Raw genomic sequence first — 144,179 nt, 5'->3', positions numbered from 1 at the left:
TGAGTTCAGATCCCCACGAATCCACATGCAAAGATGGGCGTGTGGGTGCATGCCTGTCAACCCAGCACTAACAGAAGAGGTGGAAACCACGGGCACATTCAGGCTCACTGCCCAGCCAGTTGATCCAAATATGTCGTGTCTGGATTCAGTGAAAAGACTCATGTCTCTAAAAGACAAGATAGTACAGACGTTGACCTCTGACCTCCACATGCACACATACACATGCACCTGCGCACACAAAGATGCGTACACCTGAACAACTACACACACACACACACACACACCTTACCCTGACCATTACATGTACTATTCTTATTGAATCATTGTAACAATTATTTGAAGTGTTACCACATGAAAACAGTGGACCATGTGTATAGTCTGGGATTCTGTTTTCTCTGATCCTGACTTTGACTGCTCATGAACATTTCCACAAGCAGTTGTCCAGTATTCAGCGTATTATTTTGTGGCTGTTGTCTGTTCCACCTGTAGTTTGGATGCTAGGGAACAAACACAGCAAGCCATAGCATTAATCTTCAGTTGTAAAAGCCCCATTTGTATTGTGACACACATACCAATATAAAGCAGGCAGGAAAAAAAAAATGCTTCGCAAGCTCCTTTCTGAGCTTGGTATTGTTGAAGAATAATGGGCTCTTACATTATTTGGTGACATCTTGGAAGGGCAGAAAGAATTCTACTCAGGTCAGAAATGATTCCAACATTACCTACTGGACTATTTTTAAACAAAAATTAGTTCCTTGGGTAAGTATGTATCCTTGAACTTAGCACAGTTGCTAAAAGTGATAAAATATTGAATTAATGTTCGGTACATATCCTAATGGAATTATCAACAAATACCTAACATTAAATAGAGAAAATACACGATAGAATTCATAGTTCCGTCTCTTAAATAAACACAGGACTACTGGGCAGAATAATGAGTTTCAGCCCTGCAGGAGGTGGCATCTGTCCTTACTGAATATAAACAGCTACCCACCGTTCACATCACCTAAACCTTGTGTGCTCAAAATGAGGAGTAGAGAGAGTTCAATGGTTAAGAGCATATACTGCTCTTGCGGAAGACCCTGGCTCAGTTCCCAGAACCCAGGTTGGGTGCTTCACAATCACCTGTAACTCAAGTTCCAGAGGATCTGCAACATCTGGCCTCCACAGGCACCTGCACTTATATGTACATGCACATACACACATACATACATACATTTACACACACACACACACACACACACACGCACACACACACAATGTAAAAATGAAACAAATCCAAAAGAAGTACTAAAAGGCATTTCTAATGCAGTATAGCTGTCACCACCAACTCTCTGTGGGGACACAGACGTACACACAAAGCCCTCAAACCAATATTAAGTAATACAAGCATTGCTGACCTTTATGACATCATGCTAAGTGACAGTACCACAGGCTCACCATAGGCTGGCCCCTCAGACATATAGAGCAGGAGATGAAACGGGAAACCAAGTCTCCAGGTGGTGGTGGTACTGGTGGTGGTGGTGGTGGTGGTGGTATTTTCAGTTGATCTTACATCTATCAATCAGGCAGTGGCCCAGTTTTTTTTCCTTGCTGATGTCAAAACTGAGATGACTTAGCCCAGCATGGTGGTCCATGCCTGTATTCACAGCACATGAGAAGTAGAGTAAAAAGAATGGAGAGTTGGAGGCCATCCTGGAAGCCATGTTCAAAGGAAAACAATGATGTGGGTTGATCAGCTGGAAGCCCTGTAGTGCCCTCCAGCAGTCACCCTGAGGTCAGAGGATTTAGTCTAAGAACATCCTCATTCTTTTTCCCCAGCTCCTCAAAGTACATAATACAAGTCACCCTCTGACTAATCAGAAATAAAGGGTTGGTGAGCAACTCTCAACCTGATGACTGGAGATTAGAAGAAAGCCCGGAGGCCACGACTGTCCTACATCCTCTCCTGACATCTGTCATGAGCTAGAAACTTCATGAACAGGAGGAGGAGTTCTAGCCTAGTTAATAGGACGTCCAGCATTTCAGACATGATGTGTCTCTGTAGACCCCACTTACTGCTCTTCAACTTAAGCCTTGCCACTAACGAACTGCTGACTTCCTCCATGATAAGCTCCTGTCTGTTCCCCTCTCTCCCTTCAGTTTTTCTCATCAGCATCTCAATCGCTTTCCTTAGAACATTCTCTGAGTCGCTTTAATGTTGGAAAACATGGGGTATTGTCCAAAAAGCACTCTCGTAAAACACCAGCAGCAATAACTTCCTTTTAGCTCGGTCTACGGCTGAAGTTGGCATTCGTGGCTGCTCCATCAGACCAAACGTTCCTCACTTGTCTAGTGAGAGTCACACATGCCCCACCCAGTGGCTTCAGGGTTAGGATTCGTCTTTTGGAATTTCTTTCTGTGAATATTAGCTCATTTAATCTGATTAAGACTGATAGTTTTTTTTTAAGACACTGTTTCCTTCCCCCTTTTAAAAAATCAGACCCCAGTTGCTACACCTTCTTCCTCCTCCCCAACTCTTTCCCAAAGACAGAGGACAATGGGCCAGTAAATCTCACTCTCGCTGGAAACTTCAGTTCATTCATTGTCCTAACTGCCAGTTTGGGAACATAAGGCGTATCCTACTTTTAAAATCAAAACACTCAAAATCTGGTAATTTGGGTATATTCCTATTTTCAGACTTAAGAATTATCTCTATCTGGAGACAAAATTCCTATTTATACACTAGCCACTACCATTTTGAATTGAATCAGGCCACGTGTCACACCCATGTGGCACTCCTCCACAGTAGCTTCCTGTGGCCATAGTTGGCATCCTCCGTCTTTCTAGAACCATCGTTAGAATCTGTCTGGGGAAAGGCAGAGAACCTCAGAGAGCCTGTTTCCCTGTGGTCAATGGATGGAGTTATATATGAACTAGTTATAAGAGAAAGAGGAGGGCTCAGCCCAGCTGTTTAACAAAATTGGAAGAAAACTGGGTGAGGGTTTGAAGAAAGAGGGCTGAGAGAGAAGATTCAACTCAGGCCCTTGAGGTCTTGCTCCTCTGGGTTCCAAAGAAGAAAAATCCTCTGCAGGTCCAAATTCTCTCAGGCCATGACCTCTCTTCTATGAGCCCAGTATGACCCGGACTTCTTCCTTCGGGAAGCTTCTTTGGAAACTGAAGGCAAACAGGAATTTCGCTGGGGTTACTTTTGAAGATCCAGAGAAAGTCCTGATGGCCACACCTCGCATTCAATAAAAGCCTGGTCAACAACAGAGGTCCTTCAAAATCACTGTTTGTTCCAGGGTGAAATCATTTCTAAAGAATGGAGACTGTTTACCCACAGGGACCAAATTCCCACCAGCCAGATCATGAAGGCGTGGAGCACGGGAGCTGTCCTCCTAACACCCACCAGGCGGATCATGAAGGCATGGAGCACGAAAGCTGTCCTCCACACTCTCCTTACTCATCTTAGTGTTCCCTATCATTCTCAAGCCCAACATCTTTGTCCCTGACACAATCATGCAGAGATTTATTTTAGTTTCTGCCTCGCCTGGACTATCATACTTCGGGATTTTCACAAAACCCATCCACACTATGGAAGCCTCTAGTTAAGACTCCTACATCCCCTTGGGGGTCAACTGATCCCCATGTCTGAAACAATCACACTGCTTCACTCCTTTGCCCAGGACCCTGTTTGATTTTGATTTTTTTTTCTAAAAAGTGCCATTATTGTCCACTTCATTATTACCACTCCAGCATCACTTAGAACCAGGGATTTGTTCCTATTTGTACCTAAATGATGTAGACACCCAGAAGTTTCCCCATAAACAGATGTTCCAGCCATTACGTGAAAATGGAGCGTAAAGCAGAAAAGCACATTCCCAGGGAAGAGGATCCAGAGCCCTGGCGGGGACTGCTTCATCTCACTCTCAACTGTCTTTCACTAGTGACTCCTGTGTGAAATCACGGGAGAACTTGGTTGACCGTCCCCTTTGTTTGGGTGTTTACACTACAATCAGAATTATCCTGATCAACTGAAAAAATCAAATCAAATCACTTGATGGGAATGGCAGGATGGCTCAGCCCAAAGGTTCTTGCTGCCGAGCTGTAAGAAGACCTGAGTGTGAGCCTCAGGACCCGTGTGTGACCGAAGAAATAAACCAGCTTCTGGAAGTTTCCCCCTGACCTCTGTGTGTGCAAAGCGGCATATGTATGCCCCCCCGAAAAACAATAAATGAATAAATAAATAAATAAATAAATAAATAAATGATGAAAACTTTAAATCACTTGACATACAAACGTAGAAAGTTTAAACAAAATTACTCATGGTGCCAACACCAGAAGAAGCTAGTACTAAAAGGTCGATGATTTTTTTTTTAAGGATGTTTGGAATTTTTGCCAACTTCTCTATCTTTTCCAGGCATTTTCTCTCTCACATTCTGCACCGTAGAATCCTCTAGTCTGTTCTCTGAACTTTTAAAAATCTGTTCTCATAAATTTGTCATAGTTGCCTGATTTTTTTTCCAGATATAGCTCATCACTGTTTCAAAAGGAAAAAAAAAAATCTGTTTAGCGTTCTTTAAAATTCCTGTTTCTTCTGGGTGGCCGACTACTTCTTACCTGAGGAGTGAGAATTTGATTTTCTTTTTAAAAATCAGTTCCTCTTTTTATTTGCTCACGTTTGGGGAGGAGGAAATTGCCAACAGCAAGTCGAGGGGCCCTCAGAAATCCCGAGTTCAGCAGAAAATCAGTTCCAGAATCCATGGATAGAGGCTTTCTCATCAAAATGCTTGTCCCGTTACTCCAACGCTATACTGTAATACACTGTGAGAACTGAGGTGCTGGGGGCGGGGCGGGGGCGGGGCTCACCGGTAGAGGATGCACCATGCATACTGCCCTCGGTTCCATCCCCAACATCTTATTAGAAAATCATTTTGTCGAGGCTGAGAGGCGCTCAGCAGTAAAGGGCATTTGCTGCCCTTGCAGAGAATCTGGGTTTGGTTCCCAGCACCATGTCAAGCCGCTCACCAAGGCCTGTAACTCTTACCCCAGGGGAATCCAACACCCAAATCTGGTTCCTCTATACAGGTGGTGTGCGTAAACTCACACAGGGTAACACACACACACACACACACACACACACACACACACACACACACACACACACATATATATTTTTAAAAAGAAAACCTATTTTGTGCCAAATACTGTCTCAAGCAGTTGAGACGCTGAAATGAAAGCAAAGAGTACACCACCCAAGAAAAGTTCATAATTTTGCACATATTTGTAGAGCACCTATTATGTTCCATGCATTATGCTAGGTACATAAACTGGAAGGAATATAATTTCAGCAAGAGTCTGCACACTCTGGCTTATAGAATGCTGAATCATCTAGGGGTAGAGCAATAATGGTTCAGTGATTAAGAGCACTTGTTGCTCTTCCAGAGGACCGGGATTCAGTTCCCAGCACCAACATAGTGGCTCACAGCTATCAACCATCTATAACTCAGTTCTAGGGGAGCAGATGCCTCTTCTGGTCTCTGTCATCACCAAGCATGCATGAGATGCACAGAAATGCCTGCAGGCAAAATAGTTACACATAAAATAAATAAATATTTTTTTAAAAAAATGCTGGGTCATTGTATTGTCTAGGGTTTTTTGGTTTTTTTGTTTGTTTGTTTATTTGTTTGTTTTGGTTTTTTGAGACAGGGTTTCTCTTTATAGTTTTGGTCCCTGACCTTGATCTTGCTCTATAGAACAGGCTAGCCTCAAACTCACAGAGATCTGCCTGGCTCCGCCTCCCAAGTGCTGGGGTGAAAGGCATGTGCCACCACCGCCCAGTGTATTGGCTAGTTTTATGTCAATTTGACATAAGCTAGAATCATCTGAGAGGAGGGAGCCTCAATTAAGAAAATGCCTCCATAAGATCAGGCTGTAGGCAAGCCTGTAGGACATTTTCTTAATTAGTGATTGATGAGGAAGGTCCAGCCCATTGTGGGTGGTGCCATCCCTAGGCTGGTGGTCCTGGATTCTCTATAAGAGAGCAGGCTGAGAAAACCACGAGAAGCAAGCCAATAAGCAGCACTCCTCCATGACCTCTGCTTCAGCTCCTGCCTCCAGGTCCCTACAGTTTGAGTTTCTGTTCTGACTTCCTTTGATGATGAGCTGCAATGTGGAAGTATAAGCTGAATAAACCCTTTCCTAAGTTTCTTTGGCCAAGGTGTTTCATCATAACAATAAAAACACTGACTGAGACCAGTTGGTACCAGGATAGTGAAGGATGCTGTGACAGACCTGACCATGTTGTTTTGGGGAGGATTGTGGCAGGACTTTGGAACTTTGGGCTAGAAGAGCCATTGAGTGTTGAGAGCTCAGTGAGCTGTTCTGAGGGAGCTTGGGAGATAAGAATGTTGAGAGCGGTACAGACAATGGAGGCCTGGCTTGTGAAGTTCCAGAGGGAAGCAAAGACTCCGCCCTCCACCGGGCCACTTGTGTGAAGAATCTGTGGTGTCTGGCCAGCTGGAGCTGACGAATCAGCTGTGATTAACAAGAGACCAGAACCACAAAAGTGAAAACTCTGCTTTGCTGGGATAACCAATGCTGGTCAGCTGGAGCTGAAGAATCAGCTGTGGTTAAGAAGAAACCCGCGTCATTGAGGTGAAATCTTCTGGGAAGTGTTTCCTGAGAGTCAGCACATGCAAGCTGTGTTCCAAAGGTGGCCAAGGTTGTACCTCGTATTGGCAGCTGAACTTGGTAGTGTAAAGAGTCTCTCTGGTGGTGCTGGTTTTGAAGGCATGAAGGGGTCTTGTAGAGCAGCTGAGGCTTGGCATTGTGAAACACCAGGAGAGGCCATTGGTGAAGGTGCAGCCTCGGAAGGGCAGTTGAAGGCCCGGGATTGAAGGGGTCATGCTGAGAAGTTGAGGCTTGGCACCATGAGGAGAGGCTATTGGTGAAAGTGCAGCCCAGTTGCAGCAGAAGACTCTGGCATTTTGGAGATGCCAATACCATGAGATGACCACCAAGAACAGCAGCAGCCTTGGAACAGAAGCAGCAGAAGCTTGAAAGACAAGCTGTGTGTGTCACAGAGAGTGAAGCCAGAGAAGTGACCCAAGCCTCTTGGAGGAGCCCAGAAGACTGTGAGTGAATCCCAGATAGTTGGACATTGAGTTATTCATACTGTTGGAATTTGATTTTGCTATGTTCAGATTGTGACTGTGCCCTGGCTCTTCCCTCTTGAAGTGAGAAGGTATTTAATTTAATTTTGATTTTTACAGGAGCCCACAGCTGAAAGACTTGAACTTTTATAACAGATTTTGGATTTTTAGAGAAATTGGATATTTATAACAGACTAAAGTTTTAATGTGCTTGAATTTGTAAGGACTGTGGGACTTTTTAAAGATATTAATGTTTTATTGTGACACCAATATTAACATGCTATCTTGGAGATAAATGAGAAAGGAAAGTCCTAACTGGAAAATGATGTGTTTGTATGTCAAGTTGACAAGGGGTCAGTTGTGCTGGCTGGTTTTTTTGCAACTTGACACAAGCCAGAGTCACATGAGAGGAGGGTACCTCAATTGAAAAAATGCCTCCATATGATCTGACTGTAGGCAGGCCTGTAAGGCATTTTCTTCATTAGTGAGTGATGGGGGAGGGCCCAGCCCATTGTGAGTGGGGCCATCCCTGGGCTGATGGTCCTGAGTTCTATAAGACTTTGGGGAGCAAGCCAGTAAGCAGCACCCCTCCATGGCCTCTGCTCAGCTCCTGCCTCCAGGTTCCTGCCCTGCTTGAGTTCCTGTCCTGACTTCCTCTGATGATGAACAGTGACAGGGGAGTGTGAGCCGAATAAACCCTTTCCTCCCCAGGAATTTTATCACAGCAGTAGTAACCCCAACTAAGACAGCCATGCTGTTTATCTGTAAACCTGAGATAATCATTTCCACCTAAAGGACTATGAATAGGTAAAGAAAAATAAACCATTCTGGATCCTAGCAGCACAAAAAGGAGCAACTGGGGTTGGGGATTTAGCTCAGTTGTAGAACGCTTGCCTAGCAAGCACAAGGCCCTGGGTTTGGTCCTCAGCTCCGGAAAAAAAAAAAAAAAAGGAGCAATTATATTTCCTATTCTTGAGGTACTTGAAGTCTAGTAGATAATATACATAAAACAAATTGTTTCAGCAGTACTTACTGATCCCCTTAAATGCTGTGCAAGAGTAAAATGTAATGCCCTTGGCTTAAGTTGAAAATATCATAGGTCAAAAGGCATTCGAGGCTGGGGAGATGGGGAGATGGCTCAGTCAGTAAAAGGCTTGCTGCACTAGAATGGGGATCTGAGTTCAATCCCCAACACCTCCATAAAATCCAGGTTGTGACAGCAGTGTTGGTAACCCCGGAACTGGGGAGCTAGGGACTGGTAGAACCCCGGGGCTTCATGGCCAGGCAGCTGAGCTCAATCAGTGAACTCCATGTTCAGTGAGAGAGTCTGTCTCAAAACATGAGATGGAGACCAGTGGTGGAAGACACTAGATGCTGAACCCTGTCTTCCACGGGCACACACGCGTGTGCATACACACACACACACACACACATGAATCTCACGGCTTCCCAACTCAGTACTGTACAGCATGGTGCTTGACCTCCAAGACCTCAGGCAGTTGGGCTCCTTGTTGTCGATGTCTGCCATTGTAAAAGAATGCCATGCTGAATGTTGCTAGCCCAAAAGAACACCAAGATTTAAAAAAAAAAAAAAAAGTAGTTTCTTTAAATATATTTATCACTTTCACATCAACTTAAAGACCAAAGATCCAAACTTCTGAAATGATGCCTTCTTTCTCCTGTATGCTCGGATTTCCCTACATGCCTGGCACCCTTAACATATAGTGCCTATTGAGCAAGGACAAGCTCAACCAATGCTAAATGGATGGGCAATTAGATGTCCTGGAAGTAGCTTGCTTTTCCTGAAGTTGTGAAGTTATCCCCCAAACACGGAAGTTTCATTTGTAAGTCATTTAAACTCTCTGTTAAGATTTATGAGGGGAGGGGCTGGAGAGACAACTTAGCCATTAAGAGCATCTGTTGCTCTTCCAGAAGACCTAGGTTCTGTTTCCAGCACCCACATGGTAGGCCACAACGTCTGTGACTCCAGTTCCAGGGGATCCAATGCCCTCTTCTGTTCCTGAGGGCACCAGGCCTGGAAGCAGTACAGACATACAAATAGACAAAACACTCATACACATAAATATAGATATGTACTAAATATAGATATAGATAATATAAAGTTAGGGGACGGAGCAGATAGTATCCCTAGTTTTCCAAAGAAGGTTGAAGTTGCATCGCTGTGTAAAAAGAAAAAAAAAATCACGAGTTGATGTTTTCCCTATGCGTGAAATTAGTACAGCTTCTTGCCCAGAAATAAGTATCAATTTGGCAAGTGGGGAAATGTTTGCATATTTTCCTCTGAACGAACTGACTTCATAAAAAGGGAAGGAGCTGGAGTTTCTGGTTTCTGGGGCCCTGGAAGCTAAGAGCTGAAAGTATAAACAATGACTAACACATTAGTCACCATCCACAGCTGTTCCCTAGCAGGACAAGGGATAACAGCCTTGAAGAATCAGGCTTGGCAAGACAAAGAACGTATCTGAAAGAGTGAGTGTCAGGTAGATGGCCCTGGAAAAGCATGTGGCCCGGGGGATTTTACTCTGTGTTGTTCGGATAGATACCCATGAACCGATTTTGATTAGTTTTTAATTGTCTTCCTTCATAAAAGCTGAACAGAGGAGACAATTTTCCAGAAACTTGACTCATTTCTCACATGGCCCCTAGAGGGCAGCAGTGGCCCAAAGCACGGGCCAAGACCGAAATCTTTGGCGCCAATCTGCCCCCTCCAATCAAGTTGTCAGTGATGTGTTTGTTTCTATTAGGGTCTATCTAGGGGAACCATTAAATATTAGAAAACAATGTAGTGAGTGCATTTTACAAAGTTTGGAGGGAGTTATGTTTTTTTGTTTTGTTTTGTTTTTGTTTTTCTGTATAGGAACTGTACACACATAGCCTAGGTCAATGGTTCTTAACCCTTTCTCAGGGGTCCCCTAAGACCATCAGAAAACGCAGGCATTTACATTACGATTCATAACAGTAGCAAAACTACAGTCACGAAGGAGCAACAACAATAATTTTATGGTTGTGGGGGGGGGGGTCACCCCAACATGAGGAACTATATGAAAGGGTCTTGGCACTAGAGGGTTGAGGACCACTGCTCTAAGTGATCCTGTTCCTGTGGGTTTTGTGCATGTAGAGAACAGAGGTGTGAGATGGCTGAGGAGGGTGACAGGATGTGTCAAAGTCCCTGCCCTTTGTGGAGAAATCGAAACAACCCCCAGGTCTTACCAAGCAGCCTTTCCTTCAGACTCTCACCCTGCAGTTACCAAGTGCGTAAGAGTTGGTTGGCTGGCACATTTGGTACGGCGGACTGCAAAGTACTTTAGGTGGCTCACAATTTAGAAACGGAAGCGGAATGGTTCGATACAGGAAGGATGACCATTCAATTTACAGACTGTAGTAGCAATGTTCATCTCAGAAACACTCCTTTCACACACTTGGATTTCTTCAGGAGCAGCACAGCTCTGAAATACTCTTCCTGCCGTGGTAGGACACAGGGCTTGGTGCTGAGGAGGTGGTAGCCAGCCAGAGCTGCGGGCATCCCAGACAGACGAAGGAAGGAGAACCTGAGTGTGTGCTTTCTGAATGTTGAGGACTTTCTTAGTTAATGTTGCTCTTTAAATATTTCATTGCACCCAGAGACATTTTTTTGTGCAAAGAGTGCAACTTTGAAAAGGCAGCAAGGTTACCTCCAGAGCTTCCCATAATCCCTGTGAATTTCTCTTCCGGGATCTCTCCTGCTGTGTTCAGGTTGTTTGCCAAGTAGACTCCTTTCTTCTCTTTCATGTAATGAGTTAAGGGCAAGACGGAAGCCACAAGAACTCAAGGAAGGGGTGCGCGGTGTCAGAACTGTGACTTGGTCCCTATGGGGTGAGCCAGGTGGGGTTCTATACAGAATGCAGGGCAAGGAAAACCATCTACCCACACAGCAGTGCATGGCTCCGAGGACCTTCTTGCCACAGCTTTTCCTCAAATCCAGTGGTATGTCCTGTCCCCACATGGTGGCTTGTCTGAGCTTGTCACTCACTGAATATGACATGTATGGCTAGATATTACATGTGTGGGAAGCTACTTCAGAGCAGCCACTGTTTTCCGAGCTGCCATCCAGAACTACGGCGGCCAGAACTTCATATGTGTGCTAGGAAATGATCGCAATTGTAACAAGCTGGCTGGGCAGTGTCTATGATGGTCTAGTGCTAGGTTGGGAATGACAGCCCCTAGTCCCTTGGAACTGGTGGCTATTTTTCAGTTAGGGAGGGTCAGATTGGACGTCACCAGATAAGCAGACCCCTTTAAATTTGGTCCCAACAAAGCGCTCTACGATGCTGTCCTCATGGCAGCTCCGTAATCTGACTCCAGATTAATTTTCTTCCCTATGTCTCATTTTAATCATCTGCACAACAGGTCAACCACAAAAGGAGTGAGGGCAGGTCCTTTAAAAGCATTGTTTGTGTTCGTTGCATTTAATAATGTTGCAAGAAGATATTAATAGAATAGTGGCCCGTCCTGCTTAGAGCCCATAGTATATGAAAGTATTCTCACCTCATACAATGTATTTGAACCAGGTGGGTGTCGTGATGTCTGTCTTTCAGAATTCAAGAGCTCGGGCAAGTTTCCAAGGACCACAGAACCTGCAAGCTACTGAGTTGCTTCCCAGGCAAACTTTCTCACTCTGGACCCAGGCAGGTCTGGATGAGATCGTGTTGACTACACCATTGTGTTAACTTTATTACATGAAGTAGCCTGTTAGGTAGTTTATATGGTAGTGTAAAATATTTACAATGGTGCCATTGTCGTGTGCCGGGCAATGTAGCCAATGCATAGTTAGTAGAGATTGACTTTTGTAGAGGAGAGAGTGGAGCCTCAGAGAGGCTTCATAGGCTGTCCAAATTTTACAGCTCCTAATGGTGGAGCCCCCTTCCATACAGATGAGTCCAGAGCCACAGAAAACCCCTTCTTTCTAATACCGCCGTTCTTCTCCGGGCTTTCCTCCTCTGACTGGCCTCTTTTTAAGCCCCAGTGGGCATTTCTGTGATGGCTGCTGTCTCAGCACGCCATTCCATTGAATGCAAAGTTTCTAACCTGTTTCTGCTGAAAGTGAAACCTCTCTATTCTGAAGTTCATTTACATAAACTCTGCATCCTGTTCCCACTGAACCAACTGCAGTCACCCCAGAAGTCCCAGGCCCCTTGGAAAATGACAGTTTCATAACTGCTTTTTTTTAGTGGGTTGGAGTTTAGGGAACAAAAGGTTGGGTACAGTACAGGTGGTTCTGGAGACCCGACAGTGGGTGGTGGTGACCCTACCCACTTCCCAAGCCCAAGTCATTGTGGAGTTAAGGAAGCATTATATAATGAATGAGTTTGCCAGAGACCACCATCCTTCCTGGCCAGAATGGTGGTGGAGAAACTTCTGGGTGGGACAATAGATATGAGAGGCAGAAACCCATGGAGCAGCAGCCAAGGATGCCACTCACTGGCACCAAAGGGGGGGGGTGGTGATAGGCAAATGGCTGCAGAGCACACCAGTCAACCACAACACAAATTATGACTTGAAATGTAGTTTCATAGAAATAAGAAAATTGGGGGTATGCCGTGAGACTATGATCCAAGAGGAATTATCATTCAAACTCTACTCTGAGCATTTTGTTTCTTTTTGTTGTTTTTTGAGACAACATCTCTCTGTAGTTTAGCCCTGGATATCCTGGAACTCATTATGTAGAGCAGGCTGGCCTCGAATTCACAAAGATCTGCTTGCCTCTGCCTCCCTGGGATTAAAGACAGGTGCCATTCCACCCGGCTTCTCTAGTCATTGCTATTACATTTCCCAGTCCAACTATATAGTCCAAACTCTCAAGTGGTGGCTGTGAACACAACCTTTGAGAAGAAACCCAGTCATTCAGTTTTGTCCCCGTGAGAAGCTGATTTACAACTGGCAAAAACCACATCTGATTACAGGCGTCCGACTCTTGTGGTGTGACTCATGTAAACACACCATTTGATTGAATTCCCAGCACGATCAATAGGGGTTTCTAGTTGCTACATCAATTGCCTTCCACAGAAAGTCTACGGAAGCATCATTTAATTCGATTTCTTACTTGCTACTTCTGACACTTAAGAAACGCCATCATACCCCTTTACGTGTGGTAATGAAATCATGGGTATATTACCAAGATTAGAACTCACAAGGATGTCTGCCCTTCTGATTTTCTTCCTGCTAAAATTGGCAGGGTTCTTACAGTGCCACCTGTGAGGGTTCTGTGAGATGAGGAATTTCAAAACTTTCCACACCTTTCTATACCTACCAATCACCCCGTCAGAACAAATTGGTTTTTCTAGTCTCTGTTTATCATCGCAGCATTTTGGAGCCTAATAGCTAATTTCTGAGACTATTAACACATCTACCTATAATGAGTGTTCAATATGTGCGGGAAACATGTTAAATGTGTAGAAACTTGTTTAATCTTCCAAGAAACACTCTGAAGTTTCTTTCCATGACACAACTGTGGAAACCAAGGCACAGCATATTGATGGAAGAGGATAGAGTCAAGACTGGATTCTAGTACTGATTTAATCCTAATCCTACTGGAGGTAGAAGGATCAGAGTTCAAGGCCATCCTCAGTTACATAAAGACCTTGAGGCCAGCACTGAATACAAAGTTGGAGGAAGAGGAAGATTTTAGCATGGTAAAGTTGTTACCAATTTATAAAACCAGTGGATGAATGATGGATGGATGGATGGATGGATGGATGGGTAGATGGATGGATGGGTAGATGGGTGGATGGGTGGGTGGGTGGATGGGTGGGTGGATGGATAGACTGATAATAAGTGGATAGATAGAAGGATGGATGGATAATGGATAGATGGATAGACTGATAGATGGATAAAAGGATAGATGGATGATGGATGGATGGATGGATCATTGGCTAATAAGTGAATAGATAAAATGATAGATGGATGGATGAATAGATGGATGAATGGATTGATGGATCAATGGATAATGAATGGACAGATAGGATAGATGGATGAAAGGATGGATGATGGGTTATGGCTGATGGCTGAATGGACAGTGGATACATATATTTAAAAATACAGCAACAGCTATTTTTATTCATTTATTTGACAGGTATCAAAATAAGCCCAGGCAGGTAGACTATCTCTACCTGCTTGACTGAAAAGTGGTAGGGACAATATCAGCACTTGAGTGTGACACATACCCCCTGCTAAGTGCTGTGAGGCCTGAGCTAGTCAGCCTTTTATGTGTTTCCATTTTGTTTCAGCATTTAGAACCCAGGCTGAGAGACATTACCAGCAATATCATCCCTTTGTCCAGCTACATGTAAAGTATTCAGCAGTCACATTTTCATCATCTCACTGTCTCAGTTCCGGCTCACTGGCAGAGCTTTTGAAGTGACCTAGAGTGAACATTGCTTGCATGGCAACCACCATCTGGCATTGTTCCTCTGGGGGTAGTTATAGATCCTGTGGGCTTCGCAAACTTCTCCCACATCTCTCGAAAAAGATTCCCCCCTGCCCCCAGCAAATGCTATACTATGCTGCACTCGGGCTGGATGCAGGAGAATTAGAAGTTCAAGGCCATCTTCGATTACACAGAGAGCCCAACTTTAGTCTTGGGTATGTGAGATCCCGACTCCCAAAAACAAGCGCACCATACTGTAAGTGCCCAGTCTGAAAGCAAGAGCCGTGCCTGTGTGGTAGGGGGCCTTCCACTCGGAAGAGCATAGGTCTGGTCTGCCTTCCCTCTGCTTTAAACCAGCACGTGAATCAAAGATGGGTGATGAGTTTCATCAGCTGCTGGTGGAGAGATACTGGGATGGTCATGTGGTTTTCTCTTCTGTTAAGGCAGTCTTTATTGGTTTTTTGAGCAGGAGTCCTGCTGATCTCACAGCCTTCCAACCATATATATGTTCTACTGAAGTAAGCACACCCACACTATTGGGTTTTTAAGTTGTATTTATTATTACTAATTGTGTGTGTGTGTGTGTGTGTGTGTGTGTGTGTGTGTGTGTGTGTGTGTGTAAGACAGAGATAGAGGGAGGGATGGAGAGATGGGAGAGGGAGGGAAGGAGAGAAGGGGAGAGAAAGAATTGCGATGTATATGTCTGTAACACCTTCAGGGCTCCTGTTTTCCTCCCACTGAGTTCCAAGAATTGAACTTACACCATCAGGTTGTATAGCAAGCGCCTTTACCCACTCTGGAGGCCACATTACTGTTATTTGGATGCTAACTCAGCCTCACATTGTTCGGCAACCCCTTGCTCTAGATATACTCTTATATAGATTGTGCGTTCTGTTTGCTACCATTTTGTTTCGGATTTGTGAGTTTGTGTGTTGTGATAACCTGGTCAGATTTTATCAAGAGTGAGTTGAGTCTTAATCTTGAGTTATTGACCCCAGGTATTATATTATATAATGTGTGTGTGTTTGTGTTTGTTGTATCTAAGATGTATAAGTAATCCTCCTGAATTTGAGTGCAATTTTCAAAACTAACCTTGCAGAAGGGGGCTGGGGAGATGGCTCCATAGATAATGTTCTTGACATGCAAGCATGAAGACATGTAAAAGCTGTGCACTGCAGCAGGCCACTGCTGGGGGACGGTGAAGACAGGAGGGCCTTGGGTGTTTGCTGGCCAGTCAGTGTAACCTTGCCAATGAGTTCCGGGCTCAGCGGGAGACCTGTCTCAGAAAATAAGGTAGACTGAGAATAATGGAGGAAGATACCTAACGTCACCCTCCGGCCTCCATAGGCATGCAGCCCCGTGTAGACGGATTTGTGCTATGTAAGGAGAGCTGGCAATTATCTGCGGTATGGAGTAACCTAGGACAGCTACTCTTTGAATAATTGACCACAGTGACCCATATGTCTTTCCGATCCCAAGGAGCCATCCTTGCTACATGTGTCACATAGTTGGTCCAGGCTGGGCAGTGTTCTTACGTTATTTACTCTCATGTTCACAGTATGCTCAGCTGAACATTATAGATCAATGGTCGACATGTTAACCATTGAGATCCCCCTGTGGATATGGATGGGCACCTCAACACATACTATTGCCCTAGAATAAATGCATAATTTGGTACTTTCATATGTAAATGCCACCCCCCAAGAAGTCCTGCCAGGAGAAATATAACTTTAAGAAAAAGATCAAATAAGAAGTGTCTCCTGAGCTGGCTGGGTGCTCAGAAGCTAATGGGTTAGTGCCCTCTGGAGCTGACTGCCTCTCGTTCAGCAAGTCTATCAAACTTTGGGAATTGCTCCTTGACTAGGCTATCTTACCTACTATTCACCGCTAAATTATTTGGATAATTCAAAAGGAGAATTTTATCTGCTTTCCTTCTATCCTGTTGTTTTTCTCTCTCTACTCACCCTTTCCATTCAAAAATTGCCAGGTTCACAAGTAAAAAAGACCACCACTGATATAAACAACGAATAATCTTTACTACATGTGTGGAACACTACATAGAATATTTGAATGTAATTGAGTGTCTTCTGAGTTATTTGGAGACCCTAAACTCAAACCAAATGAGCCACTTAGAAGTCATTAATGAAACTTTCATCTTCGTTTAGTAATGAGTATCCAGAAGACATCTGTCCTTGTTGAACACATATTTTATGTTTTCCGTGAGTATGAAGTGCTTTGGAAACCACTCTCTCTCCCATCTTTCTAGGATTCTTTTAGAAGGAAAGTGGCATGCTCTGGAATGCTTCTCAGGCATAAGCTCTTCTCTGCAGTCCAAGCACTTTCATTTGACTGGTGAGTCGACTGTGTCCTGGCAAGGGACACAGTGCACCCCAGCGAGTTCTCCTACGGGGACCCCAAACAGTCCAGCTAAGTGTCATCAACCATGTACATGCCAGTGGTCAGGCCCCACCACACCCTGTCTTGGGATTCAAGAATTGAAATCAAAATCAAAAGTCAGTTGAACACTGACTTTTAGTTTCCTGTGAGTGTCTCACTTATACAAATACCTTTAGCTACTCCAGGGCCAAGAAACCAGAGGAAAAATACAAGAGACGTGGTGTCTTTACCAAGGACATTGTATTGGCGCAGAATAGGAAGAAATATCATTTTTTTTTTTTTTTTTTTTTTTTTTTTTTTTTTTTTTTTGGTTTTTCGAGACAGGGTTTCTCTGTGTAGCTTTGCGCCTTTCCTGGAACTCACTTGGTAGTCCAGGCTGGCCTCGAACTCACAGAGATCCGCCTGGCTCTGCCTCCCGAGTGCTGGGATTAAAGGCGTGCGCCACCACCGCCCGGCCAGAAATATCATTTTTAAGCCAATGGTCTGCACACATTTGTATAGCTGGCTCTCCCACCAGGTAGATATGGATATTTAAACATCGAGAGATATTCTTTATTTGAATAATTAAGAATAACTGGCATAACCTCTGGGAGCCCAGCTCCCTACCTCACCCATGTTGCCCATTGTAGATAAATTGTACTTCATAGCCACTCCATCTGGTGAAGCAGGCTGTTTGGGCTGTACGGCTTTTCCTTTGTATCAATCTGTTATCGCTGGCATTAGGTGAAGCACCGCCATCTCCTCTTGCCTCCTAGGAAGTAAAGCGATGACTTCATCTCTTCAGGAAATAGGAAGGAATGAACTCCATGCAAGGTAGCTCCTTTGTCTTGGTGGCAAGGAAGTAATATCATTCAGGGACACCTGATCAGTAGGTGTTAGCCACTTGACAAAGACCATGAGGGACTTCGAGTTCTTACCTTGTAAATACCAGAGCCCTTCGACTCTCACTGGCTTCAGATGCAAACTATGATGCACTGTAGACTTCTGGCAAGTGGCTTTGCCTTTCTGAATCTAGGCTTGCTCATCTATAAAATAGGAATTTTAATGCTACCTTCCCATAAAGCCACTATGAGGAGTTCATGACTGTCAAAGTCTTGGGCCCCACACCTAACACATAGTAGATGCTTACTAAATGTTAGCTGGTAGAACAGATATAAAATCATGCATGCTAATGACATGTCAATCTTTGTCAAATGTGTTTTTAGATCTCAAAGTGACCCTTCATGGGTAATGTATGTTGGCAGTGATTACAGCAAGACAAATGGACACTCTTCCTTTACATCCTCAGCTTTGTCAAATATGTGGCCTGTATATATGATTAGAGAAAAAAGGAATCCTGAAAAAAAAAAGTGTTGTTTATCATGACATTCAAAATGCTTGGGATCAGAAACCTTTCAGATTTTGGATTTTGTTGGAGTGTAGAATTTATTATACTGACATAATGAGCTATCTTGGGTATAGAAACAAGTCTAAACAGGAAATGCATTTGTATTTCATAAGCCTTACACATATAGCTGTAAGTTATTATATATTTTCATTGATTTTGTGCACAAAACAGTCTTCCAATATGAAAATTTCCACAGTGATAGCATGTCAGCACTCAAAAGTTGTTGGAATTTGCAGTATTTTGTATTTTCAGATTAGGGATGCTCAACTTAGGGTTAAAACTATGGCATCTTGGGAGACAGCTCAGTTGGTAAAGTGTTTGCAAGCATGAGGACCCAAAATCAACACGCAGAGTATGGTGTCCAGTGTTTTCCATCCCAGCACTGGGGAGCAGAAATAGGCAGATAGATCCCTAGGGCTCACTGAACAGTCTAACCTCATTCTAGTGGATGAGCCCTAGGTCTTACTGAGAGACCTTGACTCTACAAAACAAAGTAGACGGCTTCTGAAGAACACTCCTGGTCATGATCTCTGGCCTCCACGGGCATGTGTACCCACCTCCACACACACGTGTGCATGCATGTGTACACAAGGGCACAGAGACACTAAGATACAAAGAGAGAGACAGAAACAAAGAGTCCAAAAGATGAATGAATAGATAGATAGATAGATAGATAGATAGATAGATAGATAGATAGATAGATAGATAGATAGATAGAGGCTTTTCTGCCCATGGTGCTGTTTGAATTACTCTGGGCAAAGATGAAAACTGAAAGGAAACTTCCATGCCTCTCCTCCAAACCCTAGGTTCCTTAAGACCGATCCTGTAACACAAGTGTCCTGGCCCCTGGCCTCCTTGGCTTATATGTACAAGAGAAGAAATACAAAGTTGATCCTGACGCACTTAACTGATTATGTCACTCACAGAGATGCAGTTAACGGCTTGCCCATGAAGGGGAACTTACCAAGTGATAAATGACCTGTGAAATATTCAACATAAATCTTCTCAGAGCTAAGAAGAGCCCCTGGTGTTGTCTGTCCAAACTGATCTTCACAAGTCCCCAGGAGGAAGTCGGGCATCTGCACACTTGTGTTAGGAGCACGTTTGAAAGGCATTGCACCCATTGAAGACAAGCCTCACGGCTTAGTCTTTCTCTGGCCATGTTAGGTGTCCTTCAAGAGCACTAGTATTTCTTTGTGTACTCATTTTTTAAGGGAAATCTATTTAGAACTCAGTGTGCTTAAAAATATTTGTACTTGGCCGGGCGGTGGTGGCGCACGCCTTTAATCCCAGCACTCACTCGGGAGGCAGAGGCAGGCAGATCTCCGTGAGTTCAAGGCCAGCCTGGGCTACCAAGTGAGTCCCAGGAAAGGCACAAAGCTACACAGAGAAACCCTGTCTCGAAAAACCAAAAAATAAAAAATAAAAAAAAATAAAAAAATATTTGTACTTAAAAATATTTGCTTACACGAGGGCTAAGAGCAGGCATGGAATCTGAGGTTAGTCAGTGTGGTTCCCCTCTCACAGGAACAAGTCACTCGGCCTCTGGAAAACCTCACTTCTCAGTCTCTTGTGTTGGAGATAGTGTATTTCAATGTTGTTCTGTAGATCAAATGGCACATACATTAAACATACTAAGTGAGCAAGCGAGTGTGATATGAATACAGGCTATGGGTGGAATTGTTTTCCTAAAGTGAGGGGTTTTGTGCGCATGTATATACAGTGTACTTATTTTTCTGGTTTCTGCATTCAGACAGTTCCCTTCTGTGGGTGGAGAAACACACAGCAGCTGGACGTCAGTAACAGCAAGACTCCCGGAGCTGGAGTCACAGGCAGTTGTGAGCCAACTGATGGGTGTGCTGGGAACTGGACTCAGGTTCTCTGAGTGAGCAGCTGTGTGCTTTGAACCACTGCCGCCCCACACACGGCACTTCTCAATGGCCTCCTGAGCCCATTTTCATATTTCTAGATCTGTGCGCACCTTTACCTTCTACATCAACATTCTTCCGTTTACCATTAGCAACTGTTCAGTAAGGAATCACTCCTGCCTTCCTGTGGCTTTCGGACCACTACGGGTGCACACACACTGAATAAAATCACAGGACTACTTAATGGATGGCCAAAATGCAGCTGTTTTCTTTGTCTTTTTTTTCTCTCTTATTTCTGTTCCCTTTAATGTATGTTTAGGGATTTTTTTTTTGGTTGCTTTTGGTGGTGGTGGTGGTGGTGGTGGTGGTGGTGGTGGTGGGGCTGCAGTTGATCCTTGTTTGGTGATAATAACCAATTATTATGTATAACCGTCGGGCGAGAGAGCTTTACACATGCCATGGCACATGAATGTTATTTATTTTTAATCAGGTAAAACTGAAAAATAGCTTTAACATATTTTGTAATATTGACAGTGAATGTGCATGTCAGTTTGTCCCTGAAATAAATGTCCTTTACAGACACAGAACATTTTTTTTTTCCAAGACAGAACCATATTGTTAACTTTAAAAAGCTGACAACACACACTGGACTCAGATCTTTTCCGGTCTCTACTTCCATAATGGAGCAAAGGGCAGCTGGTTCCTGCCTCCTGGCCATGCTGAGCTAAATTAGTGAGGGCTAGCTTGGCCAGAGAGACTTTTGACTAGAAGAAGGATGTAGTTAGGACTTCTAGGCTTGCAAAATCACATATTTAACAAACTCATCCGACACCAACAGGAAACCCAAAAAACAATGCATAGAGAAAGAATATTATGCCACCCTCCATGTATACCATAATATGTGGTGTGGACTCAATCTTGTCTAGTTTCATTCACTGATATCTAGAAAAATAGAAATTGTGCTATGAATTTTGGCCTGAAAAAAAATTAAAAAGTACAGAATCTTTAATACATTGATCTTTAAGTGGGTAGCCACCCAAATCCCACGGTCAGCTTAGCCTATTATCTTTTTCTACAATTATCCTTTAAAATATGAGTTTGTCCACCCAACCAGTGTAGAATGGAGCAAAATACACACAGATCTACAAGAGTTGGTGATGCCGTCTACCTGCAGTTTTTAGGAAAACAGGGTAAGTGATGTTGTCTCCCACAAACCAGCGGAGCTCTGGTGTCCTCCAGAGCTCACCGCAGGAAGCAGCAAGAGTTGGGCACCTCTACGGTTGCAGGGTTGACTTGAAAAACACTTACAGCAAATTAATTTTATAGTAGGGCATCCCCCACACAGCTGGGTCACTCAGAACCAAGGGCTTTTATTCTTACTCAAGTGAATGTAGCTTCATACAAAACCCTTCTGTGGTGCTGGAGACAGAAAAGATGGTTTCATATGGCAGATGATATATCAGCTGCGCAAAAGTTGGGGACATGGCCCCAAGAGAGGAAGCTGGGAAATACCTGTCCTAGCTAGTCTGGCTAGCGCAACTTGTAGACATGTTGTTCCAACATTTGGATACTGGATAAAAGGGTATCTGCAGAAACGGGGTCCCGAGAGGTCGTTTCCTCTTGGGGCCATCAACACAGCATTATGGAAGTGCGCAGACTCGCATCTCTGCCCCCTTGTCACTAACCAAAGACGGGCCTGAGGATGGAGCAGTTCAGATCAACCCTATGGCTCTGAAAGCCTGGCATCCAGAGTGCGTTCGACAAAGCTGCTTGGAAAGGCTTATTAAATCCAGAACCCTGCCTTACCCTGCTCTAGAGCCCTGAACAATTCTTTAGAGGCATCAGTCGGTAGAGGCAACCTGCTCATGTGCTCTTAAGGTGCCACCAGCCACTTCGTCTCTTAAGGTGCCACAACGTTCTTGGCCATTGCAACAGCAGCTCTGTCAACCCAGCAATCTCCCCCAACAGCTGTTTTTCAAAAAAAAAAAAAAAAAAAAAAAAAAAAAAAAAAAAAAAAAGACAAACGAAAACACAAACCTTTGACCAAATGCAGCTGTTCTTTAAAAGTTGGCCCATTAGCCAGTGTATTTTCTCCCGCGTCTTCACTTCCCTGAAACGACTCCCTGGCACCTGCCACTCATTGTCCAGGCAAACTTCCATACCGCCAGCTGGGCATCAGATCTGGCATCCCATACCGATGGGTGAACAGTGGAAGCTTGCACGCCCCAGTGGTCCAAGCTGCCCACTGGAGGAGACATTTGCGCCTGCGCAAGAGGGAGGGGCGTTGGCTCCTCGGGCTGTCGGTTACAGACCGCTAAAATGAGGACTTAACACCACATGACTGAGAAAACCCTCTCCATGGGAATTTCATGTAAGTAATCCCACATTCCCACGGATATACTGAAAAAAAGATTCAGGCAATAGAAGCCCTGAGCACTTGTAATTGAGTTGATGATAGAGTTTTCCTTGGGGCGTGGGGGCAGTGGAGCTGTGCATATTTAGTTTGCAATTTGAAAATTATGACCCCAGAATGTTTTTTTTTATTTTATTCAACAATAAAGAGTAGGAGGATTGGCTCAGCAGCTGTGAGCCTTGCAGCTCTTGCAGAGGTCTAGAGTTCAGATCCCAGAACCCACTGTTGGGCAGCTCTCAACCACCTTCAAACTCCGGCTCAAGGGATCTGACTCCCTCTTCTGGCTTTTGCAAGCACCTGCACTCATGTGCGCATACGCCTAGGCGGACACACATAAGTACACATACTTAAACATAAAAATAAGTATTTAAAAAAAAAACAAAAATTAAGAGTATTCAACAAAAGAAAGACAACTCACCTATAAAATAACCTAAGACATGAACATATCTCTCAGCAAGAAGGAGATAAGTGTGGTCAGTTAACTCAGGTAGAGATGTTTGGCAGTGTTGTTAGTGTTAGTGTTAGGAAAATGCAAATTGAAACCCCAATGAGTTCTTCTCACCCCACTATTGAGCAGTAATTTTGTAAACAAACAAAGTGATGATACCAAATACTACTGGTGGAAATGTAAGACATACAGTCATTCTGGAAATAAAGTCTGACAGCTTATTTAACATTTGATTCTGGATTTGGCATTCTTAAGCATTCATCTCAAAGGGGGAAAAAAACAGCCACACAAAGACTTGTATGCAAATGTTTATGGAAGTGTTTTTTAATTGATGCAAAATATTGAAAGAACTTGAATGTCATTCCATGGGTGAGGGAACACACCCTGGTATGTCCATATAGTAGACCCTTAGTCAGCAATGAAAGAATTATGGATGCAGGCAACACCCTGGATGGACCTCCAGGGCAGTATGTGCAGTGAAAAAATTCAATCTGAAAATATTACACATTAATATTCCAAATAGTATGTCTCATAGTGGTAAAAGTCCAGAAATGGGGGGAAGATTAATGGTTGCAGGGGAATCATGAATGCCAAAGGGTCAGTAACAAATGGTTTTATTGGTAATTAAATAACACATATATGTAAATTGTGGTGCTTAAGCTTTTAACTATTATTTGTGTGTGTGTGTGTGTGTGTGTGTGTGTGTGTGTGTGTGTGTACACATAAGCACACACATGTGAGATGGCTGACCTAGAATGTTTTTGGTTGTTGGTGTTGTTTTGGCTGGGGGATGTTTTATTTTGTTTTTTTGGGGGGGCGGGGGTTGTTTTGTTTTGTGTTTTGGGGTGTTTATTATTGTTTTTTGTTCTTTCTGGCTTGGGTTTTTTTGGGGGGCAATGTAATTGGTAAAATACCTACTATAAAAATTCTAACAGTACTTTTGGGCAAAAAAACAAGTATTTGGAGAGAAAAAAATGTTGACTAATTGCCACTGAGGCACCAGTTCTTGTTATGTGAGGTGAACGGTATTGATTGTGTTAGCAAACAGCAGTTTTTGACCAGAAAGCCTGGTTCATCTGCAGGCTAGAGCACAGATGAGGTCTTGCATGATGCTGCATATCCACTTAGTTCCTCTTCTCTCTTAGTTCTCTCTTTCCTGCTGGTGGTTACAGCACATGCAGTATGCCCAGCCAGTCCTCCATCTTCACAAATCAGAAGTCATGTGTGTGAAGTATGGGGCTGCGCAACCCTGAATGTAGACGGCAGTGTCTTCTTGAGATCCCTGTTCTCGATTGGAAAAAATTTCCAACTGTTTTTCCTCTGCTATATCTGAAGTCACAGTTGCTAACAATCTCTTTTCCTGGAACTTCTTCCAATCATTTCCCCTCAGGTTTAGGTATTCCATGAGGCCCATTCCAAAAATGGCTAGTAGCCGTTCTGTGCCCACTTTGAAAGGATGGCCCTTTGGGAGCTCAGGAGAGAGGCAGGCAGAAGAACCCCCAAGAGTATGCACAGTAGTGTCTTCCTACTCTCAGCAGGATGGATGCCTGATGCTTCAGAAAAACATTGCCACTTATGCTTTTTATTGTTTGTGTGCGTGTGCAGGTGTGTGCACATGCTCACGTGGGGGAGGGGGTAATGAGTGGTACACATCTGTGCTCTTGCTTGTGAAGTCCAGAAGTCAACCTTAGGGTTGTGTCATAGGAGCTGCCCCTCCCCACCCCCATCCTGCTTTTTGAGGCCAGGTCTGTCACTGGGACTAGGGGCTGCTGAATCAGCTAGGCTTTGAACCAGTGAGCTCTAGGTGTCCTGCTGTCCCCCACCCCACCAGTATAGGAAATCACAGGGACATGCCAATATGCCAGGCTTTTTGCATGAGTGCTGAAGATCCAATTCGGGTGGGTCCCCGTGCTCATGTGGCAAGGACTTTGCTGAGCTATCTCACCATGCCCATCTTTTTAATGTATGACTGGGGAAGTGAAAGACACCAAAGAGGACCGGATGTCACAAAGACAGTTAGTGATAAGACCCGCCCCGGATGACCCAGGCACAAATGTCAGCAACTAACAACATGCAGCTATTCCCCGATGCATGTGGGGGCCACAATACATATTGCTTCCTGTTTCTTAGTTACTGCCCCATTCCTCAGTGCCCAGGGTGGCTTGAAAAAAAAAAAAAGTGACCTGTCTTGAAGTAGAACTGCTTGCTAACGGCGACAGGGTCAATGAATTTTCCCTAAAAAACACATCCATGGAGGGAATGTTTATTGGTTGAGTCTTTCAACATGGCGTCCCTTTAAAACAGACTGAGGGAAGTCTGTTCCTTGCCAAGCCAATGACCACATCCCTTCATGGATCCACCTTTCACGTCTCAGATACCAGACTTTGATTCCTCCTCTTTCTAGTATCAAAAAGTTAGGGCCTTGATGACCCCATGTCCAGCAACCGTGCATTAAAGATTGCCTAGACCGCACAGGTTGTCCACACTACATTTTCTTGTAAAAACATTTAATTTACCCAGCATGTTGGTGGTACAAGTTGGTGGGCAGTCAATGTGCCCAAGAGGTGGAGGCAGGGGGAGGCAGGAGTTCAAGGCCAGCCGTGGCAACATCGCAAGTTTGAGATCAGCTTTGGTTACAGGAGACTCTGAATCTAAGGGAGGGGCAGGGAATTACCAAAGGGACTGAAATCCATTCAGGAATTGTAGGGAGGAAGAGAAATCCATCTATAAAAACCAAAGGTGGTTTCCTGAGGTGGGGAAGGGAAGTATTACTGCAAGAGAAGTTTGTTTGTTGTTTTCTTTAGGGGAGACTTGGAAGGTAACACAAAGAAATCGCCCTTACATTAAAATAGACCTTCCCCGCCCTCCCGAAATCTTGGCACAGTGCCTTACCTAAGAACTGATTGAGGCCGAGGACGTAGCGTGGCCGTCTTTGTGTCCGCCTTGGTGCTCAGCCTTCACAAGGGTTTACAAACGTAACACATCCCTAGCTGAAGGCATTCACACCCTAATCCCCCAGCTGTCTTTTTGCAGGACTGGAGTGAGCGGATTACAGAGTTGAGCCTAACAGGCGGTTTAGAAGGCAGACTAAAAGTTCCCTGCAGGCAGGAGCCAAATTAGTTGAGTCCACTGCCGCCTCCTTAGAGTTTGGCGTGATGCTTGACATCCCTAGGCACCTAGGCGTTTCTTATGTGGATGCATGAAAAATAGCCATGATTTTGCCCTCAGAATTCGCAATTGGCTTGAAAGTCCAGAACGTCCCTGAGAAGGGCTGGCTGGCTTTGGTTTCCAAGAATCGACCCAGGAGAGACCGATATCGGCTTCAGATGTTACCCCCAACCTCTCCAAAAGAAGCTATAAAGCGCCTGGTTTCTGGGGTCTAGGGTAGCAGGGCGTCCACACACACACACACACACACACACACACACACACACACACACACACACACACACACACACACACACACACACACACCGCCTCCTTCAGGGACCCCTCAAGCCCAGAGGAGGGGAAGGTGACCAGGAGGGGGAGAGCCAGCCCGCACGTGCAGCGCCCAGGGGAGGAGGCTGGGCCAGTGCAGCGCTTAGTCAGCAGCTGGGCTTGGTTTTGAAACAAAAGCCAATGTCCTCCCTCCGAGTCTGCGGCCGGTCAGTTCCTAGGGGGAAGAAAGCTATGCTGCCCAGCCGGTTAGTGGCCCAACTTACTTTTCCTGAGCCCGGGACTGAGGGCCAGCGGATGTTCGGGAGTGGGTGGGATGCTGCGGGGAGGGGGCGCGGGGACAGCTCTCACACACCCTGCCCTGCTCTGGCGTCTGCTTGGCCCGAGACCGGGTCCCTGGGGGTGCCAGGCACACGCTCGTCCCGGCCAAGCACCCTGAAACCCAGGCCCCTCCGGTGTGCGTGCAGCCGAGGCACCTTCGCCACCTCGCGTCCCACAGCTCAGACACACCAGGCCCTGGTTTCATGAATGAAATCCAATCGTGTGGTTATAAATAGCCGCCAAGGCTGCTCACGTCACGGTGGAGAGAGGGAGCGATCGGAGGCCGCCACCGCCGTTGCTCGCTCCGTGCCGGGGCTCAGGGTTCCGCCCGGTGCCCCGCCTGGCCGGGGACCGGGGGCGGGAGGAGGGCAGGGCTGGAGGCAACAGCGACGCGGGGACGAGGCCCGTGGCCTGGGCCGGGACGCGGACTTGGAGGCGGCCGGGCGCGGCTGTGCCATGCTGCCTTTGTGCCACGCCGGGCGGGTGGCGCGCGGCGCGCAGGGTCCCCGCGTCCCCGCGAGCGCGCGCGGCGGGGGCCGCTGCTGAGCGGCGGAGGGAGCCGGGTCTCGCTCGGCTGCAGGGTAGGTGGTTGTGTGGTGCAGAGTCCCCAGTGCAGAGCCCCAGCTCCCGATCGCCCCGCGGGTGGTAGGTGGGGACCCCCGGCCCATGTGTCCCAGCGACATGTTGCGGGAGCAAGCTGATGGGAGGCAGGGGACAGTCCCCTCCCAGGCGCGTGAGCTGAAGAGACACCCGCCCCAGCCGCACCCCTAACTTGTAGCTGCTGAGAACACGTACAACAGGCACCTTCGGAGGCTGGCTGCACCGGGGCGGGTGCTGCCGCGCCCCCCGGGGAAGGCGCCTTTTCCTCGAAGGACCGTGGCGGGGGAACCCGGGACCCGAGAAGCGAGGTGCTCTGATCCCTTGGGCGCTCGCACTGCCGGGAGCGGTGCTTTCGGGTTCACGGCGACGCCCCTCGCCCTCCCCCCACCCCAAGCCCTGTGACCAGGGAGTCGGTTGTGAGTTGCTGTGACAACCGGTACACGCTGCCTGTGAGGGGCTTGCACACACCTGAACTTGTGTGGGGGCTTCAGCTTACTAGGTTAACAGCCAGGTATAGGGGGAGATGTACAGAAGAGATCCACACCCACCCACCACACCCCACACCCCCAAAAAACAAGCGGAAGAAAGGCAAGACTGTGTAAAAAATATATCATTCGATCCCACTGTTGGCCGTGCGGTTTCCATCCCGTCTCAAACTACTCAACGGAGGAGCAAAGTCAATATTTAGACTTGGACAAGCCAGAAAGTTAAGAGGGAGCGCCAAGCACAGGGTTTTGACTTGGCTTTGCACGTCAGCACACAAGCTGTGCCTTTGGAGCTGACTGTGTTGGGTGGGGAGGGGGGTGCATGAAGGTTGACGCATACACACCGGCACCGAAAGCTGGGGAACTCTAGAAAGTAGCAAGCAGGGGAGTCATCCTGACTTTGAACCTCCCTGGCCTGTGTTTTGGGGGAGCCGCTGAGCTCTTCTTGGGTGCTCAGCCTGGGGTTTCATTGGCTCTGGAGGTTCTCCACCGGGGTGCTGCAGCGCTGCCTACTATCGGAAACAAAGAAGAGACCCGAAACCATCCCAAGCTTCCAAAGGCGTTCCACTTTGCCAAGGGCAGATAGTAAGCCATCAACAGGCTCCTGAGTTCGCTTATGAACACTACTTTGAGATCGGTGTTGTGTTTCACCTTCTATGATAGTTTAGACGCCCTGTGAGAGCCGGTGGTTCCTACCATACAAACTCAAGCTTTTAGACTGTCAAGAACATCTGCAGGTTGCTCCACAGGTGGAGCGAGCAGTCAATTATTATATTAAACAAGGTTCCCCCAGAGATTCCTGGATTATATTTTAATGTTAATATGGGTACGGGTTTGACCCATCCCACCCCAGTGTGGAAGGTTTTGGACCACCATTAGGGGGTGGAGAGGGTTATCAGCCGTCTTGTAGGCTTATCTGCTCTTATCTTCCAAGATTGAGAAGGTAGTGGGCATTTCAAGACATAGGCTATGTGTAATCACAAAGAGGCACAGAAACACACAGAAACTAGTTGGTATTACTGAATTAGTACTGCCACAAAAAAAATAATAGAAGAACCCAGAATTGCTTGCTTTGGGTGATATTGTTTAAAAGTAACATTTTGAAGGAAAATCTCTCGCCCCCTTCACTGACTTCTGCATCCTAAAAAAGCTGGCATCACTGAGCCTCCCATCCATTTGCAGCTAAGTGCTTTTTCTGTACCATCCCCAAATGCTCAGAAATATACTTTTGTGGATGCTATGAAATGTTAACATAGCTATTTCAGGATACACTTGACCCAAAGAAATGCCAGTGTATGCATGGCATCAGCCAAAATCAGGTTGATGTGGAGAGAGACACAAAACATGCTAAAAAACCATGAGCTCCCTCGGGCTGCTGACTCGCAGTGAGATTTCAACAGTGTTTCTCTCTGTTCCCTAGGTAAGTCCAGCTGTGAGCGGGGACTTCTGTTCTTCACTTCCAGCGAGCCAGGTCAGTGTCTCTGTGCAAACCCACAAACACAGATGGATGGTGCGGCCTCTGGTGCTGAATGTGTGTTTTAGAACAGGTTTCTTAGTCTTGTATCTTGAAAGAATTGGGTTTCTACGTTGTTTATCGGAAACAACACGAGTTCATGGTTGGTTGAAATCATTCTATTTTTCTCTGTGAGGAAAACAATGCTCATGTGACCCTTGTGCCCCTCACTCCTTTCTGTGTGTTTTGGGTTTTTTGTTTGTTTGTTTGTTTGTTTTTACTTGAAAATCAAAATGGTGCTAGACAGTTGAGGATCCTGGGAATCTGTGTGTCAGTAATGGAGACTTGAGTCAACTTCATCTTAGCCTTCAGGACATAGAAGAAAACTCAACAGAATAATAGTGGATATTTGTTGAGTATGAGTCAAAATTTGGGTAGTATTTGGTTCATATATATACATACATGTACATATATGCCTATATAATCCTGTGGTATGCAACCACTTTTGATTAATTTTTAAAATATTATCTTACTCTAAAACATAAACTCCTACTTGAAAAATTCTTCTTCAACAGGGAGACTGAGGCCAAGAAAGGTTAAAGGATTTGTTGAACTCAATAGCTACAGATCACCCAGTGACACTCAATGGTACAACTGTTTCTGTAGAGTAGATCCCACTCTCTTAAGTAAAAGTAGGTACTTCCTGGCATGGATCTGTTAAAGATAAGAATTTTTATCATGGCGGGGGTCTGACTCTTAAAAAGTCTCCAAGCAGATTTAAGAGATAAGATGTTAGACATTTCCCATATGACAAAGTGCAGAATAAATCATGGTCGCACACGAAGGGCCAAAGGCTGACTGGGAGGTCCACAGGACTTTCATAAGACTTTCAGCTTTTTCTGTTCTGTGAGATTATTTTTAATTCCATGTACCAAGCACAAGTTTTCACCTACACAGATGATAAATGAGCACTTGGAAATAGGCAGGACATAGAAGTTCAAACCATCAGAGATTGTACTGCTGTTTCAGAGCCATGGAGTTACAGGACCGTGGAGGCAGAGACACCATTTCTTACAAGGCATCGCAGCTTCAAAGCCGTCACTCTGCAGAACATCTTCGATAAAACACTACAGTGTGACGTGGGGCTCTTCCAAACTTCTATGTGCCTGCAGTGTTCTGCTTACAGCAGATAGGTTTGGATACATAATAGATAAATCCCAGCCCAAGTTCTGAAAAGGGCCAGTATCTAAAGTTATGGACACTTTCAGTTTGCACCCGCATTGACAGCATCTCTTGCCTCTGTTTCCCCCCTTGCTCTTTTTTAAACAATAATTTGTAACAGTTGTTAATCCTTCTCGGGGAATTTAAGCGCAGAGTCATTAACAATGAAGTAGGGAACAGATTACTAAGGAGATCTCTAGATGCCATCTTTTTCATGTACCGACAGCCCCAGCTCACCTAATCGAATTATAAATGCACAGTGAGTTAAGGGGTATCTTTGATCAATTAAAAGGTAGTTACGTGCTATTCTATAAGAGCTTGGTCTATAAAAGCCGTTATATCCTAGACCATTACAAGACAGATCATGTTCCATGGTTTGTATTGGGGAGCTCCCATTACAGGCCAGGACCTCACCATTAACTGATATATGGCTAGCTGTGATAAATGATATGCCATAAAAAATAATCAATATGACAATCATGAATCTATAATTTATTTAAAGCAGTCAAATTACATAATGTTGGAGCCAAAAAGAACCTTAGAATTAGCATGCTCTCTCTAATGATAATTACTCAGTTAGCAGTCAGCTGTTTGCGTTTTTGGACACCAGCAGGCTTCGGTTACCGTGTGTGGCTTGCCTCTTGTAAAACAGCTAGAAACATTTGGAACCTTGCTGGCTTCCTTTGGTTAAACTGACTTGCAGAAAACACACAGACCTAAGCCTGGGAGATGGCGCGGTCTGGAAAGTGCTTGCGCTACAAACACGAGGCCCTGAATTGGATTCCCAGGACCTACCTTAAAAGAAAAAAGCTGAGCATGCTTGTCATTCCATCGCTGGGGAGGCAGGGACCAATGGTTCCCTGGGGCTCCATGGTCAGTCGGCCTAGATCAGCAGATCTCAGCCTAGTGAGAGATGCTGTCTGTAAAAAAAAAAAAAAAAGAAAGAAAGAAAGAAAAGGAAAAAAAAAATCAAGATGAACAGTGCCTGGGGAACAAGAGCCAGAGGAGAGGTTCTGTGGCCTCCATGTGCATTGCGCATGTGCACAAACAGACACACACACACACACACACACACACACACACACACACCTCTCACCCACAAATCCTCACCTCTCTGTTGGTATTGTGACAATAGAAGGCCTCCCTTTAGCTTCCCAAGGCTGGTGATTTGAATTTGCTCTTTGTTCCCACCTTCTTTGACCCACCAAGGCTCTTCATCAACCTCACAACACGAAAAAAAAAACTTGGAGAAGGAATTTGAAATAAGTTACAAATGGCTAAGGAACAACAAAACCAGGGAGGCAGGAGAGGGATGAGGTGTGGGAGTGGAAGGAGATGAGGGGGAGAGAGAAAGCTTGGAGGGTGCCGGGAGACAGCACCCAAATGGACGGAATGGCCACAGATTGGTGACCTGGGGATTGTTCTAGTCTGTAAATCGCATAAAGCCAGTGACTAACATAAAACCAGATGCTTCTCCCAGCCCCTCGGTTCCCTGGCCACCTTGGGGCAGAACTTGGGAAATGGGCCAGTCAAGACATGGGAAATGAAGGGCGAGCATGGCCTTGGTCTCCCCAGACGTCCGTGGCATTGCCTGTCTTCAGGTATTCCTTCTAGCTGTGACTCAGACACAGAGGTCCAAGAGGGTGAACCGCCCAGAGGTCCAGACAGAGCAATTGGCACTTCTCTACCCTGCTCTTGAGTTCATTCCGAGTACAGTGGCAAGATCCCAGTGCTGAAGTGTGTGGACCTCCGGCTCTATCTGTCGGTGGAGAAGTTTCCTTTGAATTCTTAGCCATTCATAAGGCAAAGTGAGTGCCCCTCCCCCAGCTCTAACAATGAGGACTTCTTCATTCTTCCAAGACGCCAAGCATTTGACTGCTCTACGACTGATACTTATTTTCATTATCAATTACAATTTTACAGAAGCAAAATGGGAGGAGAGAAGAAGGACAGGGACTACAAGACCGTCAGTCAAGGAGCTAATAGGAAACAGAGCTCGAATTGATTGGACTTTAGTCTGCCCAGGGATTTGAATGCACTCTTGATGAACTCCTGGAAAGGAGCACTTTGAACTATTGCATTCCAAGTTACTCTTGCAAGGGAAGAAACTATCTATGTGGGGTACAGCTAGCAAATACATAACTTGAGGCACCTGGCCATCTTGCCTGGACAAACCTGCTGACTGCAGGTCATTTCTCATGTATGTTGATGGAAGTCACAGACATAAACACTCCAGCCAATGAGGGTTGAATCATGGAGTCAGGAAAGTCCTTATAAGGTCACTTGTGTCAGCCTCACTCTGCGGACAGAGCCCTGGCTGGCATCAGGAAAGTGATGTAACTTGACCACTCTCATAGTTAATAAGTGACTTCTCCTGAACTCAGCCCAGGTCTCTCAATCCAACCCCGGGCTCCATCCCGTTACATAACACCACCTAGAAAGTGCCAAGGCTTCTGCACTCTCCAGCTTTGCCACAGTTCCAAATAGTGAGTCCAAACTACACACACATGCAACCTAAGTCATGTTCCGCAAAGAGTGATAAGGGGGTGCCAGTGGGATGCTGATACCGCGGGCACTAGGAGCAGCCCTCCTTATCAGCAGAGATGTCAACACAGAACGTTCCTTTTTCTCCTCATCAGAGCATAACTCTCTAAGCTCTGATCCCGTCCAAGCCGTCTCAGCTGAACGATCCATCCGGAGCTTCGTAATTTTGTCTCCGCTCTGGCTGCTACTAGCTGGGTGCTTTAGGTGAAGTATGCTTTGGACTTCACTCTCCTTGCCCGAAAACGGCAGCGGTATATAGCCTCGTCCTGCGGATTATGAGGATGTCCTGAAATCACAGGTACAGACCGCATTAGTGGGTGCTCACCAAGTTTAGCTGTCTTCTTGGCCTTCCTGGAATATCTCAACAGAAAGCACTGTAACGTATTTGGAAAGTTGTATTTTGTCACTTAGTTTACTGGTGCCAGTGTATCCCTGATGCTACAAGAACAGTTACCGCAATGTCTCCTCTAGTTATCCTTTGTGTAAAGTCAGAGTGAGTGTTCTCTCTCCTTCCCTCCCTCTTCTTCTCCCTCTGCCTCTGCCTCTGCCTCTCTCTCTCTCTCTCTCTCTCTCTCTCTCTCTCTCTCTCTCTCTCTCTCTCTCTCTCTCTCTCTCCCCCCCTCCCTCTTTCTCTTCTCTCTCTCTTTCCCTCTCTCTCTCCCTCCCTCTTTCTCTTCTCTCTCTCTTTCCCTCTCTCTCTCTCTCCCTCCCTCTCTCTCTCTCCCTCTCCCCGCTCCTTCTCTCTCCCCCGCCTCCCACCTCCGCCTTCTTCTCCCTTTCCCTCCTACCTCTCTGTCTCCTCCCAAGGCACATCCACAGTTGCATTTCTTTCTCCTGTGAGTCTCGAATCACGAGACTTTCTATGAACTCTTTCATTGGTTTAGACTCTGCCCTAAACTAGATCTGGGTCTCTCATTCCCTCCCAGACTGTTAGAACTGCTTGGTTCTAACATATTTTTTCACATGGACTTTGCATCTCCCAGAAACTGCAGTATTTCCCACCCAGTAACCAAGAGAGATATCCAGAGATGGTCATGGCTCACAGAAAACTTTTGCTTTCAATTTTGAAGCATGTCAGAGTTCCCTGCTTCCTTTTCAGTTAGCGGCGTGTTGAGTATTATGGTCTGCTGTTTTTGTTTTTGGTTTTTTTCCCTCTGTGCCGTGTGTTGCTGTTAGGTGAATAGATAAGAAAGCATAACACTGCAATTTCACCCTTCCCCCTCTGCCTGGCCTAATGATTAGCCTGGCCTAAATGACACCTCTGGGAAGCAGTTCAGCACACGCCTCTCCCCAGCTGCCACCTTGTCATGTGGCTCTTGCTGCTCTGCTCTGGACTTTTGGAACCGAGTCTTGGCAACACATCCTGTCTATCACACGGCAGAGGGAAGCTGCCGGGACTGCTTTTTACCTTCACTCATACCTGTTTTTTCCTTATGCATTAATAATTCAGTGGCCTCAAATGGACTTCTTTTTCTTGATGGCACAGTTACCGCTCAGTAGTTGACACGTGTGTAGTGCAAGATGGGTGTGGCCATTGTGTGTTTCCCTGGTACTACGAAGCAGCTAAGCTGGGGCCCTGTGCTTTCCAATCGCCAGTTGATGTATAGTCCCTAACTCTCATTACTAATCTCAGATGAGTTGAGCTTTGGTTTCAGTTCTTAACAAGGAGTTAATTTTGCTGAAACCTAGGCTCCAGTTTTATTAATGTGCATGAATGGGAATGGGAATTTCAGGGGAAAGTCTGATTCAGGAGCTCTGAGGTGGGACTTGGCATCAGAGTCTTTCAACAAGTCAGTGAGATTTGCAGGTAGTTACCTCAGGGTATCTCACGAGCTCGTACTGGACAGGCTGTGGCTGGACCCCTCGCCTAAGTTTGTCTGCTTGAGTCTTAAACATGGAGGAAGTGGAAACAGTGGTGTGTGGGGAGATAATTGTGTGAGCTACTCTCATGGCTGTGAGAAAACTCTTGACGGGGGCAACTTAAGGGAGGAAAGGTTTATATAGGCTTACAGTTTGTGGGGAAGGCGTTCCAGCCAGAGTGTGAGGCAGCTGATCACATCACATCTGCAGTCAGGAAGGAGAGCGAGACGGAGGCTGGTGCTCAGCTTGCTCTCTCCTTTTTATTCCGAGACCCCAGAGCAGGGGCTGGTGTCAGCCACCTCCACGATGAGTTTTCCCTCTGCAGTTAAACCTCTCCATAAACGTTCTTACAGGCATACCCAGATGCCTGTTCCCGTGGTGATCCTAAATCCACTCAAGTTAACAAGAAAGATTGACCACCACAAGAACTACTGCATATGTGTGCATCAATCTAAATATAAGAGCTTCCAGGGGTTGGAAATATAGCCTAGTGATAGAGTGTGAGCTTAACATGTCCAAGGCTCTGGGCCCAGTCCCCAGCATATGCATATATGCATACCCACACAAATGCTAATGACACCAAGACTGTAGAACAAACAATTAACAGGCAATAATAACATTCACCATACCTCTTATTATAACTCTTACATTAATGGTTGTTTCTCACTGAATGGTCCTGTCACACACACACACACACACACACACACACACACGAACTCTTCTGTCCACAGCCAACAGATGGTTAATCTGGAAGTGGAGTTCAGTTCCCACACAAGTGTTTTGTTGTCTTTCACAATGACGAGTTGGACAGAAGTGAAACCACAGAAGCAAAGGTCCAGGCTGCACCAAGCATTCGACGGTGTGAGGGAGTCTGTGCCCAAACGGGTGGACGTGTTTACACTCTGCAAAGACATTTCCTCGGATGAACTATTCACAATCTAACAGTGACGCACACAGCACGCTTTTTATGTTACTCTACAGAGCAGTAAAGTGAGCCCTGACTTGTGGTGGCCAGTTCCTGTGGTGTTAACGCTTCTGAGGTGACAGAGCTCAGAGATGCCACAGAAACATACTCTTCTGCAGCATTTCCACCCCACACCTAAGAATGCAGCAACTACCTCTACGGCATAAATTCCGCATATATATTTTTAGTTACTCTATTCTTACTGTGTGGGTGTTTTGCCTGCGTGTATGTCTGTGCCCCACGTGGGTGCCCAGTGCCCACAGAGGCCAGAAGAAGGCATCAGATTCTTTGGAACTGGAGTTACAAGGGGTTGTGAGCTGCCATGTGGGTGCTAGGGATCAAATTTGGGTCCTTGCCAAGGGTAGCCAGTGTTCTTCACTGCTGAGCCATCCCTCCAGCCCAGCATAGATTCTAATAAAATATAAAACAATCAGAAAATGATGGTTTTGAGGACTTAGTATAGTTTTATTTAACTGTGAGTTTCTACAACTTTTTTTTTTAATGCTGACATTTTTAATGGACTTGTCAAATTCTGCACTTTGCTCTTGTGAACTAGTGGGGCCTGGCCCCAGAACACTGAGAGTTCTGTGGTTCTCAACTTTGGCCTTACCTCGACTGGGATACCCTGAGGGACTTCCTCCCTCCGGTTTTAATCTTAGTTACAGATGTGTTCCATGTGGTTCCTAGGGATCTGAACTCAGGTCCTCACTGTACTAGCTAAGGTCTCTTGCTAGCCTACCCTGCACACTTTATAGTGCCTAGCTTCTTTTCCCCGGAGTTGTGTATGTAAGATCCATCCTTAATGAATATAGCAAGACTTCTTCCACGTTTAGTGGTGTAGAGTATTCTATTGTATGACTGGATCTCAATTTATTATTGGCTTATCCATTCTACATGTAATGAGTCATTTTCAGTGGCTGGTCCCTATGAACTGAAGTGCCAAGAACATTCTGGTATAGATAGTAGCATTATTCTAATCAAAACAAATCCCCCACTGACTCTGCTGGGCATCAGATTTCTTTCCTGACTTCTGTCCAGCCACCCTTCTCTCCTTCTCATATAGCATAGCCAAAGCCATTGGTCCCTTCATGGGAAAGTGCCTTTACCCCGCTAAGTCCTGAGGCCATGGCTTCTGTTGATCATAGACTGTCCTCCCGACTCTTGGCCATGCAGGGTTCCCAGCTGCCCCTCTCATCGGGGCGTCTGCCCGTATTCTAGAGAGCCATGATATCTGGCTTCACATCGCTAAGCAGGGAGAGAGTAACAGATAGTGTGGCAATGGAACCAAAGGCCAAGCTTGGCAGCTGGTCAGCAAGGCTCCTAGAGAGAGGCTTCAGCTCAGGGAAATGGTTTCCCGGCGTGTATCAAACAAAAATCAACAGTGGACTCCCTTGACTGGAAGTCCACCAAGCGCTCTGCCCTGACATGACTTGGTCTGGAGATAGCCTTGCCCTTCAGCTGTTCAGCAGGTGACCCCTGCCTTTAAGGTATCCTTTGGGGAAATTTATGGAGAGAGGAGAGGAGGGGTAGGGAAGAAGATAGAGGAAAAGAGAGCGAGATGTTTTTTTCATCTGCTTAGAAGTGAGCACATCCTAACCCTAACGGGCATAATGCCGCTTCCTCGGTGTTGAGCTGTTCAGCCATAGGGCGTCTTCAGCAAATGCCTAGGTTGCAGAGAATCGCCCTCTGACAGGTCTGGAGAAGGTTTGGAGAAGGTTTGCAGTGAACCAACTACAAAGCGCCATCCGCTCCTCGCCATCTTAGCACCGGTGTTGTTATTCTTCACTCCAAATTGGAATCCTGCTTTCTCCCAGAAGGGTTTCATGGCCCAGCCATCACCTTAAAGAACTGACCAGCCTTGTCATTATTAACCAAGTTTTCCCAGCCTGCTCTTTGCCACAGCTCGGCCACATGGTAACTCTGGAAGGTATCTGTAAAAAAAAAGGGGCTCCAAGTATAACGTACATGTAGAGTCCATGGAAAAGCATCTGAAGATCACAAGCGTGCATCAGGATACACCTTCTTAAACGGCATAGCCACAGAACTCCCAGCTAGACCAATCAAGAGCCAGAACGCCAGGCAGGCCTGAAAGTGGAGGCAAGAGATTCAAAAGGTTAAAGGTCATCCTCAGGTTCATGTCAGTCACAGACTAGCCTAGGTTATGTGATACCTTTTCTAAAACAAAAACAAGTTGAGGGAGGTAGGAATTTGACTCAGTTGCTAAAATACTTGCCATGTAAACATAAAGACCTGAGTTGAGATCTCCAAGATCCCCACAAAAAGCTGGGTGCCATGGTGCACCCCCATATTAGGATGGGGATCCTGCAATCCCCATATTGGGATGGGGTAGGGGTAGACAGGCAAATTCCTGGAACTCACTGACTTAGCCAGTCTTCCAACTCCAAGTTCAGTGAGAGACCCTGCCTCAAAATAGAAGATGGGAAGTGGCTGAGGAAGACACTGACCTCTGACCTCTGCATGCACACATAGGCACATGCACATACATATACCACTCACATAAAAATATTAAAAATAAAATTTTAAGAACCACCAAGAGTACCATCAACACTTGCCTGCACTTCCCACCCCACCACGGTTGAGGTGCTAAGCCCTTCACCAACAGACCCTAACTCTGCATTAGACTGCCACTTCACCTGAGCTAACTAATGCTGGTTTCAGGCACATCCCTGTCACCCATGGATCTGAAAACTCATAGAAAGTCACCCTTTCCCATATAATAATAGTGTGAAACCTGTGCATGAGTGTGCATCAGTATTTATATGCCTATGACCTCGGAAACACAGACATGCATACAGCATGCGGGTGGGAAGTCCAGAGTTGCTTCCCTCTTAACGAATGTCAGTTTCAGGCATAATGCATCGCTGACCCGTGATCAAAGTAGTGTAACGGTGGTTGATTCCTGCAGAATCCATTTGCTTTCTAACTCCTTCAATTTGTTCATTTCTGTTAGCATAAATATTTTCTTTGGATGCTCAAACTTTCAAAGCCAAGAATTCTTCCTCTTCTGCTAGAAATAGAATTGTATGTGTTTGTTCTGAGTGGCCTCGGCTGTCTTTTTATTTAGTTCAGTTTCCGTGTCTGGCATTCAGCAAAATATCATTTTGATTTCTGGTTGGTTTTAGGGTTTTCTCTTTTGCTTTTTTTCATTTGAAAGCCTGTGTCAAAGAAAAAAACATGTTGACCGCACTTTGCAAACATGTCTTTTTAAGCAACTAAGGCATCTTCAAAAATCATTTTTAGGGGTCTGGAGAGATGGCTCAGAGATTAGAAGTGCTTGCTACACTTTTTCTTGCAGGGGACCTGGGTTCAATTCCCAGCACCCATATGGCAGCTTACAACTGTCTGTAACTCCAGCTCCAGGAGCTCTGACACCCTCTTCCAGCCTCTGAAAGACCAGGCATACACAGGCAAGATACCCATACACAGAAAAATTAAAATTAAACATTAAAACAATAACAATATTTTTTAGGGGCTGGAGCAATGGCTTGGTGGGAAAAAACCATTTGCTATTCACACATGAGGACCTGAGTTTGTATCCCAGGACCCCCATGTGAAGCTGAGCATGGCCCTTTTTGCCTTCAACTCCAGTGCTGTGGCTATGAAAACAGAAAGGCTCACTGAGCTTGCTGGCCAGCAGCCTATCCTCAGGTTCAGTGAGACCCTGTCTAAAGGAAATAAGGGATAGAATAATAGAGCAGGACACACACACACACACACACACACACACACACACACACACACACACACCACTAATAATAGTAATAGTTTTATAACTGGCACACTAAGTATAATTCGCAATATGTGGTTACATTATACAGTCCTTATATTTTTAAAACCTGAATACTTTCCTTTATACAAGTAATGCACACTGAACACAGTGGCGCACACCTTTAATACCAGCACTGGTGGTGACAGATGCAGGTGGGTCTCTGGGAGTTCAAGGCCATCTTCGTCTACACAGTGAGCTCCAGGAGAGCCGGGGCTACATAATAAGACCCTGTTTCGAAAACACTCAAAATAAATAAAAGCCGTACTTTGTAAAGAGTGCTATCCTGCCATGGAAGAATGAAGTACTGACGTACTGATGCCAGCCACAACGTGGATTAACTTGAAAACATTTGCTGAGGGGAGGAAGACAAAGAGAGAAGAGCCTAGACTGCATGACTCCATTCATGAGAAATGTCACGAGCAGGCAAATTCACCAACAGAAGGATTAGTGGTGGTCAGAGCCGGGGCGAGTGACAGCTGGGATGAACTGACACGATGCTAGGGTTTCTTTAGGGGGTGATGGGCTGTCGCCGCATATGATGGTCATTGTCTAACTGGGAATATTAAATAAGTAAATAAACCATTAATTTTTTTTTTTTTTTTGGTTTTATTTCGAGACAGGGTTTCTGTGTGTAGTTTTGATGCCTGTCCTGGAACTTACTCTGTAGACCAGGCTGGCCTCGAACTCACAGAGATCCACCTGGCTCTGCCTCCCGGTGGTTGGTTTGAAGTCGCTGCTGGGATTAAAGGCGTGCGCCACCGCCGCCTAGCAAATTATACATTTTTAAAGGAGTAAGATTTACAGTATGTGAATTTGGTCCCAGTGTCTTTTTAAAGGCCACATAAATACACTGTTGAAGATGTAGAAACAAACAAACAAAAGGCAGAAAAATGTCGGGAACAGGGGACTGGGAGATGACTTGGTGAGTCACAGGTGCTTGCACACGAATGTGAGGACAGGAGCTGGAATCTCCAGAACCCATATTAAAAGCCAGGCAGGCCTGGTGACCCACCTGTGACCCTGGCACTTGGCAGACAGAGACAGGGATGGATCCCTTGGGACAAGCTGGCCTAGTCAGATTGGTGAACTCCAGGTTCATCAAGAGACCTTGCCCGGATAAATAAAGTAGAGAGCAATCACAAAAGACAGCAGATGTCAACCTCTGACCTACACACACACACACACACACACACACACACACACACACACACACACACACATACACACACACACACCATGCACACCCACACACACGTACCCACACACGTGCACATGGAAAGAAACGATAGGAAGGAGCCCTTGCTGTTTCATCCAGCAGCAGCTACTGCTGTCTGCTTATTCTTTCCCTTCCAGTACATTCTCTACATTATTGTTGCAATTGAAGAGGTTGATGTTGTTTTCCAAGATGACAGGGACATCATGTCTACATTACTACACTTTAAGTAGTCATGCGTGAGTATCGCCACTCACTAACAAGGCCGGAAGCCCAAGGAAGGTCCATTAAGTTGACATTAGGTCTTACATAATGGATGGGAAGAGCAGGAAGCAGGCAGGCTGCAATGGCTCCTCCTGCAGGAGGAAAGGAAGTCTGTCCCCGGGGAAAGACAGAGGGCCTGGTGGGCAGAGAGACACTCTGGTGGGTGCCAGGAAAGAGGGAGCCCGAGGGACAAGCACTCTGAGGGGCATGTTTTCCGAGTTGTGCTGTGAGGCTCACACATTCTGTAGAGCACACTTTTCTGGAATCCCTTGCCCGTTGTGGTGGGCATGCCCCATCACTGAGACAGGGCTCCATACAAAGGAAGGATGAGGTCCCTGCTTTTAGACTATGCCTCCTTGGGCATTTGATAGAGCCCTACTATATTTGCTTTAGTTCCCTTGAATATTTGCTTTCCCTTTATACTTGCAGAAACACAACGTTTATCAACAGCCTGAGATCAGGCTTCCCGAGTATGAGGCATACAGAAGCGATTCAAATACTTTACAAGCATGATCTAATCTAATCTTCAAACAACCTTGTAGGGGGAAGTCTCTCGGTCTCGCCCGGGGCCCATGGTCTGGACAAATCTCTCCCACTCGCAGTCCTGCAGCTGCTTATAAAACAATCACTCAGAGGCTTATTTTAATTACAAACTGTGTGGCCTATGGCTCAGACTTCTTGCTAGCTCGATCTTACAACTTAACTCAACCCACGTCCACTGTTTTGCCACATGTCTTACCTGTTCTCTCACATCTTGCTTCTCCTGGCAGCAGCTCCTCTGACTCTGCCTCTCTCTCTCTCTCTCTCTCTCTCTCTCTCTCTCTCTCTCTCTCTCTCTCTCTCATCTCCCACCTGGCTCCATCCTGCCCTGCCATAGGCCAATGCAGCTTTATTTATTAACTAATGGGAGTAACACATACTCAGAACATTCAGAAAGACATCCCACAGCACTTTCCCTTTTCTGTCTAATCAAAATGGAAGGTTTTAACTTTAACACAGTGAAATTACATATAACAAAACAGTTATCAAGCAAGAATTACAGTTACAATCTCTAGTCTATTTGTATTTGGCAAAATTAAATACCCTATCATCTGTCCTGTCTTTGTGAGTCTAAAGTTTCATATATAATTTATCTTTTATGGTAACCAAGGAAAACTATAACGATCTAGTTTTCAATTACATCAAAGACCCCAGAAGGATATATTATCTGAGTAAACAGGAAGTGCATTGTAAGCAACTTCCAAAATTCTAGAAATGACAGAGACATGTGACTGTCTGGACAGTCACCCAAAGTTCCTCTGCAACATTGGGGCATCCATCTTCAGTCTACAAGCCTAGAGTCTTCGGCAGACTTTTCAGTGAAGCAGGAAATTTGAAGGATTGTCTCGCCTATTGGCAAAGTTCATCAGTCGCTTCTCTCTGTATCCTGCAGAATGTGTGGCAGCTTCTTCTGTGAAGCAGGAACCTGAAGGACCATCTTGCCTTGTTTTGGCAAAGTTCAGTGGTCACTTTTCTATGGGTCCTGTATGTCCAGTTTATATCACATACTGTCAAGCAATCCAGGCAAGAGCAGTGTCTTACCCAAATGGCTAACTTTTGCCACAAAGAAAGGAAACTCCATATGGAGTTTCTTTAGTGCCCATCACCTTCTCTAAAGTAGATTGGTGCTGCCAGGAGCAGACGTGTCTCAATGTCCAGAAAAGTCTGTTCTTAAAACATTTTAAATGCCATATTCTGTAGGTATTTGAAGATTACCTACCTAATTGAAATATATCTATGTGTACCTAGAAAACTTAACCAACATGACTATAAATTTGATTATCATAGATGACTATTAATCTGTATTTCTTAATTATATATTACAATTTTAAATGAATTGTATAAACATAATACCTTAAACAAGAATAGAAATATATATAGTATAACAAAATTAACTTTAAATTTGTATTAATAAACCAAATCCATACTAATGGTAAGATTAATAGTTGGTAATTAATAAATTTGGTAAGATTAATAATTCTTTTTTGAATTAAAGTAGATTCAATAGCCTACATTTTCATTCTATCATTTCTATATCCCCTTTTCTTTTTAGAATGAGATCCATGAATCTAATCTCCTTTGTTCAGATTTTTTTCTGACCATTATCCATAATAACTTGTAACCAACCCCTCTAAACAAATAACAGATATCCATAATCTATCTTTGGGAATGTGGACATAGTTCTCTAGACTACTTCCTGCTGATTGGAGGCATTGGTAACCTTATAGGAACCCTGAGAAAATTAGATTCTGGTCAAGTCCTGACTGGAGTAGTCTGTGAGGCTGGATCATCTCAGCCAGCAGTCTTGAAGGCTTTCTGGATACAGAACTCAGAGGAAACTGCAACAGAGGCACTCTAGAACATTGAATCATCTGGGCCATCTGCTCTCAATGGAGATTTTTCAGGGAGTCTTGTTTGATCAAACCGTATTAACCTGGAAGCAATCCACAGGTTCTCATCTTCTGTGAAAACAAAAGCAGGACCTCTTTTCCAAAGCAACATATCCTTAGACCCAAATTTTGAAGTCAAGATACCTTTAATATATATATTGGTTTAACTTAGTAGACCCTACAGTCAAATGTCTCTCTGCAGCTAAAAATCCCAAAGACAACACAATAATATGCAGTATCCAGACTCTCTGTGTAATTTCCATCTTCAGTGACTCTTAGCTCTGTTCCAGAATCTCTTAAGTTCTCTCAGGTTTTAGGTAGAAACTCTTGCCCCACATTGGGCACCACTTGTTATGATCAATCCATGTCAGTCTATTTAATGGGTAATTGGGATTTATTAAGATATAAATTGGGGAATACACTCATGAATACAAAACTGAGTAAACAGCTGGAATCCTCCTCTGATCTGTCTGGGAGTGAACGCACCTGGTCGTTCAGTGTCTGATCACACCAAGAAGAAGTATCTGACCCCCTCTCCTTATTCTTTTAAGAGTCATATATGAAGGCAAGAAGCACCATCTCCTTTGGGCCACATAGCCCAAGGTCATGGATGGAGCAAATAGCACTATACAACTTCTTGAGTGGGGCTATCCCCAATTTATAGAGGAAATGAAGGCTTGGTTTAAGAAATATGCCCATACCTTCTGTGGTGGTGCGTGCCTTTAATCCCAGCACTTGGGCAACAGAGGCAGAGGCAGGTGGATCGCTGTGAGCTCCAGGCCAGCCAAAACTACACAGTGAGACATATCTCGAAACAAAGAAATGGTCACAAGGAGGAGAGGAAGGAAGAGAGGGAAGGAAGGAGGGAGGGAGGGAATAGAGAAGGAAGGAAGGAAGGAAGGAAGGAAGGAAGGAAGGAAGGAAGGAAAGAAGGAAAGAAGGAAAGAAGGAAAGAAGGAAAGAAGGAAGAAAGGAAAATCCCCAAGATCACACAGCAAGCTTTTTTGTAAATTCACTCCCCTCTTGCTATCAATTTGGGTTGCTTTGTTGAGCGTGTGTGTGTGTGTGTGTGTGTGTAGTGTACATGTGTGTATATACATGTGTGGAACCCAGAAGTTGACAACAGTTGACTTCCTCCATCACGTTACTTTTTACTTTTTAAGTCGCATTACTCAGGGTCTCACCGGACTGGATGTAGAACTTGCAGATTCTGCTAGCGTGTCTGGTCAGGGAAGCCCCAGAGTTCCTCCTGCCTCCACTTTCCTAGTGCTGGGATTTTGGGCACTCACTGCTGAGCCCAGAGTTTTGGTAGGTGCCAGGGATCGAACACGGATCTTCCTGTCTATGCAGCAAACTCTCACCAAGAAAGCTAATTCCTCTGACCCTGACTTCTGTTATTCTTAATAAACACATGATAGATAATGTCTTCTAAAAGCGATGGACATTTATGGAGCTATTTCCTCAGCTGGATGTTTCAGGAAGCAGTCCCTTCATGTCATAAGAGTTCAGGTGGCAGTGGTTATAAAACTTTCCCTTTTGAGTCATTAATTTCTTTGTGATCGAAATATTTGGTCCATAGAATCTGCACTTTGTGTGTGGAGGGGGAGTTAATTTTCATGATCTCAGGTGTGCTAAACACACTTGAAGGAAGGTTTGCTGGCTTCTTTCGATTCGAAAACACCCAGGAAGCCTATCGACTCTGCTGCTTATCACTCAAGCCCCACGCCTGATGCTCGTTCACTTTCACTCTTACTCTGATGTTGAGTGGCTTTGATTTTTCAGCCCATGGGCTTCAATTACTCTTGCGAGCTTTTCCTTGGACCCGCTGTTTTCTCCCTGTGCACCGTGTGCCCTTTGATTTATTAAGGTTTGTTATCACTTTGACGTTTCTGTTAGGAATCGCCCTTTTTTTTTTTTTTTTTTTTTTTTGCTTTCCAAGAGATACATTTTGTACACACACAATGCCATTGCCTGATTCAGATTGATTCGGCTGCCTGGTTGTTTTTCCTGTCTCCTAACATATCCCAGGCTGGGCCCGAAACCCCCTCATCCGCCTCTCAGCACTGGGACTTGCTCTGCATGCCCCTGCCCGCACCTGGTTTACCCCGTCTCCTCTGGTCTGCCAAGTTGTTCTTTGCTCCCTTCAGAACAAACACGACCTGGGAGATGTGTTTTGACATCCAGCCTCTTGGTTATCTGCTACCCCATCACGGCCTTCAATTCTGTGTACAGAAGGACTTGTGAGGTGTCCGGCCTGCCCCTCACAAGTCCTGCCATGTTCCCATGTCTGCTATTTATTACCACCCAAGTTTTGTTTTGTTTTTGACATGGAGCCCCTTCTGTCATTCACAGGCTGCCTTTACTTCTCTTGTCTCATTTCCTGCCTGACCTCATTTGCTGTTTGCTTACACATAGTGTAGCTTCACTGGCATTGGTCACATCTTCAATTTTCTTTTCTTCTGTTATTTCTCATAGATAATCCAGGGTTTGTAACAGGCCTCATAGGTCTTCCTCCATCCATTAAAAAAAAAAAAGATGAAAGGAAGAAGAGAGAGAGAGAGAGAGAGAGAGAGAGAGAGAGAGAGAGAGAGAGAGAGGAAGGAAGGAAGGAAGGAAAGGAAGGAAGGAAGGAAGGAAGGAAGGAAGGAAGGAAGGAAGGAAGGAAGGAAGGAAGGAAGGAAGATTCTAATGGTTGAGGATTGAAGTATATGCTGTCCCCCTGGTTATCCTTAGCTCTGTCAGAGTCCCCAGCAGCCATCCAGTTCCAGCGAAGACAGAAGTTAATGAATATGTTACAGACGGAGAGAGACTCTGGAAGTGAGATACGGACACGAGTGAGCAGTGTGGCAGCTTGTTCACACTTGGAAAGCGCCCCTCACTCCACCCCTCCTTACCCTTGCATTACAGTGGCTCCCCTCACCGCATCTAGATAGAAAGGTCTGGGCAAGCAGGTAGGGGGACACTAGGATAGTACAGAAATCCCCGTCCCATGCTCACATCTCTATATCTGGCCATCTTCAGTAAGAGGCCATGGGGCTGCTCCATGCTGAGGGCAACATGTCCATCTCTCAGAGGCCCTCTAATGTCCCCGCAATCTATTTTTCCAGCCATGTTCCTAGTCATCCCAGTGCTCATGATTCTGACATGGTTATGTGTGATGAAGAACATGCTGCTTGCTCCTGGGACCAGTTCTTTCCCTTTGAAAATGGGCAGGCCACAGGCCACGAGTACATTTCTTGCTTGGCTCCCTGGAAGAGATTTGGCAAGTGCCCTTCAACTTCTGGCGTACAGCTACTCCTCACCCTCCTTTCCGATACTGTTGTTGAAGCCAGCTAATTGCGCTTTATGGCCTGGCTTCCATATCTGTTACCAGGCCTTCTCCATATCTCATTGGTGCCTATGCCTCTTCTTTCTCCTTTCTAGCCAGGTTCACCAGACTCACAAGAAGGGTTTGAAAACCCTTTGGATTGGGTGCTAATGCCTGAAAGGAAATGGGAACTTCACTGTAGCTCTCTATATAAATATTATTAAAGTTTATAAATGGGTGGTAGGTGTTGGGGCACAATAATCACCAAGTTCTTTTATTGTTCCCAACCAAATAATGCCCTTAGTGCCTCTTGCCTGTATTGGTTGGCACTCTTCCTTGTCCCTTGACTTCCCATTCTGTGAAGGGACCTGATCTTGATCCTCATTGTTCCCTGTGGCCTGGCTTCTTCCTCCAGATCATTGGCTGCATTGGTCCAGGAGGGTGGAGGGAACAGAGGTGGGGAACAGGATCCGGACGGCTGTGGGTTTGATGGAGACAGACCTCCAGGAGACAGACTTCAGTGAATCAGCTCAACTGTATTCCAGAGTGTAAGGAATATACAGGGTTGGGGAGCCTGGGGACAAAGCCTAATTTGCACTAAGTGGCATGCTCCTCTCACAAGGCTCCCAGCACGAGTCTTAGTTATCGGATGTGCAGTAGGGGAGTCTTCTAGCAGGAATCTGTGCCAAGGGTCGAGCTAAAGATACATCAGGCATCTGGCTTAGAGACAGCTTTCAGATAAGGTCAGTCCTCCGGGCCCAGGGACATTCTCCAGATAAGAGCAGGTAGAGAACAGGAAGTTTCTCTGGGGAGGGAGGGCGTCTCAATGTCTTCGAACTTCTGGAAAAATCTGCCAGGCCATGATAGGTTGCAACCTCTGACCTGCCAGCAAGGCCTTCCAACAGTTCCCGTGGTAATGGATGCCCTTCTTGCCAAGGGACAGTAGTGGGTGTGATGCCACCTGCCAAGTGCTGCTCTCATGATGGGCCACAATAGATGTCCCTTAAAGCATTCCTCTCACCCACCACAGTCTTAGCCACTTGCTACCCTCAAGGCCACTGGGCTTAATAATCAGTCAGCAGAGGCAGCTGCATGTGAGTTCTCTGCCAACCCCAGGCACAAGGTTTCCTAGGGAGAGTAGGGTGGTTGAACGTCTGTGCCCGACTCAACATTTACTGAAAGGTGCATGTGGGCAAGGTACTGGGAAAATATTTAAAGAGTAAAAGAAAAACCTTCTGACAGCAAAAAATGTGTAGTCTACCGCTAGAAATACGGCTCAGCAGCGTGCTTGCACAATGTGCATAAAGCCCTGGGTTCAATCCCCAGCACCACAGAAATCTGGCACTGGGGAGGTAGAGGCAGGAGGTTCAGAAGTTCAAGGTCACCGTTGGCTACATAACGAGGTGGAGGCCAACTTGAGATCCTATCTCCAAATAATAAGAAGAATGAATGTATGATCCCGGTGGGGTATAAGCAGAACACATAGAAATGTAATCATCTGTCTTACAAATTGGGATCCGATAAACACCCCAGGAGGCAGTGTACAAGGAAAGGCCTTTAAATTCATCGATGATCTTCCAAGACCCATCCAGGGCCCGCCAACTTGACTACCTCTGTGGATCCCACCCTAGTCAGAGAGACAATCCCTTTATCATGGTCCCTTTGCCCTTTCTTTTCTCCATTCTGGTGGCAGCCTTGTGATTCTCGTGGCACCTCTTGAAAGCCTGTCAGAACCTGCTGCTCTTCTGTGGGACTGCCATTCTTACAGCATTTGGAGTCACTCCGAAGTCCAGACTGTAACTCCAAACTCCCATGAGCTGTGGGGTAAAGAGATGACCTGGCCCATGCCTGCCCATCATCGCTCTGTCTTCTCCTGGTTCCATCTTCAGAGACCTCCTGACCTTTCTGCCTTGTGACTGGGAGCCTCTCAACTCTAGAAAGCAAGAAAATGGAGCCTCTTCACAGAGGCCTGGTCTGCAGGCCTAAACTCGAGCCTCTCTCTCTCTCTCTCTCTCACACACACACACACACACACACACACACACACACACACACACATACACACACACACACACACAGAGTCTTTCATGGTCTTCGAGGAACTCAGCACACCTGTATGCACTTGACTCTGAAGTCCAGGATAGCAACACATATTCTTGACCCAGTCGCTCCTATATATCCACAGGCCTGCATACATTTCTGTAGTTGGCCCAGAAGGAAAAAACAGTTTTAGTCAGTGGGTGAGGATGAGCTGTGGTGTAAGCAGAGCCATCCAAGGGAGCGTTACATGGCCTACTTGTAGGAGAAAGTAGGCCAGCCTATCTAGAATGGAGCACACAACCTAGTTGAGGTGGTCAGATCTAGTCTGGAGGGTCACAATTGGTGGGTGGGGCAGGGTCTCCCTGTCTAGCCTTGGCTGATCTCAAAGCTGAGATCCTCCTGCCTCGGCTTCCCAAGTGGTAGAATTTACAAGTGTACACTACCAAGTCCAGAATTTGTATATATCTTTTAAGGGTTTTTTTTTCATTTTTATTACTTTTATTTAGTGTGTGTGTGTGTGTGTGTGTGTGTGTGTGAGAGAGAGAGAGAGAGAGAGAGAGAGAGAGAGACAGAGACAGAGACAGAGACAGAGACAGAGACAGAGAGACTTACACATGTACATGTCATAGCCCAGTTGTAACAGTCAGAGGACAGTTTTTTTGGTTCTGTTATTTTATTTTATTTTCAAGACAGGGTTTCTCTGTGTAGCTTTGCTCCTTTCCTGGAACTCACTCTGTAGCCCAGGCTGGCCTTGAACTCACAAAGATCCGCCTGGCTCTGCCTCCCAAGTGCTGGGATTAAAGGCGTGTGCCGCCACCGCCGCCGCCGCCACCGCCACCGCCGCCGCCGCCACCGCCGCCGCCGCCGCCGCCACCACCACCACCACCACCACCCGGCTCAGAGGACAGTTTCTGAGAGTCTTTTCTCTCTTTCCATCATACACACCCCAGGAATTGAGCTCAGGTCATCAGGCTTGGCAGCCAGGCACCTTTACCCAGTGAGCCCTCTCTCAGGCTCCATCTTTTAAGCTTTTTTTTTTTTTCTTCTTCAGTGAAGGCAACTTAAGTGTAGCTGAGGTAGAAGAGAAAGTTTATGCCCATTGCTGACTTAAAACTCACTGACCTCGAGTTTTTTTTAAAAAAAAAAAAAAACAGAAAACATGGCCTTGCTGTTATCACAGAACTCAAGGAAGGGGCCGTGAGGGGATGTGTTAAAAAGCACCATTTCATTTCCAAAGGGCAGCCCTTTGTTTCCCGGTGCCCCTGGGGCCTCTGTCCAGCATCCTGTTATTTAAGTTTCTCATGAAAACACTTAATCGAACTTAAAAGGTTGTGATGGGACAGTTCTGCTGACTTGGATGACTTTATCCGAGAGATCACGTCTCAGCGGCCTTGACTGGAAGCTCTGGCCTGGCCCTGACTGCCCCTTTCCCAACTCCGAATGCATTCTCCACGGCAGTGAAGATACTTGCCTTATGTATAGAGCAGCCCCTGCCTGCCCAGATCACAACTGAGAGAGCAGCCCCATACCCTCTGCAGAAAGGAAAATGGGCCGCCGTCTGTCTGTCGTCACTATTATGCGGTTTCCGGTGCTTCCCTTTCGATCATGGCAATAGCAGAAAGTTTTCAATTCTTCTTCAGTGCAGACTCCTCCAATACCAGAATTGTATTCTTGGTTCTGCCACTATTTTTGCTCATCACCAACCTAAACGATGTCTTACGTTGTGGATTATTGGTTTCTCTCGGGAACAAGAAAAAATGGAGCTGTAGAAGCTACCTGTGCATGGATGGAGCTGGGGGCCTCAACTCCTGTTCTTAGGCAGGCTGCTCCCGGGGCCTCGGTCAGAATAACAAGTTCAAGAGAGACAGGGGAAGTGATGACGGGAGAGGCGGCACACCCCAATAATGGTTGTTCCAAATTAATGAAGGTGAAAGTTCTTTCACAAGTGATAGGCCCGCCCCACACTAAGATATGAATTTCTTAATGAGGGAGGAGTCTTGCGGCCTCGTCTGTGCATACTATGTGACCAGACAGAGAGCGAAAGAAATATGGGACCAGATGGCACAGTTAGACATGGCTTATGGAAGAGGTATATTGCACATTAGCACACAGCTGAACTCTAGAGCTATGTAATGTGACTGGGTAAATGAGATGGGCATTTGGGATGTATCAACTTTACCAGAAAGTAGAAATAAAGCTCAGACACTTCTGCTCCAAGCATCTGTCAGTCAGGGAATGGAGCAAACTGGTCCGTGGAGAAGAAGGGTAGCTGGGAAATCCTCTAGAGGTAATAGTATCTGAAAACAGTTTTAAGGAATAAATAGAATTTTCCAGATGAGCAAGAAGTCGAGGAGGGGCGGAAGAAGGGATAAAGCCTATAAAGGTGCCTAGTCAGGTCTCAAACCACACTTAGAATTGAAGGAAGCCACTGGGAGGCTAATGCATGCAGCACTGATGTCCACTGCCGCTGGAACAAATGACCCAACACTGAGTGAGATGAAGCAACATGCATTTACTAACCCTCAACGCTGGAGATCAAAGGTCTTCCAGCTTAAAGCACTGGTGGGCTCTGTTCCTTCCGGAGGCTGGGGAAGAGAATGGGCCTCACCCTTTCTCCTTTCCAGAGCTCACCTGCATTCCCGGCTCTCTGGCCCATTTCCTTCCTTTTGAAAGAAAGCATCTTCATAGTTCTCTCCAGCCTGGATCTGCTGCTTGCTTCTCCCACATTTAAAAAGCACACTCAAGAGTACATTGGGTCCAAAGAGTAGCCACTTCACAAAATCCTTCTGTAGCTCTTACGGGTCCCATGCCATGGAACAAATCACATTCAGAGGGACTAAGAAAAGGATTTCAGGCGCTGTTACTCTGCAAATGATAAATGCCGTGTAGGAGGCAGAGGGTGGTGGCGTGGAGGAAAGTTGCTGTGATCCGCCAACGTGGTGTGGAAAAGATCCATCATCCAAGGAAGGCTTGCGTGCCAATTTACATTGATTGTCAACCTGACAGGGTCTAGAACCACCCTCTGGGCATGGCTTGTGTGTAGATTAGGTCGATGTCGAAAGACCCACCTGAAAATGGAGGCAGGCACTGTTCTGGGCGAAAGTCTCAAACAGAATAGAAAGAGGAAAGTGAGCTGAGAACCAGCGTTCATTTCTTTCTCTCTCTCCCTTTGACTGCTGATGCAACGCGTCCAGCCGCCTCCAGCGCCTGCCGCCACGCCTGCCCCGCCATGACTGACTGTGCTCTCAAACTGTGATTCCGAACAAACCCCTTCTTCCTTGAGATGTTATTGTCAGGTGTTGGGTCACAGAAGTGATATTAGCGTAGGCATCGGAGTTCTGGAGATTTTCCTAACAGATGTGTTTCAGGTCATTGCCGCTACACAACAAGCCACCCCCAAAACTTGGTGTCTTTAGAACAATAAGATGCTTTCCCTGTTGGCCTCCCCTAGCTCATTCATAAGAGTACTTCCAACTGGAGGGTCAGTGAAGCTGGGAGATCTGCATAACCTTGGAGACGGCCAGGGTTATGGGTTCTTGAGCTCTCTGTTCAGCCAGGCCAGCAGCCTTAGCTGGTCTCCTCAGGGCAGTGTCCCAGCAGCATGGCTATGGGACTGCAGAACCCTGGAGCTTGAAGTCACATGACTGCAAGGTTCACCCGAGTTTGAGAGGAAGGGAAATGGATCACCCCTGCTTCTGGGGAGTGCTGTACTATCTCACATCGGGAGGCACTAGCGGTAAAGACAGTAGTGTTGCATGGGGTGCTGCACTCTGACATTTGAGATTAGAGAGGTAAGATGTTCGTCGGGACAGCAATACTCAAAGGAATTAATTAATGGAGTGTGATTTAAGTGCCATAGATTCTGAAGTGAGGAAGCTACAGGCTGGGGCACAGAACACCTAATCCTGCGGCTACAAAGCAGAGACAGTGGCAGATGGAGAGGAGCAGCCCGCGGTCCAGATCCTGCTAGTTAACAGCAGGGAAAGTGTGGGATGGCTACACCAATAACGTGGTTCTGGAGACCATGAGGACCATGACCACAGCATATAAGTCTGTCTCATGAGGAATGGACACGCAGGGCCCAGAGTCACTTCCTCTAACTCTTCCATCCCCAGCCACCAAATCTGCCTGTTGACTTGCCAGTCATAAAATAAACTCCCCATTTCTGACATCCAGACAGGGTGAGTAGAGGCTCCAAGGCATATTTTAATCCCTGGCTTCCGTGTCCTCCAAGTTTGTTGAAGTAGGAAATGCAGTAACAGGTCAGTTTACAGCTACCATTTCTGGCTTTCTTTTCTCCTCAGATATTTCTCTAAAGGCAAAAGAGTGCTCACACAGATGAGCAGGATTTATGACGGTGAAATATGTTAGCTCTGTTAAATGGATAACATTTATCACTCCCATTGTAAGTAAATAAAAATCAGAAAGCTGACGACGATCACCCAGATAGTCCTAAGAACTCACTCAACCATAGCATGTAGATATGAATAAACTGGAGCCCATTACAAGTAGAGAAGGATGAAATTGCTTGTTCTTGCCATTGCTTCCAGGACTGAGTGTCTGTCTGTTTATGTGTGACCTGTGAACAGCTGATTTGCTGGGATCCTGGGAAGGCCTGATTTGGCCTCTCTGGCTGTAGCTTTGAATTCTTGCAATACTTTTTTGATTATTGTATACACAGAAAAAGAAATGTTTACTCTGAAGTACTGAGGCTGTGAGGGAGTTCGGGAGGACTTAACTGCAAACTCCACCTCTGCAGCCGAGTTCACTGTGAGCAGTGAATCCCACACATTCCCGTTGCTGTTGCTTTCCCTCATCCATGATCTCCTGTTGATGTGAGTCAGTATGATCTGATCCTAAGTAGACTGCAGGGATTAGAATCCCTATGGATGTTATTTTCACCTTTGACCCCATTGTTTTTTTTTTCTTTTAGAATATGGCATAAATATGTCCTAAAAATGAGAATAACTTTTGCAGTTAGAGCTTGTCTTACTTAAGATTTCTGTTGCTGTGAAGAGAAACCATATTCTATAAAGGAAAACATTTAACTGGGGCTGGCTTACAGTTTCAAGGTTCAGTCCATTTTCATCATGGCGGGAAGCATGGCGGTATGCAGGCAGCCATGGTACTGGAGAAGTAACTGAGAGTTCTACATCTTGATGCACAGGCAGAAGGAAACTGTCACACTAGGCCCAGCTTGAGCATGAGACCTCACAGACCATCTCCACAGTGACACACTTCCTCCAACAAGGCCCCAGCTGCTCTAACAAGGCCACACTTTCTAATAGTGCCACTCCCTATGGGCCAAGCATTCACACACATGAGTCTATGTGGGCCATTTCTACTCAAACCACCACAGAGCCTAAATATGAAACATGAAGGGTTTGTGACCACCTCAAAGGCATACGTAAAAGCAACATGGTTTTTTATTTCACCAGGTTATTACTAATCCACGTGACTTGGAAGCTCCTCTTCAGAGTCTGCTGGCAGAGCCAGGTTGCTGATAGACAAGAAAGCCAATTCTATATTTTTAATTTCTTATCCTACTTGTCTCTAAATCCAGGCATTCTTCTAAACCATCCATCTTTCAAAACAATCATATCCCCCGGCAAATACTGAGATTGTCCTACCACTTAGAACATTCAAGGCAATGTACCTCAGTGTCAAAGTTGTGGGGCCCCCAATGAAGCCAGTTTCCTGGCTCACCCCCACCCCTTTGGCAACATCACCAGGATGATGTCAAATAATTTGGTAGTTTTGATTCCTCTTTGATTCGTTGGGTCAGGTCAGCTATTCCTCATCTTGTGCTGACTTTCTGCAGTATCCAGTGGGTTATCCTTGACTTAGCTCTTATAAAATCCATCCTTTGGGGACATCTCTGTCCGTATTAACTTGGTGAGTTTACCTCTGATGCTGACTTCCTTCCTCACTGTATTTTGATGTCCTCTGAAAGTATCCATCTTCCTCATCATGGAGTCACAGACTACACCCCAGAACTTACACATCAGTCTGCTTAACTCTCTTTCACTGGCTGTAAGAAGCAGAGTTTGCCATGATTCCCTCTGAGCAGATGAAAATAATGAGGCCCAGGAAGTAAACCCCACCCAGTGTCAAGGGACAGGAACGGAGCTGCAAGGGTTCAAACTCACTCCATCTGAGGCACCGCTGTTGACCCTCACCACTTTGATTATCAGGTCATATAATTCACTTTTCAGTTTATTCTTCTCTCATATATTACATCCTGACTGCAGTTTCCCCTCCCTCCTCTCTTCCCAGTCCTCCCTCCACCTACCTCCCCTCTCCCCCAGGATCCACTCCTCCTCTGTTTCCCTTCAGAAAAGAGCAGGCCTCCCAGAGACATCAACATAACATGACACAATAAGACCAGGCACAAACCCTCCTATCAAGGCTGGACTAGGCAACCCAGTAGGAGGAAAAGGCCCCTCAAGCAGGCAAAAGAATCAGAGACAGCCCCTGCTCCCTCTGTTAGGAGTCCCACAAGAAGACCAAGCTACACAACCAGAACATATATGCAGAAGACTAGGTCAGACCCATACAGGCTCCCTGACACATAACAGTAGCAAAATTACAGTTGTGAAGTAGCAACAAACGTAATTTATGGTTGGGGTCACCACAACATAAGGAACTGTATTAAAGGGTCATAGCACTAGGAAAGTTGAGAACCACTGATCTAAAGTGATCTCACCCTTGTGGTTTTAACATAGCAGCTGTTATTAATCATAAACTAGCCCACGCTGCAAGTGTACATTTATATATTTGCATTCTGCAGTGTCAGAGAACAGAACAGCCACTAGATAGACATAGAGGCCAGAAAATGGTGGCACTCACACCTTTAATCCTAGAACTCCGGAGGCAGAGATCCATCCAGATCTCTGTGAGTTCCATAATTCTTTATCACGTGTTGATCCTAGCCCTTGGGTACACTTAGCAATTTTTTGTTTGTTTGTTTTTGGTTTTTGGTTGTTTTTTTTTTCCTTAGACAGGGTTTCTCTCTGTAGCTCTGGAGCCTTTCCTGGAACTCACTCTGTAGCCCAGGTTGGCCTCAAATTCACAAAGATCCATCCTCCTGCCTCTGCCTTCCCAGTGCTGGGATTAAAGTCGCGTGCCACCACTCCCTGGCTAGCAATTTTATCTTTGGTCTCTAGACATAAGTGATATTCCCTAGACGAAATTTTGAAAAATCATCTGTCCAATGCCAAACTCATGCTTCTAGCACATTGCTCTCTGTTACTCAAGAAAATAAAAATACCATAGAATGATAAGACAGAATGTTAAGGAGATCAGTTGCAGGAGCCATCACACCTGGCTGATCATCAGGATTAGACTTCTGTTTTTGTACTCTAGATTTTTTTTTTTTTTTTAGTGTGGCCAGATGGGGAACTGCTGGGTATTTTCAGCCTCTTCGTGCTACGCAAACCACAGGTCAAACGCTAACCAAACCACACATCTGCCCCTCGAGTCCTTCCTGCGAAGCCGTTCTCCAGTCTCAGGTTCCACAGCTGCCTGGGACGGTGTCGCTGTGGATAACAGACGGCACTTCAGAACTGCTTCACCTCCCCCCAAGACCCGACTGTGAGACGGCCGGTCCCTCGGTGGAAACTCTCCACCTTCTGTTTTTATCATCCAAAGGAGGGCTGCCCGCAAATCACTTGAGTTCAGTTCTACTGGGTCCCAGTTAGGTAGAAGGCTCTTTCCTCTGGACATTTCCTAAAATCATTGCCAACTCTGAAAATGACCATCAGACCAATTTGCTCAGGTTAGATCTCTTCAAGGAGCCAGTTATAACGGACTCGTCGAAATCTGACATCATCCCTTAAGCTGCCCGCAGGAAGGCAATCGTTTTCTGTTGTGTGGAGGGCCTGGCTCCAGAAAGCATGGCTGCCATAGCAGCTTCTCTTCCTCCTTCTCTTGAGACCCAACACTTTTGGTTTGTTCATGTGTTTTGTTTTGTTTTGTATGGGTATGTGGTGATATTGTGTCCCCCAATATATTGTGCACCCTAATAAATTTATCTGGGGTCAGAGAACAGAACAGCCACTAGGTAGACATAGAGGCCAGAAAATAGTAGCACTCACACCTTTAATCCTAGCACTCCGGGGGCAGAGATCCATCCGGACTTCAAGGCCACACTGGAAACAGAGCCAGGCATGGTGACACACACCTATAATCCCAGGACTCATGTCTTACTTGGGAAAGACACAGGCCTTTAATCCCAGGAAATGATGGCAGGAAGCAGAAAGGTATATAAGGCGTGAGGACCAGAACTAGAGGCTTTTTTAGCTTTTAGGGTTTTTAGCAGCAGTTTTTAGCTGAGATCCATTCCGGGTGAGGACTCAGAGGCTTTCAATCTGAGGATTCGTGGAAACAGGATTGAATGAGGAGTTGTTGAGGTGAGGTTAGCTGTGGCTTGTTCTGCTTCTCTGATCTTTCAGCATTCACCCCAATATCTGGCTCCAGGTTTGTTTTTATTAATACTGGTACATGCCCCAGGCTAGCCTGGAGCTTACACTCCTCCTTAGCGTGACAAAAGCCAGGGTTAGACGTGTGAGCCACCATTCTGGGTCTGCAACTGTCTTTTAACCTCCCCTGGTATTTCAGGAAGATCTCACATGCTTTGCCTTCCTGGTTAGGTCTGCCTTTACCCTAGGTTCCAGATTCCTTGATGAAAAAACCCTGAGGGGGAGGGACGGCTTCTGTATAGCTAGCTTTGGTGAGCTCTCTTGAGAATACTTTGTTGTATCAATACAGTCACTATAAATAGTGGATGAATGGACATAAGTTAATTTCTTTAGCATGTCGTAATTCAACCTGGAGCTTCCTGTTTGCTCACACCCAGGCAGTTTTGCAGCCCAGGTTTTGGTTCTCACCGAGGCCACCGTAGCCATTATCAACTTGCACGTGACGTCTCAATGCCAGATACTGCGTAGCTTAAAGATTGTGGCGGGGTGAATGATAGTATTTCTTGGGCAGCCAAGAGTCAGGTGTCAAAGCTCAACCCTATAGGTGGCCAGGTCCACTAGCTGGTCAACACATGTGGCTGGGGAGCTATGACTGTGTGCCCGCAGTGCCTGGCCCCGTCTGCGGTGGGCAGGTTGTGTTTAGAGAAAACCAAGGAGAAAACAACACGCTCACCGGAACAAACTGCTCGGGGTCAAAATAACAGCGTGGTGTTTTTGCTCTAGTGTGAGATATCAAAAGAAGGCTTGAGTCTCACTTCCAAACTCCTTGCCTGTGCCCAGGCGCCTGCAGGGACGTGGCTGAACAAAGGCAGACGGTGGGGAGTTGCTGTGGAAAAGCCTTGGCCTCGCTCACGGTGGCGCCCCCACCATCATCTTCTTACAGAGCTTTATAAATGGACACTGACATGGACTACGAAAGGCCCAACGTTGAGACCATCAAGTGCGTGGTCGTGGGCGACAACGCCGTGGGAAAGACCCGCCTGATCTGTGCCCGGGCGTGCAACACCACGCTGACGCAGTACCAGCTGCTGGCCACCCACGTGCCCACCGTGTGGGCCATCGACCAGTACCGTGTTTGCCAGGAGGTAAGGCGCACGCAGGTCTAGCCTCGGCCACGTACAATGGCCAGTTCCAGGCCAGCCTGGACCTACTGGAGACCCTGCCTCGAGAACCAACAGAAAGCTGAATGTAATAGTGATTTGCCTGGCGCGGTGGCCCAGTGTTCAAGAAGCTAAGGTAGGGGGATGGAGAAATTCAAGGCTGGCTTGGGGCTAGAGGAAGAAAAAAAAAGAAGGAAGGAAGGAAGGAAGGAAGGAAGGAAGGAAACTTTAAAATAATGCTTAGGCCGTCACTCCTGTTTGCTGTGTATTAGTCTGATCAAAAATGAAGGAGGTAGCCGGGCGGTGGTGGCGCACGCCTTTAATCCCAGCACTCGGGAGGCAGAGCCAGGCGGATCTCTGTGAGTTCGAGGCCAGCCTGGACTACCAAGTGAGTTCCAGGAAAGGCGCAAAGCTACACAGAGAAACCCTGTCTCGAAAAACCAAAAAAAAAAAAAAAAAAAAGAAGGAGGCAAGTGGTTATGTTGCATATCTAAAACAGAAGGGTTCTGTGTAGTACCAGGAAAAAAAAAAAGCAAAGTGGAAACTTGGGGGTGTGGCTATGGCACACCAAAGAAGTCTGAGTCACACGATGGGGAAGGTGAATTAGGAATTGTCTTGTGTCCCTCTAGACAGTGGAAAGACCTGGAGAATGCCCCTGGGGAACACCATACCACCCCCTCACCCTCCACCCCACCCACACCCCGCCCTCACCCCATCACACTCCCTCTCTTCCATGCCCCCTCTCTCACACTCGTTTTTTTCTGTCCCCACTCTCCCCGCACAGGTCCTGGAGCGGTCCAGGGATGTCGTTGATGAAGTGAGCATTTCTCTCAGGCTTTGGGACACTTTCGGAGATCACCACAAAGACAGGCGTTTCGCATACGGCAGGTAAAACAGGGCCAGGGAAGCTTGTGGTGGCGTCCAGTTTCCTATCCCTCTCCACAGTGGGTTAGGAGAACACCAACAGGCAGACCATGCAGCCTTGCAATGTGCTGGGCTCTGGGCCGTGCCTCAGTTAGGAAATAAATGGACAGTATTGTTTTCTGGTATCAAGGATAACCAAGTCCTCCTCCTCCTCCTCACTCACAAAGTCTGTCCCTGAAACTCCCAGATAGCCGAGCTGGGCCATTTGCAACACCAGCATCCATCTGGTCCTCCGGTTCCGAGTCAGTTTTACCTTCTGACTTCTTCCACAGTACTGGCTTCCTTTTAGGAGGTGTTGCCTGAAAAGCATTTTCTGACTTTGATTTAAAGGTCGCTCGTAAAAGAAAGAAAAGCATCTGAAAAGCCCTTCTCGGGGCGTGATTCCAAAATGAACGGAAGCATTCGTGTCTATTTTTTTTTCATTCAAAGAGAAAGAGAGAAGGAGATACCCAGTAAAAGGAAGATAAATCCGGAAGGACACTTACGTGGGTAGGGACAGTCAAAGGGCCTTCCCGCGTTCAGCACTGTCTTGTCACCATCACTCCGTTCGGTCTCTCTGAGAACACGTCACAGCCCTCTGAACCCACACAGGGCGATCCCTATTCCTGCTCCATTGTTAACTGACCTGTGTCATCTTAAGTTAGACTGCAGTAGCACTGTTTAGTTGTCCTTTCCTAACATCCCATACCATGTGACCTCAGAGCGCCAGAGTACATTCTCCCTCCTAGGGATAAAGACAAAACATTCTGACAGATCCCCCATTCTCCAGCCCTGGACAATCTCTTAACAAGCCACAAAGCATGCGTTTCACTTTTCCTCTGGTGCCACAAGACAGGTCAGTTTTGTCTGGAATGTGTAAGGTAGCCACCCAATTTTAGGCCTAAGGATTTTTTTTTTAATTTCCTTTCTAAATTATATTGTATTAATTAACTAATTAATTAATTAATTTTGTCATATGTGCGAACACAACAGGGCAAATGTGTGGAGATCAGGGGACAATTTGCTAGTCTTGATTATCTCTTCCCACTATGTAGGTCGAAAGCATCAAACTCCAGTCATGGGACTTGGCAGCAAGTGCCTTGATCAACTGAGCCATCTTACCCCGGTGCCTTTTCTTTCTTGAGACAGAGTCACACTCTATAAACCGCCCCCCCCCCTCAGCATCCTGAGTATTGGAATGACTGACAGGCTGGCTAACTTTATAGGTGTGTCTAAAACAATGGGCAAACTGCTTGGAAGCATTTGCTTGCTCCTGAGAAAGTTCCCATAATTGGGGGAGGGGCAGGGAACCTGCAATGTAAGCCGGTTTGTTCAAGGAGACTCAAAAAGAAGGGTGTGGAAGCGGACGTAATTTTCCATTAAGTTTGTTCTTTGACAACGTATGTACGCATAACACAGTCTGATTAGTCTCAACTCCATAGGCTCTCTTATGATTCTCCAATTCCTGTTAACCTCCCTCCTCCTTTTAATTCTCTTTCCCAGATTCACGTCTTGTTTGTTGGTTTTGTGACCCACCTGAGTTTAGCCAGGGCCATCTACCTTACCACAGGTTGGCATTCGAGGAGTGAGACGCCCCCTAGGCACCTCCCCCTCCACATCTGACCCTAATGTAGGCTCAGCGTCAACGTACTCGTGAGGGCACATTCATGTCACCACATGCCTTTGGAGGTTTGGGAGTTGGTTCTCTCTCCTTACACCAGGCGAAGCCTGGAGACTGAACTCAGGTCGTCCAGGCTTAGAGGCAAGAAGAGCCTTTACCGGCTGAACCACCTCGCTTGCCCATCCCTCTATTATATTCCTTCCGCTTCCTCTTCCGAAATGATCCACGGACCTTTGAGTGGATGGTAGAAATGTCTTGTTTGGCCCTGAGCGGTCACGACACTTTTTTCTCTTCAAGCAGCCTAACATCTCTGCATGCACCATCACAAACCCTGTTTTTAATGTCCCCTCTGTAGCAGAACTTTTCAACTTAGTAGCTGGCACGGTAGGCTCCTCTCCTTAAATGTCCTGGGGGGCCGGGCGGTGGTGGCGAACGCCTTTAGTCCCAGCACTTGGGAGGCAGAGGCAGGCAGATCTCTGTGAGTTCGAGGCCAGCCTGGTTTCCAAAGCGAGTTCCAGGAAAAGGCGCAAAACTACACAGAGAAACCCTGTCTCGGAAAACCAAAAAAAAAAAAAAAAAATAATGTCCTGGGGGTTTTGATGTTGTTTGAGTTTGATTTGGTTTGGGTTTTTTGTTTGTTTGCTTGTTTGTTGTATTTTGTTTTGTTTTCCCAGTAATGTTTTTGATCATCTGGAGTCTTTTTGTTGTGGGTTTTTGTCTCTTTGGTTTGGGTTTTTTTTTTTGGTTTGTTTCGTCTGTTTCTTTGGCCTCACATTGTTCTGCACATAAAAACTAATAAATCCACGTGCACTTACCGAGCACTCAGGTTTACATCTGTGATTTTAAAGAGGCATCAGTTGATAAAGAAGTCTTTGAACACAGGAAAGATAGGGGCAATTGCTGTGAAGGACTTTCAGAATCCCACTCCCAAGAAAGCATCTTGCAAGGAGAGGCACAGGATGCATTCACTGGGGTATTCCCGGTAGACTAGCCAACTTCTTCAGCAGCACTGTGCTCTGTTTGCACTCCAACATTTGTGTTTGAGACACACAGTGTGATGTGGCCCACTTTGCAGAAGTTGCACGGTGTTGACGGGAGCTATTTTGCTCTCGTGAGACTTTTTAACAGCTCCACGACGACCTCACAAAGTGTACAGTGGGCCTTGTCCTGCCCCATGACCGAGTTAGAGTTGCCTGTCCCCTCACTTCCAACAATGCAAGCTGCCCTTTCCTGGCGCTCCACAGGCTCGGGGTTCATTGCTCTGTGCCCATGCCCTAAGGTGCTGTCACCCACACCCTCTTCCCACCGACATAGAAAAACAGCCAGTGCTCCCCCAGACAGCACGCTGGTGTCAGGGCCTTGGTTCTTGTGAGGAGGCTTCCTGCTGCCTGTCTGCTCTTACCTCGTATTTCCTCTGTCCCTTCCCATGCCCACAGACTCCACCCAGCAGAGACTAGAACCCAGACCTACCCCATCTCGGCCACCAGCATTGTTCTAGAAACGCTGAATACATGACATTGTATTAATTCAGTGCCCAGAAAGCTACACTTTTTTTTCCTTTGGAAAATTTGGTAGCAATAGGAGTTCCTTTTATTCTGTAGAAGGCTTCAGTCCCCTCTTTTCATTGCTGTGAGAGAGTCCTTGAACTTCATAATGACTTTCCTTTTTAGTTTTATATCATTTATGGAGGGAAAAAAAGCATAATTGCAGTTCCAGCTAATCACTTTGATGTAGAAAACCTGTTTTGGGTGTGTGTGTGTGTGTGTGTGTGTGTGTGCAAGCGTACACCTGAATGTATGTAGGTGTACCACATGTGTGCAGAAGCACTCAGAGGTCAGAAGAGGGTGTCAGATCCCTGGAACTGGGCTTACAGACTGTTCTAAGCAGCTATATGGATGTCGAGAACCAACCCCATGTCCTCTGCAGGGAGAGAAGTGTTCTTGAGCACTGCATCATGTCCCAGTCCCCAAACCTGTTCTGTTGTGCTTGTTTTTGTTTTACTTACGTTTTTCCTGTGCTTGGTGTGAGTCCTTCAATGGGACAAGCAACCGGCATAAACTTGGAGGCACTCAGGATACATTCCAAGGCACGTGGAACCTTGTTAAAATCATTAACTGGGATTCCTGGAGTGGCCCCGAGAGAAACCAGACTCCTGTCAAAATGTCTTAGGCCTCAATGCTGGCTTTCTCTGCTTCTCAGCACAAAGGAATTTCACATGTTACCCCTCCAGTATTCCATGCATGGAAGGGTCTGTTTTCTAGAGCAATCTAGCAGGTCCAGTAGGACTCAGCGGCAGGCAGTTGGCCAACTTGGATTTGAAAACTTTCTAACATGGTTTAACTGTACACAGAATGCCATCACTCTCTTTGTGGCTTACTAGCAACTATTTAACCCTACACCCACCCCCACTTTGCCTACCAGAAGAAAAAATAGCTCCAGTGTATCAAAGGTCTTCCTAGACCTCAGCCAACAGGGCAAGTTCTGCCAACTTTGTGTAGCTCATCCCCTGGGGAACCCTAGGAGGCAGATGGTCCCTACGCTACCCTCACCTGTTTCCCAGTCCCGAGTCTCAAGGGGCAGGCTCTCCTGCAGGTCTCCAGGACTTGGAGCTCCCCCTGCTTCCCCCACATCAAGTCATCTCCACCTCATTTTAGATAGGATGCAGCCGAAAATGACCCCACATTGGGGAGCAGAATTTCTGTGTGTCCTTCCGTATTTATGCAAAGGCTTAAGACTAGAATCGCTGTCCGCAGTTGACCTTCTGGATCCTTTGCCTTCAGGGAGACAAGTTACCCATCCCAGCACAACAGCTGTTGGGGTCTTAAGACTGCCCACGCACCATCCGCCTGTGGATGAACCTTTAAAGCTCTTCTCTGGTTCTTTTCAAATGTCAAGAACAAAACCATACATAGTGACCAGGATTGGCATCAGCTCTTCTCTTTTTTTTTTTTTTTTTTGGCAAGGAAGAGCCTCTTCTTAAAGGGATATCACTCATCTCTGAGAATGACAGGTCACGATTTGATTCCAGGCACCCTAAAAAAGGTTGGCGAAGGGGATGGGCTGTGACTTTAGGGAAATACATGGGACGTTCAATGCCCCTCCTCCGAGCCCAGCTCATGTACGTAATACAGACGTCACTGTTTCCTTGGCTGACCCGCCCTGGCGTCAGAGACCCCAAGCCATCTGCTGGGTGCTAAAGGTGTCAGCAACAGCTACAGTGTAAGCTAAGCAGCTCTGGAGCCAGGTCTGAGCTCCTGCCCTGCACCCTCCATATCCTCTCCCACCTTGTTGTCGTGGTGACCCTGTGATGCGAGCTCATTTCACAGTCGAGGAAGCAGCTACAGGAAGGCCAAGGTCAGGCCGCTGAGACAGAGCGGACCTGAGCTCCCCTTCCCTGTCTGCTGAACTGCAAAGCCCACATCCTGCCACAGCGCCTCACCCATGGCTAGTGGTGGTGCTAGGCGGCCCACTCACTTGACGCTTCCTTCTGGTCTCCTCCATCTCACACTGTCTGTGTGGAGAGTGGGAACCCAGCATTCCTCATCTCCTCAGCTGTGCTCTCCCAGGGCTTCTAGTAATTTCCTTAACCCTCAGCAAATAATCCAACTCTCTGTATGCATCCGGAAGCAGTCAAGCATGAGTATTTCACTGTGAGTAGAGATGACACACCCAAAGTTTAAAAAAAAAATACACATATGATGTGCCTACATGTGTATGTGTGTGTGTGCACATGTGTATGCAGATGCATGGGCACGTGTGTGCGCATACATATGGAGGCCTGAGGGTGGTGTTGGAAATGTTATGCAATCATTTTTGTCTTATTCTTCAAAGCCGGGTCTCTCTCAGTCAAATCCAGAGCTCACCAACACAGCCGATCCAGCTAGCCAGCTTACTCTAGGGATCCCCAGTCTCTGCTTGCTAAGAGCTGGGATTACGGTCAAGCCACAACACCCATGTGGCACTTACATGGGTTCTTTGCTTTTGTGGCACGTACTTTAGCCACTGAGCTGTCTGCCCAGCCCTCAAGGAAACATCTTGAGAATGATTGGGAATTCTGGGTGATTGGGGAAGGAGGACATTTTCCCTCTCAAACAGTTAAATGAACAATTCAAAGCCAGCATAACTGCCCTCATCATCAGCAGTTCTGTACATATTTACAGTCTAATTGGACTCATTTAAGGCATGCTATATTCTTATAAAGATTTCTCTCCGGCACTGTTTGCCCCTACGAGGAGCAGTACAGTGTGTGTGTGTGTTTGAAATGATAACATTAATCAGAGCTGCGGTTTCTGGGTGTCTATTTAGATAAGATGGTTTGGGTTTCGTGTTAAAAGTCCATGAAATCAGAGATGGCATGGATACACTTAGTTTCCAGTACTTCACGGAGGCCCTTTAAAATATTCAAGACTCTGGTGGCCCAGGGTTTGTGTCTTTGCCTGAGCTTAATGGCCAATAACAAGAGAAAAGTAAGAACCGATGAGTGTGGATCTGTTAGAGTCTTTCTGTGTTTGCCTGGCCCATCTGGGAATATTCTGGATGATTTCAGGGTGGCAAACAGCCTGTTGTACCACAGATATGTCAGGAGGAGGTTGGCTGAGGTCAAGACAAGACAAAACAAATGAATAGCTTGGGCTGCAAATGTAAATAGTTTTAAAGGCAGAATCATCATTGGCTTGCTTTTTTTCTCTTCCGCCTCATGCTGACCGTGGCCCTGCTATAGACCTGGCCTTTGTTTGAAATGGTGATGTCTTATTCACCGTGGATTTATTTTCAGTTTTTTAAAAGTATTGTTCATCTGGGTGGCTGAGTGTTTTTGTCCTTCCCTGCATTTTGTACTCAACTCAGGTGACCTGCGCTCTTCTCCAGCCCCCAGCCCTGACAGAAGGCTTTACAAATGGACACAGGGTAGAGAAAGGGAGAAGGCTACAGATGTACTTTTCGGACTGCTACCCAAAGCATAGCCTTCGTGTGTTAGTACCACATGGGTCTAGGAAAGTGATTAGAGCTTGTGCCCTGAAGACACCATGTCCTGCGGCTTCTGTAACACAAGGAACTGAACGTTGCTGTGGCCTTAGAATAAGTCCTCAGTTCTTTGAGCAGAGATACAGGCACTCCCTGGGAAGCTATGTAAGAGTGTTAGTATTCGCACTTAGGTGCACCTCAGCATGGTACTTGTTCTAGAGTTAGAGTTCTGGGGTGAGATAAACCAGCATGGTGTAGCTGGAGTTTTCCTGCATCTACCTGGCTCCTGCAGCTGCTCAGACCCAAGTAAACACACAGAGACTTATATTACTTATAAACTGTATGGCTGTGGCAGGCTTCTTGCTATCTAGTTCTTATATCTTAAATTAACCCATTTCTATTAATCTATAAGTTGCCACGTGGCTTGTGGCTTACCAGTATTTTTACATCTTATTTCCTATGTATCTGGCTGGCGACTCCTCACTCCACCTTCCTATTCCCAGAACTCTCCTCTCTGCTTGTCCCGCCTATACTGTACTTCCTGCCTGGCTACTGGCCAATCAGCATTTATTTATCAACCAAATCAGAGCAACACACATTCACAGCATACAGAGCAATATCCACAGCAGCATGGTCATGAAGCAAGTGGCCCTCAGCTACATATAGGTGAACACTCTTCAGGAACTGTAGTGTTTTTCTTTACCAAACCTCAACAGAAGGGGATATAAAAGTGAGAACTTTTGAGAAATGGGCACCGGGTAGAAAAGTACATATACTGTGTGACGCCATTCAGATAAAATTCTAGAAAAGATAATCTAGTCATGTAGAGACGATGGGTTGGTTCTGTCTTTCATTGCTGGGACAAACTGAGAAAAGCAACTCAAGGAAGGAAGAGTTCATTTGCCTTGCAGTTCAAGAAGGGATGCAGCCCACCCCAGTGGAGAATCACGGACACCTGGGAGCATCGAGTGACGGCTCACATTGTGTCTATAGTCAGAAAGCAGAAAACAAACAGAAAGTAGGGCCTAGCTGTAGAACTTCAAATCCCCACCCCCAGGGACCTCCTTCCTCCACTGAGGCTCCATCTCCTTCCAAAACAGCATCACCAGCTGGGGACCAAGCCATCAAACACAAGAGCCTGTGAGACACACTTCACATTCAAACCCCAAAAGGAAGGATGGACTGCCAAACTTTAGGAGGGAACTCAGGAGTGATGGAAATGTTACCTCTAAGTGTGATCATGGTTTTGTGGAGAATAGAGATGTCAGAACTGACCAAATTAAATACACTACAGATGAATATTGAAAGCTTAATGTATTTCAATGTTATCTCCATGAAGTTTAAGATGAGGAAATGTAGAATTGGAGCCTCAGGAACTGATATAGAAAATGGAAGTTACGGGCTCTCAAAGCTAATGACAGAACACTATTCTCCAGCTACCCAAAGCCATGCTGGCTCTCTTCTCCCAGCGCAAGGCCCCAGCCCAGGGGCTGGCTGGCTGATGGCAGGGACCACGCGTAGCCTGTGTTTGTGTTCATCTCTTCTCGAAGGTTCATCTCTCTTGAGTACCATGTGACAGTGAGATAGAGAACACTTGGTTCCATGAGAGGTTTCTGTGTCTTCTATTTCTGTCTCCCACAGCTCCCTGCTCAGGTTGTATAGTACGTAGCAGAAACCTTTGGAGTGTGTGAGTGACCTGTGTGGGAACCTAACCAGCTGCCCCATCTGGGAACCAGGGTGCAGAGGAATGGGGGTGTACCATTGCTTTTCTGTCATTCTGTCTTGGGTCTCATCCTCTCTCTCCAGCTTTATCTTGCTGTAGGCAAACCAACCACATTATCAGAACTTGCCTCCCTTCCCTGTTTCCACTGAATTTCATTGTTTTTGTGAATATTCTTAAACAGAAGATTTGGATGATTTTCCAATTAAAAGGTCACTTCTTCTCTGGGTATCACCCGAATTTCATTAGAATAATTTTTATAACAGTTTTCTTTCTCTATTTGTGTGTGTGTGTGTGTGTGTGTGTGTGTGTGTGTGTGAGAGAGGAGAGAGAGAGAGAGAGAGAGAGAGAGAGAGAGAGAGAGAGAGAGAGAGAATATACATGCTAATAGCAGGGATATTAAGCAAAACAGTTGAAACTGGATCATGGATCATTACCATAATATATGTACCCCAAATAATAAAATACACTAGGCTTAAATACTTACAGACAATTTCAAAAATTACATGTATGGCCATGTATGCATTCAGAGCTTGAGCCCACAGCTGTAAGGCTGCTGTGGAGCCTGGTCATCTCACAGTCTTCCCACCCTGCCCTCTGGACCTCCCTCAGCTGCTGTTCCAGGCGAACCTTCCTGCTCTGAAATAGAGCAGCCTGGGCTAGAACCGGAAGAATGAGGCGTCAACAGAGCAGGGATCCCTGTCCCTGGCTGGCCAAGCCCTCTCCCCACACAACTCAGGAGCACTCAGCACTTGGTGAGAAAGAGATAATGCTTCCTGCACCGCTGTGGCTCACGTGGGCAAGGTGCTGGTCACGTGGCCAGAGAAGTGGTCACGTGGGTGTCACGTGGTAGCTTGGCCATGAAAGCGTAGCTAGACCCAAGAGAAGCCCCCAAGAGAGTCACAATGAGGCTGCTGACATGGGCAAAGAGAATAATGGTTACCTTCTTTGGACTTTTTTTTTTCCTTTACTAACTGAAAGCTTTAGAAATTGGGTCGAGTTTGCAACATTGGCTTTTCAATATAGAGTAAGAGGAATTAAAAAACAAAAACAACAAAAAATGCCAGTTTGTGTTGTTTCTGTATGGGGCTTTTCTGGTGAGGAAATAGATTCCAGGCCACAGTGCTGTCGCTTTCAAACTAGGTAGGTCAGAGGCAGGAGACTGTTGAGCAACTCTGTGGTCAGTCATTCTAGAACCTTCTTCTCTCAGAAACTCCGGACCATAAGGCACAGCTGTGGGCCAAAAGGAAACTCCATCTCGCTCTTACTGATTGTAGCCTCCAAGGTCTTTTTCTGGGTGGGTTCCGAACCCGTTTCCATGTTTGTCCAGTTGGTCCTGTCTGCTACAGAGCGTGTTCTCGGATAGTCTTCTTAGGAAGTTTACTAACCCTGCCAGCAACTCTTAATACCAGTCACCCGTGACAAGCGTCTCTAAAGTAAGCCCAGAACTGCACTCTTCCTCTCAGAAGGAGGAAACCGCACAACGGACACATTTCTAGGCTGCAGGAAGATGACTAGGAAAAAGAGAGAATAGTGAGTTGTCTCTCAAATCTATCCCGCTGACTTCAGAGACTCACTGAGTTGGGGTGCGCGCTAGGTGAGTGTGTGCGTGTGTGTGTGTGTGTGTGTGTGTGTGTGTGTGTGTGTGTGTGTGTGTGTTTAAAAGCAAGATGGCCTTTGTAATTGAGGGCATCCCTGAGCCTTAATCTAGCTGTAATCTCCTGGAATTAATCCAAAAAACACCCTGCTCTCTTCTTTACATTTCTTTGGCTTCTGAAGATAATCTCATTCCTGGAAAAAAAAAAATTGTTCCTCTGCAGTTAGGAAAATGGCCAATGGATTTTTTTTTAAACAAATTCAAATAATTTTTAAGAAAGCATATTAACTGGTTAACCTCTGCTCGTGTCCCCAAGGCATCACCTGGCGGGCTTCCAGGAACAACAGTCTGAAGAATTGTAATGGCTCACATTCTGTTTTCATTCCGTACTTAAACTCCAGCTGATCCCCTGCCCGACTTCATGTAGCCTAGTTTCGTTTCTTTCAGATTCGAAATCTGCAGACATCTGTGTACCCTCAGCCTTGAACGCTTGGATACCTCGCAGGCCCTTTGATGGGATAAAAGCAATCGAAGGAACGTGGGGGAGAAAAAAAAAATCCTGAAAATGAGCTAGCTCCTGGTACCATGGGCATTTAGTTGCATCCATTAGAGCCGTTCCTCGGTGACCACGCTGAGTAATAGTGAGACATCTTAGATACTTCTTGTGCCACTAAGTCCCATCCTGGATCTGGTCATTCCAGCCCTGCCGGCATGACCTTCTGTGGCCACCTGCTACCTGCACCCGTGTCTCTCCTCCCAAGGCCAGGCAAGGGTACCACCACCCATCTTGGGTACCGCCTCTTCTCGGGCCCCTGCTTCTCCCGGCGTTTCCTCTCCCCGACCCCTGATCCTTGGCCACCAATGTAATCAGCTCTCTCGTCACAACGGTAACATCAGCTTACTAAACTAGAAATGATATCACGCCATCCCACTCAGAAACACCACTCAGAAGCCTACCAGCTCACCGGAAGCCAGGGTCACACACACACACACACACACACACACACACACACACACACCTGAGAGTCCTCCCACCTCAGCCCCTCTGCGGTCCTGCTTCTCCTGCCTTCTTCCTCCCCACTGTGCTCCAGCAATGTGCCTCTTCCCTCAGGGAAGCATCCTAGGCATGCCTGCCTCGGGGCCTCGCCTGCGAGCTAGCTGGCTCTTTCCCCACAGCTGGCAGGCCTGGTCCCTCCCTTCCTTCAGTTATTTACTGAAATGTCAACCTCAGAGAGGCTCTCCCCAGAGGTCTCTCTCTTTTTTTTTTGTTTTAATCACCCTCAGCTCCCCCCCCCCCCCCCCCGCTATCGATCCGCTATCGATGTCCCCTTTCTCTGTTCCGTGTTCCGGTTGGCTCTGGCCACCAATTCTGTGTGTTTCTCTTGACTGTTGTCGTGATCCTCCGGTGTACAGGCATGAGAGAGGATAGACAGGACCAGGACAGCTGTCCCCAGTGTCTCCGAGAGAGCCTGGTACACAGTGGGCTGTCACTATTATGTCTGGAAGGAACGGCTAGTTCTGAAACACGGTGAGGGACAAAGCGAGCCCTGGTACCTTCAGACTCAAGAGGGTCCCCGGGAAGTCTGAGCAGAACTCTCCTTCCCATCAAGCTCAGAAAAAAGGTGGCTGGTTGACAGTTTGGCCTCCTAAGAGTCCTGGGCATTAATCCCAGAGACTTCCCACCCAGCACTGCAAAAGACCGTCCAGGGTTTCCTGGATCCACAGCTGGCCTCACCACCCGGCAACAGAAGGGATGTTCCTCTGGTGTTTCTGCTTTGAGGATAACTAAGGAGGACCAAAGAGCGGAAGTTGGGAGAGTTTCTATGTCATGTCACATCAGTTGGGCATTCAATGAGGCTGTTGACACCATTTGTTTTAATCAGTTGATGGCACGTCACTCAATGTGACACTTGTTCTGGTTCTCCTGGTAACGACTGCATGCCACGGAAGACCACACTGCCTCGGGGTGGGAAGCAAATGGCGTGGGACCGCTAGATGACAGGCGCCTTAGTTGCTCTCTTACTGCTGCCACAAAATGCCTGACAGGCGCAACTTAACAGAGAGAGGAGGGTCTCTTTGGGCTCCCAGTGTGGAAGAAGCAGCTCTGTGGCTCCAACTGTGGTGACAAGGACGTCCACAGTCTGGGAAGCAGAGAGACACCAACGCTGGCGCGCAGCTCCGTCTCTCAGGTTTATCCCCAGCTGTCATCCATCATTCAGGTCTTCCCTCCTCAGATAAACTCCTCAGAAACCTGCCCTCCCAGACACACGCAAAGGTGTGTGTCCTGCGAGATTCTGAATCCTCCTCAGTGGTCAAGGTTAACCATGGTAATAGCCCACCCCTTTGGTTGGTGGGGCCGCTCACGGCCATGGCATTTGTGCTAGGGTGGAGGAACCAGCCATTTCTAACACACCACGGTTGTCTGCAGCCTCTGGCGACACTGGCGGGCTGTCGCTGCTGCTGCTACCGCTGCTACCGGCCCACTCCTAAGAGCGTGGCTTGCTTTGGCCAGATTTCTGTTTGGGTGGAGGGAGCCGGGTCCTAACATGTCACTTCCTGGTGAAACTGCAAGAAGTCTTCCTGGAAGACTGTAGTCTCGCATGCTAATCACTCCCAAATCTGGATATATTTCAGGATGTTTTGACAGTTTCCCCCACATAACATCTGTACTTAAAGAAGCCTCACTGCTCTTGGTAAAGTATTGGCTTGATTTCTCCGCTCACATCCGGGGCCCTGCATGGTTCTGCCCTGCTCCCCCCAGAACTCCCAACCAGGCGCCCCCACCCCCCACCCCCCAACAGGCCTGTCCATCCTCCATGAGTTCGAGCTTCCCCAGCCATCCATCTCCAGCCCAGTCGTGTGCACCATCTCTGACAACTCCCTCTACATCTCATACACCCAGGCTGCTCCCCTACTAAAACCTGGAGCCATCCGCTCCAACCCTCTGCCCTGCTCCCAGCTGTCCTGTGCTGTTTCAATGTGTCTGTTTGCATAACACTGTCAGAGTACAATGCATGAGAGGTGTGTGGTCGATGTGAATGGTTTCGAAACATTTCAGGAAAGAACTTACCTCAGTTAATCAGCCGGGAAAGGGAACTCGAAGACCCACGGGTGGAGGTCAGGAACTCCTTGCTTGAATCTCGGCTAGAGGTGGACTCCTGTATATTGGCCAAGAAAGCCTGTTCAGATGTGACTATGACCCCCACCTGTATAAAGATCATGGGGTTCCCGCCCACACCACTAGAAAAGTGAAAGTAGGTGTAGGCAATGGTGGTTTATAATGTGGTAAGATCTGAACACAGAACAAAACTCTTAAAAGAACATATGGGTAATTAAAAGAAGGCAGTCCCATACAGAATGTGGGAAAATATCACACAGGCTTCTTCTAAGCTTCAAATATTAGTCTTGCATGAGATCCACCCTGAGCTGAGCACCCTGGAGAAGGGCACGTGGCCACCCTACTCTCTGCGTTCTGGAGGCCAGGTAGACTACGCTTTCCTTTGCACTACCTGTCAAATCAGTCTGGTGTGATGCTTTTTAGATAAAAGATGATTTCAGGGTTTCTTCTTCACTTAACCAGCTAAGGTAAAGAAACCTAGTGCCCCCTCCCCCCCACCCACCCCCCACCCCCGGGCCTCTCAGCGTGATACCCGTGACAAGGCCGATGGGCCCAGCAGTTTAGAAATTGCATTCCTAACAATCAGTGCCTTTCAGCCTCTGGTAGCTTCTCCAGGCTCTTCCCACCAAGGGCCTGGACTTGTAAAAACAGCCTTTGAGACCCCTGCTATTTGCTGTTGAGTCTGGCTCCAGACAAGGTATGTGGGGAGGACGGCCTTTCTCAGATTTCTTTAATGTTCCAACAAAGATTAGCCCTGGCCTGGAATGAACACTTCACATTACCCTAACATCTCTAACAATTCTTCAAGTGCTGTCTTTGGCCAGTGTTTCCCCCAAAAGATAACTGAGGAAGTATGCCTCTGGGGTTTATTTAATATACAAAGAAAAACAGACCTCAACCCCTACCGTCTTGGATGACTTGGCCCCTCTCCACCCCTGCCCCTCTCTCCTGATGCTGGACATGCCCAATTGTTCTACCATTGATTTCGGACTAATTTGCTGTTAACCAATCAAAATATATATTACTTTGTGGACATGACTTTTTTATGATGGCACCCAAGTGAAATATACTGATATTTCTCCCTTAAGAACAAGAAATCATTTTTCCCTTTAAAAAAATGCATTCAATGATTCAATGTGTTAGTGAACAAAAGGATACATTCTCAGCCCCCTGTGTGTTTCTGGCTATCTCTAATAAGCCCATTTATCCCAGTCATAATTTTTTGAATAAAAGTCAATACAATGTGCATTCCAAATCTCCTCCTGTACCCTTCTCACTACCCAAATTCTGGGGTTTAAAACCCAGTCCACCCAGGGCTTGGTCTCTGAATTCTCAGGTTTTCTACCCCAGGTAGCTGTAGAATTCCACTGAAATCCTATCATTCTTTTTACAGCTGAAATAGAGCCTGAGGTCACTTCTGGACAACCCTGACTGCCAAGTCTGTCGAAACGTCCTCCTCACACTCTCCACAAGTATTTTTAAATCCACTCTACAAAATGAAACAAAACAAAACAAAACAGAAACAGAGCCATGGAGACAGAGCTTCTCGAAGCTGCTTTTTCCTTTTTATCTTCCCTAGGAGGGGCATTTTTAAATCCGGGTTTATGTCAGACACTGAACAGGCCCCACACAAGAATGTGTATCTCTAAACTCCTTGGAATCCTGCCCCAACCTGGAGATATTCTTAGCCAAGAGTCTCCTGTTTTCTTGAACTAGGTAGAAGGAAAGGCTGGAGTCCAGAAGGAATAAACGGAATTCTCTAAATAGTTACTTGATTTTTTTTTTGAAATGGTCAAATATTTATATGCTATTTTCTAGTTTGTTTTTTTTTAATTTACAATATGGTGAGGTGGTTAATATTATTTGTGTTTTTATTTTTTTATTATTAATTCGATTTATTCATTTATTTTTACATCCCAACCATAGTTACCTCTCCCTCCTCTCCTCTCACCCACCCCCAATCCACTCCTCCTCTGTTTCTGTCTTAGTTACTTGATTTTAAGGAGTGTTTAGGCCACAGAGGATGCTGACATATTGCCAGTTAGACAAGGGCATTTGGAAGGAGGCATCTCTGTCTATGGCCTCATCTCTTTGACAATTGACTCTTAGCCTGTGTTGGAATTTGTCCTTTGGATGGCAAGACCTGAGGATAACATTCTGCTTAGAGCACACACCAGGTTTCTCCCACGTTTGTGTCTAGATCAACATGGTTTAAACAAAAGCAAGTTAATAGTTAATATATAATCTTACTTTTAACTGATTTCAGTCTAAAGTAATGGGCATAGTTTTCTCTTAGCAGCTAGATAAGAAAACAAAAGAAAGATGTTATTCTAAGATACACATAAAATTTTTATTCAGTGGGTTATTTTAACATCTATAATAGTGTTTTTCTCAATTCAACTTGCTCTTACATTTTGAGCGAACATATTTGCAGAATATCAGATCTTTTCCCAGTTCCCCCACAGATTTCAAGCATTTAGACACCAAAGCCACAGGGTAGGACAGAACACTGATAACTCTGGCCCTGCATTGTGTCGTGGCCTTGTGTGGCTATCAGAAGATTCCATTTGTCTGTCCACCACCATCAGCCCCTCCCAGGTCCTGTCTGGGCTTGCTTGCAGGTCACCCGGATAGTTAACTCCCATGTGTTGCATGTCATGAGTGGTAACACGGTTACCTTGGCAACCAAGCCAGCTCTGATTTCAAAACCTCACTTTGCTACATCATAAAATTAGATAGCAGAATTGACATTTAGTTATGTGTCTGTCATAGAAATGAAGTTCTTAGAATGATTCTCCTCACAGCTGTATGCCTTAACATGGAAACTGAAGGCACCAATTACAATAAATATATAATATGTATTACATGCACACACAGACACACAGGCACACACACACACACACACACACACACACACACACACACACACACACGTAGTCCTCAAGTTGAAAAATGGATATATTTGCTTAATTCATTGTCTGAGATGCTGAACCAGACATATTATTCTCACTATGTCAAAAATTCTGTGATGGCTTTATCTTATGATCAGAACAAAGCTTACAGTAGGACTTCATTAGATACCCAATATAAACAGGGTGATGAATAATAGAAAACTAAGCCGGTCAAAAAAAGTAATATTTGAAGCATTTTTGGCTTTAATGGATACTGTTATTTATGCTGATTGGAAGTACGGCTGAGTACAAAATATTCTAGTAACTAAATCAGAATCTCAAAGACAAGAGATGTCTCCTTTTCATTTATATATTTATGCATATTTTACACATATTATTTACATATTATTCCAGCATCCTGGAGCCTTTGATAATATCTTTACATTGAGATTATTCTAACCACGCAGAACAACAGTTACCTGCTTTGAGTCCTGGGTTTTCTTTTGTAATGTGAGACCATCTTAAACTCGGGACTTTCCCCTCTGTTTGCCGCGGTCTGGTGCAATTTTTTTTTCCCCTGCAAATACACGGAAAGACTCAACTTGAGAATTACATTTAATGCAAGCCCCCTGCCGTACTCTGCATCAGAGGCGACTATTTTTAGAAATTCTGTGGCTGCCTGCATACATTTGTTTGTCTCCATTGATATGTAGGAAGGAAAGCTCATTAATGATTTAAGAAGAGTTATTTTTTTATTCATAGACTTGACTCTTCCCATCACATAAACAATAAAGGCAATAAATTAACATCTCATAAAGTCGTGAGTTTATTGCTGAGTTTGTTTGCAAGTCTCGACTCCCCAAGCATAAACGTTCCTGCTCTCACTCCCCTGCCTGCCTGTTCTAAAAACGGTCACTTGTATTTTAACCCAGAAGGGAGGTTATTATTCCTGCTTGCCAGCTACCATCAAGTACCATATTTGAGCAACTGTCTTACTCAACAATTCTTTGACTTCTAGAATGGTAAGTTATACTATAAAAATAGAAGCTCCCAATGCCAAATTTAAGTAGAAGCTTTTTTCCCCTACCCCTTCTTTTTCCCATGTACCTGTTGTGTATCAGCTGTAACATGGGAGGGGTCTGATTCCCATGTTCTCTGACCATATCAGCCCTCCATTGACTTCATCTTCTTGCTTTACACCTAGTTTTAAAAAAAAAAAAAAAAGGCAAATTCCTGCCAAGTCAGGGTCTCTCTGTTCAGAAGCAGATAAGGGGTTGTGCTTTGTATCTGTGTGCGTGAGCAAGAAGGGCCAGCATCCTTCTTTGTATTTGCTGACGCCACGCAGCAAATACTGCTGACATCTCCACCAGCTGTTTGCTTTCTCATTGGGTTGGACATCTTCGCCTTTGTGTTTTATGAAGGGGGTATAAAAAGGTGGTCTTCATCGTTTCCTTTTATCTTGCAACTATTTCTCATGAGCAGAAATAGTTCGGCATGTGGGAATTCCAGTACTGAACTCCTTCAGGTAGCCATCTCTTGGGAAAGTCACTTCGAGGGAGGGGGGGACCCTGAGCGCATCCACATTCTGCAGTGAGATGTGAAAATGAGCCACAAGGCTATGTTGGGGCTGGAATGCGGGGGCTTAGTGGACTGTGTGCATGACTCATAGACGTATTTACTATCCGGCCCTTTTTAAAACAAAACAAAAAAAATATTATTTTTAACTGTGACGTCATATTGTCAGATAAGTGGGAGAAGAGAGAGGGACCATAATGGATGGCTAGAGAGACACACAGAAAGGTGATGTGAGCCCCGTCTGCGGTTTCCTTTTCAGGTCTGACGTTGTGGTCCTCTGTTTTTCAATCGCAAATCCCAACTCCCTAAATCATGTGAAGACTATGTGGTATCAAGAAATCAAGCACTTTTGCCCTCGAACACCTGTTGTCCTTGTTGGCTGCCAGCTAGACCTCCGCTACGCTGACCTGGAAGCCGTTAACCGGGCCAGACGCCCCTTAGCAAGGTAAGCCAAGGACCCTGCATGCATCTGGCACCCCAGTGAGGAAATAGTTTTTTTGGTTTTTTGTTTGTTTGTTTTGGTTTTTTCGAGACAGGGTTTCTCTGTGTAGCTTTGGAGCTTGTCCTGGAACTCGCTCTGTAGACCAGGCTGGCCTCGAACTCACAGAGATCTGCCTGGCTCTGCCTCCCGAGTGCTGGGATTAAAGGCGTGCACCACTGCCGCCCGGCGAGGAAATAGTTTTCAGGTACCTCAGATGTTCAGTGGCCACTGAGGCTACACCTCTCAGCCATCGACTTTCGCAAAGTCAGTCAGCCGTTCATCCTGAAGCTGAGGTCCTGATGCCTCCCCAGGCTCACCAGAGTCACACTCCAGTCTCATCAAATGGTTCGCCAGTGCTTCAAGGGAATTCCACGGTATGAAATGGGGTGTATGGAAGTGCATTGGAGGAAGTACTCTATTTGAATGACGTCCTATACAGAATGTTAGCCACCCAAGGTGGCATCATTCTTGAAATGATGCCTGCTTAGAATAAAATAAACTCAGGCTCAGAAGGATCAGCCACAGCTGTTGGCCATTATCACATCCCAACAGAGATGTGCTTTCATTCCCATGACCACACGTCTAGGTTGGTTTTGGTGGTGGTGTTAGTGTTTCTCTGGCTTCTGGTGTTCCGTGCAGTATTGGAGAGTGAGCCTAAGGCCTTCCACATTCTAGGCAGACCAGACATTCTACCATTGAATCATGGCCCCATTCCTCTTTTAACTTTTAACTTAGAGCCGGGTAGGGTCTCACTACATTTCTTAGCTTACTCTGTAGCATAGCCTGGGTTTGAACTTGTGATCTTCCTTCCTCGGCATCCTGAGCTGCTGAGACTACAGGCCCATACCACTAGGCCTGGGCTGGTGTCCAGTTTTTTTTAAATCATGTGAAGCTGAGCCTAACAACACTCGTTTTGTGATCCCAGTACTTGAGAAGCAGAGGCAGGTGGATCTCCATGAGTTTGAGGCCAACTTGATCCACAGAGCTGCACAGTGAGATCCCGCCTCAAAAAGAAAATAAAAGCAAACCCCTAAAAATCACATGGAGCTCTACTTGCAGAAAAGCAAACACAAGGAGTGGAGAGATGGCTCAGCAGTTAAGAGCACTGGCTGCTCTTCCAGAGGTCTGAGTTCAATTCCCAGCAACCACATGGTGGCTCACAACCATCTATAATGAGATCTGGTGCCCTCTTCTGGCACAAATTTGTACATGCAGATAGAGCACGCGAATACATAAAATAAATAAGTAAATAAATTTTTAAAAAGGAAAGCAAAAGCCAGGCGGTGGTGGAGCACACTTTTAATCCTAGCACTTGGGAGGCAGAACCAGGCAGATCTCTGTGAGTTCGAGGCCAACCTGGTCTACAGAGCAAGATCCAAGACAGAGAAACCCTGTCTCAAAAAAAAAAAGGGAAAGAAAGCAAACATGACTTTTTAAATGTATCTAATCCTTATGTTAACAAAGTGTCAGAGTTTAAAATAAAACAAATTAGAAGGTGTTTTTTTACTGCGTCCACAGTATGGATACCAATTTTGGAAAGAAACAGAATTCTTAAAACCTGTGCCCTCAGAAGTTACTCTTGTATAAAACAGTTTTGTCTGTTTCACACCCATATTCTCTGCTGAAGGGCAAAACTCCCACCAAATTCTGATAGCAATGCTTTGCTTCCGTATTTACCCAGTTGGCTGACCACAAACCTTCTCTGGACCCCATTTTTTATGCTTATTGCAGTGACGACCTTTGAGACACTTTCAGACGATTTCTGGTGCTCCAAAGGCATCCTGGGTAAAACTTGGAAAGCACTTCATGTTCAGTCTCCACAATCCCTCTGTTCCTACATGCATGGACTAGAAATGGAATGTTCAGAATCACCTGGGTGTGGGGGTGACTGCAGAGGGTAGCAGAACCGGCCAAGTAGCAGACAGGACAGTCCTTTATAGGGAGCGACTTAGAGATTTCACAAAGTGGGGCATTGGAGCCAAGCTTCGGGTTAATCAATTAGCAAATTTCGAGTCAGCCCCGAGGACAAAGTTCACACAGGGCCCACAGGAAGAGGCCTAAAGTTGAACCTTCCTTCTTCCCTGGATCTCTCCACTCTTGTCAGCACTCTGAGGTGTGACCTCCCTCCCTCCCCCCTGGTCTTCAAATCCAAATTCCATCCACTTTTATCATTGGTCTCCTGGACCAGGGCCTGGGAAGCGTGTGACTTTTGGTGTCAAAGGCGAAGTATTTCGGATCAGTTGCTTCAGAGCGTCTGTCAGAATCGAGCGTGCGTTTCTTAGAGAACTGTAGCAGATCACATCTTGTCGGTTCTGGAACCTTTTCCAGGTTATGTCACAAGCCCAGCACCGCAGTGCTTATATTGGCCTTCCTGGGTCTGATTAACTTGTAAATGAGTTTTGTGTGCCAGACCAAAAGGGCGTGGGCTTTGTTCCACTGGGTTTGTGGAAACAGGAGAAATTAACACAGAATTGCAGGCTCAGCCATACCCTTGCTATTATTTTAGTACTTTTCTTGCAGGGGTGGGACTCTGAGCTATAAATGCGGATTCTGAAGAGAGGCTGTCTTAGTTAGGGTTTCTACGGCTGTGAAGAGACACCATGACCACAGCAACTCTGATAAAGAAAACATTTAATTGTGGTGGCTCGGTTACAGTTTCAGAGGTTCGGTCTATTATCATCATGGCAGGGAGCATGGCGGCGCGCAGACAGATCCACATGGTGCCAGCTACATCTTGGCTTGTGCCAGACAATGTCCTGAGCCCACCCCCACAGTGACACACATCCTCCAACAAGGCCATACCCACTCCAACAAAGCCACACCTCCTAATAGTGCCACTCCCTATGAGATTATGGGGGCCAATTACATTCAAAGTACCACAAAGGCCAACTAAGAGACTTATGTACCAGTCTAAAGAAAAGATCGATGAAGGCCTGATGGAAATGGAGGGGAGGAATATATGAAAGAGGACTCATGAATCCAACATAGAGACTTTAGAAGCCACTGGGCATGGATCACTGAACCAAGAGTGGGGAAGTCTGTACACTAACCACTTAGTAGAAATTTCTAGTAGCTTATAGATATTCCGTAGGCAAACCAATTGAACTTCCTGCCTCTGTTTCTTCTCACTACAGAATGAAAACAGTACTCCATAGAACTCTCAGATAGTGCAGGGGGGCGGGGTGCATGATGAAGTTATAAAAATGAAACAAGCAACGATGAAGGTGGCCATTGGCAGTGATAACTTTTATCAAGCACCAAGGACAATGCTAAATGTATTCATTATCATATTCAAACCTCTTCTTTAAGGGGCCCATGCGCTCCAAAGTTGGAAAACCAAGCCTTAAAGAGGTTAGACAACTTGCTCAAGATCACATAGGTAACAAAGGCCAATCCTTTTGTTACCATAGTTACTACTAACCGCATATGCTTTTTTTTACAGTCATAAATCCTTTATCTTGGAATGTCCATTGATGATGAGTTTTCAAGACCCTTGCAGGATTTTAGATGTAAAAATTTAAGAAGCGAATGAAGTTTTAGTTATATAATTCAACTTAGGGATTTAGAAATTTAGATGCCACACCCTTTCTTTTTTTTTTCCTTAAAAGAAAGTTGATTATGTGTATTTTTTTTTAATTTTCTTATTTCAGGCCCATAAAGAGAGGTGACATTTTGCCCCCAGAAAAAGGCCGAGAGGTGGCGAAGGAACTTGGCATCCCTTACTACGAGACCAGTGTGTTTGACCAGTTCGGCATCAAGGATGTGTTCGACAATGCTATCCGCGCAGCCCTCATCTCCCGCCGGCACCTGCAGTTCTGGAAATCCCACTTGAAAAAAGTCCAGAAGCCTCTGCTTCAGGCGCCCTTCCTACCTCCGAAAGCCCCTCCCCCCGTCATCAAGGTCCCCGAGTGTTCGTCCACGGGGACAAGCGATGCTGCCTGTTTACTGGACAACCCTCTATGCGCTGACGTCCTCTTCATTCTCCAGGACCAGGAGTACATCTTCGCGCACCGCATTTACCTCGCTACCTCTTCTTCCAAATTCTACGACCTTTTTTTAATGGAGTGTGAAGAATCGCCCAGTTGGGGTGGGGGAGCTGGTGAGGAGGTGCCATGCAGGGATTGTCACGGGCGGATGCAGGGTATTGGTCCAGCCGAGGAAGGGAAGAAAAGTCCCCAGAGGACCCCTCAGGCTGGCCCAGGAGCATCTTCAGGCCAGGACCTGCCAGAGAGTCTAGCTTTGCAGACCGAGGTCTCAGGTTCTGAGGCACAGGCCCTGTCCGGTTGGAGCAAGGGATTTGTCAGCATACACAAAGAGGTGCGGGTCAACCCCATTTCTAAGCGGGTGGGCCCAGTGACCGTTGTCAGGTTGGACCCATCGATGCAGTCAGGCCCTTTCCGGACCCTGCTACGATTCCTCTACACTGGGCAGCTGGATGAGAAGGAGAAAGATTTGCTGGGGTTGGCTCAGATGGCCGAGGTCCTGGAGATGTTCGATCTGAGGATGATGGTGGAGAATATCATGAACAAGGAAGCCTTTATGAACCAGGAGATCACAAAAGCCTTCCATGTCAGGAAAGCCAATCGGATCAAAGAGTGTCTCAGCAAGGGCACCTTCTCAGGTGAGCAGGGCCCCCAGGGAGCCATCAAGCAAGGCCTTTGTGCTAGGTAGGGGGTGGGAGAATCATCAAATGCTAGCTAAACTGAGCGGGAGCACAAATAAAGATAATAGGATTATCGTTGCTAATCCTTGTCAGACCCAAGAGGTAGTCCTCCTACCTTGCAGATGTTGAGAAACAAGGGACTGAGAGGCCAGGTCACTAAGTCAGTTAAGTGGTGATAGTGAGATCATGAACTCAAGCCTTGCCACTCCAGAAACCTAGTCACTCAATCTCCAGGGCACAGGGTCGATTAGGTGATCCTACGCCTCCCTCCAGGGGCTTGAAGCTCAAACTACCTGGCTTCGGGATCTGTTCCATGACCAATGTCCACTGTTCCATTCTTCTCCATTGTCCCTGCATCATTGGTCTCTGGTCCTGAGGTCACTGAAGTCCCAGAGACAAGTTACATTACCACTACCATCACCATCACCACCACCACCACCAACAACAACAACATCAGCAACAACAACAACCACTGCCACACCCCAGCCGCCTGATTTGTGCCCTTGCACTCCTGAGCCCTGCTCTGTCTTCTTTCATCTCGGGCAACTATGCCACACACAGCCATTGGTGCCCTGCCATGAGCAAACTCCCTAGAGACTACACCCGGTCTGATTTACTGGCCTTTGCTTGGCTCTGTCTGTCTGATACATGTGTACTATTTTTATTCTAGAATTTTCATCTTGGGATGTGTGTGCGGGTGTGGGTGGAAGTGGACTTTTCTGCAATGTTGACTTCCTGAGTTCGGTTGACTGGGCTCCCTCGGTTTTCGTCTTTGTCTCCCATAATCCCTGCCATGGAACTACACATTCCGTGACCTGATACTGAGTCACGCTATTCATTTTAAAGCAAGGAGTGGGGAACATTTACTGCAAAACATTGGTTGCCATGGTGTGGAAGCAGCTCTTGAGTGTTACTGAAAAGAATGTGTTGCAAATATGTACTCGATTAACTGGGAGACATTAAATCTGACTGAATCCCTCGCTAAGACTGCCCAGATAGAGCCAAGCAAGAATGGAGGTCCACGTAGGACTCCTTTATGAAAGGGAGACCCTGGCATGTCACTCAGGGGTGACTGAGACATCTGAGCTAGATAATGGATAGCATCAGTACAATGTTCTATTTTCTTAGCTATACTCAATCATGGTGCAGTTCTTTTAAGTTGTGGCTGTTTTTAGGAATTTCCTGATAAAGAAATTGGGAATGAAGTGTTACCTTCAGTTCACACACACACACACACACACACACACACACGTGTGTGTGTGTGTGTGTGTGTGTGTGTAGGGGGAGTGTAACTAGGGCACATGCAGCCAAACAGTAACAAGAGATAGACAGACAAGTCTTGTATATGCTGAACATCTATCCCTAGTGCCTGAAAATCCAAGACCCCAAATGCTCCAAATTCCAACTTTTTGAGTGTCACCCTGTGGAATAAAGTAAAAACATTTATCCCAGTCCCTGGGCACAGGGATACAGAAGTAATTGTGAATGTTAATTTAAAAGGTCATCTTACAAATGCACAGTAAATTAAACAATGAACTACGTCTTATGTTGATTGAAATTACTTACAGGCTATGTATACAAGGTGTCTATGAGACATACGTATGTGTAAATGTGTCAAACACTGTATAAACCCCAAATCTAAAGCACAAAATGATAATCCTCTCCTTTCTACTACTTTCTGGCCCTGAGAATTTGTGTTGTGATCCTGCATGCAATTTTTCAAGGTACACTCTTTGCTGTGGGAGCTGGATGTGTCGGAAGTATGGATTGAAGTAGAATCAGTAAACCTGGAAGAGGGAGTGAGAGATACAGCTTGATGAATGTATATGGAGCAGAAGGCTGGGGGTGAAACCCCTGGGAAAACTGGCTCACCCTTTTGTTTCCTCCGTCCTTGGCAGATGTGACATTTACCTTGGATGATGGAGCCATCAGTGCCCACAAACCACTGCTGATCTGTAGCTGTGAGTGGATGGCCGCCATGTTCGGGGGGTCCTTTGTGGAAAGCGCCAACAGTGAGGTAAGTGCCTTGGAAGCCCGGAATGTTTAAGTAGCCAGACAACTCCCCTTGAACAGCTTCCAAGAAGTAGTTGCTCAGGCTGTGGTTTAGTGTGAAGTCATAGTGTGAAGACACCTTGCTGTGTCTATAGGCTGTTTGTTGATCACTAGTGTGAGAACACAAGGTGCTTAGGATGCACTCACACACCTTTCTTCCACTAAAGAGTCATGACTGGCCATACTTTCTAACAAACATCAACAAGACAGGCAGGGTAGTATCAAAATCAAGTACAAGAGCCCGTCCTCTAGAAGTCTGGGGGAGTAAAAAGATCCTCAGTCAATGGAGGACCAGCACTGTCCTTAGCCAGACAGGAAACCTTGCCCAACCCAGTTGCTGTGCCTCGGGCATGTCACCTGCAACCTGATGAATGTCCCTAGTGATCCCTGAGGTCCAGCTGTGAGCCACAGCATTGGCGGCTCAGCCCCAATTTTTCCACATTGCCGGGGTGGGGAGTGGGGGTGCAGGGGGCAGGGGGGCTAGGAGTGTTTCTTTTGTATAAGGAAATGAGAGTTGGTTGAGTGTTCACTGCCCTGGACCCACTTTTCAAAGTGTGTGGGTCCAGCAGAAGCAGATGGGCCCTACCCTCCCAAAGAAAGACCTTTAGAATGTCTCAAGCAGTATCTGGAAGACACTGTCTTTATCTTCATACGAACACTGCTGGAAAAAGAAAGAAAGAAAGAAAGAAAGAAAGAAAGAAAGAAAGAAAGAAAGAAAGAAAGAAAGAAAGAAAGAAAGAAAGAAAAGAAAATCCATGCAAGCGTTTCTAACCAAGTGTAGGTGGAGCCAGCACTTCTGTTGAGTCTTGCAATAGTCCTTAACATCTTTTTTTTTTTCTAAAAAAAAAAAAAAACACAACACGGGGACACCCCATCAAGTTTATTGTCCTTAGGGGCTAGCCTTGCTTATCTCAGCATCTCTCCCAACTTTCAAAAGAAATACTAAAAACAAAGGCTGACTTTTCAAAAGGGGTTCTCCCAGGGGTGCAGTGGGAACACTCCCACGGTGCCCCAGGGGCCTTGCATTTGCATCTCCAAGCAGGGAAAGAGAATCCTAGAATCACAAGCCAGGAATGGCTGGGGCTGAGAAGGTCATTGGGCCATCCTCCTGCTCCCAGAAAAACAGCACAGGGGCTGCTGCGAAATCCAACCCCAGAAACGAGCCCTGCCTTTCGAGGGGAAGGCTTCCAGAAGAGTTACCCCAGCAGCCTCTGCCGGCATCCTTAGGAAACCAGGAAGTCCTCTGATTGGCTAAACCTCCCTCCTGTGCGCTCAAAGGTATGAGACATTTAAAGGAAGGCATCTCAGTACATGAGAGCTGCACAGAAAAGCCCCCCACCCCCTCCCCCACCCCCCGTGACCCAAAACATAACCCTTCACCCCCAGGCTGGATGGCCTGGAACAAGTGGCTTCTGCACTCCGAGTCTCCCTCGGTAAAGCACTCAATCATGACCCAGATGTAGTTGTGAGATGTGTGAGAGAGATGTGTTTATACAGTAATTCCTGAGCGTTTAGTCCATGCTAGCCACCACAGACTGGCTGGCACTGGTGCTGATGGTAGTATTGCCCTCTTACAAGAAAGACTGGGGTAGCGCCCCCCTCCCCCCACATCTGACCTCCAGTGATTGGCATTTTCTGGTGTGCACCCCTCATCTTTCTAGCCCACCACACCTGCTGTTGGTGCCTTTATGCGAATGAAGCCTAACGATCGAGGTCAGGACCCCAGGCACAGAGCAACACAGTGTCAGCGCTGACCCAAGGGATGCTAATCTCCTTTATCCCTTCACAGAAGGGACCTCTAATCTCTCCAGATTAACATGTGCAGCAGAGGTAACCAAAACAAAACCTAGCGGCGCGCAGCACGTGTGAGCACACACCTGACTTACAAGTGTGAGCGCGAGCAACCGAGCAACAGTGCCTTACACAGTGATTGACCCACTGGAAGTGGCCACCTCTTCAGCAGGGTTCTGAAAGGAACCTAGGTCCCAGCCCTCCCCTCTCAGGACTGAAGCTAAAAGTAACACAGGCAGAGACTGCAGCCACTGGGGGATTAAAAAAAAAACGACCACTAACGGAGTCACCAAAATTCCTTGAGCCCTAGCAACGCCGGCCGCTGTTGACATTTCCGCTTCCGGTCCCTTTCCTCTGTTCCTAAGAGAGACCATAAGAGGTGTTCATGAACTTGCATCTCAGTGTGACTGTGACCTGGGGCCAGCGGCCAGCCTTCTCTAAACCTGCTTCCTCATCTATTAGATGAGAATGACGGCGAAGGTTCTCCTGAGGGTAGGCAAGTGGAAGCGTGTGTGCTGTGCCTGGAGCATACATAGGTAACACCCAGCAAATGTTGTCAACCCCCATTAAATTTTCTCACTGGGAGTAAGGACACTTGTCCTGTAAATAGCTCTAGAATAAACAAAAAAACTACCAGCCACCAGGCCTTAATCCCAGCACTCAGGAGGTAGAGGCAGGCGGTTCTCTGAGTTCAAGGCCAGCCTGGTCTAAGGAGCAAGTTCCAGGATGGCCAGGGCTACACAGAGAAACCCCATCTTGAAAAAAAAAAACAGAACAAAACAAAGAAGCTGCCAGACCATCTTCGAATCTAAGGGAGGTAGCAGTGGGCACAGATAGAAGTGAGCCTTAGGAAATGGTCACAAAATCCTCTAGGAAGAGCTGTGCTCCACCCTTATTCTTAGGAATTAGCCTTTCTAGGTCATCTTTTTAAAGTTGTTGACTTTAAGATTTATTTTTATTTTTTGTATATGGGTGTTTTGCCTGCGTGTGATGTCTACCCTGTGCAGTACCCAAGGAGGTCAGAAGAGGATGTCAGATCCCCTGGAACTGGACTTATAACTGGTGTCAGCCATCACATGGGGGCGGGGAATCGAACTCCAGACCTCTGCAAGAGCAGCTAGTGCTCTTGACCACTGCACCATCTTTCCAGGCCTTCTCGGTCATCTTTTAAGTCTGTTTTGTCTTAGGGAACTCTGACTGAGCCCCTGAAATTCAGCCCATTTGGGGGGGGGGTACAGAGAGGACCTTTATATATGTGTATCGAGAAAAGAGGACAGTGAGCCATGAATGTTAGATTAAATTTTTCATTTAATACAGAAGGAGACATTTCCATTTTACTTTTTTCCTTTGTTACTTTTAGTGTAGCAGTAAGCCTCATTCTTTCCCACTGAGGTACTCAGCAAGCAGTTCACTTCAAATGTTTGGCAGGTTATGGTAAGGAGTGGGCTAGCTCTAGAATACGTGCTCGCTCTGTGTGAGACAGGCTCTAACGACAAACCTAATGGTCTGAGCTAGTCTTCACAATGACAATGTTAAACCAACTAAAGAATATGGGCATCGATTGGGGGGAGCATTCTCCTCCTCTTTGGTCATTCCACAGTTTTCTGGAGTTGGCTTGAGTAAGTAGGTTGGAGACATGGTGTTCTGTCCCTTGTGGCTCTGCACTTGGGTTATTTTCAAGGGCTGTAAGTAGATCTCCCCATTGTTAGATGGTTACTTCTAAGTGCGGAGATCACAGAAACAGGATTTGGATTTTGTTTTGTTTTATAAAAAGCAATCAGCAATGAGGAGGAAATAGATGTTATGAAAGTGTTTTGTGTTTCTCCTCCTCTGTTGATGACCCCTAAGGGGTCCCTAAGATGACCGGCCAAATGAGTCATCACTTCAAAGGTGTTGACGTTGTATTAACGAAAGGGAAGCAGCTGGTCTCTGGTGATTATGCACATCAGAGCGCTCTCAGGACGCTGGACTCTGGTCTCCTGTTTCCAGAAACAACTCCTTTCTACTTAGGATGCCCCTAGTCACATCTGTATTTCCAATGCCCATTTTGTCTTTGCTGAACAGCCTGGAAAGCTCTCTTAACATACCAAGCCAAGGTAACCTGAGAGGTTTCGAAACCCAGTCTCGGTGAAGGAGTAACTCTAGTGTGCATTCTGAATTCTTCCTGAGTCACAGATGAGGAACCTGAGGGTCAGAAAGAGTGGGTGACTTACTGAGGGTCACAGTACTTTTTGGTGTGCCCCCCGGGCCACATCTTGGCATACCTCTGGGCCAGCCCACACACTCTTACTCTGTCCCCTCAGGACACAGTGCACCACACCTCCATTTCTGAAAGAGCAGATTCCCCATAGCACATGCTCTCTATCCTGACATCTATGATTATAGCTCTTAACATCTTATAAAACACGGATGCTTTTACTATAAACTTGGTTAAATATGGAAGTCTGGCACCCTAGCATTCAAGTACCTAAAAATTCCCACATACCTAAAATTTCCCACGAATCCAAACACCATTCTAGAGATGAAACCTCACTGTGTGTTTACACACATAGAGGAGCCTGTGGCTTCTGTCAGTTAGTTATTGGTGTAGTATAAATGTATATGCCTTTAAACATATATGTGTGTGAAAGCAAATGCGTAAGTATGCCCAAGGTTAGATGTACATTGAAATATGTCATTGCTGTGTGACATAGCTGGGTGAAGGGGATGAGCAGCGTTATAACATTGGCACATCACAGATGAACCAGCATGGGTTGTCACAGTCTGTCCTGGAAACCAAAGGGACAGGAGAGGGGCAAGTGTCAGCAGCAGTAAATGACAGCCTTCGCTCGGTGCTATTTTAAGATGATCATATCAGTTTTGACTCCTCACATCCTGTCACCGCAGGGGTTGTCCTGGGGCCTTGGAATGATGGGCGGTAGTAACAGCCCAGGTGCTTATTTCCTGGAATCATCATGGTTTTCGTTCGATGCCTGTGTCTGAGAGCAGGGGATAAACTGCTTAGTATTTCTAGGAGCTTGTTTCTGAGACTTCCTCATGACATGTTGAGGAACAACTCTACCTGGAAGGATAGTCCTTCTCTGATGTGGCCGGTGACTGCCAGGAGAATAACTTCCAAAGTGGCAATAGCTTTATTCTGGAAAGGTCATCCACGAGCCCACATAGACAATGAAGGAAATACAGGCATGTGTGGGCAGGTGCCTTTGCTGCATCCTCTCTTCATGTGTGTTTATATATGAAGTGACTAATCCCACAGCACAGATGCAATCATGTATGTACAGAGAGATGGAACCATACATAATACATATATACTTACATAAAGATATTTACGTACATATATATTATGTATATATGTATTTTTATATGCCATATTCTGTTTTGTTAAGTGTGAGAGTTAAGAAGTCTACAACGGTTCATCCTTTCAAATTAGAACCTTAGTTCCCAGAACCTACTTGTGCAATCCAGGGCTTTACTATTCTGCAACCCAAAGCCATGCCATAAGGAGACTCCAGGTTACACAGCATTGCAGGGCGTGAACTTCAGAACTGCACTCCCTGCGTTTAAATCCCAGTCCTGGCCAACTAACTCTACAACCTTGGACACGAAACTTGGCCTCCTTGACTGCTACGTCCTTGTCCACAAAATAGCAAAATTAATAGTCTCTTCTTCCTAGGCCAGATGTAAGAGTGATATTAGACGGTGTGTGTGGAAAGCTGCGCATAGGTGCTTCTATTAAAGTAACATTCCAGTCGGAAAAACAAGGGGTACCATTCTGTACCATGTCAGTCCCCCACCCTGTGGAGTATCTTAGAGTTTTATTGTATTGCTGTGATGAAACACCATGACCATGGTACTTCTTTTGAAGGCAAACATTTAACTGGGGGTGGCTTACAGTTCAGACGTTTAGTCCATTATTGTCATGGCGGGAAGTATGGTGGCATGCAGGTGCTGGAGTGGTGGCTGAGAGTTCTCCATCTTTATCAGCAGGAAGCAGGAAGAGCAAGTGAGCCGTTAGGCCTGGCTTGAGCTTCCGAAACCTCAAAGCCTACCCCTAGTGACACACTTTATCCAATAAGGCCACACCTACTCCAATAAGGCCATACCCCCCTAATAGTGCTATTCCTTATAAGCCTGTAGGAGCCATTTTCATTCAAACCACCTGGTGGAGTTAGTGAAGATCTGAAATACAGTGTGTATCCCCACTGATCTGCACTCCCCCCACCGTCCCCCTCCCGCCCCCTCCACCATACAGGACTGAGGCCTCTGTTCATTCCCTGACCTCTTAGAAAGTGTAACACAGCCGGGCGGTGGTGGTGGTGGTGGTGGTGGTGGTGGTGGTGGTGGTGGTGGTGGTGGTGGTGGTGGTACATGGCTTTGATCCCAGTACTTGGGAGGCAGAGCCAGGTGGATCTCTGTAAGTTCGAGGGCCAGCCTGGTCTACAGAGTGAGATCCAGAACAGCCACCAAAACTACACAAAGAAACCCTGTCTCGAAAAACCACAATAGCTCCAGACACATGGGACAGAGGCTGTGGGCAGTCCGCAGGGGGTCAATGCCCCACTCACACCCAACCAAAACTGTGTCTCTAGGTGTACCAGGCCAGGAGTCCTTTGGCTACTCTAGATCTGCTGAAACCTAGTGTTATATCTATAGTTCTGGTCCATGTGATTGTGGGAGAAAATACTGAAGAACAGACACAATGCTGGCAGATGCTTCAGGGTCATCAGAATGCAGTGCGGCACTGTGCAGCTAGTGTGGCCGTCCACCCTGTGTTTGGCCACCCAGGAGAGGGACTCTTTCCTGTCTGTAGTCCGGCTAACAGCTTCCCATCTGAGTCACATTGCCAGAAGATTTCTCTCTCCACAATGGAGTCTCTTCAGGTTCTTGGCAGGGAGGGCCCGTAATGTCATAACACATTTACGACCCATTTGTCTGATTTATAGGCCCAAATAGCCATTTAAAAAAAAAAATAAAGAGACTTCACACCAGGCTCTGTCAGGTAGCAACACTCTTTTGTCACCTACACATCAAGCTGCTAGGTTGACAACCGTAAAATACCGAAGGGCCCCCTCAGCACAGCCTCAGAGCAGTGCCTCGGGTCGGGTCACGTGGTCGGGATGCTTCTAAGCCCCCTAGCTGGCAGGTGGGCAGTCCCCAGTCCCCGCAGCAGCACTGAGCCTTCTGTACACTGTTGCAGGTGCACCTCCCCAGTATAAACAAGATGTCGATGCAGGCGGTGTTGGAATACCTCTACACCAAGCAGTTGTCGCCCACCTTGGACCTGGACCCCCTGGAGTTAATTGCCTTGGCAAACAGATTTTGCCTGCCACACTTGGTTGCACTCGTAGGTAAGGCTGGTGACTTGGTGTCTGATAGCTGGTCAAAAGCACACTCCAAGAAAATATGTGAAGGCTAATGAAGATCAGACGCTAATGTCCATCTCTCCAAAGAGAACAGTCCTGGGCGGGTGGGAGAAGACAGCCCCGTCTGTCAGTCAGCCTAATTTGAGGCAAGGGGCATCTCGTAAACTCCCCTGTGATAGGTCCCGTTAGGCAATGAAGGTGTAAATGTACAATCGTGGGCACCTGGCTTTGGAGGTACATGCTGAATCTGATGTGGACCACAAACTCTGAAATCAAGCCAGTGGGTCAGCATTACTCCATGACACATCCTGTGCAGAGGTGTAGCCTTTGAGGAAGGAACATTTACAAGAGTGGCAGAGAATAGAGGATCCAAAGCCAGCTTCCCCAGGGTCCCATCCTAGGCCCTTGGCTCCCCCCAAGGGTGACTTGTCCTTTGTGTAACTTGAGCTCTGTATCTCAGCCTTCTCTCTCTTTAAAATGGGTACATTAGCTGCCACCAAGCTGTGAAGATTAACTGGGTAAATATATGAAGTCCTTAGAACACTGGCTGGCACACAGAAAGCATTATGTGTTTGGTTTTGATCAGTTTTTTCTTTTTTCTTTTCTTCTTTTCTTTTTTCTCTGAGACAGGGTTTCTCTGTGTGGCTCTGGCTGTCCTAGAACTCGCTCTGTAGACCAGGTTGGCCTCAAACTCACAGAGATCCACCTGCCTCTGCCTCCCAAGTGCTAGGATTAAAGGCATGCACCACCACTGCCACCACCAGGCTTTCTCTTTTTCTTAAAGCTATTTCTGAAAATGTTCTGACATTGTCAAGTTCATTTCAGGAGGAGGGGAAAAAAAGATTTGGCTTAGCTTCAGAAGTCTTTTCTGTAACTTCTCCATTTGTTCAGTGTGTGAACTAGATCAGATCTGGGTAGAATATCTATGCATTTAAAATGCCTTATTTGAAAATGTTAAGCCTCATGCTTCCTTCCCCAGAGGTGATGGTCAGCAGGCTGGGTGCGTCTCCCTATACTTGCTTGGTTCTTGATTCTAGGGAAAGTTGAGACACGCTGTCACTTACTGGTCTTCCTCATGCGCTGGGAGACTTGTCTGTGCCCACTAGGCTTTTAGTAAAAACTGAATAGCTAAGTCAATGAGCAGAGAGGAGGCCAGCCCATTCAATATCTTCTATACCTTCTGGCACTGACTTTCAATATTTCTCTGCCGTCCTACACACAAATTACCTGGAAATAAGGGTCTCTTTCCTTCTTGCTTCTTCCCCAATTTGAAAGGAAGAATTTGCACCCAGGTGTGATGATGGAGCACACTTTTAGCCCCAGCACTCAAGAGACAGAGGCAGGCGGATCTACTTGAATTCAAGGCTAGCTAGCTTGGTCTACAGAGCGAGTTCTAGGACAGCAGGGCTACACAGAGAAAGCTTGTCTCGAAAAAACAAAAAACAAAAACAAAATGAACGAACAAGCAAAATAGGAAAAAAAAAAACCTTTTCCTCAATATACTGAAGTCATAGATCCAAATGAGTATATTACTTTTCATACATTAACTTCAGGAAGTTGCGGTGAGAATTCCCTTTTCAGAAACGTGAGTTGCAATCCCAGGTAACCACACACAGGTTATGCAAAGGTCCTTTGAAGATAAATTCGATTTTTTTTTAAATAGACAAAAAGTAACTTGGAACCAAATATGTTGCATCTGGTCTGTGTTCAGTGTCAGCACAGTAGTGCTATTATTTAAGGATTAAGTCGGACACTGATAACATGGGGTTGATTTCAACATGCAAGATTTTTTTTTAAGTGGCCCTAAGAAAGCTTCTGTGGGAACTCACTCCCGTCTTCCTGCATGATGTTATGAAATCCTCCTGGTACTGATCCACATACCTTCCCAACACAGCTCCTTGAGTCACCTACGGTATTTGGTGTGCAGAGTCTAAGCAAAGCCTTTGGACTGGTGGTTCTCCACCTGTGGGTCCAGACCCCTTTGGCAAACCTCCGTCTCCAAATATATTTACATTATGATTCATAACAGTAGCAAAATTCCGGTTCTGAAGTAGCCACGAAAATAACGTTATGATTGGGGGTCAGCACAGCATGAGGAACTGGATTCAAGGGCCACAGCATCAGGAAGGTTGAGGACCACTGGTTTAGACCGTCTTCGCAGCATCTTTCAGGCTCTGTTCCTAGACTGGAAACACTTTACAAACCAGTGTTAAATACATTTCAAAAAGAAATATCGCTGCTTTGGTCACTTTTCTCATCACTGTGACAAACACCGACACAACCTAAAGGAAGGAAGGGTCTGCTGTGGCCCAGGACTCGAGGGCACAGTTCATCTCAGCCGGGCAGCAGGGGTCACAGCTGTCACACTGTATCTGCGTCCCGGAAACAGAACTGTATGGTAGGGATCTATTTTCCTCATTTCCATTCGGTCTGGGAACTCAGCCCAGAGGATGGCACCACCATGCTCAGGTGGGGGGGGGGGGTCTTCCCACCATGGTCAGACCTTCCCCAAACCACCCTTATAGACACACCCGGGAGTGTGTCTCCATGGTGATTCCCAGAGCCTGCGGAGTTGACAGTCATGATCAACCATCCACATCTGCTGTTACTTAGAGAACCCAGATGACTTTGCTGGGAAATTTAGCTCTAAGTAGTTCTGTGAATCTGTCCAGCTGAGGTAGGGCCGTATCAAAGAAAGCATCAGCTTGCGCAAACAAGTGTGTGGGCTCAAGAACACAGAGCCAGGTAGGAGGCGGGCATGCCCAGACACGGTAGGCACACCTCAGACAGTGAGGGGTCAGCCCCAGGCCACGGTAGCATGAAATTCCTGGTATCTCAGTGAATTATTAAAATTACATAGGCAGCAAGCTACAGTCGGTTAAAACAGCATTACCTCTAGACAGTGGAGAAACTTTAACCAAAAAATAAATAAATAAAGATTGCTTTAAAAAATAAAAATAAAGCTAACCCACCCGCTCAGCCTCTAGCCATAATGCAATCTTCATGCCTGGGTCCTGGTGGATGTGGTTGATCAAAGTGGTGGGATTCAAGGTCACAACAGCTGATGCAGCTTTTTCTGATCAAATGACAGTGACATTTGGCTCATTGGCTGATCCCTCTCTTCATAGGCGTCTACGTGGTAGCGTGGGGATTCTGTTTAATGGTGATTTTTCCCACAGTAGAATTTCTCTCAAAACTGAGGTCAATCCCCCTAAACCCCACCAGTTCTTTTGTGGGTTTTTTTTGTATGTATATGCAGTACACTTGCATGTGTGCATGTGTGTGTGGCCACACCTGTATGTGGGTGCTCATCCATGTGTGTGCTCACGTATGTGGAGGCCCAAAGTTGACATCAGGTACCTCCATCGATCAGTCTCCATTTTAGAGGCAGGAGCTCTTGCTGAACCTGGGTCTCACCAGCTCTGAGTAGTCTAGCGGGCCATCTTGCTCCAGGGATGCTCTGTCTCTGCCTCCCATATCAGATTATAGGCAGCTGCCGTAAAGCCTGGCTCTTTCAAGGGTTCTAAGGACCCAAACTCTGGTTCTCAAACTTGCCTAGCAAGGGTTTTGACTGAGCTACCCCCGCAACCCTGTCACCCGTTTACCAGAGAGTTTATAGACAATATTCAAAGTCCATTGTCTTTGCCACAGTCTGCAGTGTGACGGGTTGCTTGAGCTCTCCTTGACTTCCCTGAAAAGATGGAGCGTGATTTGGGATTGTAAGCCAAATAAACCCTCTCTTCCTTAAGCTGCTTCGGGTCAGAGTGTTTTATCACAGCAATAGAAATCGAAGCTAGGAACGTGGGCTTCCAATACTTAGGATATCATTCTGTGGCCAGACGCTCTACCCTCCAGCTTTGCTGTTCCATTTAGGGAACTTAGGAGAACAGGGAAGGCCTCAAAGAAAAGAGATTCACTTCAGCCTAGCAGTCAGCTGCCTCAGCTCCTCACAAGATGACTGGGCTGTCCTTTGATACTTTGAAGCCAGCAGGGAGTTCTCTCTACCTCTGCAGGCCCCGGGTGGTGTCGCCTTCAGTACAAGGCTGTTCTTTTCATGCTGAGGGTCTCTTACGTAGGGAGCCCTCATCCGTGACCTCAACTGGAACTTCTGAGTGACTTATTATAGCTCCTTATTAGCACTTACTGTGTTGCCTCCATTCATCTATTCTGGTGACAGGGTCTTTCCTCAAACCCCACAAATCAGCCTCTGCCTCTGTAGAACTGAAGGGAGTTAGCCTTGCTCTGGAGTGGGCGTGGCTGGAATGGGCCTTGCCCTGGGGTGGGCGTGGCTGGAGTTGGCCTTGCCCTGGGGTGGGTGTGGCTGGAGTTGGCCTTGCTCTGGAGTGGGTGTGGCTGGAGGGATGATGCTGCTGGGTTGCTCTTCTATCCAGACCACCAGCAAGCCCCTCTCCATTTCCTTCAGGGGCTTACCTTTGCATTCACAACTGGCGGGCTAGCTTTGGGGCTATCCTGGCTTTGGACACACCTTCCTGACTAAGCCTAATCATTTCTATCTTTGGGGTTAAAATGAGAGCTTTGCGGTGGTTCCTTTCTCTCACTTGAACCTGTAGAAGCCATGGTAAGCTTGTTTTTGAGGTTGTTATATCTCAAGGGATTGGAAGGCTTAAAAAGAGACAGATTAAGTGGGGAGTGTAAGCCTGCCAGTGGGACAGTCAGGAAGCACAAAATGTTTATCTATTAAGCTCGCTTGTCTTACATGTGTCCAGTACCAATCATGTTTCAGCATTTAATAACAATTAAAAAGTTTGAAATAGCTTAAGAATTGCCAGAATGGGGCGCAGAGGCACAAAGTAAGCACACACAATTGGGAAAACAGTGAACTGGCCTGTGGCCGGATGAACACGGACTTTGAATTCATTAAAAAATAAAAACAAAACCTACAATCGAAGTAGAGAGAATCCACAAACTAAGAGTGGTCAGCCTACAGTGCAGGGAGTCACCCCAGCACCCCACAGATGCTATCATCGTAGAGAGTTAGAAAACTTCACACACCCATGTTAACCTGGGACTGGAAACTGCCCAAGCAGAGGCAAGAAACAGTCACCCCAGCCTCAGAACCGCAATTTATACTCTAACGGAAGGAGCTGGGCGCAGGCCCTAAAGCAAACATGGCTCTCTCGAACTGGAGCTTTGTTACTTAGGACCATTGGCCTTCGCCATCTTTATATTCCAAGAGATTGAACTTCGGCTGATCTGTCTGTAATTGTCGAGAATGATGCATATATATTCGCACTTAATTTTGTTCATTGAGGTCTCACGTAGCCCAGGCTGACCTCAGACTCAGGGTGTAGCTGAGGACAACCTTGAACTTCTGATTCTCCTGCCTCCACTTCACAAGTGTTGGGATTACAGGTGTGGACCACCACAGCTGATGTATGCGGTGCTGGGGCTCAAACCCAAGTCTTCAGGCCTGCTAGGCAAGCGCTCTGCCAGCTCCGCTCCATCCTCGGTTTTCAATTCCCCAAGTAGACTCATTCCTCTGTCGTCCAGTCTTTGCTGGCAAAAGGTAACAAGCCTTGAAGACATACACAAACAGGACTGTGTCCGGAGTTAGAGGTAGCCTATAAACATGCTAGACTTCCCAGAACCACACTGTCCAGTAGAACCATCTGCCAGCAATGGATGTGTCCTCCGTCTGCACATTCCAAGGGGGTAGGCATGTATGGCTCTTGAGCTTTTAACAGGGCTACTTAGCTTAATAAGGAGCTAAGTATGAATTATCTGAGTTTAAATAGTCACATATAGTCGGTATTTATCATCCTAGGTGGGGTCATGACGATCTGGAGAATTCTAACGATTCTAGAAGCATAGACCAGAGGTCCTGGAGACATGGGTGCCTTGGTTGGATACGGATAGGCCACCCAGTAGAATCAGCTCAGGGTTCATTTCCAATGTCTTCCCAGAACTGTGCCTACTATCTCCTCTTTTCTCAAGTGGCCCAAACCAGCTCCTCCAGGCCAGGTGTCTGGCTTGGGGTGGGCAGTTTAACCCTTTCCTGTCATCTCTTTCACAGAGCAGCATGCTGTCCAGGAGCTCACCAAGGCTGCTGTGAGTGGAGTGGGCATCGATGGTGAAGTGCTCTCTTACTTGGAACTGGCACAGGTAGGTTTGTGGGCCCTTACCTTCCATCCCTGGTATGTATCCCACAAGCCCACTTTAACACTGATAAAAAGTCCCATCTGTCCAAATACAGATGTGACAGAGGTGTGCCTTCATGCTGAAAAAAAAAATCAGAGAGTTTTACATTTCAGTCAGCTTTCCACCTGCCAGGCTGCCTTTGAAAGAACAAGGACCCCTTCCCCCATACCATCCTCACCCTCCAGAGGCAGTGGTTTCATGTGTAAGAGGACCACTCACTGGCTTAGGGGGAAATGTTGCCTCTCTTCCTTCTTTGAGTTCTTGGACAAGGATTTGGCCAAGAACAGTTTTTAGAATATTCTAAAAAGCATTGTAAGCCCCCCTGTAAATGAACAGTTTGCTGAAGGTCCCCTGGAATTTTCTAAGATCAGTTTGTCGTTATCGGTGTCCACGATCCCTACACAAACATTCATTCATGTATGTTGATACACACACACACACACACACACACACACACACACACACACACACACACACACCCCTCTTCCAGAGAAGGGTAAATCCAACTAAAGGTTTAGGCACAAAGATAAATTCTGTCTTGGCTTCCTCATCCGTAAGACACGAGGATGGCAATCCTTGACCTCACAACCTTACAGACTGAGAATCAAGGGAGAAAGAATGTTCAAGAAAAAGCCCTGAAAATGGCAGTTCTCTTACACCACAGAGTATGTAGGCAGAATGACTTAGTCCCAGCATGGACTTATCAACAGCAGTTTACACTCTGGGGGCAGGGAATGAGAAATAAGTTCTGAACTCACTTTTTTTTTCCTTCTGCCTGAGGAGTCGGGCTCCCTTTGTTCTCTCTCAGTAAGGACAGTGCGAACTCAATCTTAGGTCAGGCCATGTAAGTGGACATTGCCCAATGACAGGAGAGGAGGTGGCCTCAGGAAGAGGTAGCAGGACTATAGCAGGTGTTGCTGAGCCCAGCCAAGTGTGGCCATAGGTGATGGCTCGGGTCACTGGGAGAAGGTAGGCTGGGAGCTGGAACAGCCAATTCCCTCTGACTTGACAAGTATTGATTGTGTGATTCCCAAGTCCCAGGCACGACCCTCAAGTATATCCAGGCAGCAGATTTCCCACAGTCACAGGGAAGTGGGAGCACAGATCCTAAAACCCAACCTGAAAACCCACTGGATGGAGACCGAAAGCTGAGGGTGGATGCATGGTTGAAGCTCCAAGGCCTCGTCAGAACTAGTTGTCCAAAATTTGAAACTGGAGGTCTTTGGAGACACCTGCTCCCCTAGTTTGAGGGATAATTTATAACTGGACTCTGTCCATAAGTATCCTGCATAGAAGAAATTGAAATGACTCAGAATGCCCTACTGGACAATTCACTGGAACTAAAGATGCGACTTTTTTCTGTCTTCCCTCCCGGCTCCTCCCTGTCTTCCTACACACTGGTGACAGGCTGTGGTATGATTACTACTAAACCCTGACAGACCCTGGCAGGAAGTTAGCATGATGTCTGTATCATAGCCCATGTGTTAGCCTTCAACTCAAAGAGGGTTTCACACATAATGGAACCCTGATCTGTTGCCCTTGCTAATTTCCATGGTGTAAATTCTCCCACTGTGGACACCAAGACTGAGTCACTGAACTCAAATCGGAGGGAACAAGTCATGCAGCCAGTTCCCTGAACTGGTGAACTGCACCCCCCAGTACCCCACTGCACCAAATTTATGTTCACAGTTAAACTGAACATGAAGAAAAAGCTTGAAGAACCAGCCTCCAACCACCTCCATGGTTGGGGTGGTGGGTTCTTGCCTCCCTGGAGTGGCTTTTAAAGGATGAAGAGCCAAGCCTCAGAAGAACCACGCTGTCATTCCCAGGTTCCCCGTTAGCCAAAGAAATACACAGGATGAGTAAAGAAGGGCAAGGGTGCCCTGCCAGGTCAGAGGAGACCTGGGGGAGTGGACCATCTGGTTTGGGGACATCAGGCCATCACTTCGACCTCAGCGGCCACCTCCCCAGGCAGCTGCTCAGAAAAGCTTGATGGAGCATACGGATCCTCCCACCTCACCCACACCCCACACGCCTGCTCTTACGTAACCAGAGGGCAGGTACAAGACAGCTGTGGCACGCTGTCTTTCTTCTTGCCTTTCGATCTTTGGCCCCAGCACGCTGAGCTCTGACATGTGACACAGAGTATTCCATTGCTAAGGCTCCCTAAACAGAAATGGCATCGTGCTGTCTGGTACCTTCCAGAGGGCATGCATGGTCACCTATCACCAGAGGGCCAAGGGGCAGGCCGGGCAGGACAGCCGGGCATACTTTAAACTCTCACTGTGATATGGTGTTTATTTTGGGGACCATCTATCTCAGCCGGCAATGAGGGAAGGTACATGAACACTGTACTTGGCTGACATCAGAGCCACGGTCAAAGTCAGAACCCTGAGGTCGAAGCAAGAGCTTTCTTGTATTAGTTCTTCTACAGGCTTTTTTATTTCTCTTCCCTTCCTCCCCACCCTCACAATAGTTCTCATTTCTTTGTAGACTTGCTTTAAATGTTTGTAACATTTAGTGTGTGTGTGTGTGTGTGTGTGTGTGTGTGTGTGTGTGTGTGTGCCACTGCATGCCTGTGAAGGTCAGAGGAATTGCCAGGGTCATGCCTCTCCTTCCTCCATGGAGTCCTGGAGATCGAACTCAGCCATCAGGCTTGGCAGCAAGCCCCTTTGCCTGCTGAGCCATGCCATTGCCTTGCTTCAGCAGAGCCTGACCCCCACTTTGGTCTCTTTCCTGCAGTTTCACAACGCCAACCAGCTAGCCGCCTGGTGTTTACACCACATCTGCACCAACTACAACAGTGTCTGTTCCAAGTTCCGCAAGGAAATCAAATCCAAGTCAGCAGGTAAGAGTCGGGAGTGTGCATGCGAGCTTCCCGCCGCCGTCCAGCCCTTACCCTTTCCAAAGCCTTGGGAGGGACCAGACATGGTGGGCACTGTGTGGTCAGTCCCTCTTGAGTGTGTGGTAGGTCACACATGCAAGTGACATGACCCAAAGAATCATAGTTTGGGGGCTCTCTTTGCAGAACGTCTCCCTTGGAGAATGGAGGAGGGACTGGAATTCAGGGGGCCCATTGCACAGCAGGCCGAGGCAGTCAGCAGTTGGCCTCCCATCATTTACGGATGGACAACCAGGGCCAAGCTGCAAACTCTGGAGAAAGTCAAGAGGTTCAGGGTCTCTATTTCTAGCCCGGATTTTACATCTCAGACTTTAACATCACCATCCGCAGACAGCCCTGCTCATAGCTCCTGCCATGTCAAGGTGTGGGGAGGTTTATGAGGAGCATGGGACAGGGACTCAGCATCCAGGACAGTCAGGGGGCAGCAGGAATCACAGACAATATCTTCCCTCTCCCCCCCCCTCCACCCAGAAAACCAAGAGTACTTTGAGCGGCACCGCTGGCCCCCCGTGTGGTACCTGAAGGAGGAAGACCACTACCAGCGTGTGAAGAGGGAGCGAGAGAAGGAGGACCTGGCGCTGAAGAAGCACTATTCGAGGAGAAAGTGGTGTTTCTGGCACTCGTCCCCAGCTGTCGCCTGAAGAGGAGAGAGGGGGACAGTCATCCTCTCGGCCACCTCCACTGTTGACGGCTCTACCTACCGTAGAAACCAGTCTCCTTAGCCATCGGCGCGGTTAGGGTTTGGGGCACTGGCTTCTCCACTTGTGTGCATTTATCTCCATCAGGATCAAAGCACAAGCTCGACATCCTTGAGCCTGGACATAAAAGGAAGCTGACTGGCTCACCGCATTCCTTCAACCCATACCGGTTTTTGGTTTTTTTGGGTTTTTTTGGGTTTTGGTTAGGAAGCTTAATACACTTTAGTCCATTATTTTATTCCTTTTTTATACAAAGACAAACAAATCCAGCTTTCACGTTTCAGATTCCGGATTGGAAAGTATTTTTATATGGTCTCTTGTATTTCGTTGAAATGACAATACTGTGTATTACTTTAATTTCATAGGCCACGCATTGACCGCGAAGTTGCCCCGTGAGTCTCTCGGCCCCACGTGACCACCGCAGAGCATTACTCATAATTACAGAGTTATCTTTTTGTTGTGAGGCAAAGGGTTGGGCTGAAATCCCCCCAGAGTACAAGCTGGAAGCGCCTAATCTTTGTTCTGATGAACAACATTGGTATAATTACCTATTTACAAGATTTTTCTATTTAAGTGCTAGTAATTATATGGTTATCTGTGCCATATAAACTATGGTGAGGGCAAACATCCTACTGTTTAAGTTGTCTAGATTCAAGAGGATAATCCTCCTAGTCATTAGAAGGGCTTATTAAATTCCAGTGCTATCAGGGGCAAGATTGGCTGGCAGACCTGGGTACCTACGACAGAGTTCAAGTGCTGCTGCTGGATGACTGTGTCAGGGTTGGTGGCTCTCAGTGTCCTGTGATTTTGCTGGGCTTCTACTGGCAAACCCTTTGGTAACCTGAACAGAGATAAGCGAAGGGGAAAAGACTCGTCCCACTGTCTACAGGTCTGGCACCTCGGCCCTCACACCCGTGGCCAACTTCACTTTGTAAAGACACGGATTTTTTTTTAACTCTTCCCAGGGAAAATTCAGGTCACCACTAAAGTAGGCCAAGGCAGACCACCTGCTTCTACAGCAGTCCCACGGAGCCTGTGAAAGCACAAAGCTGGAGGCCGGGGCCTGCTTTCTCCAGCAGTGAAAGGAGCCAAATCCCAAGAGCCTAGGAAATGGTGCTATTGTGTGGTAGGTAGTTCTGACCCCGTGTCCTTTGGGAAGTTCAGTGTTAGTACAGAACGTGGAGAGCAGGGGAGCTCTCAAGAGGCATCAACATCATTGCCCCTCGGCAGATTAAAATGTTACAGTGCACACATTCACTCACATGCGTGTACACACACACACACACACACACACACACACACACACACACACACACACCCCATTAGAGAGTCATAGCGCCACAGCTGCCTTGGGATGCTGTGTGCTGGACACTGGGGCTCATCCTGTTGGGAGGTCACCTTACTGATGCTAAGGGCTATTGATTTTTTTGTTTGTTTGTTTGTTTTTGTTTTCTAGTTTTTTTTTCTGGAGACGAAAAGGAGACAGTTGAGTTCAAACTCCAAATGCCATATGCATTTGAAAATCGGTGTAGAGCACAGGCAGGCATTTGTTTCTGGCATGACCACATACCAGATACAAGAACTTAGAAAGACCCAGGAATGCACCACCCTCTCTTGGCAGAGAGGGAGCAGCAGAAGAGGGAGGCTGATAAAGCCTTCCCCCTTTACTTTGTTAATAGGGCGAATAACTAGTGGACAGAGAGAGTAGGTAGGAATGGGAGGATATATGTCAGGACTCGGGGAGAAACGCATATAGCCACCTTCAGATCTTAGAGGTTGTGTTTTCAGTGAGTAGTGCTAGTTGAATTTAACAACCAAAGCTCCATCTGATTGTACTTTTGCCAAAACATAACAGACACATACATGAACATGGGGCATAAGCAATAATACCCACTCATGTTCTTCACAGCTGCTGGAACCAAGTGGCCGGTTCATTTGGTTGACTGATTAGCCTTTAACCATGGTGGTTTCATGTTTTTTATTTCACAAAAGGCCAATAAAATTGTTTAGCTATAAAAAAAAATGTCTCCAGTTTTGTGTATTTTGTGTATTGTGCAAAATCCTCGTGTGTCTTTTAATAGCTTTTTAAAAGTTATCAATCCCCAAAGGTGCTTCATCACTGGGGCTTGTGTTGAACTAACAAAGCTTCAGTGACTGTCATTTGTGGTTATTTCCAGTGGAAAACCCCAAGCCAACGTATAGATGAGGTATGTGCCACCTTGCTCTTTCTCGGACAATACCATGTGTCACTTGGCATTGTGTCGTCTTGGGGAGTGGTGATCATGCTATCTTTGTTCTATTGGAATGGTTGAAATCAGAGTTTGGAAAATTCTGACAGCAATTAAGTCAAAGGTCTGGAATTGGTAGGCCCATGAAGAAGTCCTTCAGAAGCAGGTCTGAGGAAGACTCTGGCAGGATCTGTCTATAACGTGTAGATATAAGGTTACTGAAGCTTCCAGGAAGTAAGATCTTTAACAAGATCTCACTGAGTGGCTGAGTTTTTTGTAACTCTGGGGGAAAGAGTCAACCCTTGTAAGAAACAGTCATGGGAGACCAGCATAGAGATGTGTCCACACCTTTCACACGGTTACGAGTCCCAACTGTGGCACGTTGCACATAGGCACACCAGTGCAGTCCAAACCCACACAGAGTTCTGCTGGACAGCCTGCAGGGATCTCAACACCCTTAGAGAAGCATCTTGGGGGTAACAGATCCTACTGGCCTCAAAGGAGCTGAAACATTTTGCGAACAGTCAAATGCAAAAGCCCAACGATTCTAAAATCTCAAGTTGTACAAATTCAGCTCTCCTGTCTCGGACACAGGCTAAACAGAACGAAGTGTACAGAGGGAAAACCAGCCGAATCCCAAGTTTGGGAATTTTGGTAAGTGTAATGTTTCTGAAATGAATGTTTCTAAGTCAAGACTCACAAGCCTTTTCCTTGAATTACTTCTAGAATAGATACACATGCATACAGACAGACAGAAATGCATGCATACAGACAGACAGAAATGCATGCATATATATATATGCATTTGACTGGTGTCTAAAAGTTGTTGAGGAAAAGGTTAGCCATGAAGAACACGCATATGCAGTGTGTGTATTTGTTTGCAAAACTTTCAGTTAGCTATCACAAAGCAACACCACAGAGCAAAACCAAAAAGCCAAAGAGGCAGGAGCACTGGGAAAAAAGTGTGGGAGTTGAGTTAAGCACCTTAGGCCACAGATGTATTCTCTTCCAAGGTGCTCATTTATAAGGTGACCCCATATCTCAAAACCTCATTGGCTTTTTTTTTTTTTTTTTTTTTTTTTTTGGTTTTTCGAGACAGGGTTTCTCTGTGTAGCTTTGCGCCTTTCCTGGAACTCGCTTTGGAGACCAGGCTGGCCTCGAACTCACAGAGATCCGCCTGGCTCTGCCTCCCGAGTGCTGGGATTAAAGGCGTGCGCCACCACCGCCCGGCTCATTGGCTTTTTTTAAATGAAGACTTTCGTATTCGTTGCAATAACTGGCTATGGATGTGATACAGTGGGCAAACTTACAAACACCATGAGTTTATCTGACTCTGGCCTCTGGAGCCTGAGACATCCAGGAGCATGTGGCCAGCATCTGCTACTGTGTAGGAAGAGTCACCTGACTGTGTCACAACATGGTAGAGAACACTGTGAGGCCAGACAGAGCCAACCCATGTCAGTGTAGGACTCTCTTGTAAAGCCTCCAGTCCCTTGGTGGGGACATGAAACTTGCAGTAGCCATGCTCCTTAGCACCTAGTTGCAGTGTCTTCCTTGGTTCATGCAAGTTTTATGTTTCTCCCATAAACTCACGTTCAATCTCTGCCCTTAAAACACACAAGTGTCCTTCGGTGTGTTTCAGGTCATCATTGTCTTGCCAATGCGTTCCCCCACAAATCACCATCTGTCATCTGTTTTGATGATTTTCTGGTTTAGAAACCCAGCCACATGACAGTATGTGCCATCCACCTTTTGCTTCCTGCTGCCCCCTAATATTCTAAGCACTTATATTCTACCTGGTTCCTGTCACCCTCATTTTGCATGCATTTTCATGCAAAGCCAAGGTGAATGGATCTTGAGCATGATAGTAACAATACACTTTCCCATGCTCTTTCAATTTCATTGAAATGTTTCTTTGCCATGCCCAACTGGGTGGACCAATGCTGGACTCATCCCCATTCTGTTTCCCATTCCATTGGTGATGGGAATGCTGGTCAATTCACACCCACACACCCTACCCCAATCCATTCCTACAGTTAGCCTTTTTCCCATGCCTTGGGATCAAAATCCAAATAAGGATTCCAGGTCCCTCTCCAGATATAACTAATCACAACCTTCAGAGCAGATGGGCCTGCATGGAAATGCTGGCTTTGATGATGAAAGTCCTGGCCTACCGCTGCTCCAAAACAACATGATTCAGCAGATGCTGGCAGACTCTGACCCAGTCAGGCGACAGACTGTCCTCTGACCAGCAAGAGGAGAAACTAGGTTTAGCTTCCTGCCACCTGAGAAGCTTAAATAGGTTTTCCTGACGGTGCATATTATGAGCTATAAGGATGAGTTGTTTGGTCTTGTCTGGCCTTTCTCTTTTTTTAAGGTCATCTAACCCTCATGAATGGCAAGAAACCAAGACTTGCAACTTTTATTTGCCAATTATATCATGGGGCTCAGGGGAAAATAATTCCTGAGCGAGCCTGTCCACATACACTGAAAACTGCCTTCTAATTTTGTCATTACACATAGCTCAAGAAAATATAACCTGGGGCTGGAGAGATGGCTCAGCGGTTAAGAGCACTGGCTGCTCTTCCAGAGGTCCTGAGTTCAATTCCCAGCAACCACATGGTGGCTCACAACCATCCGTAATGGGATCTGGTGCCCTCTTCTGACCTGCAAGCATATATGTAGGCAGAACACTGTGTATAATAAATAAATAAATCTTAAGAAAAAGAAAGAAAAAAGAAAATATAATCCACCACTGTTCACACTGCCTTGCAAATCCTCCATACTCTGTCTTGAGAAAGAGCTTCTCTTTCTCCTAGTGCTCTGTCCCAGGTGGCAAATACCACCACTTACACTTACAAGATGAGGGTCTTGGACCACTGATTGCTCTGTCAGCCTTGCCCACATTGAATGCTTGGACCCCATCCACACCACTACCAAGATTCCCCTTCACTTTAGATACCTGGGTGATTTCTTTAAGTGGAAAAACAGCTGAAATATTTAATTCTTAGAATAAAGGACTTGCCAATCAGAGTGAAAGGAAGAGAGGAGAGGCAGGGTGGGTAAGAGGGGAGGGAACGGAGGGAAGGAAAGGGAAAGGGAGGGGAGATTGCTATTCCATCTCTCAGCAATGCCAATTCCGTTGACTTCTATTGCCTCCATTTTGCATACATTTGCATACATTTACATACAGAGCATGGGTGGTTAGATTTCCAGTATGCTATTTACAATACGCTTTCTTGATGCTCTTTCCATTTCACTCAAATCCTTCTTCCCTATACCCAACTGGGTGGACCAATGCTGCACACCTTGGCACTACTCTACCAGAGCCCAAAAGACGAAGGAGAGAACCATCCTAACCAGACATGATATTTGGAGCCTCGCGTGACAGCCATGCACTGAGGTAAGTGCCTTGCACTTGTCTCCCTCTAGTCTCGAAGCATTTTCTTACACAGACCATGAGATGAAGGTGGTTCACGCACAAATGATTTACTTGGGAAATGCCCTTGGAAGGTGAATAGAAAGGGAGGCAGCAGGGCAGGTTAAGAAGCCAAGCTGGAGAGGGGATGATTTTGAGAAATCCCACTCAACTGGCCTCAAAGATGCTGGGGAAGCAGATTACTAGGTCACCTTGGGCTAAGTACTCAGGTGGTGCAGGGGGCAGCGGATGAGTGCCCTCCAGGCAGCCCAGGCCCTCTGAGGTAGGAGAATTAGGACAGTGGCCCCAAGAGCACACAGCAAATCCTGCAATGAGTCTTGGATGTGAGCTCTTAAAGGCAAACAGAGGGCATGGTGGCCCGAGGAAGAGGTGGGAGAAAGAGGAGCTGAAGCCAAGGACACCTGAAAGGGCTCCATTACCTCCACCTCATCACCTTTATTCTGAGATTCCCCAAGCCCCTCCCCCAAACTCTTTGCTGTACTCTGTCCCCTTGGAAACTTATATTGAAATTTGATTGCCATAGTGGCGGCATTTGTAAGTGAGACCTTCTATAGGTCACACACAGAGTCTCTTTCAGTATAGGTTTAGATACAAAAATCAACCCTGCCCCTCAAATTTCGTCTCTTTCCACACACGCCCCCCTGAGCCCCTCCACTTTTCCCTCAGGTCACTGAAAATCATGAGACCCTCCATAACTACAGCTTCCAACTTTTGATTTGCCAGACCCCAGAATCATGAACCAAATAAACATCTGTTGTTTGTTTTGAATGTACTGCGGGTACTTTGTCAAGGGAACAGACCACAGACCAAAGCAGAAGAGGCACATTGATGGGGAATCCTGTGCTGGGGAATAACTGTGGTTGAAGAAAACTCATCCTTTTGTTACCCCCCAAAAAAAAAAAAAACTCTCAGGTCAATTTGAGGAACATCAAAATATAAGTTCATCTAAATTTTTCCAAGTCCCAGAACCTTAAACAGTCATTCCCCCAGCCCCAAAGATACGTAAGACTGTATCTGAAAAGGTGCCATTGTGTTGTGTGATATTTGTTTGTGTTCTGACAAATAAAGCTTACCTGGAGATCAGAGAAGCAAACAAGCAGCCACCAGTGACTTCTTACTTCTATGGATCCTCTGACCCAACGGGAGCCGAGATCCTGCCTCCACCTCCCTAGTGCTGGGATCAAAGGCTCTATTTCTCTTTTAGACTGGTTCAATCTTGAGTAGCCCAGGGTGGCCTTGAACTCCTCATCTTCCTGCTTCCTCCTCCCAAGTGCTGGGATTAAAGGTGTGTACCACCACAGCCTGGACTCTACGGTTAACTAGTGGCTTAGCTCTGCCCTCTGATCTCCAGGCAAGCTTTATCTGTTAGAGCACAAACAAATTATCACACACCACCACTGGTCTACCCTAACCCATGTAAAAACATAACATAATGAATTGCATTAACCTAGGCAAATATCTGCCCCACACATTTTGTAAACCAATGACCATTTCTGAAAATGCCCAGAATCTAAATTCTAAATCTCCCTTACCCCTGCCACCTTCTCTCACACATGTATGAGAGAACCAGTCCGGAAGATCAGAAACTAAAGCTTTGAGGTAAGCTTCAAAATTTGTGTTTTAGCTGGTCTAGCTGGCACATGTACTCAGGGGACTGAGGCTGTAGGTCTGTTAAGAGTTTGAAGCCAACCTTGGCTACATAGTGAGACCTCGTTTCAACAAAGGAGATAAAAAAATTAAATAGTATTTCTTTCTTCAAATATTTTTATTAATTCTTTGGGAATTCCACACAGTGTGTCTTTATCATAATTCTCTACTCCCACCCCTCACTCTAACCCCTCCCAGATTGACACAGTTCACTGTCTAATTCTTATTTGTCCATATTACCTTTAAAGAAATAAAATTGCCGGGCGGTGGTGGCGCACGCCTTTAATCCCAGCACTCGGGAGGCAGAGGCAGGCGGATCTTTGTGAGTTCGAGGCCAGCCTGGTTTACAGAGCAAGATCCAGGAACGGCGCAAAGCTACACAGAGAAACCCTGTCTCGAAAAAAAAAAAAAAAAAAAAAGAAAGAAAGAAAGAAAATACCCATTGCTCAGTGCCTGTGACTAGGATCTATTCTAGACCCCAGGTTTTCATAAATAGTAGAGAATTCTTCCAACTGCTCAGATCCTGAGCAGGCAGTAACTTGCAGCATGAGGCATCTCTCTTGGGATGGGATATTCTGGTTTCACTCAAATATTTGTATCAGGATAGGATAGTTGTGTTGATGGGGTCTTCCTGCAGTTGGCTGATGTAGAGAGGAAAGGCAGCTAAGCTCCTCCTAGTGAGGAGCTTTTTAGTTTTCCTAAGTCTTAGTTGCTTCTGAGTGACAGGTACATTGACAATCTCTGTGTGTAATGGTCATCTGTGTGAAGGCAGGCTCTGTCTAAAAATGGAATTCCCCTCTCAGTCCCCTGGGTATCATCCTTGGGTAGAAATGATTGCCTTCATCACCAATTGAAGAAGAGAGATCCTGTCTTAGGAACATCAGGAATGAGCAAGCCTCTGAGGAGACAGATATGAAAACATGCTTCCATTGGGAATATCGTGGCCCAGAATCCACATAGGAGATCGGAGCCTTCTAGATCTCAAACAGCTCCAGATCTCATTTCTCTTAAATTAGATTCCCTAGTTTTCTAGTTTGGTTTCTGTTACTGTGATAAAACATTCTGTTCAGAAGCAACTTGGGAAGGAAAGGGTTCATTTGACTTAAAGATTACAAGTCCATATTAGGGGAAGCCAAGGCAGAAACCTGGAGGAATGAACTGAATTGGAGACCATAGGGAAATGCTACTTTCCAGCTTGTTCAGTCTACTTTCTTATCCAGACCAGGTCCATCAGCCTAGGGAAAGACACAACCCACAGTAGACTGGCCTCTCTCACATCAGTCACCATTCAAGGCAATTCTCCACGGACAGGTCCACATCTCAATCTGATAGAGGAAATTTCTCAATTGAGGTTCCCTCTTCTCAAGTGACTCTGATTTGTGTCAGGTTGAAAATAAAAACTAGGGCTGGAGAGATAGCTCAGAGGTTAAGATCACTGGCTGTTCTTCCAGAGGTCCTGAGTTCAATTCCCAGCAACCGTGTGGTGGCTCACAACCGTCTGTAATGAGATCTGGTGCCCTCCTCTGGCCTGCAGGCATACATGCAGGCAGAACACTGTGTACATAATATATAAATAAATCTTTTTTAAAAAAAAAAAAAAGAAGAAGAGAAAAGGAAGGGAAAGGAAAGAAAAACTAACCAGTATACCTGGTAACAAAGTCCTTCTTTATCTAAGCCTGGAGAAAATGCCCAACCCTGTGTAAGTCCACTGGCTCTGACTGCCATGCATACAGATCACGGATCAAGATGTTTGGATTGAGAGGAACAGAATGTATCCAGTGTTCAAATGCCACAGTCACACAGACTGAATGCCCACACTCCCAGAGCTCTGGGTCTGGAGCTGACTTTCCCAGCCACTATATTTTGCCAGGAGGTAACTTTTAGAAACCTCTTCTGCCAGCAGGGTGCTGATCATGTGCCTCTCATCTCTCATTGTTGAAGGCTTGGTTGATCAGCTCTCTTTGACAAAATCTTGGCCCAAATATTATTATAAATCATTTCAATTCATCCAGAACTTTTTGAACTTCTAAGACAGAAACAGGCTCAGTCTCTGGCATCAGCGATCTTCACGGATCTGGTTGTAACAATAAGAACACAGCATAATTGATGGTACAGGTCAGATGTGGTAAACAGGTCCTGTTTCATCTGCTAAGTCCAGTCAGTAATGAATGGTTGTCTTGTGCAATTCTGAGGTACAATCCAGGGTTAAGGGCAGAGAGGCCGAGATTGCTTCACAGTGTGTGACATGGCTCTGAGAATAGGACTAATATCATGATTGACAAATGTTTATTATCTGCACTGGCGCCAACCTAATATGTGCCGGGCACTCCTCTGAGCACCAAATCACAGAATTTGCAACCCGTGGTGGGAGATACACAATGAAAACAACACATATGCATCTTTCTTTCTTAAGATTTTTTTCATTTTACGTACCAACCACGGTTCCCTCCTCCCTCCTCTCCTCCCGCTCCCCATCCACTCTCAGAAAAGGGTAAGGCCTCCCATGGGAGTCAACAAAGCCTGGCATATCAAATTGAGGCAGGACCAAGCCCCTTCCCACTACATCAAGGCTAGCAAGGTATCCCACCATAGGGGATGGGATCCAAAAAGCCAGTTCATGCACCGGGGATAACACATATGCATCTTTATGATACAAGAGCTATAAAGAAATAAAACATAAGAGGATAGGGAAGGATATACTCTCCAGTGGGTGGTGGTGGGGGAGGGCTTGAGATCTGAATTGTGTGAATTGGAATTTGGGAAGGATACATAAGAGACAGTTTATCTCAAAGCTAAGATTTGAAGGGTGGACATGACTCAACATAGGGGCTGGAATCATGTGGAAGTGTCTACAGGCATGTATTTTATGTGTCTCAAGTAATACCTCAACAGAACTGTTAACTACATAGGACTCTCCAAATAAATTAAGTGAGTAGGGTCAAATACATATATGGAGACAGAGCTTCCAAAGGCTGAGGGAAAGGCATGCATAAAAGCCACAGGCAAGAATACCCTTGAGATAGCAGAAGTTTGTCCAGAGGACCTGAGGCATTGTGGGAAGTGGGTAAAGGAAGGTGTTGCGGAGTATCTCGATAGTCATCAAGCCACACAGAGTGGCAGTTACATTAGATGGCTCTGCATACTTCTGAAATCCAGACATAGGCAGGACCTGGTGACACATGCCTTTAGTCCCAGCACTTGGGAGGGAGAGGCAAGAAAATCTCTGTGAGTTTGAGGCCAGTCTGGTCTACATAGGGAGTTTCAGGTCAGCCAAGAATACACAGGGAGATCCTGTCTAAAAAAAAAAAATCCAGACTTCCAGGCAGGCACCAAGTCAGTAGAAGGAATGTCAAATGCGCATGTGGAATAGGAGACAGTGTGGCCATCATCTGCCTTGATAGCTTGGAGTGGAAGAGTCTGGTTTTGCAGAGCTGGGTCAGAATCTTAGCTCAGGCACTTACTAAAGCTGATGACAATCTCTTGAACCTCAGGCCTCAGGTTCGTCATCCGTGAAGTGACATCAGAGTCAGAAGCGGGGCACAAATGTGGAAATGAATTGGTTATAAACCCCAGCCTCCTCTCCTTACCCAACACCTCTCCTCTCTGCATCAACAATAAGAAGGGATTTTGGTCCAGGCCAATGCCTTGTGCCAGCGATCCCCACCCAGGCCTGTGGGAATCTGCCCACTTTGCCTTTTCTCCAAGGGGGCCAAAGCACTCATGTGGGGACTAGAAGCAGTTGTCCCATATTACAGGGAGAGGCAGCCTTGAAGATCTCTAATTACCCACTCTTCAGCCTGCTTGTCTATTTTCTCATCAGAACAAAAAGCAGCTTCCTGTGCCTCTTTCTCTCCTACATAAACTCAGTGTTCTACCTTCACCCAGCCCTCAGGCCTGGCTGAGACCCCAGCCAATGGCTCTGTTCTTCCTCCCTGCCCCCGCAAAGGGCTGTTTGCAAAGGTAGAGTTTCTGAGTAAAGAATAGTGGAGAGTTTGACTAGAAAGTCCCAAAGTCCTGATGAGGGCCAGTAAAAAAGACTGTGAAGAGGAGAAATGTCTTTATTTGCCCTGGGTGACCTTTCAGGTCCTAGACTTCCTGTTTCATTTTACCGAGATCATTAACTCGTATGGATTCCTAGGCGTCTTTACACTCTAAAGTTTCAGATGCTTCGCCATTGGCTTCCAGGAGAAAGGAAATAACCCTCCTTCCTCTCCTTAGAAAGACACGCATCCCCTCCTTAGGACTCCACCCCCATGACCTGATGACTTCCCAAGGGCCCCAACACCAAACGTCATTTACAGGGAGATTAATCTGGAGGTGGCAGGTGTTCACTTCATACCACACCTCTCTCCATGATGCTATCCTGGAGTCGACCATTGCAGAGCCCTCTCTCACCTTGCCCCTTCCCTTCTCCTAGAGTGTCAGCTGACCTGGGGGTTCTCAGCTCCTCCCCGGCCTAGAGGAAGTGCAGAAAGAGCCAGATGCACTGTCTAGGTCAGCACCACACGCTTTTGGCTACCAACCCTAGGGTGGGCCTTCCTCTCGGAGCTGCTAGCAAGGTATGAGCCATCCCCTGCTTTCCCTCATGCTGGATGTCTGTCTGCTCCACTGTGATATCTGGGATTCCTGCCATGAACAGTCAGACCCAGGTCTGAGAGCAACAGGACAACAGCACATATAACGTCACGTGGGCCCATCACTCCAACTCAGGTCTCCCATCCACCTTTACCAGCAAACCCTGAAATTCTTGAGCATTTTACAACACAGAGAATCAAAACCCTGATGGAATTTTACCACTGGCTTCTTTTTCTCCGACAGTCAGGACCTGGATGACAGAGAGGCGGGTGGGGGTCTCAGGTTGGGGTGGGAGGGGGTTGACTAGCTGGCTCTTAGTCATCCTCAAGCACAAAGTATCTTTTGTTCCTCACTTATTAGGAGCCCAGCTCTGTCCTCACAGCACTCCTACCTGGAATGCCTTCACGCTAGCACTCTGAGGATTTACGCAAGAGTAATAGGTAATTTTGATTGTCAACCTGATTGGCTCCAGCAACAGAACTACCTAAAAGGTTAGTGAAGCACACTTCTGGATGAGTCTGGGAGGCCCTCTCCAGAGGCAAAGCCGGTCCTGAGGGCTCTGGCCTAAAGAACGGATTCATCCCTGAATTGACACATGAATTGGTGGTAATATCGGGATGTGTGAAAGGTAGTTGAGGCTTAGTTGGAGGAAGTCAGTCACTGGGAGCGTGTCCTTGGGGGTCACCCTGGCCTGTTCCTGTACACATTCTCTCTGCTTGCTGTCCAGCAAATGAATAGCCACCACCACCATAAGCTCCCACCCACAGGATGCTCTACATAAGTCCATGAAGCCAAGTTGCCAAGGCTGAGACCCCCCCCCCCCCCCCCCCCCCCCCCCCCGCCGAAACCATGAACAAAGCAAACCATTTGTCCCTTAACTTGCAAGGTTCACGTACTGGGTCACACTGAGGAAAATAACACACGAGGTCAAAGCATTAGTAAGTAGTTGAGTTAAGACTAGAAATCCATTCGTTCTGAAACTTAAAATTCATTCTCAAGCACTCTACTTGTTATAAATAGCTTGTTGTTTGAGAAAACAGATCCAGAGAGGCCGACTAACTCACATGGCTAGTATCAAAGTGGGGACTGACCTCAGGGACTCATTCCCCACGCCATATGCCTTCTGCATTGACTTGCAAGGATTCCCAAGATTCATATAAAATGGAGGTTTCCTCCAGGCCACATAGAGCTGGCTCAGGGCTTCTGAGTTCAAGGCTGGGTTCTTTGGTTCGCATCACTCAATTTCAGGTATTTCAGAGTGCAATCTACCCCGCTCCCCGTCTGCCTGCTGATAAGCGCTCCTGTTGTCAACTAGAGTCCGTGCCTGCACACCGTCCCTCTCACATCCCAAGCTTCTTATCACCGTACGCAGAGGCTCTGTGTTAGGTTTCAGGGTCCTTTTAACAAAATGTGCATCGAATTACCACCACCAGGACAGCCGGCTAAAGTTTAACCCAGGATGGGATTCTGGAGTCATCCAAAGTTCACTGGTGTTGGTATCTTCGGTCAGCAGCAGATGAACCTTAAGTCAGGCCCACGTGGCCTTGGTGGATGCGTGTTTGCTCTCTAGAGAGGCCCAGGCCAGCCGGGTGCAGGTATTTCTTTACTAACTCCTGATGTGAAGGCTGTTTGAAAGAGGTTAACTACAGCGAGCCACCTGCCTGCTCTCTAGTGTCTAGGCTATAAATGCTAAAATATTCTAATCATTCTAGATGGAAAGGACCTTCGTCCTGGAACCCACCACTCCAGGAAGTTATCAGTTTGAGCATGTAGAGCACAGAACAGGCTGGAGGTTCAGAGATCAGGATCTGAGGCAGCGAGACCAAGGCTGTCCGTCACTGTGACAGAGGATGGGAGAATGTCACTCAGACTCCACCCTCTATTTAGATCACCCACCCCCTAACACTGCACCTTCCTCTGGGATGCAGTATTGATCCGGTAAACCTGGCTGCTCACAGCAGGCCCTCGTGTTTTGACCTGGGGCACCAAGACATGGAGGTGAGGGTGGAGATAAAGGGAACTGTGCTCATGATATCTGGATGAGCCGTTAAAGCTGGAGATCAATCGTTCTGTTAAATCCTTCAGCCATGAGGCAGAAACACAGAGCCCACAGGCACCAGTAATAAGGAGGACATGATTGAGATGAATGGGGTCTGGCTTCTCTGTTCTAGATGCAGTGTGGTACACTGTGCACAGAAAAGGGGCCTCGCAGCATTCGACGTGGAGTCCAGCTCCCACGTCCCATGTCCACGCTGCCTGTATCTTTCCCAAATAAAATGTAGTGGCGCTAGTTTGGTTCCACCTCATACAGAGCACCTGTCGTGGGCCAAGTCAGTCTCCTTCACCCAAGGACATTCGGGTTTTGTTTTGTGTGATGAATGGTCCCAGGCTCCGGCCACAGTCGCCAAGAGAACAGCTGGTTTTATTTCCACACAAAAGCCTTCTACATGTCTGGCCAGCAAGACAAAATAAAACAGGTGTGTGGACTTTCATCACAAGTTCATTGCCCTATCAACAAGGCTTCACACAATGCCTGCCTCCTTCTGTAATCCCCCCACAGCCACTCAAGGTCATGTTCAGAAAACCTCTTTAGTCTTCTTGGAAATCCTGTGTCTGAGGCTAGCCCTGGAGCAGCAAGATTCTAGCAATGAGATCTAAGATGTAGAAGAAGGCTTGGGGAAGATGACCAGGGAAGAGGCAGAGTTAGCAGAGCCTGGGGTAGTCAGCCACATGCAGCTGGTGCTATGACGTCATCAGCACACATAGCATGCCGTTAGATGATCCACGCCGCTGTCGCTCTCTGGATTAGCAGCTCGCCTAGGTCTGTGCTTTGTTGACCAGAGGTTTTGGAACCGTGCCCTACTACAGGCAGAAGGAAAGTCCAGTCCCAGGAGTCACTACTCCTGTCTCCGAGGACCACTAGGAAGTAGGTTATGAATGCCAGGATGTGATGACTTTGACTCTTCTGGAAAGTGCACTAACAGTCATGCTTTCTGATCTTTTTTCCAGGGAAGCAAAGAGTCACTCTCCCCCCCCCCCCCAAACCTTTCAAAATCAGAGTCATCCAAGGAATGCTGAAAGTCACAGATCTCCCAAGTCAGAATCACTGGAGACAGAGGCAGCCCAGGAGTTTGTGTTTTCTTTCTTTCCTTTCTTTCCTTTCTTTCTTTCTTTCTTTCTTTCTTTCTCTCTCTCTCTCTCTCTCTCTCTCTCTCTCTCTCTCTCTCTCTCTCCCTCCCTCCCTCCCTCCCTCCCTCCCTCCCTCCCTCCCTCCCTCCCTTCCTTCCTTCCCTTTCATTTTGTTTTCTAAGCTGTTGACACAAGCTGCTGATCTCCCTGTAGGAAAGTCCCTCCTTAAGTAATCCTGAAGATCCTTCTCCCTGCAAGCTCTTTGCTGGCTGAGGTCACTGTCCACTGAGAAGCCAGACTCAAATACTCTGTGGTGTCTACGGAGTCAGCATCGCCCTCTGCTGGTATAAGAGCAGATCGCCACAGTCTCCTTGGGAGGGCCCGTCTTCTTGGGAATCCCAACCGTGAAAGCTTGTCACAGGGTCATTGGCCTTCTTGAATATTCTACCTCTGAGGCCTAGGGCAACAAACGGGCACTTTCCCCATTACACATTTCTTTCCGCACGGCTATTCCTTCAACCTGCTTCACTCATGGCCTCTTCCGACGTTCTCAGTGCCTCTGCAGGGTCGCTGTCACTGGTGAGGGGCTCAGCCGTAGACTGGTCGGCAGGCCTTGAGTGCCTCTATTAGTCAAGGAGTCTGCCCTGAGTTGGGCATTACTCTGGGTGGAGGAGTACAAGGCACTGGGTGCTGGGCCATGTTTCCTTGGAAAGCCAAACGTTCTGAGAGGAGACCCGGGAGGAACCCATAGCAAACGGAGACACTCTTCCACACCACCCAGAACACCGTTAGCGCTCCCCAGTGCTGGGTGAGGAACACTCCACAGACTACTGCCTAAGTCTGCTCTAGTCAGCACCCAGCTGTGGAAATACTCAAGCAGTATTGGCGAAAATGGAGTCTGCTGAGGCCATTAAGCCTCCAAAATGAGTAATGTCCCCTGGAACTTTATTTACTCAATAAAATGTGGGGTGTCCTGAGGAGATAGGTTTTGCAATAAGACATATAAGTTCAACCCACCAGTCCAATATAACATTAAAAAATTACTTAAAATGTTGAGATTTTGTTTTGTTTTGTTTTTGTTTTTGTTTTTCAAAACAGGGTTTCTCTGTGTAGTTTTGGTGCCTGTCCTGGATCTCGCTCTGTAGACCAGGCTGACCTCGAACTCACAGAGATCCATGTGGCTCTGCCTCCTGAGAGCTGGGATTAAAGGCGTGCACCACCACTGCCTGGCAATATTGAGAATTTTTGTAACTTTTTTTTTTGTAACTCAATTGCATGGCTCTTGAGTGTGAACTTTGTAGCCAACTGTGTCTTGTTGTGATAGCAAAAGGTTGGACATGCCTGCATATGCCTTGAGCACCAGAAAGAGCATCTGGTCACCTTCTGTGACTAGTGGGGTAAAGGCTCTTACATGACAGAGCACCTGTCATCCTCTTGAATACCATAGGGTGTTTCAGACTAAGAGAAGTGTGTGGGGTCATGTCTGATGGTGAACAGGAAGAGTTAATATGTATGGTGCACTCCTAATACCTCGTGCAAGTACTTGTTTCAGTGGTCAACCCAGTTCTAAACAGTGCCCGCGAAGGGTAGTGTTTCTCGCCTGCACACAAGTCACGTTGGGCTCTGCTGAACCCCAGATGGAGTTTGGAAGGCCTGAGATGGCACAGAGGACTGCCTCTCTGCCCAAACGGCGAAGATACTGCAGCTCAACCATCCTGACTTTGAATGTCAAGGGTGTGGGACTAGAAAGCAAACCTCCTTAGGAGCAAGGGTCAGGGAGGGAGTGAACACCCTGAGGGTTCAGGGTTGACCCTGACTCCAGCTAGCAGTCTGGCCCTGCAAGCCTTTCTACTTCTAAGCAAGGCATCCCCTCAGCCTGGCCAGAAGGTTGGCAAGGACCTATTTTTGCATCGATACTCTGCCCGTGTCTTAAGCACAAATGAGGCACATCACCCTCCAGGCTGAAAACAAAGCTGGACAGGGAGGAGCCAAACCCTTCCAAGCCTCCCATCTTGTACAAGATCAACACCGGGCTCTTGGAGATTCATCCCATGCAGACAAATGCCACTCAACATCCTCATTGCTTCTATCACATCCCACAAGCTTTCCAACTGCTGCTGGCTGGAAACAGATGTGTGGCAATATATTGTGCACCCTAATAAACTTGCCTGAGGATCCGAGACGCACAACAGCCAGCCAGTAGTTCTTACCTCTACAAACTCCTCAGCCTAAAGAGAGTGAGTTGGCTGTTCTGCTTCTTGGATCCTCAGGCAAGTTTATTAGGGTACACAAGATATCATCACACAGATGGGCCAGCATTAAATCAAAGGGTTGTCCATCACCAGGAAGGTTCCACTGTGTTCTCTCCATCTCCTCACACCCCTCACTTCCCAGAGTGTGCTCCAAGGACCAGAAAGCTTGCCTCGAATTTGGGCTCTCGGGCCTCAAGTGGACCTGCTGAGACAGAGCATGCATCAGGCAAGGTCTGTGATTCATATGTTTTAGGGGGGTCAGAGAGGCATGGGACTAAGCCATTTTGTGTATGTATGTGTCTGTCTCACGGTTTCCACCCAGTCCCCATTTCAGGTCAGCATGACCTCAGGGGTGAGTATAAATAAATTAGGCTCCTCTCCCATTCTCTCTGGTGACTTCTGCTGTCCGAGATTCCAGCACAGTCCTCACCTCCTGCCAGCAACAATTCTGTAACCTTATCCTCACCTAACAAGTATCAGCAGAGAGCTGGGGAGTTGACTCGGTCAGTAAAGTGCTTGCTATGTGTGGTGCTTTAAAGAGAAATGTCCCACCTAGAACACCTAGACCCCACTGGATAGCACTGTTTGGAAAGTTTTAAGTGGCACAGCCTTACCAGGTCTCTATGGTTGATACTGGGATTAAAGGCGTGTGTCATCACACTTGACTCTGTTCCCTAGTGTGGCCTTGAACACACAGAACCCCTGCCTGCTAAGTGACAGGATTAAGGGTGTGTGCTACCACTGCCTGATTTTTGTGTTTCCTTAAAATGGCTTGCTATTTCCTCTGATCTCCAGGCAAACTGTATTTATTAACATACAAATAAAATATCACCACAATTATGTTTTGCACATATTTGTGACATATGTGCACCAAAATACACAGCTTCCTCTAATGGGATTATGTCACAGTGCCCCATGCTTTATAAATACCTGAGTTTGACAGTCTTCCAAAACCTTATTGCTCATGTCATCAAACATATAGTTCTCTCGTAATTGAGCCACCCCCCCATATCAACAATTAGTTTTGTCCCAGTGATTCTGCTATTTTCGTTTTTTTTATCCTGTCATGTGATTAACAAAGACACTACTTAAATCTTCATTTGCTCACCAACCATTTGTCATTGAGGACCTACCAAATGCCAGGCTCCATGCCAGGAAGTGGGGATACAATGAGGAGGCCTTGGGGGCCTTTTGGTCTCCTGAAGGAGGAGGCAGGATGATATGAAGAGCATGGTGAGGTCTGTAGTGAAGCTGGGCAGGAAAAGAGAATCAAATCCCACAGAGCAAAGGTCCTCCACTGCGTTCAGTGCCCCTCTGACATCAAGATGGCGTCACACACATGAGTATCTTATCGCATCTCCATGATTGGCTGTACGCTCCCATGACATTTTCCATGCATATCAACTTGTTACTTTGCTTTTTTTTTTTTCTTTTGTTTTGGTTTTAGATTGGAAGTTAGTTTGAAATAAAGGCTCACAGTGTAACTAACTCAGGCAGGGCTTGAACTCAGGGCAATCCTCCTGCCTCAGCCTCCTTAGTGCTGGAGTTACAAGTGAGCCACCAGGTCACCAGCTTATTTGTTTTGTTGTTGTTGTTGTTGTTGTTGTTGTTGTTTTGAGAGAGAGAGAGAGAGAGAGAGAGAGAGAGAGAGAGAGAGAGAGAGAGACTGACTCACTATATATCCCAGGCTAGCCTGGAATTCTCTATATGACACAGGTTAACCTCAAATCCAGGGCATTCTTCCTGTCTCAGCCTTTCAAATTCTGGAAGTGCCCCCATATTTTTTGGTATGGACAGACAGTGTCTCTGCAGTTCCCAGTCACTCTCCAGGAAGGCTGTCACACCCGATAGCTACTTGAGAGACTGCAGGTGCCATGAAACAGGTGTGACCCTAGACTATGGCACAGTCACAACGCGATCAACACCCACCCTTCAGCTACCAAGACTGGAAAGAGAGAGGGGGAACAGAGAGAGGGGGAGAGAGGAGGGAGAGGTAGAAGGGAGGAGGAGGAAAAAAGAGAGGGAAGAGGGAGGAGGGATGAGGAGGAAGAAGGAATGAGTGTGCTAGTCTGAAACACTGCAGCATTTAATGTCGTTAAAACAACACCTTTTGTAGAGGAAATTCATGGTAGATCTTGAGACAAGAAAATGTCCCCGCCCCACTTACTAATCAAATTTCTCAGAAACTAGTTAAACTGGAACCAGGAGATGAAGGAGTTCTTTCCACATGAGTTTGTCCACTGCATTTTTATTTTTAATGACAAAAATTGCAAACAGTCTAAATGTTTTTAGATTGAAAATTCCCAATCAATAAATTTTGGCACACCCCCTAAATAGGGATAGCACCTAAGGGGTAGGGAGATGACTTGCTTGGTAATTAAGAGGGCCAAATTCCAGTTCCCAGTGCCCACATCTGGTGGCTTACAACGCCCTGTAACTCCAGCTCCAGGGACATCAACACCCTCTTCGGCCTCTCCAGATACCTGCACATCTATGGCACATACACAGACACATAAAAATTAATCCTTCTTTTAAGGAATACCATACAGCTACTGCTATGTTAAAATAAAATATGAGGATTGTGGCATGGAAAAATACATTCTTCACAATAAGGAAAGATCACAGAGCTGGAGAGATGGCTCAGCTGTTAAAAGCACTGGTTGCAATGACTCATGGAGGCAGATACAGAGATCCACGCCAGGCACCAGGCTGAGCTCCGGGAATCCAATTGATGAGAGAGAGGAGAGATACTGCAGGTGAGGGACGTCGAGATCATGATGGGAGGACGTGCAGAGATGACCGGCCACACTAGTGGAACCCCATGAACTGTAGACTGGTGGCTGTGGAGCCCCCATGGGACTGGACTAGGCCCTCTGGATATGGAAGATGGTTGTTTGGCTCAAACTGTTTGGGGGGGCACCCAGACAGGGGGATCGGGATCTGTCCCTGGTCTATGGGCAGGCTTCTGGAACCCGGTGCCTGTGGTGTGACATCTTGCACAGCCTTGGTGCAGTGGGAAGGGGCTTGGACCTGCCTAGGCTCAGTGTGCTGGGCTCTGCTGACTCCCTATGGGAGACCTTGATTTGAGGGATGTGGGGATGTGGGGTGGCTTGGGAAAGAGGGCTGGTGGGTGGGAGGAGGGAGGAGGGGGGATCTGTGGGTGGTATGTAGAGTGAGTAGAAAATTTCTTAATGAAGAAAAAAAAAGAGCACTGGTTGCTTTCCCAGAGGACTCAGGTTCGGTTCCCAGCACCTATGCGGTGACTCAGAACTTCTGTAACACCAGTTCTGTGGGATCCAATGCCCTTTAATGGCCTCTTCAGGTACCATGCACGCATGTGGTGCATAGCCATACATGCAGGCAAAAACGTCCATACACATAAAAAAATTTAAAAATAGATTAAAATGCATAATACAAATTGCCTAATAGTATAAAAACTAGGTGCCCATAAAGGATTCAAAGAGAATTCTTACAGTTGACTGCTAAAACTACAGATGACTTTCCCCCTACTTCCTAAAGCTTTGTAACGTTATATTACTTTTAGCTTTTAAACGTATCTGTAAGAGCATGGTAGCAGTTTGCTGCTAGGCTACCAATAGGCCACTAACGAAATAGCTGCATGCTCTGTCAAACCCAAATTCCTGAGAATGAACACATTTTTTAAACATTACACCCACACACCTTCAGATGTATTAAGATTCCACTAAATTTTCAATAACACCAATTATCTTTCAGCTTGAGGGGCGTGCTCAGGCCTTTAGATAAATGTAACCACTTCTGCTGCCCAACATGACTATTTTAAGTCATTTTACAAAACCCATTCTGCTCTTGCCACACCTGGTAATTGAGTTCAGCCACCCTGAAGCAGGCTGTCTCCTCTCTCCAAGGCTCATAAGAAATTTCAGTCGCCATTTTAAGCTTCCAATTAGTTCACGACATAAAATTACAATTTACTTTTGAATTCCTTTCTTCTTCTAAACCCATATTGTAATTAATGACACCTGTGTGGTCCTACATGAGACCTCCTCTTTTCATGCAGTTGCCACCACAGCAAACCTGGCAAGTGAAATCTCTGTCCTCTGTAACGATGCCTGTGCGGGGAGGTCGCTGTCCTTCCCGGCTGCCCGAAAAGCTCTGGGAACTCAGCTGGACCGTAAAACAATTGTCTCACTCTCAGAAGGGATTTGCAGTCTTCTTTGTGTGTATGTGTGTGTGTGTGCGTGTTTGTGTGTGTGTGTGTGTGTGTGTGTGTGTACGTGTATGTGTGTCCATATGTGTGCCTATGTATGTGTATGTGTGTGTGTGTGCATGTGTGTGTCTGTATGTGTGTGTCTGTGTGTGTGTGTCTGTGTGTGTGTGTGTGTGTTGGTGATGGTCTGGATTAGAATGTCCCCCATAGGTTCATGTATTTGAATACCTGGTCCCTAGCTGGTGCCATCTGAGGAGGCTTAGGAGGCATAGCCTTGTTGGAGGAAATATGTCACTGGAGGCAAGCTTTGAGAGTTTAAAAAGTCACACCATTGCCAATTGCTCTCTCTGCTTCCTGCTCACAGGAAGTGCGCTCTCAGCATCTGCTCCAGCTGCTGTGTCTTCTACTTGCACCATGAAGGATTCTAGTCCTCTGGAAATGTAACCCAAATGAATGTTCTTCTGTAAGTTGCCTTGGTCATAGTAGTTTATTGCAGCAAGAGAAAAGTAACTAAAACACACACACAAATATATATATATATATATAAAATCTGTCCTATAATCATTTAGGACATATGTTTGCTTATATAATATTTATAATATAGAATAATTTTTTTTCATTAGCGAGCTTTCTAACCTTTTGTGAATACTCACCTGTAGGCTTCATGGAAGTACTCTCCCATCTGCCCTCCTGAGTCTTCAAGTGAACCCCACCTGAACCCCAGATTTTGTAGGTTTTTATGTTCCCACCATTGCTTCTGGCATGTAGATACCAGATTAGCATAGCTTCGGACTGCACTGTGTTGACAATTGTGGTAATATTGTGTTCCCCAAAATATTATGCACCCTAATAAATGTATCTGGGGTCAGAGAACAGAACAGCCACTTGATACAGAGGCCAGAAAATGGTGGCACTCACACCTTTAATCCTAGCATTCCGAAGGCAGAGATCCATCCAGATCTCTGTGAGTTCAAAGCCACACTGGAAACAGCCAGGCATGGTGACTCATGCCTTTAATCCCAGGAAGTGATGGCAGAAAGCAGAAAGGTATATAAGGTGTGAGGACCAGGAACTAGAGCTGGTTAAGCTTTTAGGCTTTTGAGCAGCAGTTCGGCTGAGATTCATTTGGATGAGGACTGGTAGAATTCCAGTCTGAGGAAACAGAATTAGTTGAGGAATTGGTGAGGTGAGGAAGCTGTGGCTTGTTCTGCTTCTTTGATCTTCCAGCTTTAACCCAATACCTAGCTCCGGATTTAATTTCATTAGTAAGACCTTTTAAGATTTGTGCTACAGATAATCAAGTACATCCATCTCTTTAGTGTGCGAGCTTCCTCTGGCCTCTCAAAAACTACTAAGATTCGAGCTATACCAAAGAACTGCTTCAAAATATATTGACTTATAATTTATTCTCACTAAATGTTTGATTTGTATGTGTATCTTATACCCCAGTATACCCATCGTCATGTAAAGATTTTTTCAGCAAAAGGGAGCCATGAAAACACCTAAGAAGCCCTGCTCTCTCCACACGGGACAACGCCAAATACTTTGCATGTCTAAGCATCCTGTGATCTTCTAGGAAACACAGGATTGATTCATGCTTCTGGCGAGAAAACTATGGCAAGAGGTTCACCTGAACCTCCCCAGGTGTAAGTGGAATGTACAAGATTTGAACTCGGATACTCTCAGTTTGTGCTACACTATCCACTTCGCTTAGTTTAAATCTGGGTTCCTTATTCCATCACAGACCTATTTTCTACACACCCGCAATGAAATCACCCAAGTCCCAAAGGGCCAGTCACTGTCCTACCCCTGTATATGACAGCTGTGCCCTCCCGTGCGCGTCACACTCTCTTGGTCTCCAAGCCCCGATCTCTCCATATCTCGGCTCCGCCTGGAGGCTGCAAGCTGCACAGAAGGGAACTTTATCTCTGACACCTGTCCTCCAAGTCTCCCACAGTATCTGACACAGTATGTTCAATGTGTAACTGTGGACCAAACACCTACTGATGCCACTGTGAACTTCCCAACTCGTATTCTACTTCAGAAGGAAGAACTCAACTCTAACAAATTAAGTACTAGGAAAGAGGACGTGGTGACCTCCGTTGAACTTGTCCACACTTTTTCGTATTGGGCTGTTATAATGCTTGCAAGTTTACCACGCAAGAAAACCCGAGGGCAGCTGCAGGCTGATTTAGTAATCAGATGACTTCCCTTTGCTGTCCTCACAGAGAAACACTCCTGACTGAAAAGGACTAAAAGGCAGAGTTAAGAACACCCAGAAGAGGAAGCTGGAGAGATGGTTCAGTGGTTAAGAGCACTGGCTGCTCACTCAGAGGACCTGGGTTCAATTCCCAGCACCCATGTGGCCACTCATAACTGTCTGTAACTCCAGTTCTAGGGGATCTGTCGCCCTCACACAGATGCCATAATACCAATGTACATAAAATAAAAATAAATTTTATATATAAAAAACTTTAAATAAAGAAAGAAAAGAACACTCAGAAGAGAATCCGAGTTTGAGCTCTGCAGCTTTGAGAGGGGAAATTCACAAGCGTTCTTAATTCCATCTAGTAAGTTCCAGTGCATGGAGCCGAAGGAGCCGCTCACTCAGAATGACAATGTACCTGCTCTTGTTCTCTAACCAGAATAAACAAGGGGTGAGCTGGGCAAGCTCTGCTCCAAGAGACAAGGTATGGATGGGCTTCTGATCCCATGAGTTAGCCATGACGCATCTCCATCTCAACCAACTTTAGCTCGCTTCCCATGTCTTCAAATGAGTATTTCAGGGCTGAGGTCTCATCTCAGTCGTAGGATACTCACCAGCTTGCATGAGGTCTTGGTTTGCAATAATAAATAAATAAACAAGTTTTCTGAAGGATGACAGAGAAAAGAGAGTGTAGGTAGACTAGTATTCTTACTTTCAAAATTTATTATAAACATATTTTGGAGCCAATATGAAAAGCCTTGTCCACTTCTGCAGTGTTTTTGTTTTGGTTTGTTTTTTTGTTGTTGTTTTTTGGTTGTTGTTTGTTTGTTTGTTTGATAAAACAAAATGGCTTCTCTTTAAACTCCCTTAGCTACATTATCACAAATCCGGGTTATCTGAGCCACGAGAATCCATCTAAATATTTTGCATGGATAACACTGAAGAGCAAGGTTCTCGGTGGGAATCAAGTGTTTAGCAGAGCTCAGCACAGCGCTGTGAGTCCCAGGCCGACTGTTCACTGTCCTGTGAGAGAAAGGTAGGGCTTCAGCCACAGGCAGAGGAGAAGCCCCCGTGTCTGTCCACAAACTGAACAGCAATTACCAATTAGGCAATTACGACGGCGAAAAGTCTCCAGGTTTTAAAACGTACAGCTTCCAACTCGTGACTCATTTGAGAAACACAGGAAAACAACTCTTCTCCTTTACGTGTGAGAGCCTCGAGGAAAACAGACTCTGGTGAGTAGCCTCACGTAGTGACGCAACAGCTGTAACCAGCACCTTGAGTCTCAAGTCATCGGAGCCAGAGCTGAGCAAGCCTGAGGTGTCTATTCCTTCTTCTAAGAATCTTCTCTCCACTTGCATGCACCATACTGGCCTCATTTTCTTAATATTCCCGTGTGTGTGTGTGTGTGTGTGTGTGTGTGTGTGTGTGTGTGTGTGTGTGTGTGTGTGTGTGTTGTATGCAGGGAATGGGCATGTGCATGCCAGCGCATGATTATATATATGTACATGGAGGCCAGAGGCCAACCTCAGTTGTCTTTCCTCAGGTGCAGTTCACATATCTTTTTAGATATAGGGTCTCTCATTGACCTAGAACTCACCAAATAGGTCACGCTTGCTAGACAGCAGGCTCCAGGGATCCCCCAGTCTCCTAGAGACACACCATCCCAGAATATGCCTAGAAGGCTGCACACACACCCTGGATCTCAGCATGGAGAGATATTAGATAGTCACGGTGATTCACATCCTTAATCTCAGCACTCTAGAGGCAGAGGCAGGAGAAGAGCCACAAGTTTGAGGCCAACCTGTCTATACAGTGAATTCTAGGCCAGACAGCAACAAAACAAGACTGTCAGAGAGAAGGGGAGTCGTGGAGGGAGGGAGGGAGGGAGGGAGGGAGGGAGGGAGGGAGGGAGGGAGGAGGACGTCAGCAAAATCCAAAGGGAAGGGCCATTCTACCAAATAGTTTGCTTTGTACCTCTCAAATATGTTGATATCACAAAAGACAAAATGAAGGGCTGAGGAGATACCTCGGGTGGCAAAGTGCTCACCACACAAGCATAAGGGCCTGAGCAGCTCACACTGCACTTAGGTATACAAACACACACACACACACACACACACACACACACACAAACATACACACATGTAATTTTAAAAACACTCATAAAATTTTATTTTAAAGATAGACAACTCCTGAGGAACAACACCCGAGTGTGCCCTCTGGCCCCCAACACACATGCACCCGCAAACACATGAACACACACATCTAAGTCTGGGGCAATTCATTGTCCTCCTGTGTTTAGTGCATGGAGAAGATAACTTCCCACAAAGGCTTCATGGCTGAATCCCTGGACCTGCAATGCTACTTTCTGGCAGCTTGTGAAGGGTGAAGGGTGTGTAAAGGGTGAAAATTTCCCCCTAACACCCGGAAGGCCAATGTTCTTAGGGAAGAATTTTGAAAACAGCTCTTGTAGCCTGGGATGGCCCAAGAGTACAGATATTGGAAGTCATCTCTCAGGGCATTCCTTGAGGATCTTCTAGAAAACTTCTACTATCCCTCAACAAGCAGGATGATTGGCTCAAAAGACCAAAGAAAATATCCTGCAACCTACACATCTGGATAAATGACAGGAGCTGAAGGAAGATGGAGGCGGGGTGTGTGGGAGGCGGGGTGTGCAGTCCCTGGCCTCCAGGTTACTCGTGCGTGGATGCAGCTATCGGAGTGGCTGTTTGCAAAGTGGACAAAGGCTTTCTTCCTGAACCCCACAGTGGATGACCCTGGATAATCACAGTGGATGACCAAGACAGTGCTGACACCTGGCTGGCATCCAGGTGAAGGTCATTACCACTCTAGCCTCATCTCTCCCTTTAAACCAAATCCCCCACCCACCCCATCCCTATTTTGATCTGAAGCTAGAAAATATGTCGGCCAACAGTACTCGCAGCACCTGTCAACCCTGTCATGTGGAGACAAATTTCCAAGGAAAGGATTTGAATTAGCTGTGGCTGAGTTCAGTGGGTAGGGGTTACACAAGACTAGGAACTTCCAGAAGCTGTAGATACACACAGGTGTTGGCCGGGTGGACCATGCAAAAGACAGTGTTCAAATCCAGTTGTGCAGCTTTGCTTCTATGTGCTGTGACAAAGACCATGACCAAAAGCAACTTGGGGAACAAAGAGTTTACTCTGCCCTTCGGGTTAGCGGCCATCACTGAGGGAAACCAAGGCAGGCTGGAGCTCAGGGCAGGAGAGAACACCACTACCTTCCTCTCCCAGGCTCCTGTGCAGGTACCTCTCTCACACCTCCCAGAACCATCTGCCCAGGGATGGTACCACCTACAGCGGGCTGGCTCTCCCACATCAATTAGCCAGTGAGAAAATGTCCCACAGACAGGGCCACCGGCCAGCCGATGGAGACAATTCCTCAACTGAGGTTCCGTCTGCCCAGGTGTGTCAAGTTGACAACCAACATCAGCTCTCACACTGTGGGTTGGCTTTCTGAAGCATCTCCTCGCCTTCTATATAAACAGAAACATCTATATTTTTTTTTTTTGGATGCTGTAGGGACTTTCAGTCCTCCAGAATGGTAACAGAGACAACAGCGTCCTTTCTGGTTCTCCCGCGGCCAGGGCACAGCTGCCCGTGTGTGCCACGCATGTCCGGAAGCCATTTTCACCCAAGAAGAGACGAAAGTTCAAAATAATTTGTTTCTCTGCCCTCAAATTTGAGCCTGCGAAGGGAAATTTTTGGTCGACTGCGTTTGTTTCGGGAGGCTGGATTGTGAAGCCTACAACTGCTGAATTTTGAGTGTCCGGCGGGGCTCTCATAGCCTCCATGGTTAATGCCATCATTTGCAAAGTGAATTGACTTCCCAAGTACTTTCCTCTTGCCCTGGAGATTACACACATTGGCCCGAATGGGCTTTTATTTTCCATTTTAATTTATACAGTATAAATACGAGGTTAGACTCCTTTAGAGTGAGAGGTTTCTCTGTACAGATGTTTCTTAAAAGCCTTTTTCAATTCATACTGTTAGTTTAAAAAAATTTTTTTATTAGCCTGGCTGCCTGCCAGAATTGGAAAAAAAAAAATACTGTTGCATTTCACACAGAACAGGGAGGCTTCCGGTCCCTGTTGGCTCCCCACCCCCAGCCAGCTACAAGACTGTCGGAACTAAAGGGGACATAGCGACATCTTGTGGTCCGCAACCAGACACAGCAGCGAGGAGGCGGCTCGGCAGGACCGGGGTGACCCAGTTCCTTCTCCCACAGGGTTTCTTGATTTACTTATTTGCCTTTTATTTACCATTTGGCTCAATTCACTCTAGATCCCAGGTTGTTTGGTTTTGATGGAACGTGTTCAACTTTGCCCCAGCAGGAAAAGATAAACCCGCTGCATTCTGGCAAGGAGGGCGGGCCATAACTCATGTTTTGGGCTTTTATTGAATTCCTCATAAAAAAAAAATAAAAAAAACAGTGTTGTGTAAGTCACTCAGTAATAAGTCTGGGAAATTTTCAAATCTTTCCCCTTAAAAAGAAGACAGGAAGCAGGCACACCAAATGGGCTTTCTTTCACTAGCTGAGGCTTGACCGGGTTCATCGCTGGCTCGATAACTTGATTTGTTCACTCCTTACGGGGAAATGTATACATAATAACCAAGGATCTCCGGGGACCAGACCTGCTTGTATTGTTGTATATGTATAATAATATGTACTCTTTGACACATCATTAAAGTTGATAATTATTTTCTCACATTTTTTCTTTTTTTTCTTAACGGAACATAAATTAAAACCTTAGATGGGTGGGGTTGGAGAGACGGCTTAAGGCTTAAGAGTACTTACTGCTCTTGAAGAGGACCTGAGTTTCATACTGAGCACCCGCATGGTGGCTCAAGACCATCTGTAACTCCAGTTCCAGGGAATCGGATGCCCTCTTCTGACCTCCTCGGGAACCAGGCATTCACATGGTGCACACATACATACATGCAGGCAAAACACTCATTCTCATATCAAAATAAATAATTTTTAATTTAAAACCTTAGGAAAATTCTCTGCAGCTCTGAAAGGACCACATGTCTGCATGTTTTTATTAAAATGAATAAATTGATCTCTATTTCAGGAGAAGGTAGAAACACAGAAAGGATTCCTGACAGCTAGATGTGGAAGAGTGTTATGAATGTGGGCAATCTCAGTGAATCCCAAAGCAGTAGCAAAGGCAACTAGGAAGAGATGAATGACAGGGTTCCAAGGTGTCCGTGAGTCCTTCCGGGTGGCTGTGGTCAGAACGTCTCTCTGGCATATCCCATGCAACCCAGGCTTTCCGATGTCTCTGAGATGCTGTGATCTATTCCACTTTGTCTGGTGTAAAACTGGCCCAGAGCTATAAATCCATTAGCTACCATATGCAGGGTCTTGGGGCTCTCATGTAGCTAAGAATGGCCTCCAACTCCATGTATAGCTGAAGATGACTTTGAATTTCTGGTCCCCCTGCCTCCACCTTGTAGGCAGATTTTTCTGTCCCATCAGCCAGCTCCCAGATCATGACATGGAGACTTATTATTAATTATAAAAGTTCAGCCGACAGATTAGGCTTGTTACTAACTAGCTCTTACAACTAAAATCAACCCATTTCTACCCATCTACATGTTGCCACGTGGCTCATGGCTTTTACCTGTCCTCTAGCATGTCTTGCTCCCTCTTCTTCTGCCCTTCTTCCCAGAGTTCTCTTTGTCTGACTCTCCCATCTACACCTCCTGCCTAACTAATGGCCATTTAGCTTTTTATTAAACCATTCAGAAGGCACCTTGGCAAAGACACATCTGTACAGTGTACACAAAGATTATTACACAGCACCACCTCCCGAGCGCTGTCATACACTATGACCCCTAGTTTATGTGGTACTCGTGGTGGAACCCCGAGTTTCATGCACTATAGGCAAGCCCTCTGAGTCACACCCTGATCCCTAATTTCCTAAGTTTAAATGGAAAATATAAACACAACTAGGAAATAATCAAATTTGAAAAGCAACAATTGGCCGGGTGGTGGTGGTGCACACCTTTAATCCCAACACTCGGGAGGCAGAGGCAGGCGGATCTCTGTGAGTTCGAGGCCAGCCTGGTCTACCGCGTAAGATCCAAGACAGGCACCAAAACTACACTGAGAAACCCTGTCTCGAAAAACCAAAAAAAGAAAAGGTGGTTTGAACAGGAATGGCCCCCATAGGCTCATAGATGTGACTGCTTGGTCATTAGGGAGTGGTGCTACTTGACAGCAATTAGGAGGTGTGGCCTTGTTGGAGGAAATGGGGAGGGGGCACTTTGGAGTTCAAAATGACCAAGCTAGGTGCAATGTCTATCATTTTCTATCATGTCCATCACAGTAGAGTGCCACTCCCTGCCGATCCAGAACTCTCAGCCACCTCACAAGCACCATGCCTGCTCGCATGCCGCCATGCTCCCTGCCATGACAAAAACCGACCTCGCCTCTGAACCGTAAGCTAGTTCCAATTTAATGTTTTCCTTTATAAGAGTCGCCATGATCATGGTGTCTCTTCACAACCATGGAGCACGGACTAAGACAATGGCGTTGAAGATGTGAGACACAAATCGGCGCAGACAAGACAGACGGGGAAGGTAAAGACTCTAGTCCGACTGGACAGCCATCTAAAGCTGTCCCGTGCCCCACACTGTGACAGATTCCAAATGTGGGGGAGGGGGAAGGGGCAATGCTAAAAATGAATAGCACATTGCACACGGTATAAAAGCCTTAGAGAGCGATTACTAATCTTGGAGTGTGCTGGGCAGATGGCTCAGGTAGATGCTTGCCACTCAAATGGGACTCATGTGGCCAGTGTGGATGTCAGAAGTCAAAAGCACTTTCCTTCTCTCTTTCTCCATCTTTGGTTTTTGCTCTGCTGCTACTGCTGCTGCTGCTGCTGCTGCTGTTGGCTGGATTTTTGTTTGGTTGGTTTGGTTTTTTTTTTTTTTTTTCTTGAAGACAGAACCTCTCACTGAACCTGGAGAGCACCAATTGGCTATGCCTGTGGTGGGGGAGCCCTAGAGACCCTCCCCCACCTCCACTTCCCAGTCCTGGGATTACAGGGGCATACCACCACACGTGGCTTTTTTATGTGGGTGCTGGGGACCCAAACTCAAGTCCTCATGCTTCTGCGGCAAGTACGTTATCCACTGAGCCATCTGTCCAGCTTGCAGGAACCCTTTGACCTGGCTACTCCACTCGGGGAGGGGGAGGGTTATAGTGCAACAGATTCACACGGGGGCCCAAAGCCACACGTACACTCTCATTCACTACAACAGCGTTTGCACCAGCACAAGACGGAGCACCCTAGGGAGCCAACGACAGACCGGTGGTTAAATATGAACTATAGAGACCATGTTAAAGAACACTGTAAGGCAGGAAAAAATAATAAAATATAATAAAACGATTTGTGGGTTTACATGAATTACCTCCAAGACATATTGCCAAAAAAGCAGGGTTTCAGATGTTGAGTTATAGTGAAAGATAGGAATACACTGAATATATACATCTGTTCCTGTGCAGTCAACCATTAGAAGGTGTGAACGGTGCATACTTAAATGCACAACAGTATTTGAACTCTAACCACGCTGTCCTCAGCTTTAACTCACTCAGAATGGTGAGATCTACCGTGATGCTCCAAGCTATGTGTCCGGAGACCACCCTGAGGGGAGGAGAGGGAACCGTGTCCCAGGAAGACCTGAGCTCCCTACTTACTGTGTCTGTCACAGCTCTAAGGGTGGTGGGACCTGGGAGAATGGAGAAACTCATGAGGCAGACCAAAGTCTCAGGTAATGGCCAACTTCATTCAGCGCCTCGGACAATTTATACTCAGAGGGTTAAGACAGTCACGTGAATAACGTTCGTATGAGTTCAAACTGTATACAATCGCAGGGATAAGCCACACGTGGCAAAAAAAGTGTTTTCCCATCGAGGCATATAAAGGAGGGTTTCAACACTTAACTGAATGACAGCAGCAATAATGGGTAAACTCACTCCTACCCGCTGCTCCTGGGAGGAGCATGAAAACGCATTCCCAGAACAATTTCGTGTTCGGAAAAAACTGAGATCACAAGACTCTTGTCTTGTTTTCTTGAAGTGTTCTCACAAACATTCAGAATTCTCCTCACACGACTCCATTCCTAGACCATGTTCCAACAGTGTCCTTCAAACTCACGCCTTCTGAAAACATGTATTTTAATGATTGATTTATTTATTTTATGTGCATTGGTGTTTTGCCTTTGTATGCATCTGGGTGAGGGTGCCAGATCCTCTGGAACTAGAGTGACAGATAGTTGTGAGCTGCCATGTGGGTGCTGGGAATTGAAGCCATGTCCTCTGGAAGAGCAGTCAGTGCTCTTAACCGCTGAGCCATCTCTCCAGCCTGAAGTTTTGTTTTGAATCTTAATTAATAGATACAAATTACATTCTGGGTTAACAACGTATTTGCATTAGCTTTAAGATAAAAGTGATAGGGGTCTTGAGCCCAATACTGGAAGTGAGGGAGAATCCCTTGGGACCACATTCAGTGTTAAACAGTCCACCTGTGTATGCTGTCACTTCCCGAGGGCCCAAGCGCAACCCGAACCACTGGGATTGGCGGCACATCAGTTGCTGGGTGTGAAGATTCTTACTCTCATTATAAAACAAGGAAGAAAAACCTGAAGGAGACTGAGTGGCTGAACCGGAAGCATCCAAAACTAAAAAGTAGGAAGTTGAACTTCCACTGCAGGCAGATCCAACCACTCTCTCTATGAGGTTTAGCCCTAGTCCTCTGCAATGTCTAATCTTATGTATTCCTCCGGCTTCAGGGACTAGAAACTCCAGTTCCTTCAATCTTGGCTTTCCAGTGGGGGGTGGGGAGGTAAACATACGATGCCTAGAACTTACCCATTTATAACTGGTATGAAGAGTCTAAGAATAAATATTTCTCATTCCAACCTCTATTCCAAGTATGTTTTATTTAATTTTATATCTCTAGTGTCTGATAGGCACTACTTACCATTATTAGTTGGATGGATGGATGGATGGATGGATGGATGGATGGATGGATGGTTGGATGGATGGATGAGTGGGTCAGTAGATGGGCAGCTAGATGGATGGATGGATGAGTGGATGGACAAGTAGAGGGAGAGATGGAGAGATGGATGGAAGGATAATGTTTTAGCTACTTTCTAAAGTAGCTAAAGTACAGTTGCTGTGATAAAGCATTGACAAAAGTCAACTTGAGAGGAAAGATTTATTTGGCTTATATTTCCACTTTCCAGTCCACCATTGAAGGAAGTCAGGGCAGAAACACAAGCAGAAACCTGGAGGCGGGCACTAAGGCAGAGATCACTGAGGAACGACGCTTACTGGCCTGCTCCCGGCTTTCTCAGCCTGCCTTCTTCTATCACCCGGGACCACTTGTCTGAAGGTGGCACCACCCAGAGTAGTCTGGGCCCTCCTACACCAGTCACCAACCTAGACAATTTCCACAGACATGTCCTACAGTTCAATATGCTGGAGGCAAACCCTCCATTGATGCTCCTCTGTGGAGGTGACTACAGCTGACAAAAACGAATCAGCACAGGTAGACTGATAGGTGGATGGGTGGACATGGAGATGGGTGGGGGGTGGATGGATGGATAGTGGGGTGTATTGGTGGATAGATGGGTGGACAGTTGGATGGACAGGTGAAGGAGTAGATGATAACTAAATGAACAAATGAACTTTAGAGTAAGGTAGATGGCCAAATTTATTACAGTTTAGATCAGTGGTTCTCAACCTTCCTAATGCTGAGACCCTTTAATACAGTTCCTGCTGTGCCGACCCCCCCCCAACCATACAATTATTTTCATTGCTACTTCATAACCGAATTTTTCTGTTATAAATCATAATATAAATATCTGTATTTTCTGATGGTCTTAGGTGATCCCTGTGAAAGGGTCGTTTAACACCCCCAACATCTCCCCCCCCCCAAAAGGGGTCTCGACTCATAGGTTGAGAATCATTGGGTTTAGATACTAAAACAAAAACGGTTTTGGCGCTTGGTATAAACACAATACAAAGTCATTTTGATCTGCTCCTGAGGACACTACATCCCTGTCACAGACCAGAGCTCCACACAATGGAAAGCTATAAACAGCAGGCAGAGTCACATGAGGGTTATGCAATAGACGGTTCACAGGACACAGCTGCCTTCATCACTCAGGCTTAAGCTGCTTGGAAATGGAAACTCAGTCATGCCCTATGTATCACTTTATCCAAAAGATGCCAGGCTCCCTGCACGGGTACAGCCCATCTATTGGCCTCGGTTTGAGGCAGGTTGCCAGGATCCTTTCTGCCAAGGAATGTCTGCAGTCATTCCAGACATCAAGAAAGCCAGTTCAGCAGAATTATTCTTGTTTGTAGGGAAAAAAGTGGGAAGCCTATGCACACTGGCTCTAAGGATAGTTGGGAGCACCTGGTCACAGGCCAGATAAGAAGCTAGGCTGCATTCATAGGTCTGGTTCCAAAAAAGTCATCTTCTGTGGTCCCTCCAGGGGAACCTTGCAGGCTGTCTGGCAAACTAGGAAAACAATGACCACCCCCACCCCAATACCAGGCACCATGTAACTGTTCGGTTTGCTCTTAGGTAAGGGGACAGCATCACCAGGGGTTCTGAGAAGGGGAGCACACCAACTCTCAATGGTGGGGGAACGGGGCTCGGAAAGTCATGTCCCCAAGAACCAAAGGCTGTGGCAGAGACTGGCACCCAAACTCCTCCCCTGTCTCCAGTCCTCATCCCCCAGCCTTCTTGCTGACAAGCATGGCTATCTGTTGGGTTCTGGCAACAGAACTTGATAACTGAAAGGGAGACACCCCGACCGGCACATGTTTTAGCTGTCACCTATTTTCTGAGTTTCTGTTGCTATTGTTTTTGAATTGTTTGTTGAAAAGCAGGGCTCACTGTGTAGTTCAGGCTGGCATGGAATTCATGATCCTCCTGCCTTGCAAGTGATCCTGGCCTGCATCACTTTCCCCAGCTTTCAGCTGCCTTCTGTATGGATTCTGGACCAATTATGGAAGCCATGGGCATCATCAGTCTTGGTCCCTGAATGACCATCTGGAGTCACATAATCTTTTTATGGTCTAGTTCTATGACTACAGAAAAAAACAAAAACCCCACTTCTTTTATGTGAGGCATTACCCACGACTTCTTCCAGCAGTTAGCCGACCCTCAAAGGCTATGCTGGGCAGACCTGGCACCCATCTGCAGACCTGCCTCAAATGTTACCATTGTAAAGCATGTACAGCTCTCCTCCCAGCCATCAGGCCCAAACTGACCCCAGTGGCTTTAGAAAGGTGGCCCGGGGAGCCTGTTGCAGGGTTCTGAGTACTGCTCTGCACAGAAACAGGGCAGGGATGGTAAACACTGGACTCCCCATGACACCAATAAAACAGTGGGCACTCAGCACGATGTTTGTTCATTCATAAGACAGATACATTTACACTGTGGTGCCAATCTATCTCACATGATTTAAACACACCCCCAGTAAGAGAAAGATTACGTCTGTATGTAAAAGAAAATGTGGTATTTCCCCCTGTGCTGTTCGGATAGTCTTTCAATCCCTTTCATGGATGGTTTAAGCCTCACTTCCAGGATGGACACCTCATTTGTGGAGAAGTGACTGATTTCAATGAGGAAGGGGAACCTCTCTGGAAGCTCACACCCAGGCGACACCTTTGCTGAGCTGTCCCCAGGTCCGTCTAGGCTGCAAGGGTGGACTGTGTGTTATCTAACAATGCTGCTCTTGAAGTCTGTTGCCAGAGTAACCAGAAGAAGCATGCCGTGGGATGGAATCAAATGTTTTATTTATCTTGTTTCCTGTTAAAGCTAGCAGAGTGCCCCCAAGAGATGTGCTGGGTCATCCGTGATGATTATTTAAGGATGAGTGGATGACTGGATATATAAAAACATTTTTAACCTGCAGGAAAACCCCAATTAAGATGTAATTCTTAGCCAGGTGTGGCAACTCACACCAGTAATCCCAGCGCCCACAGAGCTGAAGCAGAAGGGTCACAAATTGAAGCCTAGCCTGGGTTATAGAATGACAGTCTCAAAAAAAAAAAAAATCCACAATGTCATTCCCTTCCCCAAACTCTCCATCAGAGATGAGAAAATTACAGTTTACCTCAAAGGGACACTCAGGAGAGCAAATGGGACTTTTGCAAATTGTGATACTATGAGCAAGTGCAAGAAATTGCTACTAAGTGGTGCACAATTATTCAAGTACCCTGAACAGACGAAAAACATCATCCCTCACACAGCATTTACCTCTACTCTTGTTATTAATGGAAAGCCAGGTTGAGGCTTACACTATAATCTCAGCATCTGAATACATATTGAGTTCTGGGCCAGCCTAGACTTCAGTATGAGATCCTGTCTCAAAAAAATCCAAATACAAGGGCTAGAGAGATGGCTCAGCAGTTAAGAGCACAGACTGTTCTTGCAGAGGACCTGGGTTCAAGTCCCAGCATTCACATCAGGTGTCTCCTAACTGCCTGTAACTGGAGCTCCAGGGATCCCACGCCCTCTTCCGGCCTTCAGAACACTGCTCACATTCACTACCCATGCAGAGACACCCACGCATGATCTTTTTTAAAAATCCAAATACATAAAGTGCATATACAATTAAAAATAAAATATTTACATACTTACATAGGAAATTAAAAATTGGAGAAGTTAAACTACATCGACGTGGCCTATTGCTGCCACCAGTGAACTCAGGAACTCCGGGCACCTGTGACTCTAGCACATTGCTTTTCTAACATACAGTTTGAAGTGTCATTTTGTGTTTTATCGGGACATTCACATTCATTATAAAAACATTTATTATATAATCGTCAAAGAATCTGCTATAAAGTATCAATGGATGGGCTTGGTGGGAGAATCACTTTCAATTTTTTTTTCTTTTACACGTCAGTTTCCTTCTGATTTTGAAGTAGTAAAACAGGAAAAGTTCTGCTTATGTCCAAGTGTAACTTATACTTTGGACTGGAAAATAACCACAGATTTTTGCAAGAAATCTTTAAAATTGTTGAAGGAATAAGGTAAGAATAAAAGCAACTGTGTAATATGTATTTCATACTCAACTCAGAACAGCGAATGAAGCTAATCCCTGGTCTTAAACTTCTTGATCAAACATCTCTTAAACCTATAGTTTAAAAACAAAAACAAAAAAAAAAAACAGAACCCTCTGGAGGCCGGAGAGATGGCTCAGCAGTTAAAAGCGCTTGCTGCTCTTACGCAGGACCAGAATTCTGTCCAGTGCACCTTCATCGCTGGCTTACAACTGCAGATCCTGGAGATCTGATGCCCTCCTCCAACCTCCACAGCCACCTGCACTTCCAGAAGAGGGTAGCCCAGCTCTGAAAGCTACACGGTGATCTCCAGGCCTGCTTTGGCGACAGTGTGGCATACATACATTCGCATACACATACACAACCTTGCGTGTATAACGCGATCTCTGTATAAAAAGAGATTTATAGCAACACATTTCACATCATCTTGAATCTGTGGAAAGAAAATCTTATAGAGACTGGAAGGCTGAACATGACAGGTGAACCCTCAGATAATGAAAAGCAAGACTAGAGGATTCTACCACACTACTTCGAGCTTTGAGTGGCATGAGGATGGGATAACCATCCTGAAGCCAAGTGTCCCTCCAGTGCTGGCTCTGGGGAGCCGGCGTTCACCATGGGTCTCTATGGAGGCTGCCAGAGCTGGTGGAGAGATGATCATCAGGCCTGTGACTCCAGGAAAGCACCAGGCTAACCCCAGCTGGTTTTCTGCAGCCTGCTGGGTAGCTGGGCTTGGATCCGTCCTCTTCCTGTGGCTGCAGTGCAGTGAGTACCTGCAGATTCTCTGCTCCAGCTGAGCACAGCTCTTGGCTGCCAGTTGGCCACACTGCCAAGGCTGGTTATGTTTCAGCCAACTTCCCTGTCCAGTGTGAACTAAAATGTGCTCCCACGGCAGAGCTCAGTTTAGCTGTGTTTCAAGAACAGTATGACAAGGAAAACCTAGGAGACACCCCCAGGGAAGATTTGCACCCTGGGGGGTCCTGGGAACATTCGCAGTAGACAGAGTCTCCTATTATGAGTTCAGCCACCTCCACTGTTGAGGATCCTAACCTGTGGTCCTCAGTTATTCTGGGGTGAACCACTTCTCTGTTTATGCCACACACTGACTGTTGACATTGCAGGACATTGTCAATACAGGTAGTCTAATCTTGCTACTTAGCTCATGATTGACAGTTCCTGTCCCATCAGCAATTTCCTAGGAAGTTTGGTAAAAACAAAACCATATTGAAGTCCAATGTGTTGGCTCACAACCGAGATTCTGGCACTTGGCAGGATTGCCAGCATTTGAGTCCAGCCTGAGCTTACATACATAATACTAAAGCCTATCACAGCAAATCTAGACAAAAACAAACACGAAATTTTCTCTCTCAAGTCACATATTAGTTTACAGTATTGCCGTCTTGACCAATCTCAGGTGATGCCAGACTCCAGAACACTGAAAATACAGGCATGTGCCATCATATCCAACTCCAAAAGCAACTTAAACTTGAAGGTGTAGACCACCGACAGATTGGGATTCAATCGGGAAAATCAAAATCATTTCAAGTATTGAAACCGAAGGACTTAAGTCCAAGGCATTGGTTATGTGAAGGCAGAAACAAACATCTCATGTGGATGGTAGTCAGTCAGGCAGTCAAGTGACTTCAGGAGACTAGAGACAGAAGGCTATGGTTAAAGACAGCACAACCAGCTGGAGCCTCTGGGAGGGGAGCAGGTAGGCTTCCCTCCATTAGTGCTAGGGGTACGGAAGTGGCACCGCCCGAGACTAAAGATGGCGATGGGTCGTCTCTCCCACTGCCCACCAGTGTCTCCACAGCGCCGGTGCAGAAGCTAGCTAGGTGACAGGGGAACCTGGGAAATGCATCTCACGGGCTGAGGCCCTGAGATGCGAAGTACACCAGGGAAGGGCTGCTGTAAGAACTGACCTGCAAACAAGCAAAAGGCCCCGCACAGAGAACAAATGGAGACAAGCGTGAGGACTGAGTGTGCATCCCTGGAGGAAGGCATTCACTTGCGGGGGCATGCTGAGGAACACCCAGGAGGGAAGCAACTGTAGCCATGCTGCTGGACATGGGAGAATCCCACACCGTACTAAAGCAAAATAAAGTTCAAGGACAGTATAATCCTATTTATATATGATGGGTTGATCAACAGATCCCAATGGCGATGTTCCAGAATGTATGGTGTGATGGCGTAGCAAGTGTAGGTGCCAGCCACCAAGCCTAACAACCCGTATTTGATCCCAGGACCCACATGGCAAAAGAACCAACTTCCACAAGTTAGCCCTCTGACTTCCAACACATGGACCACAGTGCTCCAATCTAGATTTTATAATACACATTTTAGCTTTACAGGAGCTTAAAGAATGGCCCACATGGGCCTGGCTACTCTAAATGAAGTTGGGGGCACTCGCCACAATCATTTCTTGTCCCCAGCATCTCTAGACACACCAGAGGCCCCTCCATGTTTTATTCTGACTGACCCGTGGGTTTCTTGAGTAGGAGTTGATTCCACGCCTGTTTGCTTTTGTTTTCTCTGGCTTCCAGGAGGCACTGTCCTGTCTCACAATGGCAAGAAACTATCCACGATCCTCGGGAAGATGCATGTTCAGAACACAATAGCACCCCTCCACAAACATACCTGTGTCCCTTCCTAACTGTAACCTTTTCAATTATTATTTTTTAAACATTTACTTATTAGGGGGCGGCAGGGGAGAACACAGGCAGAAAGCACGTTGTGTGCAGGCCCAAGGATGTCAATGCTCTTCCACCCAAGGATCCAACTGGGGTTAGAAAGCTTGGCGGAAACGTATTTTCCCACTGAGAGCCCTAACCTTCTCTATTTTCTTCAGCCAGAGAACACCAGCAGGATGGCTTCATGGGTGTCAGAGTCATTTAGCTGAGTGTTCCATAGTTCAACGTCCCAAGGCTTGGGGAATTCAGTCTGCTGCCATCTTGAATGTCTCAATTTTAGAGGGAGCTCCACACGCCACTTGGTTTATCCAGGGATTTGAGTCAAGGGACAGATCCTTGCAGCTACTTCCTTATAAACAGGCATGTCGGATACAGCGTTCTTGCAATATTTTCAAATAGTGTCTGGAGGGAAAATCAGCCTCAGAGGTTGATTCTGCCTTAGTCATAACTGAGAGTCCTATTCTAAAATCCTGTTTCTTTCACTTACATTTTATATTTTCCCTATGAGCTAATGAAAAATTCACTAGCAAGACCCATCCATTGTGTTCAAAACTGTCCTCCTGGCCCAGCACTGCACCTGGCTCCTAACCGATGCTCATTACATGAAGAACATCTAATGAAACCCCTAAAACCTGTGCTCGTCCCAGTTGCTTTCCAGTAAGTATTCATGAAGATCAGACCTAATCCCTAGAAGACACTCCCGAAAACACACATAACTCACTAGGCCTGGTGGCAGTCATCTTGAGGCTGGAAGAGGAAGACCATGTTCCAGGTCTACCTGGGCCTCATAATGAGCTTAGGCAAGGGCAGCCTGGGGATGCAGCTCAGCATAGGAGATCACTTGTCTAGAACGCACAAGGCCCTGCACTGGCTCCACAGTACTGCAAAAGGAAATAAAGCAAACGTAGACTCCTCCACAGGAACAGGTGTAATGTGGGAGACATTTCTTCCCACTGCTTCAGTGTTGCTTTCCATTTCTCAAGATTATCACCAGCATCCTAGGAGCACTTGCTCTAATGCCCACCACGGGAACGGCCTGGCCTCTGTGACACTAGTGGCATCTTGGGTACATTTAACTGTCCCTAATTTTCAGAACGGCTCCCCTTTCAGCACTGGCCCTATCACCCCCACATGCGTCCTCAGATGAGACTTGCTTCAGAACATAAAAGCTTCTCACTTTCTCATGACAAGAAACATTCAGACAAGTGGCGTCATCGCCACAGGGACTTTCAGGGGCTGAAGCAGAGTTCAGCATTCTATGTGCTGCACATATTCTGGAGGAGGGCTGCAGGCATCTTCTCACCAACCAAAGTGACACAGGGTAAGAGGGCAGGGATATTGACAGCTCACACACTTGTTGCCCTCAAAACGAATTCCCAAACACTGTTTCAAAGCCTATACATAGAAAAGATATTGCTGATGAACTATGAGTTGACATTTGCATAATTAAATGCATGCACACATATTTCATCACTGGGTCACTTAGAGTTTAATGTGTCCTTAAACATTGTTTTGCATTAAACAAAACAGCCGTTGGTGGCTACACAAAGAAATCGCTCTACAAAGCTTCACAAACACAAAGGACAGCAGAAACCCAAGGAATCCTTTAAGTCCATTTGATCCAAATGGAAAGTGGAGTGAAATATCTGACAGTATTAAAACCCCTGACAAAACATTGACATGAAACAGGAGGGCCTTATTTACCCCCATCCAAGCCCAAGGTAGCTGGGTAATTAGTTTTCTTTAAACAACAGCTTGCTTTGCTGACATCTCATTTTTCAGAAGCAGCTGTTAGCCAAAAATAGTCCTGTTTATTCACTCCCTAGAAGGCTGTTTTAAAAAGAGCTTCTTCTGGTAAAAATATTGCATCGTGTAATTGGAGACAACATGAAAAGTAGGACTTGATGTTTGTGTTCAAATAAACATCTGCTTAAGTCCAGTTTTCCGTTTGTGAATAATTCTTTTATTTCATGCCATTAGGCACGCTAAATGATTAAGTCTTCCTTATTTGAGGTCATGCTGGATTCTAGTAGAATTTCTAGAGAAATTTCTCAAGGCTGAGTTCTTTGTTCTGGCCCCAGGGACCAAGTGTGTGTGATACTACCTGAGTACAGCTAGTGTCTGGCACACAGTTGTAAGGAAGCTGGTTTGTCCTTGGTTATTATGAAGATAGAAAACTGCCCAGAGCACACAAGGTGACTTACAGCTATAATCACAGTACTCAGGAGGCTGAGGCAGGATTACCTTGAGGTCAGCCTGGCTGGTGCTAAAAGCCTTTCCAGCAAAACCCTCCAGCATCTGAGATCTAGTTGAGTCTTCAATCACCCTCTGAAGGAGGGTAAAGAATGAGCTTCAAAGGTGTGCACAAAGTTACTGACGACAACCGTACTTGGTCTCCGGCTTACTATCCCCTTTTCAGCCTAAAGTCTGGAACAAAGGCCCATTCTACACAACCCTCTCAGATCTGACACTACTCTCTCTTCGGAAGTGGAGGTGGGTTCCAAACTACAGTCTAGGCTGGTTGAGAACTCAGTGATCCTCCCTCCTACCTCCCTTTGACTGAAGTGTCTGTCTCGTGTCCTTTGCTTTCATTGTTGACTACATAGAACTTTTCTACAACTAAAGTTTGTCAGATTTAGAAACAATTTTACATCATTTTAAACCAGGAGCCAGAAAACCCAAGATCCATTTCCTGGATGTCTGTGTGGCCTTCTAATGAAGAAAACAAAGACTAACATTATATGACTTTGAGAATGAGGAAGTGAGATTTACTGTTCGAAGTGGGTGAGGTACGCCAAAGGCGGGGGTGGAAGGCACGTGCCTGTTCTGAGCTTGTTGGCATGGGTGAGAATCCAGAAAGCTCGTCACAGTCTCTAAGGTTGCAGGCAGGCAGATTTCTGTAAGTTCGAGGCCAGCCTGGTATACAAAGCGAGTTCCAGGACAGCTAGGGCTGGTACACAGAGAAACCCTACCCAAAGTCTCATTTTGTCTTCTGAGAAATTGTGATCATTTTATGTTCCGAGTCATTTCCCATTAGTGCTTAAATCCAAAGCCTTCTAAAACTGCTCAGATTGAAGCAGCCAACTCTTGGGCAGAATAAGAGTTTGGCTGTCTTGCTCATGAAGACACTTGCTACCTCATGAGGGGCCGAGAGCAATGGCTATGCTGTGGGCATGAAGCCTCTGTTATAAAGAACACGCTACGGTCGTCATTCTCATGGTCTCACATCGCAGCAGGTTTATAGTCTATAAACTATCTGGAAATAGCATGCCACTCAGTCACCACTGAGGTGCCTTCCAAATACAAAGTAGTGATAGTTACAAAGCACTACAACTGCTTTTGTTACCCAGTTACTTCCGTAACAGAGAGCACAGCTGAAATCATTTCCAGAGGACTGCCTCCAGATCATTGTACTTTATTTACTTCTCTTCACTAATCAGTAGGTACTACACAGGAACACTTCAAAATCTACAGGTCCTCTGAAAGGTAAATGAAGGACAACAGTATCTGAAGCTACCTACAATAGAAGCAATGCTCTATAAGCAATCTTAAAAGAAATTAATGCTGTGGGATGGTCTGTATGTCAAATGTGTTGTGATTGGTC

General features: G+C 46.3%; 1 protein-coding gene across 5 annotated transcripts; it reads left to right on the top strand.

The window, feature by feature from the left end:
* The first annotated feature begins 26,518 nt into the window (after nucleotides 1-26,518).
* On the top strand, nucleotides 26,519-102,394 carry Rhobtb1 (Rho related BTB domain containing 1). Of its 5 annotated transcripts, none has more exons than XM_052744781.1 (11): nucleotides 26,519-26,758; nucleotides 29,337-29,387; nucleotides 58,365-58,566; nucleotides 59,366-59,469; nucleotides 77,228-77,413; nucleotides 81,100-82,070; nucleotides 84,011-84,129; nucleotides 91,153-91,303; nucleotides 97,353-97,441; nucleotides 100,220-100,325; nucleotides 100,851-102,394. In XM_052744781.1, exons 3-11 carry the CDS (start codon nucleotides 58,375-58,377, stop codon nucleotides 101,018-101,020), a joined length of 2,088 nt encoding a protein of 695 aa, XP_052600741.1. In that variant the 5' UTR covers nucleotides 26,519-26,758; nucleotides 29,337-29,387; nucleotides 58,365-58,374; the 3' UTR covers nucleotides 101,021-102,394. The 5 variants fall into 5 exon arrangements, with proteins under 5 accessions (XP_052600741.1, XP_052600742.1, XP_052600744.1 ...); XM_052744782.1 differs by lacking the exon at nucleotides 26,519-26,758 and adding an exon at nucleotides 27,308-27,412; XM_052744784.1 differs by lacking the exons at nucleotides 26,519-26,758; nucleotides 29,337-29,387; nucleotides 58,365-58,566 and adding exons at nucleotides 72,019-72,077; nucleotides 73,896-76,415.
* The last annotated feature ends 41,785 nt before the right edge of the window (nucleotides 102,395-144,179 follow it).

Source organism: Peromyscus californicus, unplaced genomic scaffold (assembly GCF_007827085.1).
Source record: "Peromyscus californicus insignis strain IS unplaced genomic scaffold, ASM782708v3 Scaffold_19__1_contigs__length_69161282, whole genome shotgun sequence".
Taxonomy (NCBI): Eukaryota; Metazoa; Chordata; class Mammalia; order Rodentia; family Cricetidae; genus Peromyscus; species Peromyscus californicus.
The sequence above is the reverse complement of the archived record's forward strand: the minus strand, read 5'-3'. Positions and strand labels throughout refer to the sequence as shown.

Coding starts and splice junctions, on each gene's coding strand:
- Rhobtb1 (XM_052744781.1), top strand. CDS start 58,375: ATGGACACTGACATGGACTACGAAAGGCCCAACGTTGAGACCATCAAG. Junction 77,414..81,099: donor GCCAGACGCCCCTTAGCAAG/GTAAGCCAAGGA, acceptor TTCTTATTTCAG/GCCCATAAAGAGAGGTGACA. Junction 97,442..100,219: donor CTTACTTGGAACTGGCACAG/GTAGGTTTGTGG, acceptor TCTTTCCTGCAG/TTTCACAACGCCAACCAGCT.